Source organism: Anoplopoma fimbria, chromosome 17, assembly GCF_027596085.1.
Source record: "Anoplopoma fimbria isolate UVic2021 breed Golden Eagle Sablefish chromosome 17, Afim_UVic_2022, whole genome shotgun sequence".
In the NCBI taxonomy this organism is placed as follows: Eukaryota; Metazoa; Chordata; class Actinopteri; order Perciformes; family Anoplopomatidae; genus Anoplopoma; species Anoplopoma fimbria.
Window position 1 is genome coordinate 19,473,420 of NC_072465.1, and position 114,824 is coordinate 19,588,243.

Below are 114,824 nucleotides of genomic sequence, written 5' to 3' on the forward strand. Positions count from 1 at the left end.
CAGGGAATTTAAGTGATGAGTGAGGTTGCATGCACACAAGTTCAAATAAACGTGACTGATGATTATCTCTTCAGAATCAGACTCACTTGATTTGCTAGGTACATAAATTACAAGGAAAACAAGATTTTCTTCAAAGTCACTTTTTCTGTTTGCTGGCTGGACTTCTGCTGCACTTATGTTCCATCCCCAAGGGGGCTGAAATCTGTGCTCTTGTCAGCTGGTAGGAGTTAAATGGTTTAGTCTAGTAACTCCTTTGTTGAAACACAGTAGTGTTGCATTAGTGTAGGCTTCTAATAAAACATGTAGTGACAAAGATTAAGAAACATTGAAATGCATCTTAAATTTGCAACAGTATCAGCATATTGGAGTAATAGAAATACTTCTGTTTCCCTAGGTAGAAGAAGATACTGCAACTAAAAATAGTATTAGTAATAAAGTATTGTTAGCAAAATATATTAAAGGTAGAAGAACTCAATGCGCTGAATTGCTCCAAAATTTTCCAGTTTCCACGTTACATATTAGGTAGATGGTGTAGGTGGTTAAAGCGGAGCTGATTCAAAGAATTTGTTTTGCTGTTTAATCTGTGACAACGATCATGATTTGTAAACTAACCATATAATTTGTATGTGTAATCTTAATCAGCAGAGTAAGTATTGACTATAGCACTCAGACAAAATTAGAAGAGTGAAATAGTAGAAGAAGTGTAGTAGAAGTAAAGACGCTTTAAAAGTAAAGTATAATGCAGCCACACATCAAAGCTGTACTCACTGTAAGTATAGTGATGAAATAGAAGTATTTGTTTCCACAACTTATCAGAAATAAAGAGTATTTCATGCCATTTATTCATGCGAAGGTAGGTATTTTAGCTTGGAGTATCAGAGTCCTGTTACCTGTTACCAATGCTATTGGAGTTATAATGTGCACAGAATTTGAATTTAAAATAAATTAATTATTTACTACATAATGTTGTTTACTGAAGTTTCCTGTATGTTGTCACTGTATGTCAGGAGGTATTGGCATGTTGAGTCGGTAGTTTTCTCCTGTCATGTTTTCATGTCAAACTGACAGTGGAATGTAGTAGCTCACTAACTACAGAGAGGGTAGGATGACAGATAGGAGAGACATGGTGTCAGAGACAGACCCTACAGCTGGAGGAGGGATGCAAAACAGAGAGAGCAAGAGCGGCCACATAACCTAAATGACCTGTGGCTCATTTCCTAAAACTCAGGAGGAGTGCAACTGCAGGGCACCTGAACAGCCCTCCCACTTCGTCTGATAATTAGGAAGTGAACTGAGGTAGGGTGGAGGGACTCAGTGAATTATTAAGCGAAACGTGGCATATGTGCATGCTAGTACACACTCTCACACACACACACACACACACACTACAGGGTGTGCTAGTGGGCAGCTCCTGTAAATGCATGACAGAGTGACATTCACAGACTTGTAAATCCAAGAACCTGGCAAGACTTCACTCACACAGTTGTGACAGACCGAACCAGGAGCACAGACAGAAAGACTGGTGCAAATGCAGGTCAGGGGACTTAAATGAAGGGAAGGGGAGGTGGTGGTGCAATTTGAAAGATGGAGTTAGACAGTAATCCCGTCACCTGGCCCGGGGGTTCAGCTACCAACTGTTTTTTCAGATTCAGTCTGGGGAGGTGACCTGTAAAGTCTGGTCATAAACTCACACAGAGAAAAAGTTATTAGAGCCGATTGGTGGAAAAGGTATTTCTTAATACAGCAAAGGACTGATAAATCAACAAGGATGATAGACGGAGCATATTCATAGCAGAGGCTGTGAAATGTGTGGAATTGCTCAATGGTTCCCACCGTACAGATGTTAAGGCTATCAACTTTCTTTGCAAGATTTTTCCAAAATACCACAGGACTGTCATGTGATAGTTGCATTTGCAGGTCATGTGGGCTCTCTTTATGCATGATCAAGCACCACAAAAGAAGACCACATTTTATGCCCTTCTCTTGATAACAAAAAAAAGCATTAACAAAACATTTAGCTTATAGAACAAAACAATACAATTCACATGAACTATTGAGTTAGAAAAGAATATCAAAGACAGCACACATGCATGAATAAATCTCTGCACTGCGCTGGGTGAAAAACCTCTTAAGGTTTGTTTTCCATTCCACTCAAGTCTTTTTCCCTCCTGTACCCTGCTTTGCTCTGGCGTCTCTGAGAGCCTGTCGGGGCTCATTTAGTCGGGGTGTGTCCCTTCACTGCACATTGCATTTTTCAAAGACAAATTGGAGCTATATTAACAGACCAGTTTATCCCACTCTAAGTATGTCATAACTCAGGCTCAAATTAAGAGGAAAAAAAAGAGCTGTGCCTAAAAAAGACTCAAAATATTTCAGTCACCAAAAAAAGAATTTCCACTTTTAAAAAAGTCAAAGTACAAACCCTTTGTGCCGTCTGTTATTGTCAAGTGCCTTTTAGGCTAAAGTATTTTTCTTTTACTATATTAACAAGGTGGCTGAAAAATTGTCAGAACCTTAGTGAAAAGAATGCAAATTGCTCACAGATGTTCTGGCCCCGCATCGGAAACAGGTCAGCTGTCTGCCAACCGCTCAGCTGGTAGCACAGATTAAATAACAGGTGGTTTCATTTGCACATTTTTTGTTTTAGTTTTACCACTGCATTGACCAACACTCTGACTCAGTAACTGGTTCAAGCATTAAAAAGACCAGAAGGACGATAGAGATGCAAAGTGTTTGTGGGTTGTGGTTTCTCCAGCAAAGTCTTTACTGCAGTGTTATTCTCAGTAAAATATTATCATCTACATTGCATTAATTTACCACAAACTTGAGTCTTATAACAGTTTCATAAGCTAATGAAACAGCTTTATAGGCTTTGTAAAATGTTTGATTCAGAAATACTGTATGCCTCTTTTAGAGTGATTAAGGGCTTACTCATCATTAGCTGATATCTGGTATGAAAGAAAATGATCAGAGTGGGAGGAGTTAACAAGATAAAAACAAAGAGAATGAGAGATGATTGGGCTAGGGGAGGGTGAGAAAGGAGGAATGTAAAGAGTGAGAGGGGGGAAGAGGAAAAGAAAACTAGGTGACAGGGAGGAGGCAAAAGTGAAAATGAGAAGGTGAAGAGACATTCCTTCACTGATGTGGGGTTTCCTCCCCGACAAAAATCCTCTGAACATGGAATGTAGCAAGTTAGTGAAGCAGTTTTTACAATGTATTGTGGATGTGTGGGCCTTCTTATGTATTTTTCTTTTTTTGCAACACATGGCTTCTGTTCATTTTGAAGAAATCCAAATGTTCCATTCTGCTGCCGTCTCTTTTCTCATCTTCCCCTCCTGCCTGCCAGAGTGTCTCGTTGTAAGAGGAGAGTTAAGGTGTGCCAAAGGGAAATAGCTTCAGCAGTCATGCATCCAAACGTATGAAAGCTGCAGCAACGAGGCTCCCTTCTTTAAAAAAAAAAGCTGAAATTGACTGTGCAGAGCATGGTGTTATACTAAATGGAAGCATAATGGTCTTTAAAAATATCAGTCAGTGTTTCTGAGTCATTAGTCATTGGTATGTTTTCATATTTAAAGAAATCTCTCTGTCATGTATTCTACCAGGCCCCTAACCATTTTAACTTGTGACCCCATAATAGATAAGCTATAGTATACAGAGTTACATGTTCCTTCATTACCATCAACGTGGACACTGTTGTGGATTTTGAGGCAATCCCACATACACCATCCAACTGCAATAAATACTCACTAGAGAACTAAATGTGTATTAATGCACAGCTGAAAATAGTCCCAAACATGCATTATTTGCTCCTGTTAGAGTAACATTTGCTCAAATAAAACTAGAGTGCCCAGCTGTATTAGTAAATTGGAGTCACAGACAGGCTTGTCAGTCAAAATGAAACACTATATAGTAATATAATATCTAGAATAAAAATATACTGTAGAAAATATAACATAGTGCCAAACTTTATCTTCTTTTCTTCTCATAAATATAAATAGTGACTTTTTTAATCTTGCGAGGTAAGACATCTGGGCTAGTACTTAAATACTAGCAGCCCAAAGTAAGGAACCGCTGTACTTTTAAACAAACTGCTCATAGAGACTGGATAGTGAACCCATAAAAAATTGTGAAACTCTCACTCTCCGTCAGAACCTGTAGGTGGCGCACTCTTCCTGGCAGTAGCTGTAGCAGAGCAGTGAGGCTCAGTATGGAGACCTGTGGTTCTGGCCCACTGTCTGCTGTCTATGAGGCCATTGTATCAATGAGGTAAAGATAGCATCTCTCAGTGGACATCACCTCCACAGACACAGAGCGCCCAGTGTTCACGTCCAAACGCCCATGAATGAGACCTCAGCGGCTGAAAACTCTGCTCCGCTCCCCCTGACAAGACTCTCTCCCCTATTTCAGCTTTTTCTATTCCCTCTGGTTACCACCCACCCACCCCCCCCCTCCCCTCTCCCTCTCTCTCTCTCTCTCTCTCTCTCTCTCTCTCTCTCTCTCTCTCTCTCTCTCTCTCTCTCTGTTTTACTGTACGTCCTAATTGCACCAAACAGAAACCTCAACACCAACACACTCTCATCTCCCCCTGTGATTCACTGCCACTTGCTTGCCTGTAAATAATGTAAAAGTAATCTCACAAAGAGGCTATCGAAGTTATTATTTTGCACTCACATAATTGAGGTGATAGGATCATAGATGAGTGGAGGTACAGCCCATACACAAGCTTCTCCAGGTGGAAATACCTGCTTTAATCTCATGCAATAATTACTTCAAGTATTTGGTCTTATGTCAGTGTATTATGAACAGCTGACAAGGGTATCCATCTGTGTCCATGGCAACTGACTCCCCTTATAGTTGACAGGTCAGCCAGTGAGCTGAAGGTCTGGCCAGGTGTGTATTAAGCTGTCATTATGCGAGAATGGCAGCTGATGAGGCTGCTGCAGGAGGGAGGTGACGACGGACAAGGTAATTGTATCTGTCAGACTGGGCGATCTCTGCCCTCTCTGGTCACCGTGGTAACGCCGAGTGAAGCACAAAAAGTTACTAAGGAGTTTCTTACTGCTTATGTAACTGTCTAAATTTAATACAGGTGCTTCTATATGACTTACATGAACAAACAAAACCAACAGCGAAAAGTGAGCAAATATGTTCTGAAAGAAATGCAACGTCGCCCTAAATCCTTATCAGCTTAATGAGGAAATGTTTCTCATGAGCTTATCAGCAAAGTTGTAAAATTATCACAATAAACCTACTTTTAAACATTGATTGATATATAATATCTTCCACAAAATAATTAGTGTTTTTATGGTCAATTGATATTGTTTAGGCCCTCAAAGCACCTGGTTAAGGTTAGAGAAAGATTGTGGTAATCTTTTCAGGTTTAAAACAAATTTGTTGCCTAAACCTAATACAGGACTTAGCATGAGACAGAGCCAGCTCTCATCCCCGTTCTACTTTATACAACAAACTCCCTCCACATGACCTTTATGGCAAGAAAAAGTTGCAAATAGAACATATTTGGAGGATGTTATTATGTTTCCTTCATAGCCTATTAGGTAAAGCAATGTATAGTGTATAAATGCAATTTCAGTGAAACAAGGTTGAAATTTTGACTTTCATTATGTTGGGCTGCACAATTATAACTTTTCCCTAGAAAATAATTAAAGATAGATGCTTCTCTCCCATTCAGAAACAGTAACCTCTGTCAGCGGAGGAGCGTACAACTATGTTCTGTCATTCCTCAGGTAATTCCTGAGACCCAGCCCAGCTGCACCTCCCCCCTCCATCCCCTCCACTATTAACTCAAATTACCACATTCCTCCTCCCTAACCTGCTCTGTAGAGCTTAAAACGGAATGAAAAGGAATACCTGAGGAGACATCTTTTTAGGGAAGTACACATACTGCACTGTTCCTACCAAATAAACCAATAAAATAATATAAAGAGAGAGAGAGCACTGTGTGGTTGAAAGCTGCAACAGAGGCAAAGCACTGACGCTAAGGGCACACCACTGTGCTGTAGAAAAAGCTAGACTACTATGTTAATGTTGTCTATACTATCAGATTTTATAACTGCCATGTATTATCCTTTTTCTGTCAGGATACAAGCAGGTTTATTTACACATCAAGTACACACTGAAAAACATTAGCATTTAATTGGAGTCGTGTTTGTGTCCAACTTATGCTTAAAAGTCTTAACTCTCATTGCAGCTCTGTTTTGGTCTCCACCGACTCCTGAGGGAAATATCTGGCTCTATATCTGCTAAATGCCTCCGAATGTCAACCAGCTAGTCGCCAACTTTGTCTGTCTGTTGTTTAGTGCTGGCCAGGTATAAGTGGATGGTGGGTTCAACAAAGCTTTTCACTGAAACAGCTTTCCCAAAGTTATGATAACTATTAGATCCAAGTTGTAATGAAAGGATTATCATAATTGAAGCAATCCTACACAGTAAAAAGTTATGGACACTGTATGATGCAGCAATACAGGCTATGTAGTAATATACTGAAGAAATTAACTTAATGAAAGTGATAAATATCTGTACTTAAACAATATGTAACTGGCTGCTTTTAGAAGCATTCATTTTGACTTTTTAAACTTTATACGGAAGAATGGTATCATATTGGGTGAAAAAAGTTCAAATTGTATATATCGTCATCTATATTACTCCAGGATATCACACTCTGACAGCGACTCTGAAATATATTGATCTAATTAGTTCCTCTGCACCGGCCACTCTGATCTTGCATCCAATTGCAACACACACACACTTTAAAATTTAAACATCAACAGTCATGGCCTTCAAGTTTGTCCAGCGCTGTAGGAAGCACCCCGGGACAGATGGGTAAAGAGAGAAACTTCTTCCCCTCAGGAAACAGGATGTCCCGACTCACACGAATAAAGTTTTTCTAAAAACACAATATGCAGCAATCGGAAGCTCGGGGGCCACCTAAAGCCGTTTCAGCCTTTTGATCATCACTTCATCTCTGTCTTCTTATCTTCTCAGAAGCAGAGTCAGTTCCAAGTTAAACATGCTTTCTGCAAACTCATTCATAAGATGAGGGGGGAATGTGCTTTGATAAAATATACTATGTAAATTCCAAACATCCTGCAATCAGTCCAGCAATCAGACTTGGCCTGTACATCATTCTTGCTGGTGTCCATCTTTCTTTAAATGTACTAATGAGACAGAGAAGTGGAATCTATCTGCTGTAACTGTGGAACAAAATGTTTATTATAGTTTGGTTTAGCCTGCATTAACAACATTTTGCATTAAATCCAGGGATCTAAAACAATCTTGCATGGTTTCATGACATGTTTTGCATAATTATATTATATTATGTTGTTGATTATGGTCATATTTTATTTATGCAAGTTCATCCTCTCTGGAAATGTTGCCATGTAGCTTTAGGATTTGTCTCTGATTCAGGTTTAAATGCAGTTTTCATGAGAACATTGGTTTTGTTTTCTTTACACAAGAAGAATGGAGCATAGGTATATTTATTTGTATAATGCCATATAACACAAACTGCATCTTTATCTATGTTATCTACTGACACCAAAAACTATCAATAGCTGCAAACTTCAATGTTGCTGACTTTATATATTTAGTCTTTTTTAGAACCTGCACCTTCTGACCCTCACCTTGGTGTGACTAGATTGTTTTTTATAAGCATGCACAATTTTAAAAACAGGTAAAGGATTATTTTGAAAACTGAATGCACCCCCTAGCACTGATGGAAAGTTCTTTGATTAATGTAATTTGCTGATTGGTGGTATCTTTTTTTAAATTGTATTATGTTTTAATGTTGCTTTTAACTTTTTGCTGTATTGTTTTTAAGTCTGTTATCTGTTTTTTGATGTGTTTTTTGATGTGCATTGTCATCTTGACCAGGACCCACTTGAAAAGAGATTCAAAATCTCAATGGGATTAATTTATATAAATAAAGATTACATGAAAAAAAGAAGTAAAAATAATGAAAATTGGTGCTAATTCATAAATATCTAGGAACTAATGATGAGCTACTTAATCTGTCCCCATATAATATATCATTATATAAGTGTTTATTAAAGTCCAGTATTACCTCAGATATAATATTATGCATATACTTTATTTAAAGGTGGACAAAGTAAAGCAGTTATTCACTTATACCCATCAGCATCCTGTGGAGCAGCCTGAGCAGGCCCAGGATCCAGACCAGGTCCCCCTGGCCTCCAAGGCCATATGATCCCTCTGCCCACGGAGGAATAAGATCGGGCCTTTCATTTCCTCTCTGCTGCTCTGCACTCTGTGGTGCAGATGCCTGGTTCATTTCTCTGGTGTGGAGCTCTGAATGTTGCTCACAGCGAGCAGATCCTAATCCACAGCGGCGGGGACCTCTCCCTGTCTGTTGTCTTTGCAGATTTGCCCCTTGCTCTGTTTTCAGCGTCGGGGTGGAAACGTTCTCCATTACTGGGGGGAAGAACATGAATGGTAGCTTTGTTCAATGGCTGGTCTTCATTTTGGTTTGGTCAGGTCTTTGAAGCCCCCCCTTACGACCACCACCACCACCACCACCACCACCAGAGTAAACACCCAAAACTCACCGCCTCTATAACTATTGATCTACTACTGTTTGCCTTCATTCCTTCTCTTGATACAAGAGATCTGTAAATATCTATAGACTTACTATATTCTTTCTTTCTACCCATCTTGTTCTGTTTATCTCTCTTTTTTTGGGATCGCAGGAAGTAAGAAGTACAGGGTAGGACTGGTGGAGCTTTGATCCAGATGGGGCTGAATGAGAGTATGAGTAAGACCCAAGAGCCGGGGCTCAACAAAGGATGCTCAGTGCTGCAGGCCTGGCCAACTTTATTTGATGAAGAAAAGGAAAGAGTGTATGTTTTCATCTCCCAATTGTAAACTTCAGCACATTCTTTACCAAGAAACTCCCACATGATTTAAACTTAAATGCAGAGCGTATACACAATCTCACAAATTATTCCCCCAACCTCTTAGTAGCCTCTTCCAAACATATTTTTTTAAAAGAGCTTTAGCTAAATGTTAGCCTATTTGCTCCAGACTGAATTATCTCAACAAGTATTTGATGGATTGCCGTGTACTTATGCATGTTCCTCAGATGATTAATCCTTATGATCATCTAACTTTTCCTGTAGCAGCACCATGAGGTTGGCATGTGGGTTTGAGTAATATATCTAAACATCTGTTGGATGGAGTGTCATGAAATTTGCTTCACACATCCATGTTCCCTTCAGGATGATTTGTAATAATCCTCTGATCCTCTGATTTTTAATATATCGGCATCATCAGGTCAAATTCAAATTTTTCCGCTACTTTGATTTATGACCAAATACTAGCTCTAAACATCTGTTGGATGGAGTGTCATGAAATTTGGTTCACACATCCATGTTCCCTTCATTTACATGACTAATGACTCAGGTGACAAAATATCAACGTGCACTTTTAGTGACACGAACGCCGCTCTCCTGGTAAAAGTCTTGTGTTTGTTTGATGGGAGACTGGCATTGATCTTCTCATCTAACTATTAACAAGAAAAAAAACTTTCCAAAGAAATATTACTTTAAGTGGGCTACAGATAATTACAGATAAAGTATATTTGAGAAAATAGCTTAAACATTAAAAATTAAGAATAGATTACGTAAAGCATTGCTCTGATGCAATAGGACAAAAAAAGAAACAGATGTTTCATAAATAATTTAACATCAGTTACACCTAAGTGGCTTTGTAACGACATCATTGGTCAAAGAGGTCACCAATGCTGACCCCTGTTTGTGGGAGGGCCAAGGATATTGCTGGGAGAAGCACTACGGATGCGAAGAGAGGTTAGCGGGAGACAAACAGAGCCGAGGGTCAGTTTGTTTGGGATTCTTGAGGGGAGATAGAAGTTCACAAAGCCTTTCTAATGGGAACCAGCTGACCGCTAATAAAGCTATAGCCAAGCTGGGGCTATTTGCTTTTGTTGTGGACCTGTAGAGGAGGAGGGGGGGGCTTCTGTTTATTGTGCTTTATTCTCCCAAGCCTCTCAAAGGGAGGCAAGAGAAATTTATACAGGGCTTAGTTTACTTTGAGTCCACCGGACTTTACCGAGCTTCTCTATGAGTTTTCCCAGAGTGAGAGATTTGCTGATACATCATAAAATGAAAGACGACAAATCCTCTTGGTTTGCTGACCTTGTTCTGCATTTTGAGTTTGGCTTTTCTTTGGATGTTGTCTGTCAAGAAGTAAACTTCTACAGCATAATGGATTTGTTTGTCCAGTAACTTTTGCATAGTATTTGGTCAGTTGATTATTATTATGAAGAGATAAGAGCTCTGGACTAGATGTACAGTATGAGGAATGCATTTAAACATAATGGTTATACATAAATCAACACATGTCTAAAGCAGCTTCAATAAAAACGGAACATTAAACCTTCATGAAGGCTTTATTGAACCTAATGAACTGGAAACTGTGTCTATTTTGCCCATGTCTTTGGTATAAGATCTGTGTCATCATTGTAAGAAATAATGTGCTCTAGAGTGCCATATTAGCATTAATACATATAAAAAGATGATATGATGACAGACTGACAGACATACCCTTATTGAAATCCACAGAGCCACACAAGAAATATGAACTAGGGATTTGTGTCTGGTATTCTAATATTTGGTAGGACAGAATATGAGTACATTCCCTCTTTGTATGCTGTGTCCCGCTCTCTGAATTATGGGATATGTCTGGTTTTCTGGCTAAGAACTTGTCTGCTGCTCATCCAAAATCAACATGGAGATTGTGCTCAGTTTATGTGGAGAGGCATCAGATAAAAGGAGAATTAGTTTCCTTTCACAAGCTCCACGTCTTTTATTTTTTGCTTCAAAAGAGAGAGAGAGAGAGAGAAAGAGTGTTTTGTTTTGTCTGACCTTCTAATATGCTGTAGAGCATGTCGGTGCTTCTTTCACAAGACGCTTGATTAATTTTTGGAAACGATCCAAGATGCTGTAGGTGTTGAACTGGAATCGGTTAGCTTTCTCTAAATATAACATACCATATGTAAGGCTTTGCATGAGCTTCTAATCACTGCTCATGCAGCTTCACATAGAAACAGAAATCAGTCCTATCATTAGTGTCCAATGCCAATTAACTACAAACAAAAGCAAGATTTCTAGATCATGAAACGCGATAATTGAGACTAAAACCTGCTGTTCAGAGATACATATTGCTGTTTCTTCCTCGCCAATCAACCGTTTTGTTTTCAGTATCATATACCTGTAACATATTGTCTACACTTTCCTATTTATTATCATAAACAAATATGACATGTGACAAATTTGTTTAAACTGTATCATGATTTTGGGAACCATGCCACTGCAGTTAAGCCTCTCTGAAAACAGTCTAACAATAGATACACTGTAACAATAGAGTAAAGCTGTGCCATTCCTTTATTACACAATTGTAACTTGCAAAGACCCTGTCTAAAATGGAAAATGATGTAACAGTTTTTTGATTCATGAAAGAATAGTAGCTCACACAAGGATGAAGCACAAAAGGATGACGGAGGAAACCAATTAAAATGAGGCTCAGATGGGTAGCGTTTTATCAACTGAGCGTTAAATCCCATGTTCAAAGGACAGCATGAGAAGAACAGCAACCAAACAAATTGACAAAAATGGAATGAAAAATGGACAAGGACAGGTGTAAAACTAAAACAGACAGGAAGCATTTTACCTAATCTTGTCTTCAAAGTGTTCAGATAATTTAAAATGTGAAGAGTGGAAGGAAATGTGATCTTACTTCCTAATTTTCAGTTAAATCTAATTTTCATTTAAACTTGACATTTCAAACCTTGTAGCTAATGGCTTTACTATTAGGGCATTTGATGCATTTATGTTGCAATGATATTTGTATTGAAAAGTCAAACCTTTACATATGTTCACAACTATACTCGTTGTACATAGGCTGTTTGCTACTGTGCTTGATGTGATCAGTAAAGGTTTGTACATGATGATGATTATGATCTACTGATGGGTGACAAAACATTTGGCCTTTCAAATTGTTTGGAGGGAAACACTGAAGGACAAACTGAATGATTCCTGGCATTTCTAATTGGATTTCTCACAAATCTTTCTATGTTCCAAAGTACAGCCAGTCTTGGGTCATTCTTTGACAGGCTGATAATTAAACTGACGAGCCAAGAACCGGATTAAAAACAAAACAAAACAAAAAATCGGAAAACAGGGTTTGGAATTAGACTGGCAACTTAATTTAATTATTTCAGCAAATGTGTGGAGAGATTTGTGGATGAATGTTTTATTGTTATACACAAAGGGTGACTCACTAAAATAAGAACAGAGAGTCATTTCTTCACATACTTTGGGCTGCTTGATGTTGCACTTATTATAAAAGGAGCCCCGTGAGAAAAACAGACCTTTGCTATTTATTAAACCTGAGCTCTGAGCTGTAACCCTCCCTTCTCTGTCATTTCTTTTCTCATATAACACCTTAGGAAATTTATGTGCAGCAACTGGCTTCTCTTTCATTTCACTGTAAGTCATTCTTGGAAAGGTAGCTATTTCAGAAATATGCCTGGAAACTTGTAATTCAGCTAATTCTACTGCATCAGACCCTTGGATAAATCAGGACCTTGTCTTGCCCAGTATTGACAGAGGCCTGTTCTCTGCTGCTTGAAAAGCTTTCACTGTCTGCATGAGGTGAACACTTCACAATCCAGACTTTTACCTACCTGAGCACTGCGCAGTTCCACCTCGACGACCAAAAGATCCCACAAGCAGGACGTATAGAGGGCTCTCTGTAGAGAAAAGTGTGCACAAGGTTGAAAAGTTGTTTTCATGACCAAGGCTTTATACAAACCACTGGACATAAGACATTGGAGGGTCTATAAGCTGAATGCAAAGATTAAACATTCAAAAACATAAGTCTGCATTTCAGTGTGAATTTAGCCTGTTCATTAAGTGTACATTTCCCAATCTAAAAAAAAAAAAGCTTAGATGGGACACCTGATGAGCTTGTAGTTAACAATCAAACGTGACCAAATGTGCCATTATGAAACATAACAATCTTGGCATTAATTGTTGACATGTGGAGACTTCAGTGGGACACAGAGCCTAGTTTGATCAATCCTATGCCAGTCTGAGACTCAATAAGAGAAATTATGATTTTATTCTGGGCCGACCAAAATACTAATTGATGTATTTTTGTGATTGCCCGGCAGTCAAATTACTTGTACAGTTTAGAGACTCTATTCCTAGAGCTGCATATCATACACTTTGTTTAAGTGTAAGAGTGCAATTGCTGAGCAGTGGCAATTTACTGTGCAGTTTATTTCATCAGACCTTAAATAAGTAAAATAGTCCAATGAATATTGAGATAGAGAAAATCAGAAATATGAACATAACACAACTTTAACAGGCTGTGACAGCTACACTGAGTCCTTAAACCTTACCTCTGTCTTACTTGTTCAAGTATGCCTATGTAAACAAATCATCCAAACATGATTATGTTCAAATAACATTGTGTTCTTAACTTTGTCCTTATCAAACTTATAATACTAGCTCTACTAGTTCTACACTTCAATATGAAAACACTTTGTTTACTTACATGGCCTTAAACAAGTCATGGAGCTAGTGTTAGCTTAAAAGTTATATTGAACACATATTAACATCTTTATGTAGACAAATCATTTTTAAAATAATATATCCCAAACTTTTAGAAAATATAATGAATCAATCATTTAAAAAATGTTAAAAGATCCAAAATATATGTTTTCTGTGTAAGAAATCTGATCAGGGTAGTGAGTCCAATAGTATGATGATATTGGTATCAGTTGGTGTCTCTGTGTTGTCAGTTATAAAGTTGCCAGTTAGTCTGGAAAAAATGGATAAAGTGAATTTGATAGTAAGTGCTGTGCATCACTCAGTTAACGTTACCAGTCCCAACTGCTCATTGCTAAAATAAGGCTATCTCTGCTATTTTAGCTGGCAAAATCAATGCTGGTAAGCTAGAAATGCAAAACATACTCTTATTTACTTTATGCATTTTATGTATTTATGTGTTTTGAATTTTTAGTGGCAAATATGCCACCATTATCATTGTAAACTATGTGATGTGTGAGAATGAGAAGCTTGGCAGGCATAGCAACAGTAACTAAGGGGGGCGGTGCTTGGCAAAGGCTCAATTGATCATTTTTCAGAAGATAAAGTATATTTATGGAATAATAAATATTCTATCAGCAGTGCATATTGATCTTCAGTAAATGCAGTGTTTCTGTTACCTTTGCTTTGACAGAAATGTTATTTTTTCAAATGTCGAGTAAAATAAACAGAGTATAACAATAGTCTTGCAAATTGAGCAAACCTCATAAAAGTTAATACATTTATGTAATAGAAGACAGTTTTTGACTCCAGCGAAGGATGGTTTATTTCCCTAGCTGGATCAAACATTTGCTGTACTGAACTCATCTGTTTGGTTGAGCAAACAGAACATCTATGGCGAGCCACATTTCATCCAGTTTGCTCAGTGTCAGAAAATACCTCTGCTCCAGAGCTTTACCTGTGGAAACACCATAAACAGAGGGACTTTTTGAATCCCCAAATCCTGGCCCGCTCAAAGAAAATAGAGTTGCCAGAGAGGGAATTTGACTTTCTACTCCCACAATAAACCTGCAGTTGGATTAAGTTTCCAGAGTGGGGGGTAGAATCATCACAACTGGCACCCTAAACAGGCTTCTTCACTCTCCCTCGCTGTTTGGAACCAAAAATGGGGAGGATATGTATGTCATCTCTCCATTCAAACACAGAAGAAAATGACCCAATTAAAACCGAATATTGGTTCAGCGGCTATGACATGCCCTCTTCTGAGACGACTATTGTACAAATCTATTAGAGAAGCATCTGGAAAATGTCTGGAAAAGCTTACATTTCCACATTTGAAGTCGACATAACCATACTTATCCATCAACAGCACATATTATGATTAATCACTCAGACAAAAATTCTGATTAGTCTGCTAATCAGCCACTCATATGGCCTCCCAGAAAGTCATTTGGCAGCTACTTAAAAAGTAAACCAGGTATTTGTTCCACACGAAGGCTTCACAGACCATTTAGTCAACAAGGCAGTAAGTAAAGTGAGCATCAAAAACAACACATCCAACAAGCAGTGCTCATTTTGCCACTTTCTCAATCAAATTAGATTGGAGATCTTGAGCAAAAAAAGGTCTGTTCATTATCCTTTATACTAATTCTTAAAACAGCTGCATATTTTTGACAAATATTCAACAACTGTTCCAGTCTACTAGTATTTATCTAAACCATGAGTTAACACAATGCAAAAGATAAATGAATACTGCATCAGTTATTTTTGAATCTTATTCATATAAAATTTGCATCAAATCATATCATCCACTGCTGCTGAACACTGGGCCTTCAGCATTGTTTCATTTTGCTTTTTTTGTTTGGCTGTCTTTTATGTGTTCATTTTCTCTCTTAAAATTGCCGCCTTTTTGATGGATTAAATAATTTTGTTCCAGCTCCTTCTGGATTTTTAACTCTGGTATCAAAACTCTAATCACTGGCTGCTCTTCCCTATGATCTCTTCGACCTGTTTTCAAGTGAGTTACTGGAAAAGGCCCCATCTGACTCCCAACAGGTGAACAGAGCAGCCATTCAACTCATTTCTGAAGTTATTTACTGGACCTCTGCCACTGGCCGATTAGCGCACGCTGGTCTGCCAACCTAATCCACTAAAGCGTTTTTGCTAAAATATAAATATATATATATGTATAAAATGGTATATTCTATCCACAGCTCCACCTTCATAGCATTAGAAACTTTACCTCAAATAATCAAAGGAAATCTCTCCATCAACACTTAAACCCTTCCTTTGTGTGACCAAATCCATTATTCTGGAATAAACCCTTTAAAAACAGATGATAATGCCAGCACTGCCATTCTAGAAACCTCTGAGTTGTTTGGCAAGAATGTTTAATTCCTGATTCATACTGTTTAATGGTGCACTATAATCAGCTTAGAGGATTGCTGCTCTTTTGCAGAAAAGGTCGATTTACATTTCTTCCACAAGGGGGCCTTTAAATCTGAGGCTTTGCAATGTCACACTATTCTGTACAGTTCATTCAATATTGGTCCTGTTTACACTGCATTCACCACAATGCACATAGTCGCTCTTTAGGTGGCTATGAATTGCACTCTCACATACACACACAGTATAGTCATTCCCTACAGTATACCAAAATAAAACGCTATGTTTCACAGCCCTCACACACTCCTCTCTGTGTAAAAGGTTCATATTCACAGACACACACCGCAAATAACTCCAACCACAAGACAAATATGCCACGGTTAGTTTGGTTTTCTTTTTATCTATTCAGAGTTATCACCACCATATGTCTAGCATATTAACGCCGGCCCGTCCAGAACACTGTTTCTTTGTCCCCCCGTCCAGGTAGCCCTCTTCGTTGGCCCAGTGACCTGCTTCCTGCCTTCCCAAGCAGCCCTAATCATGGCCTAAAGAGTTTCTCCCCTCAGCTTGAGGTGGACTGGATTACAGATACCTGCAGAGCTCTATTAAGGTGGCTCTCAAGTACACAGACTTTGTTAGCAACATGGACTAAATCAGTATGCAGAGAGAGAGAGAGAGAGACTTTTAACAGACTTTACCATAGGATGGGAGAAAGTGAATGAGTAAGTGACATGTGAACATTAAAGGTTTTAGACCACTAAGGAACAATGTTTTTAGACATTGGACCCTTGTTTTGTTTGTATTGTGAATGCGTTCAAGCAACGTGACACACATTTCTGCTGCCAGGTTTCACTTTATTCTGTTGATTGACACCTGGTAGCGATAACGTTAGGATGATGTACTATATCAGCTAGCAAACATGGATGTAAACAATGCACAACTTCAATGAGGGGATAAAAGCATTTAATACGTTTGAGGGACCTCATCTATACACACAATGTGTTTTTGTGAGAAACACTGAATGTAAACATGACTTTGTGTTTACAAGACAGTTTATTAGCTTAGTTTATTAAAAAGGTTTTTCAAGGAGAAAATAGAATAGAATAGTTGGGGAGCAGGACTGATGCAGCCAACCTCTGCCACTCTAACACATCATATCAACTGGTGGATCTATCAAATTACTCTTAAACACATGATTGAAAACATATCTTGAGGCATGTTCCTGTTTGTCTCTCTTTTGAGATATGCACACAGGAAAATGTACATTAAAAAAATCTAAACGTGTGAAACACATCGACCTGGTATGAAACCCTCTCATACTTAGTTTTCAGTGTTGAGTTTTCCAAATAACCTTTGTTTCATGTATTGATCAAATATTTGATCAATACATCAAACCATCCGTAAACTCACGCATGTGTCACATGCAAAAATAAGAAGTGTGCAGCTGTTGAAAATGTGGTGAAACTGAAGTCTCTAATCTTAACTGTTGTCAGATGTCTGCTGGACTATAAATCCAACACATAAGCAAAGATAAGGCAGTGAATTTATGAAAAATGATAACAGATAACTGAAACAGTCTTGAGTTGTTGTGTTCTAGTGCCTTATTACTATTCAGCTTAGTTTATGCTGTGTTGTATTGAGTGAAGAATTCTACCTAAAACAATTTATAAATTTCACCTCCCCACAAACTGATTTTGAATATTTCTTTTATCAAATATTTAACTCCCATGCAGTACTTTTATATCTGTATGATCCAAAACTTAATTGCAAATTTGTATTAAACAAAAATGGAAAACTATCAGTTACTTTTGAGTAGCCTTATTTTATGATATGCACATATGACAGTTGGGTTGCATGTAGTGGTTAGCACTGTCGCCTCACAGCAAGAGGGGCCCGGGTTCAATTCCCGGGCTGGACAACCTTCTGTGTGGAGTTTGCATGTTCTCCCCGTGTCAGCGTGGGTTCTCTCCGGGTTCTCCGGCTTCCTCCCACAGTCCAAAGACATGCAGCTTAGGTGCATTGAAGACTCTAAATTGCCCGTAGGTGTGGATGTGAGTGTGAATGGTTGTTTGTCTCTATATGTCTGCCCTGCGACAGACTGGCGACCTGTCCTGGGTGTACCCTGCTAGGGTGTACCCTGCCTTCGCCCATTGACAGCTGAGATCGGCTCCAGCACCCCTGCGACCCTTAACTGGATAAGCAGGTTACGGAAAATGGATGGACATATGACAGTGATGTCCTTGTGTGAACTGTGTAACCCCCCTCTGAAATATCTGAATTATATCTTAAGTCATTTCTTTCTGTCCTGCCTCTGACTTGAGATTTGGTATAGCTCACATTTTTGGCTGGTGGTTATTTTTCTAGACTTGCCCCAGAGTCAGAGCTCAATCAAAATGTGTCCTTATCTAAGCCATCAAAAAAACACCTTTAAACTGCCAACTGCAGAGTCCCGGTCTCCTTTTAGACCCCTGGAGCCTGCTCAGTGTGGGGGAGTCTGTAAACACTTCTGCCACCACCTCTCTCTCCTCTCTCCACCATCACTTACCTGACTCTCTCTCTCTCTCTCTCTCTCTCTCTCTCCCTCTCTCTCTCTCACTCTCTCTCTCTCTCCTTGTTATTCCTCATCCTTCCTTCACCCATAATTTACCCTGATTATACCCCCCCCCCCCCCCCCTTCCCTTGCATATTGGCCACCTCCAATAATCCAGGCCCTCCTTCCTTAATGTCACCCCAGACCTCACGCGCTACAGTTACCTCCTTCATCTCACGCTGTCCCTAATCCGAATTCAGTCCTTGCTGTGATCTGTACCTTCAACCCTCTTTTTCTTCATCTTATCCTTGTCATCCTCCTTTGCCCTCTAGTCCATGTTCCCCACTCTACCATAGCTACATATTTGTTCTTACATGTCTTGCAGTTAGAGCCCTCCCTTCCCTGAAGTCATATAGAGGAGGTACTGCAAATTTCCCCGCTGTGGGACCAATAAAGGATTATCTTATCTTATCTTATCTTACTCGGGTCTCATTTTTTTGGACAGTTTTTTTTTTTTTTTACTGTGTTGAGGCACATTATGTTCATAATTGTCATGTCTCTATATCATATCCATTACCCATACCAAACCCTTCCCTCCTCCCTTTCCTCCTCATCTACCCTTCTCCGAAGCCCTGCCATCTCTCAGCATTCCTCAGGTCCGCCACACAGAGTCCCATTGTGTGAGTGGGGCGGGGAGGGAGCACACAGTCCAACCTCTCACCATGTGCTGCCGCTGGACTCACCTTAGGAGACCACAGACGACTGTACAGCCTTTTCACACACACACACACACACACACACACACACACACACACACACACACACACACACACACACACACACACACACACACACACACACACACCTTGCCTCTTTCTCTCTTAATTTCCTCCCTCGTTCCATCACTCTCCTCCATCTCCAATTGCACCATTGGTTCCACTTCTTCCGCACACACTTCCACTGCTTCTGGAAATCAGCCACCATCAACAGACTTCACACTCTTTTTTTAAAACCAGTGTTTATAACCAAACAGCACTGCTCAAAAAGGCTATTGATGAGACTCTAAGGTTTCAAAGCAAGAGAGTGAGCACACCCTTAGGAGGAGGAGGAGGAGGAGGAGGAGGAGGTGGTGGGATGGAAGGAAGGAGGGAGAGATGAAGGGGCCGTGTTCTCTTGTATAAGGTACCTGAGGTGGCAGAGTAAAGACCTCCACCCTATCCTGCTGCTCAAGCTGGGTCCAAAATAGCCAAGTGAATTTGATGTGACTTTTTAAGAAAATAACAGAGGCTCAATTGTATACCATTAAAATAAGACATATAATCCCTACTTCTGAGGGATAAAAAGGATGAAAAAAAGGAGTACTCGAGGAGTAAAGACTTCTTCTCCAGACAGTCTGTGTGAATCTCTTTTGCTGACTTCCTAGCCGTAGCACTTCAGCCTTCAGATAGGAGGTGTCCCTGTGAAGCAGTATTTCATGATGTCTAATGTAATGTCTTGTAGCGAATCCCAAAAAATGTCTAAACTTGTTTGATAAGAATTGCAACAAAGGATATGATAATGATCTCATAGTCTCAAGCACTGAAACTATAGTGGTTCACTTTCCTTTTAGCTTGTGGTCTCAACCAACCCCTGATCTGGTTAACTAACTGCTAAATTCTCACATATGTTCACTAGATAGTTTTCTAACTTTGTCTATTGTTTGGTGCTGCACAGCTAGCATACATTTGTTTTTTAGAGCTTTCTCTCTGAAAATAGTTGTCTGCTGTGACTGAAGAGAAGGCTGACAGAGTTGTAGTGTCTGATGTCCGTGGCAACTTTTTTGCGCTGGTGCACTGATGATGCGTTTTCTGTCAAACAGCCAGAGCTAAACAGTGCAGGAGAGTATAGCGGAAAATCCAAAGAAGCGTTTGAAGACAAGTTTCTGGAGTGGATGCTCCAGATAACAAAATCAACTCTGTTAACACATTTGTTGTAGTTTGCACCTTTAGCTGCAAGCCACAGACTTTAACAGCCTTTAAGAGACACAAGAAATGCCCCCAGTCCCGTATATTTGACCTTTAATAATGTTAAATAATTGTTGTGGTGAGAGGATATTTGCATTTATAAAGATAGCATGACTAGAACTTGAAGGATGGAGAGGAAGCCAAACAAAGTATAAAATGCTAAAGAAAAATGGAATTAAAAATTGGTATTAAATGTAATTATTAAGCAGATTTTTTCTTTTACTGATTTCTTCCCTTTTCTATTGTTTTATTTATAGAGCAGAGGCATATTCCAATCCCCTTTAGAACGACAACAAGGGGAAGTCTGTGCAACCTTTTTGTGGTGCAAGAATTGACCCATTTCACCAGCCTCAAGGTTAATGAGTTCAATTAGACCCATTTGAGAGATTATCAAGTGTGACACAGAGACATAATTCTGTAAGACTCTGAGGGTCCAGAAGGGCCAGCATTCTGAACAACAGTGTTGTTTTCTTGCTACTTAAAAGCTTTAAATGATATATGACCGTTTTTCCACTGTGTTGATTAAAAGCATATAGTCAGGCCTTTATCACTCTGCTTTTTCAGTCTCCATTCAATAAAAAAATCACTGTAATCTACAACAAACTGTATGTGATCATAATGACACAGACTAACAAATGCCACTAGCACACACACACACAGACTCTGAGGCTCAATTTCTAACTCTGCACACTTTGCACACTCAGTCCGAGTCTGAGAGTTCAGCATTCCTGAGAGGCTTAGATGCCGGCTGAAAAGAATGAGCAGCCACACAGAGGGATCTCCTCACGAGATAGAGAGCCATGTGGCCTGCTTTCAGCCAGATTACAGAGTCGGCCAGAGCACTCACCGTGACCTGAGGACTAGTATAGAGCAGAGAGAGAAAAATACACGAGTATCACTTTTCAAAACAGGCAGATTAGTGTGGCTGTTGTGGTATGTTGTTATGATCATTAACTTCTGCTGCGTAACACTTACTGTATTTTGTGCTGTGTGTTTGAGATTGAGGGAAAGATGCATTAAAGATGCAATTTAAATTAATTTATCTTAGCAGCATAGACAAATATCCAACTAAACAAATAAAAGGGCATTATGGGTAAATATTAAAATCTAACACTTTCATGGGATTTTATGATGCACTCTAATGGTAGGTTTTTTCGCTTTAATTCTCCATTACACCAATCATTATTAACAATTCTCATAAGAGACAGGGAGCTTCAGTTTTCTGAAATTCTCTTTCTTTGTGCCTGAAGTTAAAATGGTTAGAACAAACGGGTAGGGTATTTAGATGTCATTTTTCATGCTCATATTGTATTATTTTGATTTGAAAAGGCTAAGTTGCATGTCCGATATTACAATTTCATCTAGTGAAATACTAGCTGAACCACGTGTTGAAAACATACAGTTTGAACTTGATTTAAAACAAGATAAATAACTAATAAATGACACCGAAAAAAAGTCGGGGCCATAGACTTTGGAAAACACCTGACTTTACCAAGAGTTCTCTAAATGGATGATATGAAGCTTGGATTTTGATAAATTGCTCGGCACCATCTTTGCCAGAATTGCTTGAGCTGGAAAAACATGATTGAGTTAAAGGGGAAGAAACCTGAATGAGACTGGGCTGAGAGAAAGTAACCACGAAAACTGGCATATGTGTAAATCAAGGAAACACGCTGCAAAATACACTTCTCGTGAACCTTCTTTGTGGCACAAATTAGCCACCGTGACAAAAAAGGGCACGAAAACACACATTTGAAGATGTAAAATTAGCTATTGAGATGTCGTCCAATGACTTCATCAGTCTTTTCATAGAGTGACCATCAGAGAAGCGGCAGATTATTGTGATGTGCTTCTGAATTGGCTTCACCACTAATCCATGGTGGTTGCTTCTTGGACCACACATGGCAGCTTTAACGTGTCCACTGTCCCTAAAAGGCATCCTGGGAAGCTGACTCTGTATTACGTAATGAATAAACATTTCAATTATAGGGGATGAAGTTAAAATATAAATGTCGTTCTAAATACAATAATTGTGCCAATTGCTTTCAATTTAATTTAGTGCCATATGGATGTGAGTAAGCACACAACTGGTCTGAAATGTTCCATTTTGCATCCACTTTATATGACATAACTTATTTACACCTGACATTAACATCTGTATATGGATATGACCAAATGCATAAAGTCTCTTTATTGCTTTATGGCACTTTTCCATGGAAGGCAAGAAAGAAGAAATACTATTTCCATAAATTAGAAACGATTTCCAGGAAGATAAAGCATCAACAATAAACCTGCTTATGTTCCAAGCTGTGTTTAAGGTCCTTTAGTCAAGTAAGTTTGTTCTATTTGACACACCATAAAACGTATAAATGCTTTAACGGTAAGAAAAATATGCAAAAACTTGCGCATATATGTGGGACCATGACTGTACACTTTCCTATGCACTCTTTTGTCAGTGTTACTGCAGGAAGTTTATCATTCAATCCTGTGGTGACTTTTTACATCCTCTTTCAGAGTCTGACTGATGACTCGGTTTTCTGTCACTGCAAGCAATTAGTAACCACGGACCATGTGATACAACGAGTGATACAACAACCTAAATCAACTGGTGCAACAGTGGGGGGGTATCCTCATTAACAGCCTCAAAGAGTTTTTGTTCTGCTTCGAGTTGAGGCTCATTTCTAGTTCATAAAATTTTAAATACATAACCTACTTTTTGTCTCATAAATCAATTTAATACATAACATTAGAGGAATAATTCTAAATCAAAATTAGATATCTAGTTTGTGGTCGTGTGTACCAGTAAAACCTTAAGGTGCTGGAGCCAAACATCCATCAATGGGGTTGACAACATGATGTTAGCACTTCTCTGCAGAAACATAAAGTGTAGAAGAGAACTGACTCACGTAACAAGACTCCTTGTCCAAGAGGGCACGAAGCCGAGGAAAGAGACGAGGATCTCATTGGAGTGTGAGGAATGTACATATTTGGGAAAGGTCTGGTGTCTTGTACGTGTGAGTGTGTGTCTCTGTCTGTGTGTCACTGTGGTCCTGTATGACTAAGCGTATGTGTTTGTTGTGTGTCTGTATGTGTGTGTTTGTTTGTGTGTGTGTGTCTGAACGTGCACATGGATGCCTGTGAGTGGGTGGGGGGGTTAGGAGTGCAGCACTGTGACAGTGCTGGCTTTTATTGATTCAGCTGGGACAAGAGAGTTTCAAATGTCAGAAGTGCAACAGGCCAGTGTCCAAAGGACTTCCACCACAAAAGATGACTGCAAGACTCCATTCTGCACAAACTCCCTCTGTGGCACAACTGGCCACTGGTGTGAAAGATTCATATATTAAAGTATGAGATGAGAACCAATAGCATTTCAGTTTCCTAGAGGTTGCATCTCCCTGCTATCGAGTAAAATATGTATTTAATTGGCAGCATTACAGCAGCCAACACACCAGAAATTGCACAAAACAAAGATGCATACAATAAAATATGATAATAATAACATAATCAGCTAAAATCTGAACATCAAACTGAACTAAAATTAGTACTAGATACTGCAGTTCCTAAAATATACAATGATGCCTGGTAATATTATTTGCATGGTTAATATTAAGTCCAGTATATTGTTTCTTGTTTTGACCTTTTAACTGAAAAAAGCAGTTTTCCTGGGTGATTGATTGAGGTCAAGCCTGAACTGGTTTAGCTTTGAAGACCATTTTTTTCTTATTGATTCCTTTTCTTTCTGTCATTTCTCTTTAGACCTGCAGAGGCACAGCAGCTGATCAGATCAGAGCCGAGTTAGTGCACGAGTTTATAAAGAGAGTGATTCCAGATGTGAGCCAGGATGAGGTGAGCTGGGCAGATCCTTCACAGCTTTTCAAGGGTATGACAGCTCAGACTTGGAGAACTTTTGAAGCTCTGCTGCCCAGTCAGTTTGGGTGGGTGCTGGAAAAGTGTACATCAAGTAAAGAAAGAAGAAGAGAAACAAAAAGAAAGCTTAACAAAAACTGAGAGAAACAAAGTGCCTTGGGGAATAAACTAGAGTTTGTTTACTGATCACAAAACTCTGTCAGCCAATCCAATGCAGCATCACTGAGGATGTCCCACAAAAGGACAGAGAGAAACCACAAGTCTTCTGTTTTTCATTAACACTCGAGGTTACCTTTTTTCTGTCTCTAAAACAGTCCAGCTTGAGGCTAAGGGAATCAGTTCATCTTTCCAGCACACAGGCACTGCGCTCAATGTGTCTTTGTTTTCCAGAAGGGAACTGTCCTCCTTTTCTTGAAATGGGGGTCTGTTTCTTTTGGGCAAATTTAGAGCTGTCGTGGCTGATATTGTGCCAAGAGTTTATTTATTTTCCACAACACCTTAAACAGTGAGGAGAAATATCTAGTATTTTTTCTTCTTTTTCTCTTTTCATTCTTCTTTCCTTTTTCTCTTTCTGTCTTTCCTCCTGGATGTATGTGGATCCCGTCATGAATTGTTTTTGGCAGGGAGCTGCGGTGCAGTTATATGAGGAACATTCCTTTTCACAGCAGCTGACACTATTTGCACTGTTATTATGCAAACCTATTGTACTCACAACACAGCTGAGTGATCAAATAATCAATATTAGCATTTCCAATGAGTTTATACTGTTGCAAAGAAATGTGATGATGTATATATAATGCCAGGAAATAATTAGAAACCTATACCTTTACTTTTCACAATTAAAGGAATGGTTAGTAGTTAGTTTGGGGAACAATACTTATTTGCTTTTTTGTTGACTGTTGGATTGATACAACTTTTATACGACTTTCTTTATGATACATATAAATCTACAGCCATCAGCCTAGCTTAGCTTAGCATGAACGCCTGAAACAGATAGTCTGGCTCTATCTAAAGATAATAATATCCACCTATCAGATCCTCTTAAATTCACAATTTCACAGATTATTGTAACTGTGAGGTTGCCGGGAAACCAACGGAATCTCCATAAATGATTGGACAAAGACACATTACTCTCCGCACATAACTAGCACAAAACTCCTGTAAAACCACAACTTTTAGTTTTTACACAGCAAGTAGTAAACAAACTAGGCAGAGCATGTTAATTTGTGAGCTTCATAGACGCTGGTAGGCAAATTATCTTTGGACAGAGCCAGGCTAGCTGTTTCTCCCTGTTTCAAGTCTTTGTGCTAAACTAAGCTAAACGGCTGCTAGCAGTAGCTTCCTATTTGTGAGTGCTCTCAATCCTCTCATGTTACCCAATGCGAGAAATCTAATAAATGCATTTCCCAAAATGTCAAACTATTCCTTCAATGATGACATTCTGCTGTCTCTATATCATCGTTGTTCTTAAATAAACTCTTAATTATTTTGGAATTCCTTTTATTTTGTTGCCAAAACTCAGTTTTTCATGTAAGTCGGCAGGTACATTATTGCACAACGAGCCATTTTGTCTGCACATCCGTCCCATTTAACAGGGCACTGAATGACTAGCATCGACTGAATACACCCCCCCGAAACGCAACTGCAAGGAAAAATAACAGGCGCTCTCTGACTTAATGGCATGTTTTTGATCAAATGTCTGTCGTCTGAAGTGCCGGCGTGCTTTAACCCCACCATTACCCCACTCAAAAGGAGAATCTGTGATTGGTGGATTACCCGACCTACTGTAGGCTCTGCTGCATGACCCTATTATCAAAATATACAAGAATACTTGCCTCATGCAAAGGCCGGTGTACCAGTGGCTGTCGTGCTCTTTATAGGTCCCCCTGTTCAAATAAAGTTTGGTGAACACTGAAAGAAAGTGGGCATTTATATGTACACAGTATGTGTGAGTGTGAGATTGCATCTGGGTGTTTGTGAGACAGATGAAGAGTGAGGGTGGGACGAAGTTCTGAATCTGTTTGCTTGTACACTGTATGTTCCCCTGCAACTCAACACCAATTAATGTGACCAAATGTAGTTGTGGTAAGTTAAAGGTTGGGTCGCTGTGACTTCCTGTCATTTGATGGATCATTTTCTGGTTAAAGAGGTGTTGGTTTCACTTTGATATATTTCCTTTTCATCACCATAATTGATAGCTTCAGAAAGATGCACAGCACTGAGATTCCTCCAGAATGTGGAAGTAAAATCTGACGCAGAAGAAGGATCTACACAGAAGGAGGTATGGAGACTCCTGTTTCCTTGATCCTGAGCTTCTTTGAATGACCCTGTCAAAAGTTTATCACTGCAACCTGTCAAAGGTGTGGAGGTGCACCATCGGTCAGGGAAGCCCAGCATGCACAGGTCTGCTAAAGCAGCTGCTGCTCTATAGAGGAGGGGCGGCGGGCCTGGTTTCTCCGGGGGGATCCGGGGGCAAAAATGTGGACAAGAGAAAGGGAGAGTTTCTGATTCTACCTGGACACTGAACTTCAGGTAACAGGTCTTAAAACGTAGTATTAAGTAACGAAAATACAATCAGGAGATGCATCCTTCTGTATTTTTGCATTTGGCCAGGTGCACGGAAGTGTGAAAGTAGGCCGAGTTTGAACGTTTCTCTCCATTTTCAGTCTTCATATCTTGTTTCAGGCTGCACAGTGGTGTAGTGGTTAGCACTGTCGCCTCACAGCAAGAGGGGCCCGGGTTCAATTCCTGGGCTGGACAACCTTCTGTGTGGAGTTTGCATGTTCTCCCTGTGTCAGCGTGGGTTCTCTCCGGGTTCTCCGGCTTCCTCCCACAGTCCAAAGACATGCAGCTTAGGTGCATTGAAGACTCTAAATTGCCCGTAGGTGTGGATGTGAGTGTGAATGGTTGTTTGTCTCTATATGTCAGCCCTGCGACAGACTGGCGACCTGTCCAGGGTGTACCCTGCCTTCGCCCATTGACAGCTGGGATCGGCTCCAGCACCCCTATGACCCTTAACTGGATAAGCAGGTTACGGAAAATGGATGGATGGATATCTCGTTTCATATGTACAATCGAGTGTGACAGCACGAATGAGAGACTGTCAGAGAGTCCTCATTTGGACAAGTCTTTGTGTTAACACTACAAAAGACATGCTAAAACCTAGTGCGACCTAGTTCATTTCAAGTATACTCAAACATTAAAGTGAAACATTGCTTAAAGCGTCTTGATCGTTTAAGTCAGATCCTTCTTGTTTGATTATTCATTCACTCATTCTCCGTAACCTGCTTATCCAGTTAAAGGTAGCAGGGGTGCTGGAGCCGATCTCAGCTGTCAGTGGGCGAAGGCAGGGTACACCCTAGACAGGTCGCCAGTCTGTCGCAGGGCAGACATATATAGACAAACAACCATTCACGCTCACATCCACACCTACGGGCAATTTAGAGTCTTCAATGAACCTTAGCTGCATGTCTTTGGACTGTGGGAGGAAGCCGGAGAACCCACGCTGACACGGGGAGAACATGCAAACTCCACACAGAAGGTTGTCTAGCCCAGGAATTGAACCCAGGCCCCTCTTGCTGTGAGGCGACAGTGCTAACCACTACACCACCGTGCAGTCCCTTGTTTGATTAGATAGCTCAAAAAAAGCAAACACAGTGCAGTTGTGAGATTGTTTGACTGTATTTGCATATACTATAAGATAACTCCACTAATTACACTGGAGCACATGTTTAGAGCTTAGAAAATCTATGTTTTTATTTTACCGTGTTAAAGAATTAATGATCTCTCAGTTTTATTTTGTCTTCTTTCTTATCTGAAGCATTGCATATTTGATAATATTCTATATGATATTTAGCATGCATTGCTGTCTGTTTGTGTCTTTTCTAAAACCACAAGCAGTCGCCAAAGTCAGAAATGTTCAGATCCTACAAATAAGGGCTTTAAATTCATTATTTTTCGCTAAATCTATTGACATAATAATAATAATAATAATAAACTCCCGGAGTGCTCCTTGGTCTGCACAATGAACAACACACATTGCTATACTCAAGTCAAACCTCTCTTCTCACCAACTTTAAGATGTCACCACCTGGTTTCATCCACAGGACCACTCAGCTCCCATAAATAGGACTATTCATGTGCCAAACCTACACTGATCTACTGCAGGAAATGAGCTCCATACGTAGAGGGCACAGAGAGCCTACAATACAGTACCCATTTACAAATATGGCTTCCAGTGTTTTGAATGTGTCATTAACATCAGTTATGAGATGCATATCAACCAGGACATGTTATTGATGTGTTAAACTCTGTTTTCTGTTAGACTGCCAAAGTTTAACATCATCTGAACAATGCAAATTAGGAGCAGAAAATAAATACGGTGCCAGTATCTTTTTAAATCAAAGCAAGTAAATCCCTCCCGGTGGATCTTTATAGTTCACAATCAGGCCCTTTGTCACTCGCTGTCTTTACTGATTGTTTGTTTGGCCTCTTATAATGGGAATAACACATTTTAGCACAGCTGTCCTTGATTAGTCTCTATACATATACGCTCATTGCACATCATCAGTGAGCATGCTCAGTGAGTGGTGATATTTCCAGGAACATTGGACAAGGCTTTATTTTATTTTATTATAAGCAGTATATTAATTTCAGATTTAGTTTAGGGAGGATGTTTCTCTGCAGGGGGTGAATGAAATAATCAACTATTCAAACAATGTTACACAGGTGGATTATGTGAGTTTGGGCTTCATGTCTCTTATTTATGACCAATGTGAAAACCACAGTCTATGTTGAAAACTCATGTGTCCAATGTGTTGACTGCTAGGCTTTGTTCAATGTGAAAAAATACTGCTAGTTGGAATTCAACCAAATACGACCCACCTTATAGTGTTTTTAACTGTGACAATGTTAGTTTATAGTTTGAGTCCATGAGGTGTTAACATTATTCTGTCTCTTTCAACCAGCTTTACTAGTGTAAATTCAAACAGAAATCCTAGAACATCAGCAAAGGAAAATGTGAATTTAAGCGTGTTTCCGTTAACTACTGCTTTGCAAATATTAGACTTGGGCGTTTTGAGAAAAACAGTGGTTGCCCCAGTTCTCCGCCATTAAAACATTGCAAAGGAAGAGAGCAGTGAGCTGACGTACTTAAAAGAGCAGCAATCAAATGTCAAAACATGTCAGAAACATAGCGTTTCTGTTGTGTTTCATGTTTTTTTTACAGTCACCTCATCACTCCACATGTCTAATGTTCGTCTGCCTTTATTTAAGTCACATGGTTTATTTAAATCATGATTTATTCACTAAGTCTGTTTTCATTGCTTTGCTTTTATTGATACACTTTTCCACCTCAGCCGAGGGTAGCAATATTTCACTTTTTTTCAAATTTCTGGTGTCTCCGTCGGTTAGAAATGTGCAAAAAAACAGATCACTTCAAGACGTTTAAGGTCTTGGTCAAGTTGTTTGGTCAACGGTATTTGAAATAAAAGTTTCACACCCAGGATGAAAGACAAGCAGAAAGAGAAATGCAAGGAGCAGTTTACAGTTCAGCTAAAAGCCAGCTCTTCAAATGGATGCTGTTGGAAGACTTAAGAGGCCGTGGAGAGCAGATGTGAGACCCTGCAGGGTCTTCATGGACACTTAAACTGTCAACCAGCCTTTCAGCAAGTAACTTTAATACCATTAACCACAATGCTTTCTCATCCCACAAAAGCTATAGTCACATTTAAATGTGAAAAATCTATGAAACTTTAGGACAATGCCTATCTTTATTCTAGCCTTCATTATTTTCAATGCATGATCATCTAAGTGAGAAATTCTCATTAATGTATAAAAGTTTTTCATTTCTTGAGTCATGTCAGTTATCTTTGGCCGATGGTATCACAGTTGCGACAACAGACAATGTCCAGAGAACCAAATCCCAAAGCTGGTCACACTGATAGACAAAACAGACACATTCAGAGAAATGAAGTAAGAGAGCAAGGAGAAAGAAAAATAAGTGACTCTAAAGAGGAATACAGTCAGAGAAAAAAACTATTGATCAAAGCTTCAGGTTTCTCTTTCAGCTGAAACAGTATTTTTCTCATACCTGAGGTGTTTCTAAAGTCTGTCAGCCTTTTGCTGTCTACTAGACGCCAAGATTCAGATAGAAGTAGCACTGCAAATGTGTTTCTTAATGAGAAAGCTCATCATTAAATCATTATCTCTTGGGGTTATTATTTGACAGGATACTTCAAAAAATACTTTCTCTTGAAAATATGTGAAGCAGTTCAATAATGTGTACGTCAGCATTCACAAATGCTCATGAAGTTTCCACTCCTTGCCCCCACCCTTCCTCATCATCAATGCTTTTCTCTCTCTCTCTTTCTCCCTCAAAAACACATGCCTGGACCTCTGAAACCAAGCTCTTCCAGAGATTTGGACTATTACAGTGTGCTCCCCACCCCCGACTCCTTGAAGAGATTTCCACAGATGCTGCCACATTCTACTGCTCTCCTCTATTTTCCTCTCACTTTGTGACTCCATCTTTCAAACTCATCTGCTCCGATCATGTGTTCAATATCTGAAATCTGTCCCTCCTTCAAAAACCAAAATACGTATATGATATAATCTTAAATCCTTAAGTATTTCATTCTCACCGATAAATTGGGTGAAAAAAGGTTTTCTCTTTCGGAGCTCCTCACTGTGACTCTGACTCCTTTCTTCATTATTTTAACTTGGGTTCACATATTGGTGTGAACTGCTGCTAATTCAAATAGTGAGGGCTTTGTGCGAGACCGTCATTCACTTAGGTAAACATAATTGGGCTGTGTTGTTGACTGACGTGCTCCGAGTCAGACAAAGGGTCGTCTCTCAGTCTGAATCATCAGGTACACAGAGGTGGCCTCTCAAACATACACACACATGCATAAATGTCTGCATTAACACTCAATCATCATATGATGAAACAGCAATGAAAGCGTAACTTCTTACCCCTCATCTCTCTAGTGGGCAACATCGCCACATCTTCGTCTTTCAAACTTAAAGAGTGAATTTTAGGATCATTTTGTGCAAGGGTCAGTAGTGCACTGTAGAGCACTACATTGAATTAAGTCCTGCAATTCTTGATTTGTGGGAAATATATCATTTTTCAGCTACACATTAATATTCATATCAAAGCGGAAGAAGGATATTAACATCCTGTGCAGAAAAGGAAAACATTAGGGCCAAATAGCAAAGCCATCGCTGCTTACAAACATAATTAACCCGTTTGCTTTTAAGTCCTTAACTCTCATGCCGATGTTCGACATCAATGAACCACAGTTTATTTTGTGGATACAGTTTATTTAGTCAAGCTGGAAAACCATAAGACGACTAGTTCCCATGTCCCTTTTTATGCTCCATCAATAAACATATAAATTCATAAGACAAGATTGTATTGCTGCTAAGTGTTGCTGGCTGAATTAGACATGATGTAATTTGTGGTGCAGGAAACCAAAACGGTCAACAGAAGGGATAAGTTAAAGTATTGAGGATCAGCGTGGTGAAAAAGTGAAAAAACATTTGTCACAATGTCCAAGAGTACATGTGACATTGATATTTTACAATATGCAATTAAGTATAAAACTGATAAGATGAGACAGAACTTTTGGCATTTTTCCTAAAAACAATTTCAGATATATTTTTGATAAAGTAGTCCTTTCAGCTAAGAATGAAAAATATTTGTGATCTGTGTTCAAAGCTTTATGTCTTCAGTAGGACTGGGTGGCATTGAGGTTAGTGTACCTAGAAAGGTTTGGGAAGTTTGAAAGGATTCAGACATTTTGGATCCTTTGATTTGTTGACAATATCACGTATGCAGAATATTCCCTGCTTTGACGTTTAACAGGAGTAGTATTTGGGAATTTTGGTTGTGGGTAATAAATTCTGGTTATTCCCATTTGGCCCCATAGTAGAAAACTAGGCTATTGGAAGTGATGTTATTATGGCTATAGGTAGTCTGACAGGGCGCTCTTTCACATCCAACCCAGCTGGTTACGTCATGGCTTTTGTTATTTCAGTAGCGATCTCACATGGCCTCAGTTAAAGCTCACCCTACTGTGTGCACCTCTCTCCCTCTCTCTCTCTCTCTCTCTCTCTCTCTCCATCATCAATCCCCTTCCCACTCTCGACGTCCCACCCTCTCCTCATCTTTCAGCTGTACCCTCCCTCAATCGTGCATTCCATCTCTCCCACCCACCTTACTTCTCACTCTCTCCCTCATTTAAAAAAAATTCCCTTCTCTGTCTCCTTCCCCTTTCCTTTCTTTTCTTTCTCTCTCTCTTATTCCCCCAAGACACCCTGATTATCTTTACAGACACACTTTATTCCTGTACAACGTCAGACCTATACTCACAGACTCTTCCCATCATTTTCTGCCTCTTTAAAGCGCAGGTCTTCAGTGTGAATAGAGGCACAGCAGACTTAACTTCCTGCAGCTTTAATTTATCACTATATCATAAATTTGCAGACAATTTATTTCACCTACTAGCAATTGCAGATTATTCGAAGATGATTGATGTTTATTAAAAGAAAACTTTCTACATGTATTCAATTTGCCCTTGCAAAATATCCTAAACCTTAAAACACATTAGTTGTTAAAAAGAGTTTCACAATGATTTCTCTTGTCCTCATGGAGGCAGGAATAATTCCTGGTCTCTTGGGCTCAGGTGCTTGCATGACACGCATAACTTGATACCTAAAGTAGTAGTTTATTTTCTCATACTCTCTGAAGAATCAACGGGTACTCTGTCACCCTTAACCCCTCACCCGGTTAGAGGGGGACCCGTCTGTCAGTTCAGCACAGACAAGCTTTGAGGAAGTAATCAAAATCCAGCCATAGTTGAGGTTTGCAGGTCTGAAACAAAGAAAAGTCTTGTCCTGACTCATTGACAGCAATCCCTAATACTTAAACCATGCATGCACTCGCACAGATGTGGAGATGAAAAGCACAAAGTATCAGGGTGTCATTTCTGAGGGTCTTAAAAGGGTTGTCTTTAAAATACATTTGTTGGCTTCTTATTGAAAGAGATCATACACACCTACAACACAACACCTAACAAGATCTCACACATTCATGCGCTAAGACCATAAAGCAGCATACGCTCTCCTGTCAAGCAACTTTATTTATTTGAACTGATGACACATTTTCAGTCCACAAAGCACTTGCCAATGAAGCCACACTGCCACTTACTACCAGCAAAAGCAAAAAAGGATGCAGCAGATTTTAGATCTCCAGCCTATGAATAGATAATTGCTAGTTGCGATGATTTAAAGTCTTTGATCTGTGGGTTGCATAGGCTTTAAGGGCACGCCACAAGAACACAAAACGAAAACAATTATAATTAACTTGGAACTTTTCTAAACATAGTCAGACAAGCGCTATTTGTGCAGAAATGCCTGAAACTATTCAAAATTACATGTTGAACATTTTCATGTAGTAGGGATTACACGAGAAACAAAACTCTGAGGGACATTTATGTAAAACAAACACATTTACAAGGTTTTTATAAGTGGATAAAAAGTCCACCATAATTAAAATATGACTCAACTTCAAATTTGACCACATTTGACCCATATAGTGTATTTATTTGAGTCAAGTTGGGAGTTTTTTTCCACCACTTATATTGAAACCTGGTTTCAGTGATGTTTGCAGGTTTTCACTACTCCACTTGAACAAGGACTTAATAAATGACTCTCAAAAACAAACTAACATGCAATAAGAGTCTCTGACCCGCTCAACAACCACAGTTCTCCTTAAACGGCCGAGCGGTAGAAAATAGCACTAATGCTGCACACTCAGGACACACCAGCTGCTCCCGTTTCCAATAAAGTGTGGGGGGGTCAAAAGTCAAAGCTCACAGGTCAAAACCTGCAGAGGGCTGGACACCCTCCATCAATGATGCAACCAAAGTGTCCCTTGCCATGTATATATAGCTATAAATAGAACTGCAGAGTACAAGTGGCTCTCCATGGCATCTCCATGAGCACTCAGTTAGTCACTGGGATTTATATCCTCAGCTAAATGTGACAGGGTTAGAGCGAGGACAAGAGAGTCATTCCTGCAGAAACAATGGGTTCAGTCTAGAGGTTTGATGAGAGATCAAGGCTGTTTGGTTTGGCCAAGTGTCCCCTTTGTGAACAGCAGTGGTCCTGGAGATTATCATATTAAAGAGAATATAGAAATGGTGTTGTTGTTGCTGCATCTTAAATTTAGATGAAGATTGTTTTAACAAATAGAATGACAATCAGAAATGGAAAGTACATTTACCCAAGTACTGTACTTAAACAATAGAGCTTGACAAGTTGTGTTCGGGTTGGTGATTGCACTGCCTTGATTATGGTTGGAGTACTAACATTAAACAGTCCATTAGGTATTTATAATTACAACACTAAATGTCAAACATTTAATTATGGTTGAAGCTGCACAGGGATATCCTTTGATGCACACAGGTGCAGTGTATTGTTGCCCTTACAAAGTTTTTTAATGAGTATGTAAACCCACTTGGGATGAACTTTCCCTTCAAGATGCACACAGTTTGTTTGAAAAGGAAAGCAAATCTGACAATTAACAAAATAAAAATGTCATTCTAATAAAAATCCCTCCCTCTGATATTGCACAGCACCAATAAAACATAGATGCTCACTGTCTTTTATTCCAAAGAGTGTTTCACACTGAATTAATAAACACACCCAACAATTATAAACTGCACCTTTTTTTTTTTTATTGTTTGGCTCTGGAAACGGGATTATATCATGCAATTGTTAAGTGAACTTGACATAAAGTGAAAAGCAGCGAACAGTTTGTGAAACAACCTTCCTCTGTTTTTTTCCTATCTATTCTTCCCCTCCATTTATCAGCCGGTGAGACAGAGAAAATGTTAACGCAGGTGAAACATTACTGCTAGAAGCATCTGTTTGATCGAAAATAGCAGGTGAACAAGCTGCAGACAGACCTTGTAGTTCTGAAATGCATATCTGATCTCACACCAGAGCCATTAAAGAAACTGATAACAAGGAAACAGTTGAAATACAGACATTAAGACACACAGGGAGCGTCACTTCTAATAGTTCAAACCAAGATGACACCGAGAAAAACTGACAATTCCTTGTTGAAGTCTCATCCAATGTGTGGAAGACAGTCCCAGAAGGTCCCATAGAAAAGCTGTCCCATGAAGTGTATGAGAGTCCTGACAATCTGAAATGACAATCCCACTGTCCCCTCAATATTACTCCAGCTGGCATACATTCTCATCTCACAATGTTAGTATAATATAGATATAAAAAATACAGTATTTACACTCAAGCGATTAAAAGAAAAAGTTGCAGATTAAATTTCTTTTGATCGATTAGATGACTCGCTGCAGCTCTGGACTCCATCGTGGAGGATGTCATGAACTCTTGTGGATCATGGTTCAATATAAGAGAATAAGCAAGTAGAGAGAGTATGAAGTCTAATTGAGAGGCTGATGCAGGATGGGTTTTACTGGAAGGTGGTTTGACCATGTGTAAATAAATGTATTTTAACTTACAGTAACTGTAAGGCAACTATCATAACTTCATGAATCATTAAGTCTGTAGTAACCACATGAACAAATAAACCCTCAATGTCTATTTGTGATGTGCAGTGCAGCTTTAACACACATTTTGCATTATTAGTATTCAGCAAACCATGCATTATTTGTAAATTACACTATTTAAACATAATTTGATATGATATAATCTCTCTTATCTTGTTCATTGAATCTGCCCCACATACTCATTTTAACTTTATAGGGACTGTTTGATATTGAATGGCTTATCATAGTGACGTTATGCTCATTATTGTATTTTATTGAATTTCCATATGCTAAGTACATCTGACCACCTAGAAGTAACCTTGTCGAATATGACACTTTCTTAGTATTTATATGGCCAACCCACAGCATTTATCAAAATATAATCTTTGCATAAACCTACATTGCAAAATTAAAAAAAAAAAAAAAAAAAAAAGCTCCTTCAATTAGCGTGACGAAGTGATTCTGACATCGCTATGCTTTCGATGAACAAGGAGGGGGAGAATGGCACCACAGTTACTGGGGGGAAAAGTTTCACTTTTTTTTTTTGGGTTTTGGGTTAGCAGCACGTGGAGAAAGGAGTGGTCTGGGACTGGCATAATTGAACCTGGGAGACAGAATGGGAGGGAAACGGGGCTCAGATTTCAGCCCGACGGGGGGTAAGGGGCCGGGCTGATATTTGGGAATATACGAAGATTCATTGAAGGCAACGGGGACATAAAACTACAGCGTCTGGCCCCAAGCGGTCGGTGCTGAATTTCTGCTGCAGGTCCGGGTCCTGCCGCTGGATTCCCTTCATTATATTTTTGGGAACTGTGAATGTCGAATGGTTCGGTTTTGTAAGGACACAAACACTAAATACTAAAGAGAAGCCTCCGATATTTTGGCATTTTCCTTTTCTCCCTCGCGGGGCCTGCATGTCTAATATTTAGACATGTTCAGCTTTATGGATTCCAGGACTGTACTGCTACTTGTAGCAACCCAAGTTTGTCTATTAGCCGTTGTAAGATGTCAAGATGAAGACCGTAAGTGCTCCTTTTATTTCTTTCCAAGAGCTATAGTGAAGAAAAGCTAAAGTTGTCATAATGTGTCATTTCTTTTGCAACAGGTTTATCATCTTTAAGCGCAACACCTGCGCTTTTAATAGTTGAGTGCTTGTTTTGGTGCTTTGGTGTGATTTGGTTTTTGCCTCGCACCTTTTACGCACAGAAGTTCATGATTGTTTGGATACTCTGTTGCATGCAAAGTTATATGATTGATGAAAGTTGTGGACCTTCTCTCTCCCAAGTGTGCTGATCTTACTGTTCCTGCAGGTTGCCATACAACTCAGTATATCAGAGTTGGGGACGTGCGTAAAAGTTATGCAATGGATGGAGAGATGTGGCACGTTTACGCATAATAACGCCACAGAGCAGGAGACGTTAGTTTTCCTGCTTCTGTGGAGTTATTTTGTATTTATGCTTATTCGTTGTTACAGTAGTTATTCATTATTGTTGAAGTTTACACTCTGGAAAGCGAAGATCATAAAGATTCAGATTTAAGTCCCCTATGGTGGAGCCCAACGACTTACCCTGCCTCCCCCTTCTTTCTCAGGCTAAGCTGCCAGACACCTGTGGGTGCTTTAGGGGCCTTGACAGACTCTCGTTTTAGCTGCAGATTCACTTAATGTGGATGGTGAGAGGGGGAGGGGATGGGCAAAAAAGTGAAAGGTGGTCAGGCTCAAGGGCCTTTGATGAAAACTGTTCACATTCCATTGCTGTCAGAGGGCATCCAGGCGAAACCTGGCTTGTTGGGGCAGAAAGGTGGACTAATAACCAAAAGTTCCCTAAAAAGGTTTTTTTTAAAGTGATTACTTTAATATTTTCTCAATTAACAATCTAAAAGCCCTTATATAATTCATCATACCTGCAGAGTTTCTACCGTTTCTGCAGTTTTTTTAGTAAAGAAATTGAAATGGGATAATTCCTCATCACCATTGATTTTAGTTTCCTCAAGGGACATTAGAGCGTAAAGGTACGCCAGCAGATTGGAGCCAGAAATAATGTTCCATATGATTTCAGGATTTCCATCTGCACAAAAGATTACCAATAAACTATGACAGTCAGCCCAGGGAGAAACAGAGCCAAGGTGCCAGAGATAGGTGATTGGAGGAATATGAGGGACTTTCAAAGCAATGCAAAGGTGTATTTTCCAAGAAGAAAAAAAGGGGAAAATACCTGAAGCAATTGCAAGTCTCAGGTTGCCCTTCTAGAGGTATAGTGCCAGGATCTAATGCCAATCTTTCCTCAGCGTCAACTGGAGGCAGAAAGGTATCTAAAGTGGTAAAGAGGTCTGATTGTGACCTCAGCTCAGCAGGCTAAATGGCCCAAGTCACTCAGAGGGGACAGGGGTTCTTTAATCATCAGTGTTGTGGCGTCTGACTGAGTGCTCATGGAGGCGAGGAGCCCATGAAGTTAATCAGCTGAGAGTAGAAGAGATCAAGGGGCCTGAAAGTTATTAAATTCAGTGAAAACAGAGATGTCTCTACTGTCCTAGGAGTACACCTGGGTTCACTTTACTATTTTCATTGTTAATTTTACTCGCCTGGAAAACAGTATGGCTGCCAACATATGGGAGAGGAGACTTGCAACTTATCCTCAGTGAGGAAAAGTCAGCTTTCTCTCAGCTCTGCAGTATACAGAGGAGCCCTTGTCCCAGAATACCAGGAGAATCTTTCATATTTGAGAGCCAATGAAAGGACAGGTGCATTCTTTTTGACAGTGCATCAAGGCCTGTAAAAGTAAATGTCAAACCTGCAAGGTATGTGCATGAAAGATGGCCATTTTCTTTCTCTCTCTGGCATGTTTGAATTGGCATCTGACACAGCTATGGCTTCCAGATGGGGTTTAAAGTGTGCCCTGTGTTTATACAAGGCAATAGGTTGTGAATTGCCCACTCTGTCCCTTTCCAGAAAGACCTCATTCATTGCTGCTAAGGTCCATCAGGTTACCTAGTCTTAAGCAGTGCTCAAAGGTAAATATAGCTACTGTACTTGCTCCTTCTCCACTCACACTCTGAAATCCTGAGGCTTTTTTTCTTTTGGTGGGTCGACCACTTTCACCCCTCGGTGCAGGTTCAGTGGCTCCAATCAGAGCATTTCTTTGAGCAACTGTTTGGCCTTCTGTTGACTTTTTATGAAACTGTCAGACTGGAAAATGAACAGGGATATGGCTAATTACTGAGTTCATTCTAACGTTTTCTTGAGTGGTGGCATTTAGCGCAAGTACAGTACCTGTATTGAAACATGGCCAGCCTCCATCACATTCAGCTGTGTTCTCTTTGCCAAGCTGTGGTCTGATAAATACAAACATGTTTCATTTACTGAATGCATAGTCTGTTTAGGGAGTCTCCCGCGATGTAATCTAGCCCCTATATTTAACTTGTGAAGGAATTCAGGCACACGGTCTCCAGCTCCTGTGAAGTTATTAGAGGTTTCCTGCAGGTTTTACTCAGCTGGGATTCTGTGATGATACACTGCCACCTAGTGGCTGTTTGAGAGGTTGCTTGTGTGTTAATTCAATAACTTGTCTCAGTGTTGTTTATTGATAAATGGAATGGTGGAACTTCTTTAATATGGCTTGTAGAATGTTTTTTTTTTAGCCTTTTATTAAATAGTTGTAGTGTGTAGTTGGTTGGCAGACAGAAAATGTGGAGGGAAGAGAGGGGGTGACTAAGGGTGTAACAGCTGGATTTGAACCAGGGAAGTTGCAGTTTATGCCGATAAGAGGAGCAAGTCAGTTTAGTCAGCAAATATTTTGAATCACGATTCATTGTTTTATTCATTTATAAGCAAAAGTGGCAAACATTTGCTGATTCAATCCTCTCAAATGTGACGATTTGATGCTTATAAACTGAATATCATTGGGTTTTGGACTTTTATACAACTTAAATAGATCATATTGAGCTGTGAGATATATGAAGGGTATTTGTTACTATATACTCTGACAATTATTGACAAAATGTTTAATTGTAGAAATTGTGTTGATAAGAAATCTACATTTGTAAAGTTACTCATTAATAGGTTTGTCATACATGCTTAAAGGTAGATAATCAGAGATCAAGTCCCACTGAATAAGACATTGAATCTTAACCAGCTCAAAGAAATATCAAATTAATTTCTTATTAAGAAGAATATGTTTTTGGGATTCTTTTTTCATCAGGTTTAAGTTTACCAACATGTTCATACTTTAAGCTACCTGTACATGCACTGCATATGTGTTTAACACCTAAACAAAACATTATTTATCTTACTCCATATCTTATAAACATTTCATGACTAACAGTAAATATGATGTTTTTGTTAATGAGTTACACATTGCAGTGACTGCGTTTCATAACTGATGTATAATCTCCTTTTTCCTCCCACCTGCCTGGCCCTCTGTGTGTCCCTCCCTATGACCTCACACACAGAGGAGGATGTTAGCTGTATACAGGATGGACAGAGCTATAGCGACAAGGATGTGTGGAAACCAGAGCCTTGTCGCATCTGTGTGTGTGACACTGGAACCGTCCTGTGTGATGAAATTGTCTGCGAGGAGCTAAAAGACTGCCCCAAACCTGAAATCCCATTCGGAGAGTGTTGCCCCATCTGCCCAGCTGACCAGTCTCCACCCATTGGTCGTAATTTATTTATCACACACCTCTCATAAATAAATTACTCTACGAGATCATGTTGTTTATTCTGGGGAGAAAATGACACATTGGTGATTTGGTATTAAATCAAAGGTTGGCCATTAACTTTTAATCTCTTAATGGATTAAATCAGAACAATACTACATGTCAACCTTTGATTTGAATACGGTTTTCTATCCCCAAAGCAAACAAATGATGAAAGACAACAGTGACACATCTGACCAGATTTCAGTGAAATGCTACCTCAACTTAATTTTTCCATAGCCGGCTCACCTTGGCCCCATCTTGTTTGAATACTCTTTCCTTCTCTGAGTATCATGAAAACATGTGGGAGTCATTAAGGAAATACCTCAGTCGAGCAGAGGCGGCCTCACATTTCTACTCTATATCCTCTCTGAGGATTTTTGCAGATCTGATGGCAAGAAAAACTGTGACACTCTGCTGAGACTTTTTGAAGGAGCTATTCACCACATTTAGAACAGTCTTTTTCCACCAATAAACAAGGTCAGCTTTGGAAGTTGAAACAGAGTCAGTTGGGGAGCATACCTGAAATCAGACGTGTCACTGTTTGCAATGCATGCTTGGTGATTAAAATGCTTTATAAAATACTTATCTTTCATTAAAGGCAAAATTAAGTGCTTAGTAAGAACTATGTAACATGTACAGCATCATTTTAAGTGAAAACCCACATTAAAATAAGGCTGGCTATTGAACCTCAAAACCTTTTTTATGACAATCAAAACATTGTCAAATGGTATTAGACATCTGTCAGATTCATAATCTTGTTAACTTATTTTATGTCTTGATAGTCCTTGATTTACATCTATATTTTGACGATTTTTGTCTATTTTATGGTGGCAAATGTCTTACACAGTTACACAAATTAACTTTTTAGAAGTTGAATGAAAATTAGGTTTTGTATAAAAGCCTTTTTTTTTCTCAAAGGTATCAAAAAATCATACTGTTTTGGTATCAGTAGTTAAACGAAGTTAGCGTACTAGCATCTATTATTAAAAAAATATTCTCAACGATACCCAGCCCTACACTAAAGAATATACAAACTCATTATTTATCAATATTGCCACTAAAAATGCTTATTTGAATGCTTCGAAATATGAATAACAAAACTCCAGCGATGGCCTACATCAGATTTAATTATCTGAAATTGGCTTTTTCAAGTATTTTGCTTCCTACCATTCGCTTTTACCTGCAGCTGTTTTGCTTCTGCTTTCGAGCTCTTAAGATGGTGATTCAACCAACACTTTTTCAATCCTGATGGGCTCTTCGGGTGCCACAAATGTGATTTGGTGGTGGTCGTTACGTATTGTGGTTTAATTTAAGAAAGTACAGTTGGCTATCAGCGGGTGTAAACTTTCTGGGTTTTGTTCGACCTTCATGGATTGTTTGTGTGTAAACTATTCGCTAACTGTGATCTGTTTTTTTTACCCCTCTGACCCACTTTACCACATAACAGGAGCACCTGGAGCCAAGGTGAGACCCTGTAGGATATTAAGATGTTGTGTGTGTGTGTGTGTGTGTGTGTGTGTGTGTGTGTGTGTGTGTGTGTGTGTGTGATATGTGTGTGTGCTGTGTGTGTGTGTGTGTGTGTGTGTGTGTGTGTGTGTGTGTGTGTGTGTGTGTGTGTGTGTGTGTGTGTGTGTGTGTGTAGTGTGTGTGTGTGTGTGTGCAAAAGTAAGCTCTCCAGCACCTGCAATTAAATCTGTATCTATCCTAGACTCACATCAGTGCTGCAGGACTTCCCTGTAGTTTATGGATTTAGATGAGACTTTGATGTGAAGGAGCTTTGCCAGATGGATAATAGTTATTTCCTCCTTGACACTGTGCCATATTTATGTGTCTAAAGATACTCTAGAGGACACTTTGCTGTTGACCATTTATTTCAAAATTTCTGGTGTGCTTTTCAAATTTTACAAAATATGTGTGAGAAAAGTTGGATAACTGTAAAGTGATGCTTGAAAATATTTTTGAGATTCAAATCTTAATTACTGTTTTTATGCTTTATCTTTTCAACATCAGGGTCAGAAAGGTGAACCCGGAGACATTACCGATGTAAGTTGACAACACACAGCACTATAAAATACAACTCACTATTCTTTTCTCTGAATTGTTTTGAAGTTTCATGCTACTTCTGTTGGGCAGTTTAATCTATACCAGTTCATCATATTTCATAAACTAATGATATACTCTGTGTGTAAAATCTGAATCTGCAAAGTAATTAGTTCTGAAAGCTGTATGTATTATGAATGGAAAGTACAACATTTTGAGCTACAATATAGTGGAGTAGAAGAATCAACTTGTATGAAATGGAAATACTCAGATAAAGTACCTCAAACTTGTACTGAAGTACTTTACTTGAGTAAATGTACTTAGTTTCATTCCATCACCGTTGGTAGCTATTATCTCTGGCAGTGGATTTGTTAACAAATAGTTGTCAGTAATGAGAGAAATTCTATAATAATTTTGTATGAATGCCACCAGCCTCAAAAGAAAGAAGGTTGAGTCAAAGAGAGGAGGCAGGTCTGTTCGCCCACTCGTCAGGAAGACAGCCAAGCACAATAAGGCCTCCATACAATCCTCCATAAAGATCCCCAAAGGCCAGCAGGGAAAAAGAGTAAACTCCCTGCTGCTGCTGCAGCGCTGCACCTGGAAATGCTTAACCACAAGTTCATGGCAGGAAATAGGAGGCATTGTTTATTGTATGTTTCTTATAATGCTTTGCCCAAAGAGATTAGCAATTAACAAGCCTACTCTGCTGGAAGAAAGATAATGTTTCCCCTCCGTGTGGAAAGAGATCTAAACCTCACGCGTGCAAATACATCTGGTGAATGTAAGCTTTAGAGACGGGCCTAATTTAGTAATCAGTGTTTGCACTGCAACAGGCCTTCAAATGCAACAATTAAATGACATGAAGGTTTTTCTGACACATTCCTTTCTCTTTTTTTTATCCTTTGCTCGACCAGGTTGTAGGACCAAGAGGACCAGGTGGCCCAATGGTATGCATCAATTTCTGCATTCATGCATTTTACCTTTGAAAGCTTTCACAATTTGTACAGATAATTTAAAAAAGACAGAGACTGCAGTCAAAGTACCCAGGTGCAATGACAGGAAATCTGATCTGACATAACAGTAGCAGCGTTCACAGCTGTCTCTGCGGCTCACATGTACAGGAAATAACACCTGAAGTGACCGGCTACTAAACTGTCTTCTGTTCACCAGGGCCCACCAGGAGAGCAAGGAAACCGTGGATCAAGAGGAGACAAGGGAGAGAAGGTCAGTTTGAAAAACAATCAATCCCGCATCTTGTAATTTCCACACCAAAAGGTAGACCCGCAAGCTGCTCTTTTAAGAAGTACAGTATGTCCTATTGAGTCTGGTAGCTTTAGGTCTTTAGTGGGTGAGGAGGGTGGATGTGGTATCTGCTGCAGCTTGCAGGTTTTTCAGAATGGCCGCCTTTCATTGAGCAGCTCAGTCCTACTAGTCATGTGTCGTTTCCATTAGGCTGAGTGGTCTACTGACGCCTGGGTTGTTTAACAAATGTGGGACTGTCGGAGACTCATAATGTAAATCTCTGCTTCTCTCTGAGGCCTCAAGTCAGTCAGTGTGGGAAATCAACAGGCTTTGATCATTGCATTAATGTAACAACACTTGGATGTGATAACGGCTGAAGGCGAGGAGTTTATGTCTTGTAATCATCTTGTTTATGCAGATTTAAGCACAAAGTGAGTTGAGTTCTGGCCAGCAGAGGTGAAGCAGCCTTTTAGGTGTTCAGCACATTCTTTGCTCAGGATCCCCTTGCAGGGTAATTTGTCAAAACATGCACAGAGGTATGCCAGGTAGTCTGATAAATCAGCAGCATGCTTTATATTTAACCTCAGTATCTTGTGATTATTACTTTAATTATCTGGCTTGGTTCAGTTAAAAAAAAGAAAAATCCTTGTTTGCCACAAGCCGGTGAGGTGTAGTTGAGTTTTCTCCTGCAGACCGTCAGTGCCGTTTGGAGAAGGTTCAACTGAGCATTAAGCTTCTGTCAGCAGTTTATAACAAATGCTTTCGAGTGGTGTGTTATCTGCCAGCAACTGTGTAATGATTAATCCTGAGTACTACTCATTTCAAATATTGGCACAAAGGCCTGAAATGAATCAATGGTGACTTGTTACGATCATTATTTAACCCTTTCCTGTATTCATGTATGCTTAAAAGGTTTATAGTATTTAACTTGGTGTGTTTAAAGTAAAGAAAAATAATAAGATTACAACTATATACAGATTCTACCTCCTGTTTCTAATGGGATCTATGATACAAACTAAATATATTTTGGCTGGACAAAGCAAGACATTTGAATATGTCAACTTGGACTTCAGGAATTTTTTGTTTTGTTTTGTTTGCTTTTCTACTTATTCGTTCACATTTTATGAACCACATGTTTTATAGATTAGATTTATTCTTAAGAGCTTGCATCGTTAAGTCATCTCACAAATCACAAATAAGCATCAGATTGATCTTTTGGTATTTATTTTAATATTATCTATCTATTTCAGGGAAACCCTGGTCCCCGCGGCAGAGATGGTGAGCCTGGCACCCCCGGAAACCCCGGCCCCCCCGGACCTCCAGGACCTAATGGACCCCCTGGCCTTGGTGGAGTGAGTATCCCATGACAAATAGGGCTGGGTTTAGCATTCACTGCAGACATGGGAGCTGACAGGTTGAACACTGATGCAAGGCCAAGAATGGGTTCACTTTGACTGGGTGGAATAAGCAGCAGAGAATGGTGGTATGGTGCAGCAAGGAAAGAATCCAAGAGCACAAAAGATGTGGGAAACTGCTGGCGTTGGGAGGAGGCAGAATGACAACGGTGAGTAGATGCAGAGAGAGAGAATAGATCGAATGCCACTCATTCTTTGTAGGAGAAAAGGAGGGAGGAGGAAGGGCAGGAGGCAGTATGGTAGACTTGGGTAAGGGAGGGGAAGGAGCTTTTTGGGGGGAAACAAGGAGACTCTTTGTGAAGGAGAGAGAGATGAATACCGTTCACATGCCCTCTGTCTCTCCTCTGTCTGCATCAGGATTCACATAATAAGCTCTGCTGCTCACAATCTATTAAAAGCTGATCCCCTCTCTTGCCAAAATGACACAGAATCCTCCAGACTCTGCAAATAAGTGACACATCACATTTGGCTTCCAAGATAGACACTTTAATTTGCATCATAGACACTGAAACCAAACTTTTAGATAAAGCTGATGCAATCTGAAGTATTTCTCCTCATTCATTTTTTATTGGCCTTCCATATATTCCAACCAGATGCTTTACCCTGCAGCCAGTGTGACCTTAAAAGCTCAACTTCACTGAGATGTCATGAATGCATATTAAAGAAACTTGTCTTCTCTTTTGCCTTTTCCAGAACTTTGCTGCTCAGATGGCTGGCGGTTTTGACGAGAAAGCTGGCGGCGCACAGATGGGTGTGATGCAAGGACCAATGGTGAGCGATCGATGATGAGACCAGCAGCCGCTGTTTGTTTTTTTTACAGTTGGCTGCTTATGCATCTGCCTGGATGCTACAAGCGTTGAGGAAAACATATTAGACAGACCTGAAGAACCCCATTAAAGATCTGTGCTGGCAAGCATGTTTGAAAGAAACTCGTGCACTTCTACCTTTCTGGAGGAGCATAAACCACTTCCTCACATGAACCAGAGTGTCTTCATATGGGTTATCAAATATAAGAAAACTACTAAATGGACGTCATCATCATCATCATCATCATCATCATCATCATCATCATCATCATCATCATCTTCTCCTGGAAAAGAAGATACCCACGTTGGATTTAAAATCATCAAGGATGAGAGGAAGACGAAAAATCCCGGCGATTTGTAGCATCGCCTCAGTTTTTTCCCATCCTTTGTTTATGGTTCAGCCCCACAGTGTTGGAGACAAGAAACCCATAACGTTCTGGGTCCTGGTGGAAAATAAACGCCTGACATGGAGTACAGAGGAGTCATTTTATACACTGAGGACACAGCCATTGATCATCATTATATTTCAAGCCCATGAAAAACCGCTGCTGCAGGGGTACGGCATGGCAGCTTGCCTGAGATGGAGCTAGGAACACACTGGGAGCTATTTTGGTTTTTAAAGAGCCTCAGAGCAGCTGGGCAGAGTCTCAGACCAGCAGAGGTTTGAGAAGCTAAAATCGGGGGTGGGCTTGGGGGCGGCAATCAGATCCCAACAGCTCGCAGCAGTCTGTGTGGCTTCACTCCTACTGACTGGCCTTCTCCTTCCACACGTCTGTCTGAGCGCTCGCCACAATACTGGGTCCTTTTGAAGAGAGCCATCATTTACTTTGGCGTTCACCGGCCTGCTGGGAGGAGCAGTGAAAGAACAGACTGGACTAATGTTAAATCACAAGTCAGGCTTATATAACCTCTTATACACCTACTAGTATGACCTACATACCAAACACTCAAACAACACACCTACTGAAATGTTTGCGCACACACACATAAGCGTGCATGTCTCTCAAACAAACCTTCTAAAGTTTCTAAAAGATATAGAGCCCCATTGATAAGTCTCTACCCGCTGGTTAGAGGCTTCCCACACCCACAAAGTGGCCACTTTCATTTATTTCTGAGGACCACTGTGCCGCCCTGGGACATTTCCTTTGGCTGCCATCCCTGATTTGTTAAGTACAAACCATGATGCTAAAATGTGGGTTTAATAAAAGCAAGCCTACTGAAAGGAATATGTTTTCATCCAAGAGGAAAAACTGTCACAATTAATCTGAATCAAGCCGTTTCTTCACTGAGGAATTTTGTGAAGCTTTATTGACACAAACTCCTACAGTCCAATCGTTCCTTGAACAGCTGATTTTCTTTGTGCGTGTGTGAGACAGAAAGGCAGACAGAGAGAAAAAAGCTATGGATATCTGGCTCATCACCTCAACAGAATGTGATTTTTCACTCTTGTTGGGCAGCGATGCATGAAGTTTAAGTAGAAATTATTTTGGCATGTGACTCCAGCCAGAAGCTCTCCCAGAGCAGATTAGGTTCAGTCAGAGAGAAGTTAGTTGAAGAGATCTCATCACCTGTATTAATGCCTGAAATCTAACATTTACACATGAAACATTTCAGCAACATTTCAATTTGATTGATGATTCAATGTCAAAGTGTTAGAAGTCATATAGAGTTCAAACCCTCCTGCCGATCACTACCACTGGTGACCTTTGAACTACGCAATGGGTGGGAAAAAGAGCTAAGAGAAGAAGGAAGTGGCGTTGACAGTAAAAAGAAAGAGATGGAGAGAGAAAGTTCAAAATGCAGCTGAGGAATTTCTAACGATTTATGGATTTGACAGGTAGACCCGTTGAGTTTTGTGTAGCCTCAGGGCAAAGCAGGTGATATTGTTTTTATAGCTTCTGACAGAATTCAAGTCAACAAAAACTCAGAATTGCAACTGAAAATAAATAATAATTGTGCACTAGTGTTTTATGTCTTTGTGTAGTTAAACCGTGTCTATTTCTGAAGGATGTGATTATATGTTTCTTAGCCTGATGTTGTGTCGCTTGTCTCTTTTCTCTCCCTCAGGGCCCTATGGGTCCCAGAGGACCACCTGGCCCCAGCGGATCACCTGTAAGTACCTCCTGTAACCCCGCCAGACAACACACGAGCCGCATGCACCTGCAGACTAGATCCTGTGTAAAACCACAGACAGGCCAGGCTGAATCTCATAATAGTAATGTGCTTGTTGCCGTGTTCAAACGCCACATTGTCTACTTCCCCTTGTGTGTATTCAATAACAATAATGACCCCAAAATGACCAGTCACTCTGCACACTCCAACAAGGCAAGCCTACCACAGGCTGTTAGAGATAAATGTTTACACACAGCCATGTGCACACGGAGAATACTTAAGTCTCACAGCTGCAGACTGGGGGGCTTTTTCCTCTGCTACAGCACAGGCATCCTGTCAAACACCTGAAAATGTTAATTTCACAGAGCCTAGTGGGCTTACACCTCACCTTTTTCTGCTCTTGCCCACAACCAAAATCTACCTGTAGCCCTTTGAGCCGTCCCAGCCTCCTGAGTAAAGCTATTAGGTTGTAGGCGATGTCATCTGACATGCCTCAACTTGATGGTTTAATCACCCTGAGCTCACATTTGAAGAGACAGATTTTCTCCTTGTACATCTTTGACTGCTTTTAGACTTTCTCAAAAGAGATGACGTGACATTTGAAGGGGAAGTAGTGTAATTTAAAGAAGCTGCAGTTTGACAATGTAGACTAACAGGCACAGAGAGATAGAGTGTACAGTACTATAAAGAAATAGGTTTTGCTAATTGTTGATGTATTCTTACTCTGTACTGCAGCAGGTGCAGATGTTATCAATATTGTTGAATGTATTTGTATTGCAATTCAACTAACTTTTCATTTAAAACTGTAAATTAAGACATGCAATAAAATCAAACAAAAAATTAAACAGATTTACCACATAACCAATATGTAATATTTTTGGGAATAATTGATCATCAATTGATTGCTCGGCCTATAAAAACTTGTGTGATACACAAATTGCCCGACAAACAGTACAAAAGATTTATTTTAGTATTTATTTTTTCAATTGACTATTACAGACAATGAATAAAACCAGCAGAAAATCTCTTTGGGAAGCGTGAACGAATAATAACCAATAATAATAATATATATTATACCAATAATAACTGATAAATAGATTTAGCACATTCACAGTAACTGTTTTTTTCCTCTCAGACACTGCATATAAAGTTTCACTCTCATCAAACAGCCTCTCTCTTCTTTCTACATCCCAGGGCCCACAAGGTTTCCAAGGCAACCCAGGAGAGGCTGGAGAGCCTGGACAGTCTGTAAGTACCAGTCCTTTCAGTCCTCACTACATGGCTTATTATAAATACTTGTTCTATAAAGCTTATGATCCTTCTCTCTGTTTCTATCTTCGTCTTTTCTTTTCTTCTTCATGTGGAAACTTCAGTTGCTGCTACCTCACTACAGCTAAATTACATTTCCATAAAGTCTCCAAACACGTTCTAACCTTTCATTGCTCACCACTTACTTCTATATCCTCCTCTATTTGACCGGCCGGCTCCTTCAATTTCAACATTTACAACCTTCTTAGGTCAACGCCTGCAATGCTCATTTCTCAAACCTAAATCTGTGTGAAGCCTGAGCTGGTCCCTCTGCTGTTGTACTCTCTTCTTTGTGCAGTTTTCCCATGATTCTCTCTTTCTATCCCCATCTTCTCACTGACAGCTTTGAGTGTTTTTTGCACCTCTTCCGCCCTTTTAAGATAATGCCATACCATTCAAATAACTCCTCTAAGACAGACCAATCGTCTTTTATTTAGTTTTCATTTTCTGTTCTTACAAGTCCTACTTCTAGTTTTCTCCCTCCTTGCTGCCCCAGCTCTTCCCTTAATCTCCCCAAACTAAGCTTCCCGAAATCTTTCTGTCCTCCCTCCCCTGTCCGTCCCCGTCTCCTCAGTAAGTAGACAATAAAGGCAAAGTCTCCCCACTGCTGTGTTAATCTGCTCCTGTGGAGTTCAGATATGCAGCCTCTGTATTATGATCATTATGTGTGATTAAAATCAAGCTTCCTTTCAGAAAATAACTTGACAGTTGTAGACGGGTCACACACAGGTGTTTGTGAAGACCAGAGATCACTTGAGCTTTTGAAATCACAAGAGCAGAAAATTAGCAACACAATGTTTTGAATTAGCTGAATCTGATTGGTATAATAAACTCCTTTATACAGTCAAAGGTCAGTTTATTATATAAAATTAGCACTTTTTTTTTTTGCTTAGTCAAAGACACAAAGATCAGAGAGAGAAAAATAGTAAAAGGACCAATAGACATATCAACACACATTAAGTGAGAAACATCTTGTGAAAAACAAGATAATATCATTTTGATTAGTGTCAGACAAAACTGCCACAGCTGTTTCTGATTAATAATAGTAAACTCATTATTAATGGCAGCTTGTGTCCATGGGTGTGACTCAGGGATGTTTGTAAAGTGAGAGAGAGCAGGAGTCGTCACCATGCTAAGAATTATGAGTCTGAACTATGTGATGTTGCCCTCTGTTGGTTCTTATGAATGGGGACTTGTGTCTCACCTATGCTTGTTTTCTCTTTACATATAGGGCCCCATGGGTCCCCGTGGCCCCTCTGGACCTTCTGGAAAACCCGGAGATGATGTAAGTGTGTCCGTCACAATTTTATAAAACTGTAAATATATTACCAACAAGCAGGAACTCTGACAAGGCTGAAAAGACTGTGAAGCTTAGTAAGTGGTTATCCTCATATCATGTGCTGTGGGTGTATTCTGTAAAATATAAATAACTCTGCTGAATGTCCTCCAAATTTGACCTAAAAGACAGAGAAATAAATGCTCTTGTGGCCTTTACTGACTCCCCCTACAGAAATACTGTGTTATGTTTATCATACTGTAGGTGAATTAGTATTCATTTCTCATTCCTGATCTTTTGACACATAATATTTATATGAAAACACATTTGTATTTGTTTGTTTTAAGGATACTGTCATAGAGAACAAAGAACAGTGTCTCCATTATCAAATGATGTTATCGGTCTCTTTAAGCTCTTCATGTAGTATTTTTACAACAAAATTATTTGATTTTACTGCTTTTGTACCTGAATGTTATTTTCAGCATCTTCTGCTTTACCACCATAGAAAATGCAGGACTAAAATATGTGCAAAAGTATTTTTCATTGTACTGTCTATATTGTTTAAATCAAAAATGAACAGTCCATGGACTTTGCAATTCTGGGTTAAACTATCACAGCAACTATGACATAACCATCGATGCCATACATTTAGGCCTTCAGGACATAGAAACAATGGACATTTTTTATTGGAGCTTACATTTATCTTTGTATTTGTTCAACATCTAATTGACATCTTGCTTAATTACCTGACCCGGGATCACAGACATCAAACTGTAATTCCTACTTTTAGCCACATGATGGCAGCAGACATGACATGTCACATTGCGTCCACTAGGAGCGCTCACTCTCACCATCACATCAACTACATTAAATATACTGTACCATATTTTATTTTCAAAAGGAGCACTTGCATGAAATTTATGAATTCACATTTTTTTTAATAAAATGTTTTCCTCTCTGTTTGTGTTTTAGGGTGAGGCTGGCAAGGCTGGCAAATCAGGTGACCGTGGACCTAGTGGACCTCAGGTGAGATTTCTCCGCACGTTGATTCATACTGACTGCTTTAACACTGAGCATTTTGGTAAAGAGGAGTACCGCTTACTGAAAGGTTTTATTGTTTTTCTCTCTGGTGATCTACAGCCAGCCTGATTTTTTAGGGAAAATGCATTGCCTTTATCTGAACATTTATTTATACTCTAATGGACTTCACATATAGCTAGTGTGACGCTGTTACTTCAGAATAACATGTTCAACTCAAACTGACTATGTACTTTTTCTTATATTCAATTTACATTGATTAAATCAAAATAACTGACAGTAATGCTGGATAAGTGTGTAGACAGAGCGTTTCTAGATTGTGATTAGAGAGTTCATATCTGTAAATTACTTTAATGGTAATAACGTTATGAGTTACAAATGGAGTCATTTATCATCTCAAGCAAGGAATTTAGAGCATTTTTTTCTATTTGGTCTGAAGATCCCATGTCGCCAATATTAGTTGGAGCCAAAACTGGACTTTAAAAGTACATTTCGATAGATAACCTTCTGGAAATACCTGCTTTAAAACTTCTTTAATGTGTGGGCTGAAATCTGTACTGATGTAATCTGTCCCACTGGAAATCTTGTCAGCAACATTATTTTAAACTTTGAGCTTCATCTTCACCAATGGCAGTTGCGTGGCCTGTTATTTACGCTATTTTGATTGATTTCCCCCCCTCCCTTGTTCCTCAAAGACCCGCCCTTCTCTGCCTCTGATTGGCTAGTACTTGTTGCCTTCGTCACAGAATTTGTTAAAATGAATTGCTGATGAACAGGATGGTGGGAGGTTGATGATTTAAACTAGTGGATGTGTTCTTGTATAGTGCTCTCATAAATAATAACAAGGTTCTGATTATGGGACAATTTTTAATTTTTTTATTTTGCTATGCACGTTGCCTTTATGGATGAAACAAAATAACAGAGCTGATGGAATTTCAATTTTGATGTTGTGTTATAATTAAACTTTTTTTTTGACCCTGATGTTGATATGACAAATTGATGTCAATAAAAAAAACACTCACTTCATATCATAAAGGCTGTGAACCTCTGCTCTACTGTTCGTTAATCTTCTGCATCATCTCTCCTCTTGTATCGTAGGGATCTCGTGGATTCCCAGGAACTCCTGGCCTGCCCGGCATCAAGGGACACAGAGTGAGTGTGTTGGTCGAATATTAATGATTTCAAGGACAATACGTTTTGTTTTTTTATTGTTTTCCTAACTGTCTCTCTATTCTTTCTTTTAGGGTTATCCAGGTCTTGATGGTACAAAGGGAGAGACTGGAGCTGTTGGGTCCAAGGTGAGTTTTTATTCTTTGCATGTATCTGTATGTGTTGACGGTGGTAAACAGAATTAAGTAGAAACAGTATTGAAAAATACAACATTGCCCTGCCTTCCTAACAGCCAAACATTTCTTCCTCTTTTTAGGGAGAGTCTGGTTCTTCCGGAGAGAATGGCGCTCCTGGACCTATGGTGTGTAATACTGGACTTTATAAACACATCATGTGAAAACAAAAAATGAAATATGTACAAATCCACAAGTCTCTGTTATAATAGTGAACTGATAAAAGTTATCTTCTGCTCTCCCTCACCTACACAGGGACCTCGTGGTTTGCCTGGTGAGAGAGGCCGTCCCGGACCCAGTGGAGTTGCTGTGAGTGTCGTCTTTCTATCTAAAACTTAACATCTGATTAAAACCAGATGGATTAGATTCTTTACCTTGCTTTATTAGTGTTTACTACAGAGTTAGGCAGCATTTTCTTTGTATTTAAAAGAGTTATTTTACTTGTAAATTTGCACTTGCTTATAATTGTACTGTAATTAAGAGAAGTGAAGCTCATAGTGTCAGGCCTAATCTTTTGCCCCCCTGTACCAGTTTTCTGATTTGATTCCTTTGTGTAAAAGTAATTAATAGAAAGAAGGTTTTGATGCCATATACTAATAATTGTTTATTTCAGGGAGCACGTGGAAATGATGGTTTGTCCGGTCCTGCTGGTCCCCCTGTAAGTCTCATTTTATTTCATTTTCATCACTTAATTTCATTTTCATCATGTGGTTTAAGATTTAGTAAGAAATTCACTGAATGAAATCGACACACACAACCCCTCTCTGCAGTTAGACAGCAGTCTCTACACCTCTACACCTAGATGTGTGTAGTTATTAATAGCTGAGCTGACAGACTCTCTTTCCCTCTCTGTAGGGCCCCGTCGGTCCCTCTGGAGCTCCAGGCTTCCCTGGCTCTCCTGGATCAAAGGTAAGACAAAAAAGTTACCTAAAAAGAACCCCCATTTCCTCCTCAGCTTCATCTTTGTTGTTTTAGTCTGCCAGTGAGAGCAAGTAACTGTTTCTGTCCATTTCTCTCTTTGAAAAAAAACTAACCAGCATAACCGAAATTCCCACCGCTTACTTTGGATTTTATTCTCTATAAACACAACTTTTGTGTTGCAAGTGCAAAAAGATGGGTTTTGTACATTCTGTTATTGTTAGAATATAAGACTTTTTGAATCAAAGTAATTTCTCAGAAAATAGTGGAACACAGCACAGGGAGGGTTTGTGGGGACAAGTTGAAATGCTTAAGTGAAATCTGAGACAGCTGCTCTGCATTGAAAAGTGCTTTGAGCCTCCATCTGTATGGAAAATTAGGGAGGAGGGTTTTTTTAAAGTGTTATTCTCTCTCTCTCTCACTACCTCTTACTGTCTATTTCTTCTTTTCTCTCTGCTTTGCTTCTGATTTATCCCCGCTGTATGGCAGACAGGCTCAGCTCTGCGCCCGAGGGCCCAGGGCTGCTGGTTGGCTTTCTTCAAGCACATAGATAGTTTGGGAATTCTTTTAGGAATTACAATGGGAGTATCTCTTTACAAAATCCAGGAGTTTCCCTTGAAGTAATCAAGGCAAGCTAGGCTCAAGATGTGAAAATGTGCATCTGTCTATGGATCCTGTCAATTTAAATCCATAAACATATGCTTGGCTGCAGGATAATCTGTAAACCTGTGTGTGAATGTGCGTCTTTGTCTGACTTTATAATATTCTGGGACGTGTCCCACGGTGAGGAATGTTAAAAATCTCACATTAGGTTAAGGTGCTGTAACTTCAGGAGCCTGAGAGCTCATGAAATGCAGCCTGGTTTTAGTATTTTCCTCTCTGAGTATCATAAGCAAGGCTTTGCAGTTAAAAAGGTCCCAAGACTAAAACAATAAAAAGCATGCTGGACAAAAACAACATACGGAACCTCGACTGAATAAACCGTGCTCCTGAACTGATACGAATCTAACCAAGACAACTTTTACCCAGTTGCGTTTCAGCATTGATTTATTTTATAAAAAGCCAAGGTATCGCCTCTAAAATTCAGAGAATTTTTTTCCATAAAACTGTCAGACTTCCTTTGTCCCCTTTTTCACCTTAGTTTCAGAGCCAGTAAAATATTGGCCTTGACAGCGAGCTTTAGGAAAAGAAAAAATGTATACACTACGTCACTGTTTTTCCAAAACACTGAATTATGTCACACTATTGAGTTTGCAAAGTCTACAAAGCTGCAGCAATAGCATAGGAATTTAGTTCACAAACATGCTGAAAAATCTGCAAACCACCCGTGTGTCCGAAGGTTAGTCTTATTTTTTATAAAGAACCACAATGTCTTCAAAACACTATGCACTTGGCTTTGGAAAGCACACTTTTAAGCACATTGAAAAGACAGACAATAAAAATGCTGTTCACGTAAATGCTACTAATGCATTGTAAGCAAAAAAAAAAAGGAAATGTATTGAAAGGTTTGCTTTTAGTTTTCTGAAATGAATTCTCAAAGCTAATTCACAGAATTATTATGTGAATATATTATGTACATTGTTGATATATTTGTTGTTTATGCTCTGGCCTCATCAGAACACTACTTACTTAGAGAATAGAGATGGACCTAAATCCATTAAACAGGCTAAGAGGGAAATAAATATTCACTTACACATTCAAGTACCAGGCAATTTCTTATCATGAAAAGCAGCAGATGACAATACGTATAAGTTAAAGGGTTGCAATAATACAATGCATAAACCATAGAACAGCACAATTTAGATGTACCGTAGCCCAAATAGTGTATGGAGAATAACAAAGCAAGATGTCACATTAAACACTTAGAGGAAAAAGGACACGTGTGTTTCCTGTCAAGCCACTGTTACAGAGAAATAACTATGTGAAGAAATGGGCTGTGAGCCAGACAACAGCGAGGAGGATATTAAAACAACTAAACACCAAAAGAAAAATTAGCTCAGCAACAAAAAGGAATAAATTCACTATTCATGCTTTATACTTTATATAGTTAGACGGCAGCCACGAACAGAAAATATCACCCCGAAGTATAATCTGCAGCAAAAAGGACACAAACTTTGGCTAAACAGAGCCGACACACATCCACTCATGACGTACTGTACACGTGAGTGGAAACAATAAAAATAGCAATACTTAGCCTGGTGAAGTAAAGCAGAGATCTCCATGGAGACTAAAGTAATCTGGTCAAGTTGCAGCCTCTCCAAACTGTCAACAAAGACAGAGAAACTCAATTTAAGGTAACACAGATGTTGATCGACCCCTTCCCTTAATCTACTTGAAGCGTCATTACAGGTAGATAGCAAATGGTACTTCTGGTAGTACAAGTACTTCAGAATTGTAATAAGGTACTCTGTTGTTATTTATGTCTTGTCACAGTTAAAACATTTTACCATTAAAAAGGTAGATTCTTGATCTTACTCAGAAAGCATTTTCATATTTTATGCTATTTATACTCCTCCGACTCTTCACAACTAGAGCTAGTGTTATATGTATGTTAAGAACACAATTTCAAAAATTCTATTTTTTAAATCAATAAATCTTATTGGATGCGTTCCTCTTTCACATTTCACAAAATTATACAGGGGTGATTGTCAATTTTTGTTCTGTTTTCTAACCTAAATTTGACACACAAAATGTTTTCGAGCAAATTTTGTCAGGGTTGTGTTTATGTTCCTTAACATCCTTCCTTCCTTCTATTCATGTTTTGAGACCATTTTTTTTATTATTATTATTTTTTTTTTTCAAGTTTCTAATTTGCATCTTGTTTTCTGTGGGATTTATTTGATCAGATTGCCAATTATTAAATGTACTTAAACTTCCAAAGATCTTTGCTAACATATTAATTCAATGACTTCTCTTCTTTCCTCTCTTTTGCTCACCAGGGAGAAGCTGGTCCTACTGGTGCTCGTGGTCCTGAGGGTGCTCAGGGACCCCGTGGAGAGTCTGGGACTCCCGGATCATCCGGACCATCTGGTGCTTCTGTAAGTAATACTATAAACAAGAATGTGAAAGGTTAAAACATAGTATATTTACTATAGCAAAGCATTGCTGAAAAGGAAAAAACCTGTTTCATGATGTATTTTGAGGCTGTAACTGCTATATTTTGTTTGTTTGCAAGCAATGGATAGCCTGTAGATCTGAGCTGTAGAAAGGATATTAAGACATGATATTTTAACATTATCAGACTAATCACTCCCAGAACCAAGAATCAGGGCCAGTTATGATTGGGCTATTGCATTGCATTCATATGCTTTATCTCCTTAAATCTACAGGGAAACCCTGGTACTGATGGTATCCCTGGATCCAAAGGATCAGCTGTAAGTATAAATCTGTTGACTTGTTTCAAACTGACTACAATTTACTGGGCATTTTCATATTTAACTCTTAAGAGCTGGTGATGTTTTCTCTTACAATCTATTTTAGAACAGATCCAAATGCACAAGTTGTATATCTGACACATACTTTGCTTTTTTAAAAACAGAAGGCAAGGACTGCATCATCATCACTTATTATGGTCACATCGAATGCTATTCTCCCGCTTGTAAAAGAAAAAACTAAGACTATTAGTTTTATATTTTCATGCATTTTTCAACAAAAATCTATATTTTTGCAAGTGCCATAACTCCATTTCCCTGGTAACACGTGAGGGTATGCTAATCTTAAAGGTCAGTAACATTGCGTAGAATACATGCTGACAAACGTCCCAGCCGAAGTTTAAAAGCGAATTGGACCGCTAGATGATCACATGTTTGTAGCCAGCGCATTGATTTAGAACGGTGAACAGACATTTTCACTGAAACTACTTGTGCATCAGAACTTAATGGTCGCACTGCAGCTGCCAGACTCGAGTATTCATCCCCGACCTGAAACGTATACTTTTTTCCCCGTTAATATGTGCACATAAACACCTGAACCTGAACCAACCCTTATCCCGCCTAATCTCTACGCCCAACCACCATGGGGGGTGCCGTCATTTTAACAGGAAGCCTGGAAACTCCATTTAAGGGGGAACAACCTACTTTATGTTATGTTATTTTGGTTATAAAAAAAAATCTGAGGCGTTTTAACAATATTTGCTTCATGAACAGCACAAATTCCCTTTGAGATTCGTTAAACATCATGAAAACTTTATATAAGACTTTTCACTGCGTAACTTCATGAGTTTGAGTTTAACATCGCATGTGTCACTGATGCTTTTATTGTGCAGAATTTATACCAGATCACAAACATTGGTCCAGTGTCTTCTTATTTACCCCGAGCAAAGGAGAATTTACTATGAACGTTACACTAAGCCTTCATGTTATTCACTTCCAGTAAAATCAGTGGTCATTTATTGTAGACTACACCCATTCAGATGGATGGTTGACTACATGTCATGTCTCTTCCTCTGTAGGGTGCTCCTGGTATTGCTGGTGCTCCTGGTTTCCCTGGACCTCGTGGACCTCCCGGGCCTCAGGGAGCAACTGGACCTCTTGGGCCCAAAGGAACATCTGTATGTACTCAATGAACCATTCACTAACCTTTTAACTTTTATACACCAAATAATAACATGGCACAGAAAAAATATGGCAACCTGCAGCTTTCTCTCTCTTTATCGTTATTTTTTCTCTCTGCTTATCTATCTGTCTGTCTATCCATTCTTGTTTAGGGAGACCCAGGTATCCCAGGCTTCAAGGGAGAGGCTGGACCCAAAGGAGAATTTGTGAGTTTTGTCTTCGAAATCCAAACATTGATGTCTACTGTAGCACAGAATCTAGCCAAATAATAAGTGTGGATGATAAACTTTTAAAATCAAGTATTTGAAACAAGCAGATTATAGGTACTTCTAATGAGATTATCTCAATGGATTTATAGTACTTCTGTCTGAGGGTTTCTCTGAGAAATACAAAACATCATAAACAAAAAGTTTATAATTAAAATATGTTTCTTCACATTAAGTCTTCCTTTCTGCCTTTAATAACATGGTCTGTTGCGGATGTGATTTTCAGGGACCCGTTGGTATGCAGGGAGCTCTTGGCCCACAAGGAGAAGAAGGCAAGAGAGGACCCAGAGGTGAGGCTGGTGCTGCTGGACCACTTGGACCTCCTGGAGAGAGAGTGAGTACCATCTAACTGGTTGAAAACAAGTTATTTTTATAGCTTAAGTCAAAATATGCTGCTTGGCAACACTCAATCGATAAGAGAATGACAAGCTGCCTCCTGTGTAGATTTGTAGATCAAAGGTTGTCAATTAGTTACAGATCTCTTAGTATACACACATTATGGCTCCATTTGAGAAAGTTTTGTACCGTAAAAATTAATATGTGAAAGTTTCACTGATGAATTGCGTAGGTGTGTATGTCGCATATTAAGACATAACAATGGTGGGAGTGAAACTGTTTCTGCATTTTTAATGAGGATAAGGTCAATAAAATAAAATTTAGATAAAATGAAACCTTGTTTTTTTGGCCACCATCTAGGAACCTGTTTAGGGACCACAATGAGATTCAGTGACTAAGATATTGTTTTTCTAATTATAACCCTGACTATTGTTTTGTGTTTTCTGTCTAGGGAGCCCCCGGTAACCGTGGTTTCCCTGGTCAAGACGGTCTGGCTGGTCCCAAGGTGAGCATCACCACAATTACACTCATTCCTGAGATATCGCATTATGATTGCTGGTGGAACAGAGAGTCTGAAAGAGGAAATGAACCTGGATGCATTAAGAGGAAACAGACCTGGCAGAGGATGTTGATGCAATAGTCACAGGTTTAAATCTGTGAAATTGACAGTTAACAAACTCAATCTGGTTCATATTGCATTTGGAAATTTCTGTTGACATGCCTTTGTCCAATATTTTCATTGATTTTTCCTTTTTTTTGACAACTGTGGTGAGAAAATAACATTTATGAATCACCTGAATCACAATATTGACCCTTACTGTAGCAATCACACTACATAAAAATCCCATCACCTTGAACTACAATTAAATTTCACCCAGTAACCTTCAAAAACAACCATGGAGAAGATTAGGCTCTCTCTATTCTAGTCCTGTAGATGACTGTAGTGTCATCACAACTTAGAAATAAGTCCTAGATTGTTAGCCTTTGCAGAATTTAAGAATTGACATTATTCTGCTGCAGCACTTTTTAAGAGAGCAGAGCGTCAGCACTCTTTGGGCTTCAAACTGGCTTGTAAACATTCCTGTAGGTTCTCCCTCTTCCCAGAAAATTGATCCACTTCCACACAATTTAAGACTGTATGGGTGGTGAACCTCTGCAGAATGGGGTCAGTTGCTGTTGATCCTAGCAGTTGAAATAGTGTGCAGAAAAGACATTTCTTTCATACAAGCATACGAGCTATCTAGAGATTTGTTTTTTACAGATTTCTTTTTGATTATAAAAGAATGATCTATACAAAATTGTAATGTATCTTTTTCATGAATGAGAGACAGCAGTTGATATTTCATACATGGTATTTCACCCATGTATTGTTAAAAAAGCAATCCCCCAATAGGTTAAGAAAAATGGCTTTCAGGTGTGTAATGCACTTCCATAATTTTTGCAAAAAAATCTTTACTGTTTTAGTGACTTATATGACCCCTGGACGATAATCCTTCACCACATTAACTCCTAAATCAAACAAAACGGCACAAAGTGTTGATATTGTGTTCGATGAAGTTCACAATAAGAGAAGTGCCTCTCCAAGGTTCATACTGAACTGAGATCGGCGCCCATTTTAACCTGTTAGGGAAGTACATGATAAATGTTACTTTCAGTGAAGAGTGAAACTCATCAGAGCTCGTTTTTTCTTCAGTACATCTGAAGCTCACATACAGGCAGCAGTGATATATATATATATATATATATATATATATATATAACTCCCCCTTTGGCCACCAGATGGCAGCATAGCTCTGAACCCCATCATGCATTGGTGACCTACATGACCCAAATTGCCAAAGACAGCATCTCATTTAACATTATCTTTCCCACACAGTTTCATTTATACCAAAATGGATCTGTAAGAGTTTAATCTTCTCATCTCCAGCAGGTCAATGAAACTTCTTCACACTTTTAAAGGGAAAACTTATTTCCTCTGGGCTTTGAAAGTTTAAGTGATTGACTGAGTGACCAACTCCTGTTTTATTCTCTCTCTCTCTCTCTCTCTCTCTCTCTCTCTCTCTCTCTCTCTCTCTCTCCGAACACAGGGAGCCCCTGGTGAGCGTGGACCCTCTGGTGCCAGTGGTCCCAAGGGTGCCAACGGTGACCCCGGCCGTCCTGGAGAGTCTGGTCTGCCCGGTGCCAGAGTGAGCACTTCCCTTATTCATAGTACCACAGATACAGATGTTGATGATCTGCAGAAATTTGTTTTAAAACATACAGAAATAAGAAAAATAATCTGTACACTACATTCAATGTCTGATATCATATACATTCTGCAGTAATATTTAACAAATTATTATCTAGCTGAAGATCTGGGCTAGTCCTAACAAGTTGCTGAATTTTAATTCTCAGCTGACCATACCTGTCCTGTGAAAGAAAAGTATCCCCATTTAATGCTTTGTGACAATGCATATTTTGGATAATCAAATGGATATTTAAAATGTTCATTTATATTAAGAAGTAAGATCATTTTCTCAACACAGCAATTAATAATTAAACATGCTATGTATGAGATTGGGAGTTTTTCGATTGCCTTTTAAAAGCTCTCAAAGCTCTTAAAAAGGAACCAGAGGTTGGGCGCGAGAGACGCTTCTGCAAAGTGGTCGTGAGCCAGCCAGTCGTGCACGGGTTTATCAACAAAGCCCAGATATCATGAGTTTTAGTCCCTCATCTCTATTCTTCAACACACTCTTTGTCAAACCTGGCACCTTCATTACTCACAATGCAACGCGGCCATTGACAGTTCAGTTGGAGCCTCAGGTGTGTTATGTCAGTAGCAGCTTATGGAGCCTTCAGTAGCTAACCTCAAGCAGAGATGAGGAGCAGGCTATAGAGCTCTGATAAGCTCACGTCTTTCTAAACCCCACGCCTCAAGATTTATGTCATTTTGGATCTTTTGATCTTAAAACGCAGCCGACAGTGAATCCGGTGACACATTAGTCAATTTTATCAGACTTTGCACAGCTCCCTTTGGAGCCACAAAAGGCTTCATATAAGTTTTCACATATACAGTAGCATTCTCCACGACCTGTAAACAGACTTTAATATTTGAAATAGGTGGATTTCCCCTTAAACAAGTTTAAATCTCTAAACCCTAGCTGAGATAACCCTGAGAAAACAGTCATGAAAGGTTTCCACTGGACAGAATTTGTGCTTCCCTCCTGGAAAAGCCAATCAGAGGTGTAAATTCAGTTTTCCACACTGCCATATGTTCACACCTTTCTTTAGCATGTGCCTCCACAGAGGGGTCTGATGACTCATACGGATTCCGTCTGTGTGTCTATTCTCTTTCTCTGACAGGGCCTGACTGGACGCCCTGGTGACGCTGGTCCTCAAGGCAAAGTTGGACCTTCTGTAAGTGCACTTCTTTTTGCGTTGTAATGCGGTTGTTGTCTCTTTGTAAATCAATAGAAATAATCACGCAGCATGTACCCTCACTCAGCATTACAGGCTGTGTGTTTATTTTTTAAATATTACATTCAGAACAATCAGGGGGAGACCTCTAATCTGATCAAATGTGCTCTCCTAACGTAATGACTCAAAAGTGGTTTCATTAAATTGGATTGCAGGAGATGTATCCACCCATTATCCACCAGGCTCATCCCCAGCAGTGCTTGTGTTTCAAATAAGCTCAATGGTCCTATTTTTTATAGTAACTGAGTCTCACACACCGTAGATTTATAGATTTTCTCTCAGCTCCACTTGGGCCTTGGGTTGCTAGACGGACTCCTATTGTTCATCAATTCTTAACTGAGTGGAAAGTCTTATAAAAGTGTTCCTCACTGAAATCACTGCCTCCTCATGTTGTCTGTGTAACTGATGCCGTTCCTACATCATACAGTGCAACCCCTCATTTTTCGGTAAAGTTGAAACACTTTCTTATAAAAAGTGGAGCTGCATTTTTTCATATTTCTAATGTCGGCTAAATTAACATTATTTTCACATTTGCTGTGACTATGTTTCATTTAAAACATTATGGCTTACTGACAGATTAAGCAGTGATTTCATTTTATGACTAACTGACTGACTGAGAGGCTGGCATATGGTCAGACTGATTATGATTGAGGGATTATTTTACCTGTTTTTTCTTTGCTCGAGGGCTTTCCTAGTTTACCCCTGAGGGCTCCATTTATTTATTTATGTAGGAGCAATGAAAATGTCAGCAAATTGAGTAACCATTGCGTATCCTGTTGCCATGCTGGACTCTGCTAGATCCACACACCCAATTACTCCTCTCCAGTCCAGGTTCCCAGTTTAAATCCAAGTGTGATTGGATTTTTCCACAGCTGGCCTTTACCGCTCACTATCAGGCTCATTTTTTTTACAGCTGCTTTTCACTCTCCACAAATGTAATAATGACCACATGATTGCTAATGCTGTATAGTACTTATATGAATTCATTGGATTTCTGTGTAAAATGTTTTGGTTATCATTTGTAGTTCTTAAATGTGCTCTCTAAATAAATTAACATGACTTTATTTGACCAGGGAGCTCCTGGTGAGGATGGTCGTCCAGGACCCCCCGGCCCACAGGGAGCCCGTGGACAGCCGGGTGTCATGGGATTCCCCGGACCCAAAGGAGCAACTGTAAGTGATTATATAAAAATAATAAATCCTTGATGTGTAAACAATATTAAGGTGTAATCTATATTGGAGCAAAGAATCACCTGTTTAAACAACGAAGACAACAACTTGTTTTGTTGTCTTCGTTGTTTTATTATATGTGCCCTCTCTAAAAACAAGACCCTGAAACAAGAATAGAAACTCCACATGTTCAACAACACCTGGAGTGCTGCTGGACAGTTTAATGTCATTTCGCCCACTCCTCTCTCAAAATAGATACAGGACGGAGCAAATCTCTGTGACTAACTGCTGCATTTTCTTTCTGTTGTGATTAGGGTGAGCCTGGCAAGTCTGGAGAGAAAGGACTGGGTGGAGCTCCTGGTCTGAGAGTAAGTTATTCACCTTTTTCTGCTTCCAAATGGATCATACAAGTACCGTTATTTCAAAATACAAAAAAAAACATTCAACTGATAAGAAAATACTCACAATCATGAATCATGTTCACAAAATAAAACATGGCTTTTTTGTAATATACCACTGAAAGCATACACTATTTAAAAACTAGAAATAAATAAGTTCCTGCTAAAGTAGCGCAGACAGTGTGTTCATGATTGTTATAATATTTAGATTATTAAACAGATTCAATTGAACATTTTTTGGTGGGTTGTATTTTCGGGGTACTGTGACTCTCCATTGATCAACTGTTATTTCTGCAGTTCAGCTTCCACCTGAGAAGCATGTTGAAAAGCTTTATTTCTGCTATCAGAAGTCTTTCTAGTCATACCATCACCTTTGGCTTAACTGTTAATATTTATACATCTATTTGACCAACCCCTCCCTGTGTCTCCCCTCTCCTTCCTCCCTCCTCCCTCTCTTCCTTCCACTCCTCAGGGTCTGCCTGGCAAAGATGGAGAAACCGGCCCTGCTGGCCCCCCCGGCCCTTCAGTACGTATCTCTATCTCCCCCATCCCACTCCATATAGCTTAAACACTGATATTATCTTTCCCCCTTTTCTACACTTTGAAGAAACCTTTGGTATCTCTATTTCCCAGACTGCCTCAATGACGATGGCCTTTGTCTGGGATAGAAAATAAAAAGTCCTTCACTGAAATATCTGGACATTATGAGACGGCATCACTGAAACACAGACTTTCAGCTTGTTTTGAAGTTTGTGTTTCAGTGTGCCATTTAAAAGAAAACGTGTTTAAAAGTAAGATGTAAAAAAGATAACCTAAATTATCCATTTGTGGTGTACTGATATCTGAGATACGTAAATGACACACTTAGCAAAATGTTCCCACCATCTTAAACATCAATGTTGAATGTGGTTTATGATAGAAGTTTATAGTGATCATGGATTATGAATTATCTGTTTAGGGCCCTGCGGGAGAGAGAGGAGAGCAAGGACAGCCTGGTCCTTCCGGTTTCCAGGTGAGACTATCTGCTTTAACTTATACCTGAAATGGCCTGTTAAACTTTATGTATGAATAAAGCTGTTTCTCTAATTGTGGCTCCAAAAATCAATGTTTTTTCTTGTTTCATAAATGATCCGTCCTACCAACATGCGCCTATTTATTGCTGTACATGAAATAATTAGGATTTTTGTTCATTTCTGACTCAGTGTTTGTTTCTACTTACATCTTTTTGGTTTCTTCTACTCAGGGTCTGCCTGGACCTCCTGGCCCCCCTGGTGAGGGAGGCAAGCCTGGAGACCAAGTGAGTGCATCTTTTTCTAGTGAAATATAGCTCAAAACTCAGTGGAAATACTAGAATTGTTCTTTCAGCCTCAAATAGCAGGGATCCTCAAAGTAATTTGGTGGATGCTGTTATCCAAATTAGCTCACAATAAGACAGCTCCTTTATTCCCAGCAGTGTTTTTCTGTTAACGGGGCATTGCTGTAAAAGAACAGCTATGCCTTTCATACCCTGTATGAGTAAAGGTTAAATACAAATGAATAGAATTAAGTCCTTGCTCCACCATTTCAGTCATGCTGAACATTTTATTCCAGATCTGTCCTAAAAGGAACTCTGGTGCTATCTGCCATGTTGTTTCGTGCTATAAAAGCAATTTATTTCCATTAAACATATAGCTCTAACTTAAGAGTTAGTAGTAGAAGCAGTACGTCTTAGTAGTAACAGTCATTCTTTTCAAGCATACATGTCTTGATTCATATCCTGATCCTGAATATCTTTTCTTTCAACTCATCCTTTTCTCCTCTAAGGGTGTTCCTGGAGAGGGTGGAGCTGCTGGTGCTACTGGACCCAGAGTAAGTTGACCGTCTTTATTTTTGTTCGCCACTGTTTTACTTACTGATTGTTGGACATGCCGCTGATTGTTGCTGTGTCGCCGTTCAGGGTGAGCGTGGTTTCCCCGGAGAGAGAGGAGCTGCCGGCTCTCAGGGTCTGCAGGGACCTCGAGGTCTCCCTGGAACTCCTGGAACTGACGGACCCAAGGTGAGTCCAGCATTCAGCTTAAAACCAGGAGGAGACAGATTTTCAATATTTAACGCCTGAGGTGAACACACAACACTGGCTAATAGTCTACTGTGGTACAACCGCCAGTACTTACTTATCACATGCAGCAGCAGCAACACAATAATGTGAGCATGTGATTCAACAATAATAACCTCAGGTGTTTGTGAGTTGATTTCTGTTAACTACATTCAGTGATTTTCCCCCAAAAAAGTGTTTATTTGAGGTGGTAATGAACCCAGATCCTGACATATCTTGTCTTGTGAATTTTAGTCGATATGTTATTATTGGGTTTGCTGTATGAAACAGAATCTCTGCTCTGTCTTTCTTAAATAAACGTGAAAAGTTTCATTTTGGGGAGTCTGAGGGGTCTCAAGGTGACTAACAGAAGTAGAAAGAAATAATATGAATTCTGCTTGGACCAGGCCCATCCTCAAACTCAACCTTTGTTTTAGTCTCAGCTACACACCTGTACAGTTTTGTAACTACATGTTCCATGGTTGAAATGCTATCGCTGTAATCAAATATATCCACAGATAGAAATATAAACACCTGGCAAAGTACTCATAACAGCCTCTGTTAGAGATGCCAACCAAACCTTTCCATACAAGATGCAATGATGAGTAGAATAACTGTCACCGGTGATTCAATTTAGGCCAGAGGGATGAACTGAATCTAAGGGTTTAAGATTGGAGGTGGAGGCGTGTCTTTATATAACATCACCATAATCCAAGACCGACAAGAAAACGGCCTCATTCATTTTTGTTGGACCTCGCTGGCAAGTGGGTCAACGAACAATTTAAATGTAACTTTTTGATCCAGCCAGATACCAATATATTTATCCTCCGAGACCCTCTAAGTACTGTGTCCATTCAAGTGTCCCTGAAGGCGACACTGAACCTCAGATTGCTCCTCTTGTGCTTTACAGCAGCCCACTTCTCCTCATGCTTAAGATGGGTGAAATGCAGAGGTCAAATTTCATGTATTTACCTGTATGTACATGACTATTCTAATAAGTTTTTTTAAAACTGTAAGATGGATAGTGTACATTTACATAAAACAAAACAAAAACAAAGGAAAAAAAACATTAGCATGATTTGTAGGGTTTTATTTAACTGCTTTTGTATTATACTACTGTATTAATATTGTAAAAAGGATCTGCATGATTCAAGACTCAAAATACTACATTTAGTGAATTCATAAAATGTGAGTTTTTTAGAGAGAAATAAGATCTTCCCTACATTGTTAAACAACCGGTTGCTCTGCCTATTTTCAATCAAAAAAAGACAGTCAATTTCTTATCAACCATCCACAAATTCCAGTCACTGCAGTAAATTGTCACAACTGCACTGTGAGTACAGAGGAAGAGCTCACAGCGGCTGCAGTTCTCCCTGATGATTTGTTATCTGGTCAGATTTTAATCCCAGTTCATAGGTTTCATTTCCGTAAAGTCAGACAGTAGCAGATAGAGAGGATTATAGAGCTGACGTGATGGTGGCGATGGGGGGGAGGGGCTAGCAGACAATCCGTGAAGCTTGATTCTAAGAAAAATGAAGATTTATTCGTTGCAAAACCAAATTGTACATTTGCCCCCTTGAATAAAAATCTAGTTTGAATATATTCAAAGTCCAACATGGAGGCTATCTGAGCCCTGTGGTTACAACTTAATGACTAGAGAAAGGCAGCGGAGTTGGTGTTTGTGGGTCTGATCTCCAGTCTGAGGCTGCAGTAGAAGGCGCTGCTGATAAGCCTGACAACTTCTGACCAGGACCAGGCCTGCTGGAGCCACTTATAAAAATAATTAAGCCGGCCTTTCCCTCCGTTATCTTGGCTTTAATATGTGGAAAAGAAAATGTGTTAAGATAAAACTCCTTCTACTTTATAAACTGAATTAAATGTCAAATCAAAAGGGACATTTAGTATTAACGTTTTTACTTTGTCCAACATTATTAGAATAATTAGTTAATTGTTTTGTTGTACACTTTAGTTAATTAGATTTGTTCAGCAAAGTTGGAAAGTTTATTTTAATCCAGCAACTGAACATCCTGTGTCAGGTGAATAATATTACTTTCAGCTTTTTTTTTTCTATCGGTCCTTAAACAGAGAATTCAACAGCACCAGTTTTGTGTTTCTGACTCATGTACTAATAAACACAAGGTCTGACAACAGTATGGCACTGTCATACATCTGTAGGAGGTGCTACACAAAGTTATTAAGATTGCAAAGACCCTGAAGTACCTTTTTCTGTCCATCGTCTTCATCTATTTCTGCTCCATAACAGGGAGCCATTGGACCTGGTGGTGCTGGTGGAGCTCAGGGGCCCCCTGGCCTGCAGGGTATGCCCGGAGAGAGAGGAGGTGCTGGTATTCCTGGACCCAAAGGAGACAGAGTAAGCCATGATGGAAAGAAAGTGTTAATAACTGAATATATTTTGTATTCATATTCGTATAAATTAAATTAATTTAAAAATATTAAAATAAATATATTTATATTAGTAATATTTGTAAAAATATATATACATATATTTAATCATGAAATATGTGGAATTTAGAATTTCGAGTTTTGAAGTTTTGCCTATACCCATATCAGGTGACTTACTTGTATTTATATTCCCATAGGGTGACCTTGGAGAGAAAGGACCTGAAGGTGCTTCCGGCAAAGATGGTGGAAGAGTGAGTGATTGTCATTGTGATCATCCATAATTTGTTAGTGTGGCAGTAGTTCCACTCATGTCTTGAATATTAAATGTTTTGTCCTTTTTAATTTTAGTTTTTTTTAAATGTTTTGTTAATACACATGCAAACAGTAGTTTTTTGAGGGCTGATATCAAAACCAAATGTTCATTCTCAAGCCAAATTTTGTCTTTAACCTTCTGCTGTTTCCTGTCACAGGGTCTCACTGGTCCCATTGGTCCTCCTGGTCCTGGTGGTCCAAACGGCGAGAAGGTGATTTTTAAATTATTTAAATTATTTCACAGCTATTGGCAAGTTATCACTATAATATTTTCTCAAATAGGTTTATATTAAACATGGTGTTGAGATGTATTTAAATGTCTGGCTGTACATGATTTAAAATTATTGTGTCAGATCCAACTGTGACTGCACATCTGTCTGAACCAACCGTTCACAGCTCAGTGTGTGTTTTGCTGATGCTTCTGTGTTTTCTTACTTAGGGTGAATCTGGTCCTGCTGGTCCTTCTGGAGCTCCTGGTACCCGCGGTACTCCTGTAAGTTTCACAAAAACATCTTTGAATTGTAGTTTTTGTAAGATTAAAGATGATAAGCATAACAATGTTGGTGTCTATGTTGAAGTTTTCAACAGATTTCTCTCACCTTCAGTCAGCATGGCAGCCTGAACTAACCTCTGATTCCTTTCTTCCTCCCTCCTTCAGGGGGACAGGGGTGAGACTGGACCTCCTGGGCCTGTTGGATTTGCCGGACCTCCCGTAAGTAATACAAGCTTAATGGGTCTTAAAAGCATGACTCCAGGGACATAGACTCAATGTCAGGACATGGCCTTGTAGTTTTATTCTAGGTCCGGAAATGCTGGCAAGGCTAAGAAAATTACAGCAATAGATATTGAAATCTTAATTTGGAAAAAAAAGTAATGCTATAGCTCTCTTTGTAGATTGTATATTCGGTCATCAATGTTTACACTGAGTAAAATATATTTTAGAAATAAATTAAAGGGCATAAATTGTCAACCACATGACCTTTTGTGACCTTTAAGTGAAACTTTGTGAAAGATAAGAAATAAGAAATAGCACCAAAACATCAGCTTGACTTCTTAAATATATAACACCTAGTATATGTCGTGAAAATTATGTTCAGAATCAGAATTACATTAACATTCATTAAACTTCAAAATACAAGAAGTAGCACACTTTAAAATAAACTAATGACACAAAGTCAGTAAGTTAAATATTTAGCACAGCCATTATCAACTCCTCCAATAATGAATTTTAAAAAGATCTAATTAAAGGATGTGATTTATTTACAAAGTAATAATACAACAGATAACCTCAACACCTTGTAAAGTTGTCCTGTGGTTATTTCATTTCCCTGACTAAAAAGCTGACCTCATGTTTTGTTACCTGGAAAATGAGCCAGCCAAAAGAGTCACGAGTGAGAGACGACAGACATCAACACAGCTTTTCTTATTTCAAACATCCTGTTTATTACTATTATCTGGAAAAACTTGAGCGTAATGATAAGGACATAATTGTCGTCACCACGGTTTTAGGCCTCTGTGACTCATTTTGTATTCTTGCCAAATGTCTTGTCTACCTCAGGGTGTTATTCTGTGGAGAGAAATTAGTGTGTAGAGACAGTTGGAAGTCTTTGGATCATTTATCCATTTAGTTCCTCACAAAGGCTCCAGGCAGACATCAAATAAATGTTTTTTAATAAGCTGCATCCTTCCAAATGGATTTTCATTAATATTTCTGTGGCAACCCAATTTGTCATACTTGTTTTTTTCTCTAGGTTGCACTATGATTAATTATTACATTTATGTTGTGATGAATAACACTAGAAGGTGTCTTAATATTTATAGGTTCACAGCTCACAGACTGTAAAATCACAGCTCATCACCAAAGAGACTGAAAACAGACAAGGTCTGTGTAACTTTGCATTAGTAGAGAAGACTCATAACGTCAGTTAACCGACTCAGTAATAGCACTTATACAACTTTATTAATTCAAAGTTTTTGCTAAAATTACCTGTTATAAGCTACTGGTCACACCGGACCGAATATCTGTGTGTTGTATTGCTCATGAATGCAACTTTTTATTAATAAGAAAAATATTATATCTTCTTTTAAAAGTCACATAGTCTCACTTTACAGGTTCCATATTTGTTTATATCCGAGAGTTAAAATCTTCAGTGTAGGTGAATAAATTTAAGCTTTTTTTTTTTCTTTGTGCAATTAATTCCCAAGTCAATTTTCTTTTTTCAAACTGTTGTTTTTGCCATAAGGACTTTCACAGATATCATGATTTTACGATGCATCATTTTCTTTTCAAGAGTGAGATTGAGTCTTTTGAAGCTATCGCATTATGAATAAAGCAATCTACCAATCACAGACATGATGCTTCAGTCACCAGAAGCATCATCCTCAATATAACGGCTGACATATTTCATTCATTCAACTGTTTTTCTCTTTTATTCCAGGGTTCTGACGGTCAGCCAGGAATCAAGGGAGAGCAGGGAGAATCTGGACAGAAGGGTGACGCTGGTGCCCCTGGACCGCAAGGACCCTCTGGTGCCCCTGGACCTGCAGTGGGTGTTTTTCTGGACTTTGCCTAAGCCCTAAATAATGAGGGTTTAAACCTAAATCACAGCTTTTCGAACAACATTCCAAAGCGACTTCAAGTGTTTTGGATTAGTTATTTATAAACCATGAAATAAATGTCAGACAGTAAAGTATCTTTTCTCTTCCAGGGTCCTACTGGTGTTTTTGGACCTAAAGGTGCTCGTGGTGCTCAGGGACCTCCTGTGAGTGACCTTTTTTGCAAACATCTTTGTCTTTAGCAGTGTTTAACTATTGTCTCATGCACTTTATGTCAGAGGCTTTGTCTAACTTAATCTTTCTCTCTCAGGGTGCCACTGGTTTCCCTGGAGCTGCTGGCCGAGTTGGACCCCCTGGTCCCAATGTAAGTTCGCAACTGCCTTCATACACATGACTGGGTCCATAACACACAATAGATACATTTATATCGGTCACTGATATTGTCACAATTTTGTAAACAGTTTAACTGTTCATTTTGCAGTGTACCATATTTTTACTCAGACTTCTAGAATAAATAAACTAAATCAACTTTTATTTTTACTGTGTAGATAGTAGATTCATTATTCAGTCACCAAATTAAATCGGGTATGGGGAAAGAAGAAGAAAAAAAGGGCTTATTTTGTGTTTAACAAGCAAGGTGCAGCAGAACAGATAGGGGAATATTTTCTAAATGAAAGCTGACTTATTGTCACTAGGAAGCCTTTTTAATTTGCACCTGTTAAGCATTTATTCTTGCACATTCACGCTAGCAAAACAGTATGTCTGACACAGTGGGAGCTGTTATAGTTTGTTAAGAATATTTCTACAGACTTGCTAGAAACAGTATGTCTGACACAGTGGGAGTTGTTATAGTTTGTTAAGAATCATTTTTACAGACTTGCTAGAAGGAGGTGCAACATATTGTGAAAAATAAGTCATATCCTGTAAGCCTTCTTATCGTCCGCAATAATAGAGATCTGCAGGCTCTGTAAACATAATGCGTGCATGTATATTACATGTATTACAATGTTCTATTGTTTCATGCATGCCATTTAATTTCCTGTATATTAAGTCATCCTCCTCACTTGTTCTAGGGTAATCCTGGACCTGCTGGTCCTGCCGGTCCATCCGGGAAAGATGGACCCAAGGGTGTGAGGGGAGATGGTGGACCCCCAGGCAGACAGGGTGACGCTGGTCTCCGTGGTCCAGCTGGGGCTACTGGAGAGAAGGGAGATGCTGGAGAGGATGGTCCCCCTGTGAGTTTGTCATACTTTTTATCATACTCCAAAGTGTAAAACTCAAGGCTCTTCTGGGCTTTTAGATAATCTTTAACTTCTTGACCTTGTAGCGCATAAAATCCCTCTCCGATCCCTCCAGCACCCACATATTTAGACACTCTAACTCTTCTCTACAAACTGCACATCTCCGTGAACACCGTCAAGGTGAACACAGGTGTCCATTCTAAAAAGAAAATGGTTAAATGCGTTTGTTTTCTACATTTCTGTTGACTTTCACGTAGCTCAGCCCGAAGAGCCAATTTAATTCAGTAATGGACAGCAGCAGAGTCCACTCTCCATTAATACACCTAGCTGTCAGCGTCCATCACTGTCTGTAATAGCAGACCAAGACATATGACAGCACAGGGCAGCACCATCCCAGTGACAGAATAATGACAGGACCCCAGGCTTTTACCTTGCACATCCCAGTGACAGAACACAGGACCCCACACACACACACACACACACACACACACACACACACACACACACACACACACACACACACAAACATGTCATAAAGACATGGCGAGCCCTGTCAAGATAATGACAGATCACAGATGACTGCATACTCAAACATGAAGATAGCTGCTGGGTTGACACTCTTTCCATCTAAAGATTACATATGAAACACATCAGAGTCTGTGTCAGCGGACGATCAGGTCTCTGTCATCTAGAGTTTATTGTGAGCGTGCACCGCGGGACATGTGGCAGAGTTGACTGTGGTGGTGCAAATGAAGTAGACCAGAGAGGTGATGGAGAGATCGATTTTGATCTGTGCTGCTGCCATTTGGGAGTTTTGAAATCTCAGTCGGAGCAAACGACATGAGATCTGGCACATAACTTTAAAACCTAAAAATTATAAATTTACGTTATTAAACTTCAGCTTTTGTACAGGTCCAATAAGTGGGACATAATGTGTTAATCAGTGAGCTTTAGAGGAGCAGGTAGGCTAACACTAGCTGCTTCAGTGTTTTTGCTAAGCTACGCTAGCTGCTTACTGACTGTAGATTCAACGTTATGTACAGACATGTGAGTGCTATTGAGTGAATAAGCAAATTAACCAAGATATCAAACTATTCCTTTAAGATGCATTTTTGCTCTTGTGTTAAATACTGTCCTTATATTAAAGATATCATTTGGATGTGGAAAGGACAGAAAATCTGACTCTTGTGGCTAAATCTTAGAAGGTATAATTGCAAAAAGGCCAGAGAAGCTAAATGATGGGAGAAAATTTTGTATTTAAAAAAATGTAATCACCCCAAAACAATTTGTGTAATTTACCTGTATTTGCTTTACTTTTTATTTTATTTTTGGGTAATACTTTTAAATAACTATCTTAATAAATGGTATATTGCTAGTTTATTAGACTTTAGTTCATCGTTTTTTTTTACTGTTAACAAGCTTATATAAATATATAAATTATATTATATAAATATTTATATATATACATTTCGAAAGTGTTACTTACCTCTTTCTTTTTCTGTTTCTGGGCTATATGAGTTATTTATGTTGTATATTGATCTTGACCACTGTTACAGTTCATTACAGTACAGTACATCAGATAGAATTAAAACATTTTTTTTTTAATTATGTCTCACTCAGAATTTCAGAATTGGCCTGAAAAACCCGGTGGGCCTATTATAGTTGTACATTGTGTCTGTAATTAAAATAATATTTTATATACTGTGTTAGAATAAAACACAATCATAGTTACATAATACCAAATTATTTGACTGCTGATACATTGACCACACATTAATTCTCTTCTCTGCTTTCTCAGGGTCCCCTCGGTCCTTCAGGTCCTCAGGGTTTGGGTGGTCAGCGCGGTATCGTCGGTCTACCCGGACAGCGTGGGGAGAGAGGTTTCCCTGGTCTGCCTGGACCTTCTGTAAGTAACATACTGTTTGCCTTGTCAAATAATTGAATGTATAATTTAATGTGTTAGGGCTGCAATTAACTTGTCTTTCTTTCCATAATTCATTTGTGTATTTGTTCAGTCTATAAATGTCAAAAAATAATGAGTAATGCTTGTAAATCCCAGAGCCCAAGGTGGAAAACTGAAATTGCTTATTCTGTAGAAATATATAAAATTTTCGGCTCACAATAATAGAGCTGAAACAAGTAATCAATAAAATATTTACCCAAGCCATCCAACTGACAGAATATTGTAGCAATTGTTCTGATAATCAATTAATCACTTGAGTCATTTCCAAGTTCATCTACTTAATTGTGTGCATTTGCTGCATTTCTCTGATTAATATGATTGTTACTTGAAATTATGCAAATTAATAAAACACAAGTGTGTATTTGCTTTTCTTTAAATTGGCAGATTAATTGATACTGAAAAAAATGGTTAATTGCAGCCCAACGCAATGCTATATAGTCAAAATGGAGAAAAAAAGAAAATATTTGTCTCCTTTCCTTCATGAAAGATTTGCCCCAGATCAAAATAGTTTCTCATTATGTGTCTGTCAATCAGCACTAGAGCTTAGTACTATGATTCTCACTGCAATGTTTCTTGGTTGAAGCGAGGCTTATTTAACATCAGATGGTCGCCGCAGAGTTGTGTAATAATGCCAACTGCTAACCTTAAGTAACAAAAGAGGCTGTTAACTAAATATATACTAAGGAATCCTCCATAAGAGCATAATGCCTAATGCTTTGTCACTCTGTAAAAGAGAAAGAAGACAGAGTGACTCTGGACAGTCTGCTGTGGCCTAATTGGATCACAGTCGCATAACGTCTCACATGAGAACAGCCAGGACTTTTTTTACTGGTGAACTGATTCTTTTTGATGCACAGTATTAGATGTGAGAAGAAGGCTCCCCTGCCCTCATGTCACACTATTTGATATGTGACATGAGCCACGTCCCCGACTTACATCCCCTCAGTGGTGCATGTCCTTACCATTAATTATTCATCAGTGTGCATGAAAGGGATGCCAAGAAGGAAGCGCTGATGCCAAAACTCACCCAGAAATGATTCAAGCAGAGAATTTGCTTTTAATAGTGAATGTCTGAACTTCAGATACAGTTTTTTTTTGACGTTCTGTAGTTCAAGGCTGTACTTATACCTGTATTTATAGTTAGAGGCAATATTTTGTGCCATGTTATTTATCTTTAAATTTTATAATAGTCTTTCAAACACATCAATTCAGTTTTCAGAAAGTGCAACAAAAACATTATCTGGCAATTCATTTTCAGGTCACTGATTGTCGAATGGCTTGGTAATGGTAACAATATTGACCAAAACCAGTTTTTCAGTCGGTGGAGACAATAAGGCTAAACAGTTGCAAAAACATGCTGCATTGAAATATATGAAAAAACAGCTGTTCACCTGGTTTGGTTTCTTCTTGGTTGTTTTCATAATTGGTTTTAATTATGCAGCAAAATCTGAGCTTTTAACATGTAGACTGTCTGTGTGAACATCCAAATTGAAGCAAATGTTCTTGTTGTCATTGTGGGGAAAAAACTCTGAAATGGATTTAGAACATCAGATTTTAAAGCTGCCGTGTTAGAGTATTGTTAATAATTCAGCAGGTCTAAACGGTAGTCACTGCTGATTTTACAGAATGCAACAAATCAAAATGTTTAACTAAAAGTGCTTCCTTATCTCCATCTGAGGAACTTATATTTTTAATTTAGACTTCAAGGCTATTATCAGCATTGAATATCATTGCAATATGATGGATGATTGAACCTCAGCTGATCATTGTGGTGTTTCAATAAGCAGATATTCACTGAATGCATAATAACAGAAGTGTGATTGAACGTTCCAGTGGCCAAATTACACAACGAGTTGTAAGTGTGGTAACGAGTCCTCGTCTTGTTTATCCTGTCAGGGTGAGCCTGGAAAGCAGGGAGCTCCTGGTGGCAGCGGAGACCGTGGACCCCCTGGACCTGTTGGACCACCTGGACTTACTGGACCTGCAGGAGAGCTTGGCAGAGAGGTGAGAGAGTGGTCAACACATAGCATGTGTGTGTGTTTGGATTCATAGCTGCCACATTGTATTTAGTCTGTTCATGTCCTATGACTGGAGGCCAAGTCGATTAAAATTCACTGCCATTTGCATCATGTATACATCTGCATTGTGTTGACTCCGTATCATCAGTGTGTTTTGTTGGAGCAGGGCTCATTATGTAGCGGATCGGTATTCAATAGGACATCTGGCTTGGTGGAGATGGAAGCTGTTAACAATTAATATTGTCCTCTGACAGGGTAACGCTGGATCTGATGGACCTCCTGGTAGAGATGGTGCTACTGGAATCAAGGTGAGAGAAACACACAGTGACACTACATAAGATACATAAGTCCAAACCTCTGTGTTGTAGGATCCTGTACCTGTACTGTGCTCTCAGTTCTTAAATGTGCTATTTCTAAGGTTTGGGATCATGCTTTTATTCTTAATGTGTTGCAAATGTGGTGAAATTTGAATTGCATTAGTGACAGGAATAGATTTGCACCCCGCTTGGCTGACAACACCATTTTATTCAAATCACATTACCAACACTAATGCATTTGCTCATGTTTATCTGAAGCTGCCTGTAAAACACATGACTTAGGATTGCAAAAACCTTTTTATTCAAACACCATATCAAAAGCTTAATTGTATCAGTACGGATGTGCACAGAGGAAATAACTCCACAATATTGTTATTATTATAGTGGTTATTTTTATGATTATTTGATGATTGTTATAATAATAAGTATTATACTAATAATAATGGCAATAATAATAATACAAAATAATTATAATAATAGTATAAATGTTGTTATTATTATTATTATTGTTGTTATTATTATTGTTATTATTATTTTAATTATATCATCTCAACCTTTCTAAATAGAGCCAAGACTAAAGGTAGACAGCAATGATCTGTGCAGTGTGTGCTTCAGTAGCTTTTCTCACATAACTGACCTTTCTGCTGCAGGGTGATCGTGGTAACACTGGTCCTGCTGGTGCTCCTGGTGCTCCAGGCGCTACTGGCGCTTCCGGCCCAGTTGGTCCCACCGGCAAACAGGGAGACAGAGGAGAGTCTGTGAGTACTGGCTCCAACACATGGGACATTGTTCTTAAAAAAAACAATGATGTTGTCACTTTCCAAGTGTAAGGTTTGTTTATCACTGTTATGAGAGGAGCAGCATCATGTATTATTTTGTTTTTTCTTTCACAGGGTGCACAAGGACCTTCTGGACCTTCAGGACCTGCTGGAGCTAGAGGAATGCCTGTATGTGTCTTTATAAATATGAACACAAATACCTGCACGCACAATTTTGAGTTATATATATAAAAAAACAAAATGAGTGTATCTACTGCAAAGGTGAAATTGAGCCCTGAATGTCTTTTCTAGATCCAAATTGTTTGGTGAAATTCTGCATTTATTACACAATAACTTCTATTGCAACAGAGGACAAAACATTTTCCCTGATTAGGTTGTTATCCACTTGTTCTCAGGGACCCCAAGGACCCCGTGGTGACAAGGGTGAGGGTGGAGAGGGTGGTGAGAGAGGACAGAAGGGACACAGAGGCTTCACTGGTCTGCAGGGTCTGCCCGGACCTCCGGTAAGCATTAATTATATCATTAGAAATGGTTATAATTAATTAGCATTGTTATAAAGTGCTGGTAAAGTACTCAGATTGTCTAACCTAAATTGCATTGTCCATGGTATCAAAATGTTTTAAACTAGTTGAATGCTGCAGAAACCCTGATGTATGAATGTAATCATTATCTGATAAGGGTCAAGCTGGAGACCAGGGTGCTACTGGACCCGCTGGACCTTCTGGACAAAGAGTGAGTACTAAAACTGCCAAAATACTGTGAATATCACTTTGAATTCAAAGACAAATTACATTACATTACATTACAGTCATTTAGCAAATGAAGAACATATCTTCACATGCAGTGTTTTAAGTGCTTAACATCAACATCTCCACTTGCGTATATAGGGACCACCTGGACCTGTTGGCCCCAGTGGAAAGGATGGTGGAAACGGTCTGCCAGGACCCATTGGACCCCCTGGACCTCGTGGTCGCAGTGGAGAGACCGGTCCTTCTGTGAGTACCCCATGAGAACTGTTTCATTGATCTAGACAAATAAAAGATATTGTGTGCAGTGCCAACTCTTACCCTTCAATCTTTCTTCTTTTCCTTTCAGGGTCCAGCTGGAAACCCCGGACCCCCAGGTCTCCCTGGTCCCCCCGGCCCTGGCATTGACATGTCCGCCTTCGCTGGTCTGGGTCAGATTGAAAAGTCCCCTGATCCTCTTAGGTACATGAGGGCCGACCAGGCTTCTGGAAACCTCCGTCAGCACGATGCTGAGGTCGACGCCACGCTCAAATCTCTCAACAACCAGATCGAGAACATCCGCAGCCCGGAGGGATCCAAGAAGAACCCGGCTCGCACCTGCAGAGACCTGAAGCTCTGCCATCCTGACTGGAAGAGCGGTGAGTGACACGAGAGGAATTGGGCAAATTGGGTTGAGAAGATGAAATAGGCAGAAGATGGGGGACATTGTACGTCGGCCGCTCAAGTTTTGTGGAGTCAATATTTAGGTTAAATATTGTTAGTATAGTCTGGTGTGCAGCGTTGATGGCCAGGCCGGCGTATGTCACCACTGAGGATACAGTAACTACTGACATCAGAATGAATCGGCCATTAGGGAGTCTTTCTGTCTGGTAGTGTTTGGATGTGGCTAATTTGAGTCTGTTTTTGAAAATTTCACAATATTCTATAACATTATAAAAAAGGAATTAAACAATGAACAGATTCATATGGAACCACAGACTTGGCATAATATGAAGCTGATGTGTTTTTGTTTTGTTTTCCCTGTAGGAGATTACTGGATTGATCCCAATCAGGGCTGCACCATCGATGCTATCAAGGTCTTCTGCAACATGGAGACAGGAGAGTCCTGCGTCAAACCCAAGCCTGCCAGCATCCCTCGCAAGAACTGGTGGTCCAGCAAGAGCAAGGACCGCAAACATGTCTGGTTCGGAGAGACAATGAATGGAGGATTCCACGTAAGTGGCACCATGTTTTTTAACTCTGTACACATCAGTTGAGCTGAACATAACGGCATATATTATTAGTAATGTGATGAAATCCGTGTGACTTTTTGACATTAGCATTTAGGGAAATTTCTTTTTTTCATAAAAAATAAATCAGGGAATGTTTTTAATTTTGCTTATCAGCCTCCCACCCAATGTGTGTTGGGATCAGCTCTAGCTGAGTGTAGATAAAATGTCACCAAAAAAACTAAAAATGACATAATCCTCTTGGTTTTGAGGAGCAGTTCAAATAATCCAAAAACTTGCAACAGCCATAGTAACAGAGACATTAACTGTTATTTAACACTTCCTCTTCCTTACCTGCCGCCCAATGCAGTTCAGCTATGGTGATGACAGCCTGGCACCCAACACTGCTGCCATTCAGATGACTTTCCTGAGACTGCTGTCCACGGAGGCTTCTCAAAACCTCACCTACCACTGTAAGAACAGCGTGGCCTACATGGACTCCTCAGCGGGCAACCTCAAGAAGGCCGTTCTGCTGCAGGGCTCCAACGACGTGGAGATCAGAGCTGAGGGCAACAGCCGCTTCACTTACAGCGTGATGGAGGACGGCTGCACGGTAAGACTGGACACATTAAACACAAATGTACAGAACACACAATATTTTATGTAAATATACAAACATGTACTGAATCAGAACATAATGTAAAGAAACTCAAAAGAGGGATATTAAAATTGGTCATAACTGACTTTCCCTTCTTGGCAGACATTAGCCACTGTCTTTCTTACTCTCTGGTGTTCACTCAACTCACTCTCTGCAATTTTGTAAAAGTTCATAGGTCATTTAACAGCCGATATAATTTTTCCCTCTGAACAGAAACACACGGGCCAGTGGGGCAAGACAGTGATGGAATACAGATCGCAGAAGACCTCTCGTCTGCCCATTGTAGACATTGCCCCCATGGATATTGGAGGAACAGACCAGGAGTTCGGAGTCGAAGTTGGAGCAGTCTGCTTCTTGTAAAGAACGAGCAATCAAAAAGAAGAGAGAAGTGGGAATTTGAAAAGAAATTGAATGAAAGAGGAGCACACTTCAGATCAAGAAAGAGAGAAAAAGAAAAATCAAGACACTTTTTTTAAATGGGACTTTTTTTCTAAGTAAAAAGTGCTTTTTCCAAGTCGAACTCCGTAGGATAACTGCACTGATTGGCACCAGCAACTGTCATCTGTGATTCATCCAGCATTCCCAACCCCACCCTGCCCATTTCCCTCTCCCCTATGGACACCAAGCCCTCCCCTAAAGCCCCCATTTCACTCTTTGGTGAACAGCAACCCCCCAACCACCACCACCACCTACCCCACCTCATGAACAAGATGGAGGAAGTATGAGGAGAGTACGGGAACATACCAGGGAACTAGAGAGAGAAAAATGTGTTGGTGTTATTTATTTATTGTTTAGGTTTGGGTCCCAGGTGTGGTAGGACTGAGTTTGTTGCTAAGTAATAAAAAGCCCACTTACACGTTTAAAAAATAACCATATCCACCAACTTCCTCTCCATACTTTCTCCTCTTTTCTAATCACCCCATCACTCCTGTACCATATCCACTAAAGCATACATATCTCTTTGAAACCAAAAAATCTAGCTACCTAGAAAGTGCAGGTGTTCCTATTTCTACCACCACAGTGTGTATCAAAAAGTTACTGTGTATTATAATAAAAGTCAATGGTGCTATTGTTGTAAATCAGTCTGTATTTTTTAAACAACCAGATACTCATATGTAGTGACTTGTATATATGTATATGTACAGTATGTATATGTGTGTATACATATATACAGGTTCTCAGAGAGAGCAGCTCCCACTGGGATTTTGGATTTCATGGTGATAAATGTCCCTGCCTCGCCCCACCCGCCTGCTTCAACTCTTATATCTAAACAAACATGCCCATGATGACGGTTGACAATCAAGGAACGGCAAATTTGGAGTTAATACTTAATTCAATTTTCTTTTTAGTTTTGTTTTGATATTTTAAAGCTACCTCACACAAAAAAACACATCTTAAATCAAACTGAGGCCTTCTTCCCCTGAAGCTTTGTATACAAAACCCTAGAATTTAATATAAATATGACCAAAAGAAGCTTGGTCATAAAAGCCCCCCACCCCACTAGCTGTGACCTTTGACCTTCATCCCTTTCTACTTCCTCCCATCAGTCCCCTCACACAGGGAGTGCCCTCTGCCTCGGCGTACACTCACACTCACACTCACACGCACACACACGGTTCAAGAGATTCAGGGTGTGTTTGACTTTGTTGCTCCAGTTTTACAGCCAGCGCAGAGGGCTCGTTTGTGTGAGGTTGTGTATATTTCTTATTATTAATAATAGTATTATTATTAATAATAATAGCATTATTATATTATTATTATGATCATGACTTGTTTTTGTTACGTTTTAATTAATGTAAATTGGAAATAAAAGACAAAACCAAGAAACAGGCTGAAGTTGCTTTTTATTTGTATCCGGTTTTGTTTTCCCCCGTTTTGACAAATCTGGGGAGGTATTGATGGTTTTGACTTTTGAAGATGTCTTTCCAGGGGGAGAAACACCTCAGATTTCAAGAAAAGGCAGTGGAGTGATCAATTAATGTGGTTAAAGGCTTTTGTTGATGGAAATGTGTGGAAAGAAAATACAAAAAAGAAAAAGGTTGAAGGTGGAAGTGGCGAAAGTTCACATCATGTACTTTTATATATGTAAAAATAATCTCCTTTAGTTTTAACGCATGGCAGAGTAGAAATTGGAAACACTGCAGACAGTTCATTCTGTGAATTGATGTCTTCCTTTTTTTATTAAATCTCTTTTTATCTTCTTACCTACAGTAATAATAAAAGGTAGAAGCAATTCTATGAACAAAGTAGATCAACGTTTCTTTTATTTTTACATATTGGTTTGTTTTTCTTTTCTTAAAATCAGTGATAGATCACTTATTATTTTATGTAATTGTTTCCAATCTATGTCTATTGTCTATGCCAATCTATCTTTATCCTTTTTTGAATAACTATTGGCAAACAAACAGGAGTAAAAAAAATAATCACTGGGACAGAAATACATCACCAATAAAAATAAACTCACAGAGGGCATGCTTGGTTCTTAAGTTTCTGGATCTGCACCAATTGGCCTTATTGAGCCAAAGTTGGTTAAAGACCGTATTAATGACTCTGACACTTCAACAGTAGATGTAGGATTTGTGACAGACAGGTAACATTCAGAGGAGTATGTTAAGATACGCCACAGTGCTTCACAAGTTTATGCACAGACAGTACAAATATCAAACTTCTTGTTCCAATCTTTCAGCCTGTGGTCTACCCAAGACTGGGTTTTAAGATGGACCAGTTATCATAACAACATCCACATCGTTCTACTCAAAGTTTACTGATTCTAGCTCTAATTCACAGTATTTCCTCATCCTATGAACACAAACATCCACATTACAGTACACAGAAAGTTGTCTTATTCTAGGTTTCGCCTTAGCTCTTACCATTTTTCCAACCCAATTGTTAGACTAAATGGGGAACAGTAATGTTTAATTACATCTATGAACACTTAGAATGTCGTAGCTGTACACTTTAATCTTCAACAGATTAAAGACACATGAATAAGAGCCTGTGAGGCTGCATTTAGGCACAGTGGTGTTTTGAGCTAAATGCTAACAACAGCATGCTAACATGCTCACAATGACAATAGACTGATGTTTAGCAGGTATAATGTTCACCATGACGGTTAACCTCACTGGCGTTAACCACCTTAGTTTAGCACTAAACACAAAGTAGCCTCAGTTGAGGCTAATGGGAATTGTATTGCCTTTTAAGATTTGGTCACAAACCAAAGTGTAGGACAAATACACATTTTAACCTGATGATGGTGCTTAAAAACTTAGGGGGACACCAAAGTTAAAGTCTGCACCAAATTTCATCATAATCCATCCAATAGTTGTTGACCAACATACATGTGCTGCTAGCTTGGCTTTAAACATCCTCTTTCACCAGTGGTTCCCAAACTATTTGGCTTGTGACCCTGTCAACAAACAAAGTAATGGCTGTTTAGACCCAATATCTGCTCAACCATGGAGTAATTGCAATTGTTTTCACTTATGAGTCTGTGTGAGTATTTCCATTTTAGGATAGATTTCGTTACCGCTTTGTTGTCGCACTGTGGACCAAGCAAGGTCAACGTAAATAGGGGGGTTTCCAATTGTTTTTGTATGCTTTAAAAATAATAGAAATTAAAGTATACAAACACCTAAAGTTATTCAATCATTTGCAAACATAAAAACATGAAGGGAAAAGTTAACCTCTCTGTGTGCTTAGAAATATTTGTTTCTGCTTTAATATTTTGTCAATAATCTCTTGAACCATCAAATTGAATTAGCAAGATCCTGTTGGTAACCACTGTCCTAAACACATGTTAGATGTTGCTGGCTTTAATAGGCCTTTTTATTTCCATATGTTTCATTGAATACATTAACCACACAATGCACCCTCCTCTCCGAGAATAATACTCCACATTTTGCCACAGTAATTATGAACTAAAGTGAAATTAAAACAAGTTAGCTGTAAATCCAGTAAGGATTTGTTCCATATTAAATGCATGTTCAGTATACACGTGAGGCATGGTGGTAATCCTAATATTGTAGGTGTTAAATGTACTAACTGAGAAAATTATTCCATTTATTATCAAAGTGTTTTGCTTATTTTTACAGTGGCTTGGAAAGAAAATCAATTATGATGAAGCCTAATCTATAAATGGAGACAGAACAATTTGTATACAGCAATCAGTGCAGAGAGGACGGAAAAGCAGGACTCGAGAGATTAATTAAAGCTAAACTAACAGCTTCTCTCAGGATAAATGGCTACACTAATCTAATTTATGACAATGATCCATTTCTAAATCTGGCTGTGGCTTCTTTGTACCAATCAGTGCACAAGCTGTATGTACACTTGGCCTTCCAGGACTTTTAGAGCTGATTGCTGCATCTTGAAGACAAAAGAGTTCACCTCCAGCTCTAATGGCTTTGAGACAGTAAATTTAGGTCAGTAGTTCTCCACTGGCACTGAAACCACTGGCTTCATGGTCATGTTTTGGGGCATAAATAGCTTAATTAGCATCTGTGCAAAATCAATGTTATCCCAGTGAAAATGACCTTTTACAACTCACAAAAACTCCATATGCACGAATGAAACAGGCAACTATATGGGGACACACATTTGAGTTCGCACACTCTACTTTTACGACTTGGTAGACACACTCTAGCTGATTAGTGGCTTTCTTCATTAAGTGTCAGTTGGTCAAATACTCTTAATTAGTGCTTAAAGAAAGATAAAAGACCACATGAGGCAGGGTGGGAGAAGAAAAGAGAAGTGAAGTGGGACTACAGACGAAGATAGAAGGTTATAAAGTTCAAAGAATTAACGTTCTTTGTTTCAGCTTCTGCTGCACTTTTTGTTTTTCAGTTTCCACTCTTTCCTCTCAGTGCACATGGTAGAATGTACACAAATATTCGTCATAAATTTGAGAAAAATGCAACAGGTACATAAATATTCGGTTGGGGGGCTCAATTGTAACAAATATAAAGAAATATCACAAAGCACAGCTGTTAAAGGTTTGTTTCCTCTGGATCAGATTCTTCCAGTTACTCCACATGGCATTTTGATAATTATTAGTTGTTCTCTGTGAAAAATTTAAATAACAGTCGAGCAGGATTTCAGAAACCAGTGCTCAGAGTATCTGTCTCTGTGGGGGTCTTGTGTGGGCTGGGCAAACTCTTCAGGTACTCCAAATGCCTGCGGGCCTCGGCTTGGTTCTGCCTCACATAGTACACGACATACACTATGACCATGAAGAACCATACAAACATTGTCACCAGCATTGCTATATCAGTGGTTTTTCTCTGCAGGCTGCAGAAATTCACCCCAGAATCCAACAGTTTGACCAGCGGCTGACCCGCATGCTCGCCCTGCGCCCCCGGATCCTCCCACCTGCTACCCTCGCCCACCCCCCTCACAGAGCTCTCACACACGATCCCATTCACCGTCTCCGGCTCCAGGTTCAGAGCCTCCATCAACTCCTGAAGGGCGCAGTCACAGTGCCATGGGTTGTGGTAGAGGCGGGTCTTTGCACGAGTAGAGCCAAACTCCTCCCTGCTGGCCTGCCTCAGCTGGTTGTGTGAGAGGTCCAGCAGGCGCAGCTCCGGGCCCAGGTGCCGCAGGGCCCCCGAGGCCAATGAGTCGATGCGGTTGTGGGACAGGTACAGGTCCCGCAGGTGGACCAGGTCTCTGAAGGCACTCTCTGGGATGTTTCGGATGTAGTTGCGATCCAGGTGGAGGGAGACAGTTTCCGGTGGGATCCCCTCTGGGATCTCCCGCAGCCCTGCGTCTGAGCACCGCACCGTGGCCGTGTCCCAGGTGCAGACGCAGCTGTCCGGGCACTGGGGGGACGCTTGGCCCCACAGAGCTGAGAACAAGAGCGAGACCCACAGCCATGAATGAAGGTCCACTCCTTCACCTCTCCGTCTTCTTCCACTGACGCTGGTACATCTCTCCTCACACCAGCCTGTGCACATCGCCTCACCATAGCCCCCTGACACACACCAGGGTCCAAATCTCACTAACACTCACTAGCACCAGGGGGATCTGAAAGATTGAGAGAAAAAAGGGTCAAAGATGACTCTCTCTGTGCGTCTCTCTTTACAAACACATGCAACCGATGAATTCTGACAGGAGAGATTATCATGTTGAGGAGGAGGAAGAGGAAAAAGGGTCAGTGGATAAAGAGATAGTCAAGGAAATAAGCTTAAGCCGGTTTATCTGATGAAAACGCTCCTGCATGGAGAGAAATTTTCATATAGAAATAGCAAAACAGGGAGAATCAAAACTATCCCTTGTAATTCACAGCAGCAATGATAGTTGAAGTCATATAATATGATCGAAACAGCTCTTGTATTTCTGCATAAAAGGACATAAATCATCATTATCATTATTTCCCGTCTCAAGCTGTTTTTTGTGCGTCTCCAATTCAAAACCAGATGAAAAAGCATCACATTAGATTCATCGATACGTGCTCATCTCATTTATCCCTTTATTTATTCTCCCATGATGCCATAGCCCCTTAATCATATCCCATCAGCCCGTGTTGCTCCCATGGCTGGAGATAGAGCGGACTGTGGGGATGGAGGATAGAAAGGGGGTAGGATCGATAGCCCAAGTATTGCCTGCTACACTATTAGCGGCAAGAACATCAATCCTGCCTTGTGTCCCACTGTGTCAATAAGTGACAAAAAAATAAGCCAGAAGTGGTCTGGGTGTTAGCATCTGCTCAGTACTCCTGCAGTGAGGAGGCAAAATAAAATAAAAAGCAATTCGAGGTAGACTCTGCATCCCAAAAAACACTGAAGAACACAATAAACGTGTTATGTGTTTTAAAATAGCCCAGACTATTTTTTTTGTATGTAGTGCTGTTAATGTTTTCACTTTGTCCAGACAATCCAATCAGGTGTTTCTGGGACATGTTTGTTTTGTTGAGAGTTCTGGATCACAATACACTCCTTGAATTTGATTAAAAGACCATCTTCTTAAATGTCAAGCACTTTCTCACCCTCTCTTATATGTCTTTATAATAGTATCGAAACCTTCATGTGCCTCTATGCTCCTGCACAGACAGCATATATACTAACAGTGGCCTACATAGAAGTGATTGACTGACAGCCATGTCCATCAACTGTGTCTCACGAGCAGATGTGAGGATTTGGCCACTCATTAACAGCTCCGTCATTAACATATTGAATGCAGCTGCATGCAAATCCCCAATTAAGAAAAACAATCATCGGCTGCATAATTATGAATGGGAATGAGAAAAGGTTGAAAGACAGGGGACGGAGGGACGGAATAGGCACTGAGGTTACAGCTGGTGATTTTCGTTTCCAATTATTTTTAATATTTCTCCTTGTTCGTTAAAGTAAAGGTCATCATTTAAATGTAATAATGCAGAGACTCGTTGAGTTCGTCTCCAGTAGTGTTTTATGAGATTAACCTGCATTGACGGCGGAACATTTTTATATAAACTATTACATAAATACATAATTACATAAATATTGGGAGAACCCTGGAAAACAGCTTTTATAGCTCCATGCAAGCAAACAAACTCATCGTTTTATAAATATTTTTGAAGCATATCAATTAAGTTTTATATAAGAAAGCTGTTCAGGCTGCTCTTAAAAAGTTTATGCCAATGAAAAAAAAAAGAAATCCACGAAACTGTATGCATCGACCATATGACCACTAATTATTCCTCCAGAGGCATTATAATGACAATACTATGTATACTGGTTCTGTGTGCGGGCATAAATAGATTTATAAAAAAAACTTACCTGCGGTTTCTTGTTAAGTTTGAGATAAAAAAAAAAAAAAAAAAACGAATAAGGATTTCTTTTTTTTTTTTTTTTTTAGGCTCCCTTTGCAGTTTTTCTTCGGATTTCTCCCGACGGCAGATTGGACATCATCCTCTACTGCTCCTAAATGTTTGGGGAGGGGAAACTATGTCAGGAGCATCCGTAGTGGATCCGTGGATTGTCGCCTGCAGACAGACATCAGTGCCTGTTGTAACAGAGGGTAGTTATAGCAACAAAGATGTGGGGCAACTCACTCTCTCACCCTAGCTCTCTCTCTCTCTCTATCTCTCTGTGTGTGTGTGTGTGTGTGTGTGTGTGTGTGTGTGTGTGTGTGTGTGTGTGTGTGTGTGTGTGTGAGAAACAAAGACAAACGTGAGGTGTCTCCCCATAAGTCCTTCCTCGCTATAGATGGCATCAATCTCCTGGATTTCTGAGAAGACATTGGTTATACCTCCATATGAGATATTAACTTAATTAGGCTATAACTAATAACATTAAAGGGAAGATGCATTCGTCTCTTATTTTTAAAGAGAGACTTTATCCATCAATACATAGACTTCCAACGTGTAGGTAAAGGCTCTACAATGCATGCATGTATAAACGCAGGAGAGGTTGGCCGTTGAGACCCACTCACTCTTACCAGGGTCACACATTTCCATATAAATAACATACAGACAAACACACAATGAGGCAGAGTACAAATATTGTATATGGAAAAATGTTATTCGTGGAGGTTTAGTCGCAGGACGAGTGCCCTGGTCTCTCTCTTTTCTATCATAGGCAGCAGGAAATATCTGCCCATCTACAGAAGAGCCCTTGGGGTGTGGGGTGTGGGGTGGGGGACAGGTCTGACAGCCATGATGGCACCTTGTATTCCTCCTCTGCCTCCCCAACCTGTCCTGCTCAAAACTATGACATTTCCACTCCTGACAAACACAGTACAGAAAGCTGCAAGTATAATTTACAGGTGCATTTTATTTTTTTTAAAGATGACCCTCTGTCGATCTTTTTACAAACACACACAACCAGAATGAACACTGACAGGGGAGATTATGATGTTGAGGAGGGAAAAGGTCAGCGGTTAAAGAGTTACAACGCTGCAAATATAATCTACAGCTGCATTTCTGGGAATGTTTTGTCCCTTCTCCCTGGTTGCCGGAGAAGGGGCTGCTGACAAGCTGAGTTTTTGTGCGTTTTCAGACACAAAACAAGGGACAAAAGGGGTTCATAATGAGAAAGCACACGATGACAGACAATGCTCAGTATTACACACACTGTTTTCAGGTCCCTAAGCTGAGAATGAATAGCATGATGATGGTTGAAAAGTTCAATTTGCAGCAAGAAAAATGAAAAATATTGAGGGAGTTCATGTATTGTCTATTTAGTATGTTCTCAGGGGAGGCAGTTTGTTGACGGCGATGTTAACTCTGCTGGAAAGACTTCAGTGAATTGAAGCAGGTTGGCATCATCTGTGCTGTTTAGCTCTAATCCTCAGGGGGGAAAAGTGAATGAACCTTACACAAATTTGTAAACAGATAGAGGCAGAGGAAAAGATCACAGCATGTGGCAGGAATATATTTATCCAAGGCACAGAGAGTGGTTGTGATTTCGTCTATTATCTGTGCCGTTAAAAGATGGCAGGACAAATACCACCGTCCTGGCTGCATGTCTCGTATGCCTGATGGGGTGGGAGATAGGGATTTTTTTTAGAGCAGTGGAGCATATCTTGTAACTAGCCTGTCATTCCCTTGGGATTGAATCCACTAACAACAGGTCAGGCTGGGTGCAGGTGTTCTGCTGAGGCTCTCAGTAGCCATTTTTCCACAGCATGGCCGACGGGGACTTGCCTGGAGTCATCTAAAACTGCTTACGACTGAGGGCCGGCACAAAGATTTAGTCCGTTGCTGTGTTGTTAGAAACCACAACGCAGACGGAAAATCATCCCTGCTGACAAAACAAAGTATTAAAAAAATGTTGCTTTGTGTGTAATTTTGGTGACAGGAAAGGACTTGGTGCAAGTGCTGTGCCTGTTCTCTAGGGGGAAAAAACAGTGCATAGGCTAAAACTAGCAAAAATGAACCAAAAAAATGCAGGAAGTCTTTTGAGGAGGCTTTACTGTCAGCGCATCTTGCATTTTCCTGTGCATAACAGACAAGGCAAGTGCATTACATCATAAATAAGCCTGCATTTGTACATTCAAGGGTAAAGTGGTGGCTGGAAACTCAAATCAATACGTATTATGTTCCAAGTCCTTTTTTGTCCTCCTTTTCTATTGCATGTTTCTCTCAAAGTGGTAGTGATTACGCCACTGTAGTGCATATACCTCCGCTCTCTTTTAGTGAGGTGCAGGACTATTATTGGAAAAGGACTATTTTCTGTCGCAACAAAAACTACACAGAGACGGCAGAAATAACAATCGACCATGTGAACGTAAAAAGGCTGTCACAAATGTGTATAGATTGGATTGAGACCTTGGCTCAGGTCCAGCACAATAGAGCGCAGAGTAATAACACTAAATTGCTAGTGTGTGTGTGTGTGTGTTTGTGTTTGTGTGTGTGTGTGTGTGTGGCAAAGCTAGTGTGGAAAATAAGATCAAGAACAGGAGTGCCTTCCGAAAGCTATTAAAAATATTCAATGCACCGTGTGTATATCCGTGTAAATGTCAAATGTTTGTATTTCTGAGCGGGATCCACTCAGAGCATAACCGGCTTCTCTATTTCAATCAAGTGACAAAGGAAGACGATAAAAGGGCCTCGTCAGTGAAGAATTAACCGTCTGCACCACTGAACGACAAACTGAATGACAAAAAGAGGAAAGGAAGCAGAGCAACAAAAACAGCTGCAAGTTAATTATTTTTTTCAATGCTGTGGCATTTTGCACGACGACAATGATGGAAATAAAGTGCACAGCAATACAATTATAGAGCAATATGTTCCATGATGCAAGAGCAGCAGAAGGGCAGCCTTGTGGAGAGTGCAATAAGCGATGAGTAACAGGTAGAGATAAGGGGGGGAAGGAAATCTGGAGCATTTATGAGAAAATTCAAGACACAACCCGACTTTATTACAGGGAATTCGACTGTAGGGCTCTTCCAACTGCTGGTAACCTTGTCATGACACCGGCTGCTATAAGAAGGACCTCTTTGTGGCATTTGTAAATGCAGCTCCTCCGAAATAATCAGGCCTCATTATTAACTCTTTGATGTGGCAGCCGGCGGAAGTAGCCTCTGTATCTCTTTGTAGTGCAACAGCTAATGTCAGGATGCTGGAAATGAAAGGGTGAACCACTGTCCAGGCGTCTATATAAATCGACCCTTAAAAAGGTAAGGCCGTGGTATTAACCGGCTTTGAAGATGTTGGAGATGGTCGGCCAGACTGCCTGCATTACATTTCCTTGATGGTGACAGAAGAGAGACGTGAGCAGAACGGGAAAAAACTGTCACTTTAATTCTGGATTCAACCCAATAATGAAATGATTACAAAAGACCAGAGGGTAATCCAAATAGTCTTTAATTGCAAAAGAACAACACATTATTCGCACATTTATAAGAACAAAGGAAGAAAAACATGAGTCAAAATAATGATTCAGAGTGAGCCTTGGTGTTGGTAAATACTGTAGGTATTTTGGGAGGTGGGCCAAGGTTATTTGGCAGCAATTGCCATACCATCCCCGCCCTGGCAAGACAGAACAAAACAACATTAGCCCTGGAAAGCTGGGACAAACAAGCTGCAAGATAGCAAATTAACATTTTAATCCTTGCCATCCTCTCTAAAGGCTTACCCTAAGAACAAAATGTGCTGTTGGCTATTCTCTCTGAACCTTCAGCTGCTTCCGTTTGCAGGGGCCTTGGCGGCGGCCTGCAGGGTCCTCCGGGCCATCTCCAGGGCTCCTTCCTGGTTCTTGTTCCCGCCAATAAAGCCTCCGGCGTGGACGAAGACGCAGCCCTTAATCCCGCTGAGCTCAGACAGCGCTTCATCGCGAACGCCGCGCCACTCTTCGAGCAGGGACAGCCTGGGACAGGAAGACAGAAGGGCAAGTTGGCTTACAGATGGACGCTGTGTGGTCAGCTGCTCACTTCCTGTCGACACTTTGGTAAAAACACACTGTGCTGTGAATGTCTGCACAACCAGAAAAACAACAACAACAAAAAACTACTCTGGACTGATGAATGTCAACAAAACATTACATTACATTACAGTCATTTAGCAGACGCTTTTACCCAAAGCGACTTACAATCAGTAGTATATTACATATCATTCACACACTGATGACAGGCTACCATGCAAGGTGCCACCATCAGACTCTAACTAACATTCATGCAACATCCAGTCCACACCGATGGCAAGCCTTCGGGAGCAACTTGGGGTTAAGTGTCTTGCCCAAGGACACATCGACATCCCGAAGCCGGGTATTGAACCACCGACCCTCTGATTGGAGAACTACCTTGCTCTCCACTACGCCACAGCCGCCCATCAACAAAACATCAATAAAACAACAGAGTAAATCTAAATGAAGCTGCAACAATAACACCGCTGAGTTTGATTTTCGTAGTTTATTTCAGCGTGACTTTGCACAAAGACATTACTTTAGTAAATGCTGATTTCCTGACCTGAAATGCAGTGACCCGGTCACACATAACACCACTACAAGCTGCCCCGGCAAATAAACCGATTACAATGAGCTTGATTCTTCCCCCGTAATGTAGAAAATCCAGATGGGCACATCTGAGCCATGCTATGGCAGCGGAGTCAACAGGCAATCTTAGATAAAAAGATTGTCTCTGCAAGGGTTCACGGGCTGGCCTCAACAAAATGTCTCTGGATGCAACGTACGGAGGCTGAAAATTCATAAAAATGTAGAGCAGCTCATTTACCACCCACTGCGTGTGGCATACACCTCTGTCTACAGCAGGCGTGTCATTTAAAACACATTACCTGCTCTCTTTTGTCAAAGTATGTCACATTATTTCATTGATGGGGTTATTATCTCCATTACTACAGTGCTTAAAAGTATCGACATATTTAGCAATGGTGATTGCTATGATTTTATACTGATTTAAAAATCGCTTATCTCTCGTTCATCCACTGCTTCTAAAATAAGAGACTGTAAAAGCCTTAAAAACCATGCTAAATCTGCCAAAAAGTTTCTCAAAAAGTCATGCTAACATCAGACCCCTCACTCTCTCTGTCACATGCTTGATGAATTATGGAACTGTACAGTCTAACGTGTCAGAAATAAAGTGACATGGTTGTCAAACACGGCAGCATTTTGAAAAAGCTTTTTTTTTTTTTTTTTTCCTTCTTCACTATTTCGAAGGGTTCTTTTCCCACTCTGCTTCCCTTTGAATATTTATTGCCACTCTATACAACATCTACTAAAACTATAATAGTCAGAGAGCGAGGAGCTTCACATCGGAACCATAATGTCAAATGATTCACATGTGCAGTGAAACTGCAAGTCTACTCTCAATGCCGTTATCTCAAGTCTGCAAGATCTCTTAAGACCGTCACAGCACAACCTGGGGAATAAAAAGCATGGCAAACCCCTAATCCCTCTCAAATGAAACAACCAATCGATAGCTCCACAGTATGGCTGGAAACGAGCTCCAGAGGAAAGGTCAACAGGGCTGGTAATGAGAGAAAGAGTAGGAGGGGGATGACTTGTTGCTATGATAGGCCAGGAAGCTCCGATTCTCAAGATGATCGGTCTAAAAATAAGACCACAATAAGCAAATTAACTTCTCAAGACCTTTCCAAGACCACCATGATACCATAGCAAGATATTGTGAATTAGTGCTTAAATAGAAGGAAAAAAAAAAAACATTACTCATGATTTTACATACTGGAGATAAGAGGTCATTAAAACATAAACTATTTACTCCGTGTGTTTAGTGGTTTTACAGTCTTCCTCTGCTGGACAATAACAAGAGACGGAGGTGTTAAACCCTCCTGTAGTTTGCTGACTCGTAATTCATTAACACAATCTCTACATAAGAGATTTAACACCTCCATTAAACATGGGCCAATATATCACTGAGAATAAACCAACTGATACACTACAAGGCTAAAGATGAGGGATAAACGTGCATAATCATTTCAATTTGAACCACTCATCACTACAATTTTTCAAGCCAGAAACACAAAAGCTTTGAATATTTTGATAAAAATATATATTTTATAGCGTATGCAATCATTTCAGAACTATTCTGATAATCAATAATTTTAATACTCTTTCCAGCAAGCACAGTCACACATATTTCTAGTTCCAGCTTCTCATTTGTGAAGATTTTCTGCTTTTCTTTAACTCATGTGATTGAATTGAGTTGATTGGAATGTTTAAATTTGGACTCATTGTCAGACATTTGAAGACGTCACCTCGGGGCTTTAGGAAATAGTGATGGTAATTTTCACTGTTATCTGTTATTTTATTAAAATTAAACAAAATAACCGTTAGCTGAAGCCTGAATACAGAGGCACAGCAGAGACGTGTGACAGCGGTCAGTAGGTTTCTCCAGAAATAGAGTAATATGTTCTGGCTCAGCTCATATTGCAGTCAACCTCCAGTATTATCCTTTACAGTACATCTCAGAGGAGGACTGCTTCTACTCCCGGCTCACATTTCCTTAGCAATGTGATAAAAATAGACCTTTCCCCCCCCCCAGGTGCAGTAGCAGGGACACAGGTGATAACAACACCCCTTTCGCAGAGTCGGCACACGCCCGCTGGGAGGAAGCAGGCCACCCAGAGAAAGAGCCATCTGGAGATATGTTGTTTTATCCAGCTCACGAGCCATCGTTCCCATGTAGCTCCACACCAACCGCCATGTTTGTGTTAGATCAAAATCTTTGTGGCGCTTCTCAACCGTAAACACGTGCCTGTCTTTTCATTTTGTGATGAGATTCTGCAGCAGAGGGGAAGAAAGGTCTAGCGGAGGGATGCGGTGAGGGAGGGACGGAAGGTGTGAAAGGTGAGGCAGCGAGATAGGGGGAAAGGGGGATGAGGGGGAGAAATAGGATTAATGGGAAAAGAGCAAAGGAAAACGGAAGAGGGTCATTTTAAGGCAGTGCCAGAAATACTGTACAAAAGAGAGACAGTGAGAGGCAGAAATGAAAAAGTAATGGGTGTCAAAACCAAGGGGACCTGATGGAAAGAGATGAAAAGAGGAGGCAGAGCAGCCACTGGTCACACTGGGACTGAATCAAAACACTCTTCCTTATAATGAGACCAGTCAAACCAAGATAAAAGCACATACTGTCAGAGGTTACAAGACACCGAGAAAATTGGTGGTCAGGTGGAATAGTGGCTTAGAGACCAACTGCTGTGATAGTAAGGTCTAAAGCCTAGCTTGAAGTACACATCTGTAAAGTCAATTTGACTTTTAAAGACTAAATTCACACATTTATCTCAGAGGGCTTTAACCTTTAGACCCTCGATTCAAATTATTGGGTTGAACCCTCGATTCAAATAAGATCAATTCCACAAAACAGTTTAGGAAAATAATTGTGTGAGAGACAGAAAGACATTCAACAGATGCCAGATGACAAAGCAGACAGACAGTCCACACTCTCTAAAGTATTATCTGCATTCATTTTCATAGGGCTGCAAGTTTAAATCTCTGGTGTAGCCATTTTGTGTTTTAATTTGTTTACCCAGGATAATCCCATTGAGATTTTGAGTCTCATTTTTTAAGGGGATCCTGGCAAAGATGTCAGCGTCAAAAGTTACGCACAAGCACCACATAACAACAAACATAACAGACTTTCTTTTACAACATTACATTTTTTTAAATTAAAATAAAACAGCAACTTGCATCAACCAAAGAATTGTCATTCAGTGCCAAGTACATTTAGTGCTCGAATGAATCCTTAATCCTGTTTTTATAATTGTGCATTCTTAAGAAATGATAGTTTAAAATATCTCAGTATCACACACCAAGATGAGCGTCCAAAAACTGTAAAAGTGCTTCCACCAAACATTACAGGTTCTAGAAATGACGTACATCATTTAAGCGCAAGACCGGAGAATAGGAGAGAACATAGATAAAGTGATGCAATAAGGCCTGATACGGAAAAATGTACCAATTATTAATTTTAATGACTGTATAAAGAAAACAAAAAAAATGTCTCATACAAACTTCAATGATGTGCAGAAACCCGAATCAGAGACAAATCGTAAAGCAGCATGGTGCACTTAATACAGTATTTTTTAAGAGGATAAATTTGCATGCATTTATAGAATATCATCACAATCGATTGCTCAGAGACGTGCCAGAACAGCATTTGTCTCTGTAGTAGAAACCTCACTTCACCCTGAGTTTTGTCGGAGAAGGCAGAAGCACAGTTTCTAGTGGCAGCCTACTTCATTGTCACAACATGTTACCTACTATTTGAAAACATGAAGTCATGTAATATGCAAGAGGAGATTTGCGACTCAAATTGTCTGTGGTATAGTGGTGAATGTCTTTTCACTCAAATAAAGTTTGCCAAAACTTTGGCTGAATAAAGACACCAGCTGCGAGAACTTCTCGATGCCATCCTGTGCTTCAAGGCATGTTTTTTTTCATGCTGGGATATTTTCTCTACAAACCCAGCATGAAAAAATAAATAAAAATCAAGCCACACGGCTGCAGGGGGGATTTTCTGTACCAAACACAAATTGAGGCATTCTACACAACAGCTCATGTTCAGGATTACAAATATGGTAAACGCTTTAAAGCAAGGAGCTACAAAAGAGGTTCATCCCCACGGGATAAGCACGTAGAAGGTTTCCGTGGCCACATTCATAATGTGTGCTGTATGCTGGGATGCAGTCAAACACCACACCTACTACAGGACTCCTGTGGGGAGGCTGATGACGTTATTAGAGCAGCGTCGTCGGTCGGTACTCAAGAGGCTCCTCAGGTAAACAATCCCCCTCTAGAGGTATCAAACAACAGACTTCCGAGGTGTGAACCATCTGACATATTCACACAGAAGGTCTCCGTCTTGTCACTACGTACAGAGTGACAAGGCAAGAATACTAACATGATTTAATGAGCATGGGTGAGGCGTCTTTCACTTAAGTGTTAAGCTTGAGGGTTTGAAGGACCGCATTATGTTAAAAGATGCAGGAAAAGCTCCACTGCAACAGAAGCATTGACTGATGCACACGGAAATGTAAGGCAAGGGCTCAAACACAATACAAAGCAATTTACAGTGTCTAAGGCATATGATGCATTAAAAGCTTAAAAAGCAAAAGCATATCAGGAAAGGACGGAAAATACACAAGAGCGATGGACAAGACAATGAAAGAAGGTTTTGGGAAAAAAAGGCTTAAATGTTGATAAAAGTAATGGCGTTAGAGTTCAAGCTGAATTTAGATATTTAGGATGATTATTACAGATATATTATTCATATAAAATAAATGCTGCTCCACCATGTTTTACAAAGCAGACCATGCAGGCTCAGACGAAACTGAGATTTCTGGAGGATCAGAGTATAATCTGTTTTGCTAATAATCTTTTAGAGGGTCCTGATTAGACAACGGTGAATACTGAAGAGACTGTTGTTCCATAGACCGTGAAGCTCACATTCTTTAAAACGCATCCTCAGAAATATGAGGAGTATGCCTTAAAGGTGCATTTTGTAGGGTTTTACTTCATCCTACGGGGAGGGTGCAGATTGCATCAGCTGAAACGCTTCACATTAGGAAAAGAAAAACAACCGAGTGGGGAAAAGGGCTCAGGTGTCTCTGTTTGATTGTTACTTTGAACTCCTTAGAGAGCAATGCGAGAACAAAACTTCTGTGTAAAAATTATCGTCGTCCTGCTAAACAAGTATTTCTATCCAAGCAGGAGTTTGTCTCTCACCAGATGACACGTCAATCCTCCGTGAGTAGTTGTCAAATGGTCGGACAAGCATGAAAGTTAAATCATTCATCATGATTCGCCTCCATCACCAGGCCTCAACGTATTTCAACACGTCTGGGAGACTCTGGAGCTGTACCTGTCACTGTGTTTTGCACCAAAGTTAAAAATAAGAAGAAAAATACCTGTCTGGGAGAACTTCTAGTGTGCGAGTCAGTGTCAAAACATTCCTGCGAGTTTTGAATGTTTAATTTCTGCCAAGGTAACTTGTGCAAGGTGCTCCTCCCACATATTAGAACACTAGGTGCAACTCGTGAGCCAGAAATGCAGTTTAAATAACCTTTAATCAAATTAAACCAGCCATAGAAGCAGTCTCATTTGTAGATCTTGTATTTTGAATATTTAAAATATCACCTGTTCTGGAAGGTGTTGAGCCCCGCCGGGACACACTGGACCCTCCACTGTCCGCTCTGGTCGGGGTAAAGGACAAACTTGATGGGCGTTTCCACTTTGAGCTCCTTCTCCAGGGTAAACAGATGCTCCTTCCAGGGACACCCGCCCTGGGAGAACACTACCACCTCCCCACTGGGGTCTAGCTAGAAACGAGAGGAGAACCATAAATTGTGTGTTAATACTGTGCAGGATAAAGGACAATAGAGAGGCAACAGCAGTTTTCTGTGTCATTTGGGATTTCTTAGAAAGTAAGGACAAAGAGAAGAAAATAATCAAACATCAGCTTGAACTCAAAAGTATAATATATGGTCTAACTGGAAACATTTGGAGCCAAACAGCTTTATTTTTTGGCATAGAAAACACAGAAAATGCCAGAAGAGTGAATCAAAACTTTAAAGACTTTCAATAAAGAATACAAAAGTTACACAAACCTGTGAAGAAGAAAAAAAATCACCAATTTGTCATTCATTAATCAGTTACATTTCTTTTAAGCCTGCATATGATCTTTTACAGAGTAAATATTTTTTTTTTTATTGCCAAATTGCTTTTTAATGTCTTAAACTAAAGACTCTTGCTTGCTCCATACTTTGCTACAATGATGGATCAATCATTATTTGGTGATTGGTATGTTTGGTATTAATTGCTGTTTCACCCAAACATACTTTACATTACAATAATGCAAAATTTAAAAAAAAGCAATATATCATTATAATTTAACATATACTCATAGAAGGAAAAAGCATGAGACCCATTTCTCCTAATGAATTACGCATTAAAAATTGTTTAATTTCCTTCAGTATTTCTTTAAAATAAGGTGACAAAAGTGATATACAATCAATTTTGGCAGCTTCAGAAAGGTTTTTTTTTTCAGGACCAAAGTGCCAAGTTACAATGTCCTCACAAAGGACAAAATATAAAACCAAAACATGCACATCCAACATTAGATTGGACAGTTCTGTACCTGATGCCTCCCCTTAACGGCCTCCTCCACCACCACACGAGCCGGCAGCCAGGAAGTCTGGTAGTACTCCAGACGGTCCAGGAACTCCTCCCCAACCATCTTCATGGCCTTTTTGAAACCCTCCTGGTAAACACATGTGTATAAATACATGCATCAAATACACTGTAAGAATGTGAGAGTAATATCGTATTATGAAGTAAGAATTTTTTCGACAGCTGACTCGACTTTGGATGTCATTTTGATGAAAAGAAAAAAAAAAAGAATTGCTCATAGTTCATGATCATTCACCTTTCGTCATTACTACACCACCTCTGAAATCCAATTCAGTTTGATGTCAAATACTTTAAGTGAGACTGCATGCCAGAAACCAACCATCTGCACACTAATCCTTGCAGCCCTGCTTCAGCAGCTCTCGTTATGTCCTGCACAAAGACTCGCCTGAGCTCACTTCCTCATGGTCTCATGGGCAGAAAGCAAGAGAAAGAAGGACAGACACAGATACGTGCTATCACAAACACACACAGTTTGACAGGCAGAAGTCTCATCTGCATGCATCCGATTGTGGGAGCTGTGGTATCCTTGAATTTTAACAGTGGAGTATGGCAAAGATAAATAACATCTATTAGGTTTTGAATGATCAGAATCAGCCACTGTTGAGAGTTCACCAGGTAAAATCTACCATCAAACATTTTTCAACACAAACATTTCTCCCGTTTTGTGATCCCTCAGAGTTGTAATTGGAGGAAAGTGGCAGAAGACAGCAGAGTCACTGCCCATCTTTAGGCGCAGACTGAAAACTCACCTCTTCAAGAAGTACTACCCTGAGTCTTCCTCGTAGCATTTATTGCATTCGTATTAGTTGTTGCACTTACTGTATTCGTATCAGTTCGCTGCACTTATTGAATTCGTATTTGTTTACTGCACTTATCCTATTCGTAGTAGTTTGTAGCACTTATTATATTCGTATTAGTCTGTTGCAATTATTGTTCTCGTAGTAATTTGCCTCTGCACTATACCTTTGCTCTGGCTTATGCTTTAAGATGCTTGTTTAAGAAAGGAGATGCACTTATGACTTCTGGTGACTAGTAGTTCTCTTGAATACCTATGTTGAATACACTTCCTGTAAGTCGCTTTGGATAAAAGCGTCTGCTAAATGACTGTAATGTAATGTAATGTAAAGACAAGAATTATAATCATGTGAACTGAAATGTGACAAAACAAATAGGCCAGCTACTCCACTGAGACAGCCACGACGATGGGGAAAAAAATAAATGTGTCAACATATATGCAAAACCAGGCTGCAAGTATCATCATGCAGAAAATCAGGTGCTGTTTCCCAGCAGGCTTCCCCCTCAAGCACTAACGACAGAAAAGTCGCACAAGCCATTTCTGGGCCTCTTGTTTTTGTACGGCTCTAAAAATGACCACTGAACAACAATTGCACTGATTTGCACCTATTCTGTTTACCACAACATTCTTAACCTATCTGTGTTTTTGTTTCACTGCAGGTTTCATATGTGTGTCTTTTTAGGTTCCTTCTGTTAAATATTAAGGTGTAAAACACAAAAAAAGACTTCAGTTAACAGGGCTTGTTTGTGGTGCAAAATTAAGTTATTGAGTCATCAACTAAAAATTTAGTTTTATTGTTGCATTTTGAGTATTTTGGATTAGTTTGTGCTGATGTAACTTAGGTTTTAAAAACCTTTTGGTTTTTTGAGTTGATGTTTTTTTATTGTATGACTGGCATCACATTTCATATAAGTAGGGCTGAAACAATAATGGGATTGAGTGATTAGTCAATTGACTGAAAAATAAGCACCAGCTATAGTTAAAATATTTACTTTTAAAATCAATTAATTGTCATTTTTCAAGCAAATATGCCAAATATACCCAGTTCCAACCTCTCCAATGTGAGGATTTGTTGTTCTTCTTTGTCTTACGCAAAAGTAACTCAACTTCTTTGGGTATTTGGACAGTTGGTTGGTCACAAAAAAAAATGTCAGCTTGGGATTTAAAATGTGTTTATTTGCCAAACAAATTATTGGGAAACTAATCTGCATATTAAGCCATAACGAACAAAGTCTTAGAACATGTTATCCCCTCGTATTCCATCAGTCCACAAATAAATCAACATTTAAAAATAACTCCTATGAAATTGAATGTTAAATGCGTATTGTGGTCTGAGGAGAGCAAAAGGAGAAGAGGACACAAGGCCTGTTTATGTCCTAGGAATAATTTAGTTGCCAGGTAGGAATATTAGAATAATTGTGTTTGTCATTAAGTCACTGTTATGTTGTGTTTCTTGTGGGGTTTTTTTTCTTCAACACTTTACACACAGTGATACCCATGAGTGTCCATGAGTCATACAGTAGAAATCTAGGCACTTATAAAACACATATTTACAATATCCACAGAGCACAGCCTTTAATAGTCATAAAACCTTCTGTTGTTAAGTAGCTGGTTGTCACATGACATTACCATTTCTAGTTTGTTTAAGTATCAGACATTTAACTCAGACCCCAACCCTGTAATCCTAAAAGTTAAAAGGAAATAGGAAATATTTGCAGGGGTTTTCCTGTTGTTCTATTCTTTGTGAAGTCATTTGGTCTTTAAATTGAAACTACAAGACCCAGAGGCTCTTAAATCCTCTTATATTATCTTACATCACAGAAACATGACCCACACCTTTACTAAAGATACCTCAGACCGGTCTGTGTGCTTAGGGCGAGTACACATTCACACATCATGCAATCCCTCACCTCAGTGTCCTGACTCGTGCTGTTCCAGCTTGGGTTCAGGTGGCCGACACGTGTGCTCAGCATGGTGGAGATAGAATAGCGGGCCTCTCCGTCACACTGTGAAATGCCGTTGTCTACAGCATCGACCTCCTCCACAAAGTTATCATACAGCTGCAAGGAATTGAAAGAGACAGATGACAGGAGAGGTTAGGAACCTGTAATGACATGGGAATCGGCTGTTTTAATGTTTATGCTAAATTTAAAAAGGAAGAAAGAGTAGAGAGTAATGTACTGGGATTAAATTATTCTGATTGAAATCCATTTGGTCACAGTGTGTGGGCAGTCACTGAGGGCTAAAGTGTAAGGCTAGATCATTAAACCAAAAGGAAGAGACAAATTGCTGCCATTTTACAATTCAAAGGCAAAGCTGCAGAAAGAAGTGGAAGAGGAGGAGAGAAGTGGAGACATATTCAGGGCTGAAAAGTCAACTACTCGGTACATCGGAAGGTCAATCAACAAACAGCTGACATTTTACAAGTGGAACTAAATTTTGGGGCAAAACATAGAGATTCAGCTCGGCTAAACTGGCAGAGGACGAGACACGCATCATCCTAAAATAAATAGAGCACCAGCCGTGAGTAAAAGGATTATTTGGGGCTTAAAACAAACTTGCACATCAAAAGGCCAGTGATGATACGAGTTAAAAGTGCTAATATTTATGGCTGAACTAAGATTTGGCTGGCTTAATGAGCCTATATGTCAAAATGTTCTGTGTTCTGAGGCCTCCTGCTGGCTGACTAAAATACATTAAATATTTTAGTCAGCCAGTGGAGTGTACAGTGAACTTTGCCACATCCCGTCTATGTGTTTTTATTCATAATCCCCTCTATTAACTGTTGGATTAAGGCAAAATGTCACAAACTAAGTAAGGGATAAAGTAGAGTGATGTACATTGTACAGTAATGACCCGCTCGCTGTAAATGATCCACTACTCCAATACTTTGACACAAAATATTGATCCTTAAATGATTTTATTGATCCAAAAATCATTTTATTGTTTCCACTATAATATAATTGTCCAATTGCTCTGTACGGAGAACCGAACTGCGTCCATAGCAACAAGCTGTTATTCATAGCAGCGGTCTGCTATGACGCAATAACAGGTGTAATTGACCAATCAGAATGGAGGATTCAACAAAGACTTTTAATAATCTTTAACAATAAACATTCTGCATTTTCTACACACAGCAACTGAATGATTTCTGGTTTTAAAATAACCACCATGGACGAAATGCAGAAAGTAAGTGTCCTTTCAGTCCATTGTGATTTCATTTTGCCAAAGAAACTGACGACCTAGCTTTCCTCTTTACATCTTAATAGAAACATATTTTCTTATGAAATGAAATCAGTGTTTAGGTTCAATTCATCAGCCATTTTGCTATGAGTGAGTCGAGGGAAAACATCTGTTTCCAAGGAGTGTTTGATCCAATGTCTACAGTAAATCCATCGTCTTCCTCCTCTCACCTTGTCATAGAGCACCTCCAGCTGCCTGTCGCCCTCCTTCAGCTGCGTCAGCTGGGCCAGCAGCTGACGACCAAAGTGTACGTAGACCAGGCCTGCTGAGCTCAGCTTGGTCACCCATGGCTTCTCTGGAAACAGGCTGTGGAAGCTCTCTGCAAAGGTCCTGAAGAGAGGGAAGACATTATGTTAGCAGACCGCAACAGAAATGGATATTTAACAATATTATATTCACAGTGCATGAAAAAGTCCAATATATAAAAACAGCTTGTTCAGTATGTACAATGCTAGTCCTACGTTTCAGCCTATACTGTATGTAATTGTTCAATATAGAAGAGGTTTATCGTAATTAACAGCTAAACAAGGGCTGAATTATTTTCATTATCAATTTATCTAGCGATTATTATTTTCAATTGAGCCATTAATCATTCGGTTTTAAAAATGCACAGTTTTATACCATTGTAAACTTAATATCTGATTATAGACTGTTTTTCCGACAAATCAAGCAATTCAAAAACACCATCCTTGGCTTTAGGAAAACTGTGATCGATATTTGTAACTATTTTTGTCACATTTTGTTGACGATAAATCGATTATAGAAATAATCATACAAAAGTATGAGCGGAAGTGAGCAACTTGTTTGCTGACATGTGTCATAAGAGTACTCTTGTATTGCAGCCATGTCTCTAACACAAAGGAAATGTAAAAACAGCTTATATTAATGCTAAAATGAAAAACACTGCATGGTCCAACAGCAAATTACACTCAACGCTAAAACCAAGGCTTGGGAGATTAAACATTAGCGTTCTGCTCATAAACAGACTATTAGATAAAATGTCCACTGTATACATATTTATGCTGTAGATTATCAAATGTCACTTGCATCCATAAATATTCTCCACAGCTTCAGAGAGCCAGTTTGCATTGACTGGAGAAGCTGAAAGCGTGCTCTGGCGTGTTAGTAAGCGTGAGCACACATGAATAGAAGCCACCGGAGGTCTCTCCTCAGCCACGTGCTGAGATGGGTGGGCTCCAGCACCCAGCCACTGCTGGTCATTTAATTCAGACTTAATTAGGATGATTGGGCTGCAGCACAGCGGAAAACAGACCGTCAAATGAATGAGTGACATGCTAGGGAACCAGGGGATAATCACAGCCATTAACGGAGTAATTGGCCGAGCTGAGGCATTTCTATGCTGATTATCAGGAGATGAGAGTAAATGAGCTATAGAGGGAAATGACAACCAGCTTACCAAACAGAAACCATCAAACTGGTGGTGTGAAGCCAAGATGGCAAACCAGCATATAGCACACAGAACTAACTCAAGGTAAGGGAGTAAAGCAACACTAAGAGTTGGAAATATTTAGGCAAGAATTAAGTATTACTTGGCATTATCTAAACATGCCTAAAATATATTGTACCATGTTTTCCATATTGCACCAGCTGCACCACTTCCTCATGCTAATCACTATGTCATTACACAGAATGGCTTTACTGCAAACTATTTACTGTGGGCAAAATGATGATTCAGAGCATCACAAGAGAAACAGTGAGTCAAGAAACTCAAGCACTTTATGAAAAGAATAGCAGTAATCTCCCAATCACTCTGAGCCCAGTACTCCCTTAGAATTATGGGAAATTTAGCTTGCAGAAAGGACAGAAACTGTATCAGAGCACAGCGTGGGCTTTCATGAGCTTTGAAAGTCGACTTTTCAAAATAATATCACAAAAAGTCTATTCAACTTCATTGCACTGCTTCTGTCAAAATGACTGGCATGGTATTGATTTACAGTGCCCTCCAGAATGATTGGCACCCTTTAGTAAAAATGAGCAAAACGAGATGCGAAAAAATGTCTTTGTTTATCCTCATGATCTTTCATTCAAAATATTCACAAAAATCTAACCTTTAACTGAAGTAACACAATTGAAAGAAACATTAAATTCTTATCATGAAACAAATATTTTTCTCAAAAATATATGTGCCACAATTATTGGCACCCCTTCATTTAATATTTTGTGCAGCCTCCCAAGATAACAGCTCTGAGTCTTCTCCTATAATGCGTGATGAGGTTGGTGAACACATGGCACTGGAACTCCATGCAGAATCTCTCCAGATCCTTCAGATTCCGCGGACGACGCTTGTGGACTCTCCTCTTCAGCTCATCCCACAGATTTTCTATGGGGTTTAGGTCGGGGGACTGTGATGGCCATGGCAAAACCTTTATTCTGTGGTCGGTGAACCATTTTTGTGTAGATTTTGAGGTGTGTTTTGGATCATTATCCTGCTGGAAGGTCCAACCACGGCCCATTTTAAGCTTCCTGGCAGAGGCTGTAAGGTTTTCATTTAATATCTGCTGGTATTTGATGGAGTCCATGATACCATGTATCCTAACAAGATGTCCAGGGCATTTGGAAGAAAAACAGCCCCACAACATCATGTATCAGGTATGAGGTGCTTCTCTGTATGGCTATCTTTCTGTCTACGCCAAACCCACCTTTGATTGTTTGTTGCCAAAAAGCTCTATTTTGGTCTCATCTGACCATATAACCCGGTCCCATTGAAAGTCCCAGTAACGTTTGGCAAACTGTAGGCGCTTTAGTTTGTTGTTGATTGACAGCAGAGGCTTTTTTCTGGCAACCCTCCCAAACAACTTGTGGTGATGTAGGTGGCGTCTGATGCTAGTTTTGGAGACTTTCTGACCCCAAGACTCAACTAACCTCTGCAATTCTCCAGCTGTGATCCTTGGAGATTCTTTTGCCAGTCGAACCATCCTCCTCACGGTGCGTGGGGTCAATGTACACACACGTCCTCTTCCAGGCTGATTCTTAACATCTCCTGTCGCTTTAAACTTCTTAATTATTGCCCTGATAGTGGAAATGGGTATTTTCAACTGTTTAGAGATTTTCTTGTATCCATTTTCTGATTTGTGCAGCTCAACAACTTTTCGTTTGCACATCGTCACTGTGTTCTCGGGTCTTTCCCATAGTGATGAATGACTAAGGGAATTTGGCCTGTGTCACCTCATATTTGTACCCCAGTGAAACAGGAAGTCATGGTTGACCACTTAAGAGTTCCTAATCAAACAGGTGAACTTAAAAATGTAAAATATGGCTGGAATTATACTTCAGTTAGATTTTAATCATGAGATTTTCTAGGGGTGCCAGTAATTGTGGCACACATGTTGCCTAGTTTGCCTTGTTTATTTAATGTCAACATTTTTTTTTTTCTTTCAATAATTTTACTTCAATGAAAAGGTAAGATTTTTGTGAATATTTTGAGTGAAAGACCAAGAGGATAAACAGCAAAGACATTTTTTCACAGCCTGTTTTGCTCATATTCACTAAGGGTGCCAATGATTCTGGAGGGCACTGTAATTCATTTTCAGTGAGAACATTTTTTCCAAACCACCATCTATGCTTCTCTGACTGCTGGGGTTTTCCCTCTTGTTGTAAACAAGCAAAAGTTGAACAGTTCTTGACCCCTTGTATTGTATCCTGCCAATCATAGACTCATCTCCAGCTACCTCCTTTTTCTGTGTGTGAAAGAAAATTGTTCAGACTAAAAAATATATTACATCGCTAAAAACAATTAAGAAATGGCAATCTGGTTATCATATTTCCCTTCTTGTTTTAGGTGTTATTAAATATCCCTCACTCTAGCTTATATTATATTTTTCCTTTGTTTGTGCCCTTTCCTTTTTATTGTTTATTTATAGCACATTGAGTTGCATAAAAATAAAAATGAAAAAAAATTCCTTTCCCTTTAAAAAGGGAGATGTAGGGGTATGTTCCTTTTTGATTCAATTACTGTGACCTTCACTACTATAGAGGAGACTACATCACTTTATAAGAACGCTTCAGAAATGTAATGATCTCTGGCTCATTGCTGGTTTAACCCCTTCATCTCTTACTAATGATTTTAGTAAGATTAAAGAACAATTTAATAATTGTAACTTGCTGTGAAATAAGGGATTCCATTAAACATTTTGCATCAGATTTTTAAGAGAATGCCTGTATAAGTTTTTTACTGTGTAAACATGTTGAGTTATGTCACACACAGGACGTAATTTGTTCGTGCAAATGACACGTAGATTATGTGTTGATTAGCAACAGAAATAGCCAAGTTAGTTGAAAGACTTGATAGATTGTTGGTGAATACAGGTAGAGATAGGACTGCTGTGTCCATGAATCCTTCTTTGTGGAAGCCACTCAAACAACGTCAAAACACAAAGCAGCATAAAAACTGTTAATCTATATAATTTCTCACCTAATGAAGGTACTGCAAAATTCATAAACACGTCACTGTTGCAAAAATATATTTCTTTGCACAGTGGAAGAAGTGAGTGCATTTCTAACGTAAGCAATCACAAACACATTCCCTGCTAGTTTGAATCTGTTGTGCTTTATTAACCTTCAGTCAGTGTTTGGAGAACGTCTCATGCCTTATCATTATCCAATGATCATACTCTATATTCCCTGTTCCAACGTTTGGATGAGAGACAAGCAAAGATCCCTTATTAACTGTCCCTGATCCATTCTTTAAAGGAATATTTCCACATTTTGTAAATACCCTCATTTGCTTTCTTGCGGTTTCCCTGTTTCCAGTCCTCATTCTAAGCTAAGCTAACGAATTTCAGAATCGCATCAATCTTCTCATTAAACTCTCGACGAGGAAGCGATTATGCGTATTTCCTAAAATGTCGAGCACCTCCTTTGACGGTTTAATTTAAGGCTCTTACAATTCTTACTGTGATGTATTGATATTGCTGTCAACTTCATCTGTGCACGGTCACTGTTTTTATATTGAAATGAGGACTCAACTTGTTCTTGTCATCTCCCTCTGCATCATCCTGCAGTACCCTGGCCCACTTACATCCATCACCGCCATCACAACCGTTTTGCCCTCATTGGTGCATGTGAGTGACAGCCACATTCTCCTGCGGCCCCTGACAGTGTTGCGGCAGCCTCTGTGCCTCGTGAATCAGCAGCAGGGGGGCGTTCAATTGAAAGAGCGCTAATTAGCACTAACCACCCGCCAGGAAGAGAGAGCCCTGGCATATCTTTATCACCGTGGTCATAAATGCTAACTCTGATTATCGTCAGGACATTAAACTGACAAGACAACTGGAATAGGCTGATTACTCCACGTGATGAGACTTTGAGTGAATGCAATCACTCGGAAGGAACTTAGAGTGTGTTCCTTCGTGATCCATGTGATTAGAGTGCTTCAAGGATGTCAGAACAGAAGTCACAGAGAAATATACTCTCTCTTCTTTGGTCCACAGACACTGTAATAGGGGTTATGATTCTGCACACTTTGTTATCTGGACCACAAAAAGAATGAGCAACAGGTCTGAAATCCAGTTTTATTTCCAACTCTCGAGTTCAGGAAGCCATGACGCGGCAAATAGGATGAGAACATGAAGCTAGGTCTATAAGAATAATGTGTCTATTAATACCTCTTGACCACAGGCCTCACAACATTTACTAAAAAAATGTCCCTTTTTTGAAAACAATACAAAATAGAGCCTAATACTGATATTAATATTAGGGTTTTAAAAATTGGATAATTATATATCGGCCAATCACCTCTTTTACTGTGTCAACATATTTTATAAATAAAAAAATGTTTGGATAAGAATCACTTAAATGCGTTAATTGTGACAAAAGATCATATTCATTATCGATAAATCTATTTTTTGAAATTGTTTGGTCTAAAACAAATGTTTTCAAAAATTCCCAAAGCCCAGGGTGACATTTTTATCACTGCAACTGAAGATTGTGTTTGTTACCAATTCATTATTTTGTAAATAGACAGTGGAAAAAGCTCATTGTAATTTGCCAGTGTCTAAGGAGACGTCTTGAAATATCTGTGTTGCTGTGATCAACAGTCTTAAAGCCAAAGATAATTGCATAATACAAAAACGGAGAAAAGCAGCAAATCAACGCATTTGCAAAGTACTTTGACACGATTAATCTAATTGATTAAATACATTTATTAATTTAATTTTCCATTAAATTACTAACTGATTACACAATTGTATTTTTTTCACAGGAGACACTATGACTAAATGATTAAAGCAGTAAAAGCCCAGGTGTAATTCATTAAATGTATTGTAGTGGCTGGCTCAATGCCATGGCTTACTGGCACCACTAAATGGAACAAGCCACCATTTACAACATTAGCTGCCGCTGTGATTTGAGCTGTTACATTTCTAAAAATAGCCCAAATGAAAGATTTACAGGGTCGGGGTAGTTATATATCCCTAGAAAAGTTATCTTCAGTAATTAAAAAAAATATGAAAATAAGCACATCTTACTCCTACAATGATTCATATGAATATTACAATATCTGTGAATGTAAAGACGATATCATCAAGTTATTTTTCCGAAGGCCTGAATGCTATTTTAAAAGGCAATAAACAATCCACAAAATTACTCTGAGAAACTTAGTAATTCATTTCTAAAAAGTATTAATTTAGTGCTCATTTTTCTTTAAAAAACATGATGATTCCCCATTTTAAAATTAACCCAAAATGAGATCGACAGGATAGGTTATGAACAATGCATATTCATATTCCAGTCATATTCCAAACACTTGAACACTGAATGAAATCAAAAACCTATTGAATTTAATCTTTAAGCAGCAGCTTACTGCCGAAGAGTTACCTCTGGTGATGGTCATAGCGATGCCTCTTTGGGTCAAACTCTCCTCCAACGTCTACAACGATGTCACACTCTGCCAGCTTTGTCGGGTCCCTGGTCCGAACGATCTCTGAATCCTGTGCAACAAACAGAATGTTTTTTAGACCCTCTATCATCTTTTATCAAGCATCTGGCAAATTTCCAGAAAGAAGTCACATCTGGATTTTATGTAGACGCCACATTGAGGTTTTCTAAACCCTTTCAATCCATGAACCAAATGTATTTAAATTAATTCTACCAAGACCATTCATTAAGCTTTATATACTAGAATGGGACCCTAATGGGACCCACTGCAGGCAGGCCTGTAGCAGGTTTTGAGCTGGAAAGAGCCAGGCACAATCCTAAATGTTTACCCACATATACTCACAATAAAAAGTTTGGATTTGCCTGCCACAAAAGCTTGGTTCTGTACAGTCAGGTGACTGGGAGTACTACTCTATATTTGTTTTATGGTGTTTTATGCTTTTAGGTTAAAGAAAGTCCTCTTTTACAAATAGACGTTATTTTGCTAGCACGATTGGAATTGGATGAAGGCACGTCAGCTGAACATACTATGGACTGATACATGGGCTGACTAACTAAAATATTTAATTGGTAAATGGACTGCAATTTTATACTTTACCAGACAAAGTGCATTACAATTTGCCTGTCATTCACCTATTTGCACACATATTCACACAACTTTAAAGCCCAACTGCACCTTTGTTCAATAATGATCAAGGGTCACTTAAGTTTTTATTAACTGGAAAACGAACTTGAATTGGAAGGGTATGTGGAGGAAAAATGGTTACAGCAATATTCCCCCCTTTCATAAAATTGTGTGTAGACATTGACCAAATGTTAGTTATAATGATTTATTTATTTCTCCTTTTGGGCCAAAACAATTTCAAATGTAAATAATACATTTGGTGTCTGATCTTATACTGTATTTATTTACTGTATGTTAAAATAGCCATTATTGAAGTAAAGAAGAAACACATAAATTATAACAGGTGATTTAAAACATTTAAGAGGCAGTGTACATTGCATGTACAATAAAATATGTAAATAAAGAAGTATTTTTGGACAAATAAGCACAATGTCTGCTTCTAACCTGATCATAAATGAACATGTAGACCTAGAGAATAGTCAGAGATATTGCCACACTGTTGATACTGTGTTTGTTATCACTACATATCTAAGTAAATGTGGGCAAATCACTGAGCCAGACTGCTTTATGAGAAAATTGCATTTTAAAATTATTTTTACACCAATAGGAGGATGAACCTTGAATTATCATGCATTTAAGAAAATGTATTATATCAACAACATACTGTATATACAAGTATTACATGAAATATATATCCTGTGACAGAGGATTTTATTTGTTTTTATTGTATTAATTCCCTTTGTGTTTTTAAGTTTGGTGGTGGAACTGTAACTTGGATCAGGTATTGTGCTATTGATAAATACTGGGAAATTGTATTCATGCTAAATTGGTTGATAACTTAACTGAAGATGTGTAAACATGTTTATATTGGATTCAAGCTGTTGCCTACTTTGCCTAGGTTATTTGAGCGTCCTTTTGCTGTGGCATTTCTCATAAAATGCAAATTGTGATTATAAAATAATTATTATACAGTACCAGTCAAAAGTTTGGACACACCTTCTCATTCAATGGTTTTTCTTTATTTTTATTTTTTTCTACATTGTAGATTAATTTTGAAGACATCCAAACTATGAAGGAACACATATGGAATTATGCGGTAAACAAACAAATGTTCAACAAACCAGAATATGTTTTATATTTTAGATTCTTCAAAGTAGTTGAATGAGAAGGTGTGTCCAAACTTTTGACTGGTTCTGTATGTCTATATGTCATCTTTCTGTGAGGTCCATATACCTGTACAGCAGCGCCCCCATGTGGAAAGTTAGACAATTACACATGCGTGACAGAAACATTAAATAAAAACTTCCAAAAAGTCAGCCAATGAAACAGATTTAAAGAACACCAGCATGCTTTAAACTGAAGTAGTAAAAAACAGCAGTAAACAGCAGCATATTTAGGAACAATACAGCCACACATCAGGTCTCTGGGATCTACTTTCACAGCATACTGAACCCACCTTGTACTCAGGGAGCTGGCGGAGGAAGAAACAGGCGAGGACTTCATCACAGTGGAAGCTGCCGTTGTGAGTTCCGATCTTTACAGCGGGCATGTTTGCGGTGCGGACTCTCTTCGGTTGACTTGACATGTGTCGCACACAGAGCAAACTATGGCAGCTAGTTTGTGAACTTATCAGTCGTAAAACACTCGCTGGTTTGCAGTAGTTAACTTGAGAAGCGATTTTTGTTAAATGAAGTGCTATCATGCGTGCACGCCACATTCAAACGAGACTGCACAAGACGCGTTGGCGACGGAAGGATTTGGTAGCCGGACCGGATGTGGTGCGTCTGTTTTTGGGAACCGGAGAAACCCGGGGCAATTTGATTTGTTTGTTTATACTGTTAATCAAAATAAGTATACCTACCCATGATAATTGTGACATAATTCAAGTGAGCTAAAGCACAACATGTTATCTACTAAAAATATTTAATTGCAAAGTGGAATCATTTATTTGTTTATCTGAATTGTTCTGTATTCTGACGGCAGAGGGCGCTATGCGCAGGGAAACAAACCTCTGACCCTCATACATGGAGAGTTGTGACTGTATCATATGTAACATGTCTCTGGTATTTTCTTATCGACACTACAAAACAACTTGAACAGAAATGTATAGTCTGTATAAATATTACTACAAAAAACTAAAGGTAAGTTGGGCTATATTTCATTTAAAAAATTTTTTTTTCTAAAAATCAGTAGCAACATATTATATACATAATATTGTATTGGCTGCATTACTAACCAAGCAAATCGGGCAAGCTAAATTATTATTATTATTATTATTAGTAGTAGTAGTAGTGGTAGTAGTAATAGTATTATTATTAGTAGTAGTAGTATTATTATTATTATTATTAGTAGTAGTAGTAGTAGTATAATTATTATTATTATTGTTATTAGTAGTAGTAGTAGTAGTAGTAGTAGTAGTAGTAGTAATAGTATTATTATTATTAGTAGTAGTAGTAGTAGTAGTAGTAGTAGTAGTAGTATTATTATTATTATTAGTTAGTAGTAGTAGTAGTAATAGTATTATTATTATTATTAGTAGTAGTAGTAGTAGTAGTAATAGTATTATTAGTAGTAGTAGTAGTAGTAATAGTATTATTAGTAGTAGTAGTAGTAGTAGTAGTAGTAGTAATAGTATTATTATTAGTAGTAGTAGTAGTGGTAATAGTAGTAGTAGTATAATTATTATTATTGTTATTATTATTAGTAGTAGTAGTAATAGTATTATTATTAGTAGTAGTAGTAGTATAATAATTATTATTGTTATTAGTAGTAGTAGTAGTAATAGTATTATTATTAGTAGTAGTAGTAGTAATAGTATTATTATTATAGTAGTAGTAGTAGTATAATTATTATTATTGTTATTAGTAGTAGTAGTAGTAGTAGTAGTATTATTATTATTACGATGATGATGCTTGCCAAAGGTGTGCATTTAATTATATTGGTACAAGGGATTATAGTTAATACAAATACGGGCATATATGAGCTGCAAAATTGGAACTCGGTTGAGATCATTAAGGAAAGTCAGACTCAGCTCTCACCGCCAACTCTAGTTCTCGCGGTATTACCTTCAAGGTTTATTGACAAGGTAATTAACCAGATGGGACCAATGTAGTATTCACCCTGAAGAGGCAATACGGCTCTCACGGTTTTCCTGTGTGGACAGACCGAACGACCAGTGGAAACCAGTCGGCTGTGTTGTTGGATTCAATAACACCGATCCTGTTAGAGGTAGGTTTATCAATTGCAATTACTTATCGCAGAATTTGTATCCTGCAGGGCAAGAATCATAGCTGCGATGCTGGAAATCCTGTCCAGTGTAAATGCAATAATCTGATGCTGTGTACACACATAATAATGCACAGACAGATGATAGTTTAGAGTTTTAGAGATGCAATTTCTGTCTTTCGGTAGAATGAGTCTGCCAAGGCCACACGATTTGAATCTAGTCAAGCAGAACAGTAAAACATTTGATGCGACGTTGGTTAAATTTACAACAGCAAGGTGGCGCTGTGGGTTAGTAATTCTGCTGAGCTGGTCGGCCTTGGTCACATATCACCATCTCTCCAGGCA

General features: G+C 39.3%; 3 protein-coding genes across 3 annotated transcripts; 1 reads left to right on the forward strand and 2 right to left on the reverse strand.

Moving 5' to 3' along the window:
* The first annotated feature begins 36,899 nt into the window (after positions 1-36,899).
* col2a1b (collagen, type II, alpha 1b) lies at positions 36,900-80,973 on the forward strand. The gene is made up of 54 exons (XM_054617147.1): positions 36,900-36,990; positions 40,415-40,621; positions 42,111-42,127; positions 42,674-42,706; positions 43,618-43,650; positions 43,874-43,927; positions 45,196-45,297; positions 46,054-46,131; positions 48,234-48,278; positions 49,473-49,526; positions 50,818-50,871; positions 51,835-51,888; positions 52,999-53,052; positions 53,145-53,198; positions 53,327-53,371; positions 53,499-53,552; positions 53,857-53,901; positions 54,099-54,152; positions 57,101-57,199; positions 57,491-57,535; positions 58,612-58,710; positions 58,867-58,920; positions 59,207-59,314; positions 59,768-59,821; positions 61,404-61,502; positions 62,659-62,712; positions 63,846-63,944; positions 64,256-64,309; positions 64,812-64,865; positions 65,298-65,351; positions 65,583-65,636; positions 66,143-66,187; positions 66,276-66,374; positions 68,674-68,781; positions 69,011-69,064; positions 69,284-69,337; positions 69,565-69,618; positions 69,784-69,837; positions 71,564-71,671; positions 71,834-71,887; positions 71,992-72,045; positions 72,755-72,916; positions 74,721-74,828; positions 76,782-76,889; positions 77,158-77,211; positions 77,871-77,978; positions 78,114-78,167; positions 78,395-78,502; positions 78,678-78,731; positions 78,887-78,994; positions 79,095-79,383; positions 79,772-79,959; positions 80,324-80,566; positions 80,825-80,973. The coding sequence occupies exons 1-54, from the start codon at positions 36,900-36,902 to the stop codon at positions 80,969-80,971; spliced, it is 4,470 nt and encodes a 1,489-aa protein (XP_054473122.1). The 3' UTR covers positions 80,972-80,973.
* Positions 80,974-85,704: 4,731 nt separating this feature from the next.
* Positions 85,705-86,562, reverse strand: LOC129106357 (leucine-rich repeat-containing protein 3-like). The gene has a single exon (XM_054617746.1). The coding sequence runs from the start codon at positions 86,560-86,562 to the stop codon at positions 85,705-85,707; it is 858 nt and encodes a 285-aa protein (XP_054473721.1).
* A 5,322-nt stretch (positions 86,563-91,884) lies between these two features.
* Positions 91,885-113,019, reverse strand: myg1 (myg1 exonuclease). Its single transcript, XM_054617303.1, has 8 exons — positions 112,711-113,019; positions 110,570-110,682; positions 103,906-104,065; positions 102,403-102,552; positions 99,644-99,766; positions 98,644-98,825; positions 92,167-92,397; positions 91,885-92,060 (listed from the first exon to the last, which is right to left on the reverse strand). The coding sequence occupies exons 1-7, from the start codon at positions 112,969-112,971 to the stop codon at positions 92,208-92,210; spliced, it is 1,179 nt and encodes a 392-aa protein (XP_054473278.1). The 5' UTR covers positions 112,972-113,019; the 3' UTR covers positions 91,885-92,060; positions 92,167-92,207.
* Between the last annotated feature and the right edge of the window lie 1,805 nt (positions 113,020-114,824).

What these genes read in the sequence shown, in the direction of transcription:
- col2a1b (XM_054617147.1), top strand. Translation starts at nt 36,900, where the DNA reads ATGTTCAGCTTTATGGATTCCAGGACTGTACTGCTACTTGTAGCAACC. An exon ending in CTGGATCCAAAGGATCAGCT is followed by an intron (nt 57,536 to 58,611) that starts GTAAGTATAAAT and finishes CTTCCTCTGTAG; the next exon opens with GGTGCTCCTGGTATTGCTGG. An exon ending in CTGGTGCTACTGGACCCAGA is followed by an intron (nt 66,188 to 66,275) that starts GTAAGTTGACCG and finishes GTCGCCGTTCAG; the next exon opens with GGTGAGCGTGGTTTCCCCGG.
- LOC129106357 (XM_054617746.1), bottom strand. Translation starts at nt 86,562, where the DNA reads ATGTGCACAGGCTGGTGTGAGGAGAGATGTACCAGCGTCAGTGGAAGA.
- myg1 (XM_054617303.1), bottom strand. Translation starts at nt 112,971, where the DNA reads ATGTGGCGTGCACGCATGATAGCACTTCATTTAACAAAAATCGCTTCT. An exon ending in GCACGAGTCAGGACACTGAG is followed by an intron (nt 99,767 to 102,402) that starts GTGAGGGATTGC and finishes TGTGTTTACCAG; the next exon opens with GAGGGTTTCAAAAAGGCCAT. An exon ending in CTCAACACCTTCCAGAACAG is followed by an intron (nt 92,398 to 98,643) that starts GTGATATTTTAA and finishes TTCCTGTCCCAG; the next exon opens with GCTGTCCCTGCTCGAAGAGT.